We start from the raw sequence: 144,179 nt of genomic DNA on the forward strand, positions 1-144,179 counted from the left end.
GCAAGGCTTGTCAAAATATTAGGTGCCAGAAAATATCTGCCATCTACTTTCAGTCTTTATTAAGAATCCTATGTTCTGCGACCGAATTGAAAAGCACTGCAAAAGAGCCCACATACTCACCTGATCTCACCACACCAGTCTCCCCCTGCACAATAAGTTCTGTCTGCTATGGTCACCTAATGTCAATAGATGCACATTCCAATGCAGCAACTGAAGCTAGCTACAGCCACACTGTCTTCCAAATGCAGTCTGTTACTAATGCAACAGTAGATTGGGCTACAAGCCAGGCTTCCAAACAGGCTGCAGGTCATCCCTCGCTTTGGCGAGGGGGTGACCATGTGGTTAGCTGCTGCAGTTACCCAAAAGTTTTCATACCTACAGTAAATCAAGAAATAATCAAAAGTTGAAAACTATCTGCTATAAGACAGTGGCATATAACGAAGCCTTAGCATATAGTTTGAGCATTGAGGAAATATATTTTTCAGCACATTGGTGGTGCAAATTCTCTATTTTGAAGTAGAGTGCAGCACAATAGGGCAAGCACTTTGGTACAGTGATTGCATCAGAGTGATGGTGAACCCCAGTCGCATCCGAGCTAGCAGAGCAGACCCCTGCCAATGGTTTCATGCCATCCTTTTTATTTAGTTCTGAAATTCTAGATCTTTTCGCCCTCCGTTGCATAGGTGCTGCCATCTTGGAATCACATGACACAGCCGCCCTAAAGTGGCTTGCAATTGTCGCTCCTCTCCCCCCTCCGCTCTTAGGCAAAGGCATATTGTTTTTTGTTTTTGCTGCATTTTATTGCAATTGTTCTGCTTTGTGAAGTGTCTCACACTTATTTTTACTACCTAACTGCATGCCATCATTATGTGCACAACTTACGCACCTTATTTTATAACAGGTTACGACTATTTGCTCTATCGGCATACCAGTGATCCGAAGAGAGAGCAGGGAAAAAAAGCAGACGATATGCTATGTTTTTTTTTCTTTTTGCTTTGCGGCAATGCGATAGTTATTCAAAGGCTTGCCGACTTTAGGCATACTTTAATTCAATGCCAGCTGTTAGTGTTGTCTGCACAAAAAGAGCTTAAAAGAAGAAAAGAATTCTATGGCAAGTTATAAAGTTTACTACTTTGTATTTCTGAAAGGACAATATATAATTCTCATTTTGATGGAACCAGCCTCATGTAGCTCTAAGTGGGGGATACATGCTCTAGGATCGCATCAGGCAGCAAACTATACTGTGCCTCAGTGAAACTTGGCAAAAGGCGAAAACTTTTTCTCAGTTAAGTCCTGCCAAGCAAAGTACCGGCATCCAGCTATGGTCACCACACCACCACCAGCTGGTAGGGCACACTAGTTTCTAGCTCCACACTGTGATAAAGGAGAGTGAAATTAGATGTGTTCTATCTAAAGCACTGCGCAGGCCTACCATAAACCTTGGTCAAGGTTGAGCTGCTCTACCAAGAGCGATGTGCTATCTGTTCTACTTTCACACATTCTGGCAGACAGATTGGACATATGTGATTCAATATGCCTCCCAGCCTTCTAATTGAGTGCAGCCTATGTAAGAAACTCGTTTTCAAAAAATGCTGCCACAACAGGGCAGTCGAGCAGCCCGCTAAAGCTGCAATCTTGTTCAAACAAGTGTAACAGTGGTCTTTGTATGCTGACTAAGCGCACTTTGTTGTCAGGACGAGCAGAACGGGTTGCCAGGAGGCCTGGGACTGGCCTTGAAAAGTAAACCCACTCAGTGCTCTAATGTGCACCACCATGGGACCAAACACAAGCGAGGCTCGGCAGCTCTGCTGGCATCGAGTTTGTGGCAATGGACTTACGCTTGTCCAGGGCCGGTGCTCAGTCTATATGCCTCACAGGTGGGCTCACTTTCGTCTTCTGCGCATGAGAAAGGAAGTAGCGGTGACATCAGAACGCCGAGCCCCGATTGGCTGATCGCGACCCCCTATCTGAGCGTCGTCTGCTCCTTTGCAATGTCGTCTGCTCGCAACATCGTCTGCGTCTGTCTTACCTTTTCTGCGACTTTCGGAGCGAACTCGACTTCGCCTATAAGAGAGGGCAGGCGAAATAACTCGAGCGGTACGTTGTTTTTGTCTAACAACTAGCGGATGCGCATCAAGGAGGGAAGTCAAAGGACTCACTGGCGAGGTGTCCCGAGGGGCCGACGTTTGTTTCCTAAGAACCAAGAGGGTAAGCGTGTCAGTGTCCGCAAGTTCCCTCCCTTTTTCCCTCCTTTCGTGTGCGGCGAGTCCCCTCACTCTTTAACGGCGTCGGTGGGTTGGCGCAGTTAACGTCGTCTGCTTTACATCTGCTAGTCCAAGCGATGGCTGCTTTACCTTTCCTGCATCTGTCGGAGATTCGCCGCTTTTTTACCGGCGAGTCACCGTTGCCCCGGGAAACAAGGAGATAAGAGGAAGAAATTGACCTCTTAATCTAAAATTGAGGTCAGCAATCAAAGTATAATACGGGAAGGGTTCACAAAAGTCACGCGGGCATATTCCATTCAGCACACCAGCCGGTCGTGGGCAGATGGTCGCCGAGTCGCGGAGTGCCTACTAGGCCTAACTGCCCAGCTCGTTTGGTCGCGTTCGGTGGAATCGTGGCCGTTGGAGCTTTTCCCGGATGTTTGTGGATCCAGCGTTCTTGTTCGTCGTGGTCTGTTTCAAGTACTTTTTACTTTTTTCTTGCTGCTTGAAGTCGGGAGGCGTCAGAAGCGCACATAGAAAAATAAACGTCTGTGCGTCTTCGCGACCGCGACGCTGTCGGCCATGCTGATTTGATCGTAAGAAGTGCGTAAGACAGCTTCGGAGCTGCCATAGGATTCCGTCGTAACCTGCGCAAAACTTACGAAAATTTCGTTTCGTGAACACGAATTTGTTCTTAAGTTTTGTCTTACGCACATTTTTGGCGTAAGATCGTTATGTGAATCTGGCCTCTGCACTTCCGAAAGTCGCAGGAAAGGTAAGACAGCCACAGACGACGTTGCGAGCAGACGACGCTCAGATAGGGGGTCGCGATCAGCCAATCAGGGCTCGGCGTTCTGACGTCACCGCAACCCCCTGCGCAAAAAGCAGACGAACTTGCCCTCGGCATACAGTACATATCCAGAAAGAGGAGATCGTAATTGAATTTGGCAGCTTACAGAATAGGCTTGTTTCTATTCCTTTATTTTACCCTCGGAGCCAGGGGCCTTACACAGTGCAATTGTAAATGCAACCATAGGAAACAAACATGTTAAACAATGGTGTGAGCAAGTTATACAATAGTGGTTAAAATGCAAGACCAAAATATATGAAACTTAAAGGACACATCGTAGGAAATCGCATACTACCGCCGATACGCCAGATCCCATGTGGTCCGTCAAACAACCAGAGTCCAGCCTGGTTCTTTCACGGGAGCGGGTATTCCGCTCCCTTTTATTTGTTCCTAAAACACAACGCTCAAAAACACTCAATCTAAACTGCAAAGACATGCGACATTACATTGATATTCGCACGTAAAGCCAAAGCTAAACACTAGGAGGGCCCCCAGGCCTCGTCTCCCACGATTACCCGAGATCCGGTCGCACACACTTGCCTGTTCTCGGCACCGCCCAGTCCCCAGAGGCCCCTCCCCCCGGTCAATATATCGATGGGCGAAGAGATTCCTTCTCGCCCGCCCTGGGGCACCGGTGATGCGCTCTAAAAATCACTTTTATCTGTTTACTCTGCTCACCTTCTGTGATGCGACACGCCATCACATTCTACTCCGTTTCACCTTGTGTTTTACCGCAGCCGACGATACGAGCCACCGCAGCCAATCCAACTCTTTGTCGCTGCCAGATGACACTGTGCTCCACGTGCCGTTGCACCCAACGGACAGGCCACGTGACACACCTTCGGCACTGGATTGGCTCCGATGGCTCTCAGCATTCAGAGTAAAGTGCGGTATTGCATTTTGTGCTTTAGTAAATCGCCACTGCCGAGCTGCTATGCCAGGAGCACTCAGCAGACGCCACCAACTCTGCCGCCCCTACGCTCCGTTCACCCCTACGTTGACAGGGCGGTAGGAGCCATGTGGTTGGTGGGCCAAGCTTTTATTGCCTCATGTCCGACCTGCCCATCTGTATGAGAAAGGGGCATGATAAGTGATGCAAGACTGACAATCGGCTGGTTCACCGAGCATGTAGCCTCCAGTGCCCTGTCAGTTAAGGGGTGAATGAAGTCTAAAGTTGGTATATAACAGCCGTCTACTGTCCCACTCTCAGGCACGCCACCCTTGACCAGTCCAGTCGTTGATCTTTAAGCAAGGTTAAGCAATGACTGCCTCGTGCCACCACACATGAAGGTGTCCACGGAACAAAGCCGCATTTGTGTCTACTCGCACCTTTGAGAAAATTGGTTCTGCCATAACCCACACCTCGTCGGGGTAGAAAACTTTCGGGCCCTTTATTTCCTGTGTTGTACAATACCCCAAGAGGTCCTCTGTTGAAACGGGACTATCTTGACCCCCTTGGTCAGAGGCGAGGCCCCTTGCCACCATTCAGCGTTGTCTACTCATTCATAGATGTTGCTCCTTTCGACAAAATGCCTGTGGCGACAGCTGGAGCTAGTGAAAAAGCGGACAGCATAGCTCTTCCCAAAGCACCCTGTTCTTCCTCAAGAGCGGCTAGTTCACCCAGGAACAGTGCAATGGTGCTTGGTGGTCTGCGATCGCAAACCACCGGTCATAGCCCCACCAACGGCGGCGGCGGCGGCGCCACCCCCCCCCCCCCCCCCACCTAGAGTTCCTGTATAGCTACCTACGGTAGCAGAGTTGCGCATTCAGCCTCGGCGCGTGGCCGTAACGCCGGCTTTCCCGCACGAGCTGGATCCTTTGCTCCTCACGTGACTAAATTTGGCGAATAGCAGCGCCGCGCATGGAAAACAGGAGAGGAGGAAAAGGAGGCCGAAAGCAGGGAAACATACGCCGGGGCAAGAGAAACGTCGGCGGAGCGACCGTAAAGGTGGCTTTCTTGCACGCCACCGGATGCTTTGCTCCTCACGTGATGGATCTCGGCGAATAGCGGCGTGGCGACACGGGGAAAACAAATGTGCAACTCTGGCTCCCGCAGGGAGCCTATACAGGAACTCTACCCCCACCCACTGACGTCACTCGGGTGACAAGCATTTCACTCGCATGACGTAACTCCAAGCCATACTCACTATGGCTGGCGACAACGCATAAAAGGCATGCGCTGGCCCTTTGACCCACGCAAAGTGCAGTGCAGAAAGTGGAACGGCATCGGTGACCCAGTCGCTGCAGTTACCCAGAACTGTTTTACTGCTGTCTCGGCGAAGGTGCAGGCCCGCTGTTTGCTGCACGTAGGTAGAAGTCATCAGCCGCAAGCATCGGACACCTGGGGTGGAAAATTTTGCACCCAACAAAACAATAACCATGAGAAGAGTGGTCTAGCCGGTGAATTGCAAAAACATAAAAAGCAGGCACATAAAGAAGTATTTCTGTTACCTTGTCTTGCAAAAACACAAAAAGCAGGTACATATAGAAGTATTTCTGTTACCTCGTCTCATGCTCAAGCATTATTTTGGATAGTATACATCAATAATACCTGTCTCGCAGTGGCTTTCTGAACAAAATGTAGTAGAAAATACAACCAGTTGAATACCAAAGGAGAAGTAGAACAGAGAGGCACTTATTTGTTGTCACTTTAACATGCACACTATGGAAGAGCACAACTCTTCGCCATTAAACCGTAGCAGAATCGCTTAGCAGTTCTGCTGCAGGTGTGAATGTACCACGAGGCAGAATACAGTATTTGTGCAGAAAACACCATCGCAGGCCTACCAGGACGAACAGCAACATATTTACCCGCCACAAATTCAACGCGCCGTGAGGGCCATTCGCGAAGCCTGATCTGTTTGTAAATCCCGTCTTTCGACAGAACGCTTTTGTGACTGCACGAGCTCGTCAAAAGCTGACATTCCCAACATGCAAATGCGGCGCAGGCGGCACTTGGGAACCACATGCCACTCCCGTTGATTATCTTCTTTGTCCCCGACGCTGCGTGAGGTAGCCAAGCGCTATCAAATTCCACCACAGCGGTGTCGAATCGACGATCGAACGCCACCAGTAGGTAAATTCCACTCACCTTTTACTTTCCGAACAAGCGTCCCACGGGCCTCCATGTGGTGATACGGGGCCTGTTGCTGGCTTGCATGAATGCGCTGAATGCGCTGTGGACTTCACTGCCGACGCTCGTTCCCAAGCATTGAATGTCACGACCAACTCCACTCAGCAATACCGCGGCACATAACACGACAATGTATAATACAAGAAAGACCGCTGGAACCACTGATATGGAACCGACGCGACAGCTCCGAAAAGCGCCCAACAAACACTTGGAGGAACGAAAAGTAAAAACAAAACGTAAAATTGAAAGAAGCAAAAACAAACAAAACAAAAATTTTCGTCACTTCCTGTTTGTGCTGTTTTGCTTGTTTTTGCTTTTTCTCTCAGCCAATAGGCGTTGCAACCTTACTGCGGCGAAACGCTCGTTACCAGACCCTAATGACCCTAATTAATTAAATGGTGACTCGCGCCATCTAGTTTTTGTAGAAAAATAGCGTTCATGGCACGTCAACGTACCCCAAAATGACCCCAAAAGACGAAAAGGGCAAAAGGGAGTCAAGCCATTTGTTTTTGCGTTTGATCGAAACAACGAGGTTGGTTACTTCTGTAGCTTCAATAGTGTTGAAGTTTATTTTTCGTTTAGTAAGAGTTATAACTCTTAGCCCGAGTGTTAGAAAAGCATAGTAAACAAAGGGGCTTACTTGTTTTCAGCCTTGTGATTGGTCGCGACGCAAATGCTGCACCGGCGACATCTTTTTGATAAAATGTAACATGCAAGAGTTTGAAGTAATCGTTTTTAATTGGAATAGGAATCTAAGTTCAATTGCTATTGAACACAAAGTGAAACTAATTACAAGTTCAAGCTTTGTTCAAGTTCCCAAATGAGTGCCGGTGCCTCGTCACGTGACAGACCGGGCCCAATCGGCCCAATCCCGTGTAAGGCCATGGTGACATGTTGTTGATGCGAGGGATCCGATGCTTGGAGCAGCTGAGCGCCGAAAAGCGGGAATATTTCGGTATAATTCCTAGTTCGAAGCCGCTTTTGCGTCGGTAACCCGCCCGTCGGGACCCCGGAGTCGTCGGCACGGGAACCACAACGAGTCCGCGATGGTACGTAACATGGGGACCCATCGTTCTCGCGTGCTTTTGATCCACTGCCGGAGCCAGCGGGCATGACGCCTCGGCGATGCTGCTCTTGCATATTTCGCCCCTGCACGCGATGTAAGCCTAATCCGGGCCTCATACTTGCCACCGATCCTCAGCGTTAACGCCCCTACTCTCGAGCGTGTTTCACGCACGTTGCCGTCTCGATCTGGCCGATGCCACGGCTCGGACAAAAACGCTTGCGCTCTCGTCCGTGGCATCAAACATGTCGTCGGCCGGCGCCATGTCGCTTCTCTCAAGCAGCAAGCAAGCGGTGCGCACAAAAAACAACAATCAAAATCAAAAGAAACACATACCGTCCCGAGTTTTCTAGGTCAAGCAAAGACGACCTCAAGCGAAATATAAACAAGTCTTTTATTTATTGACTGTTCGGTTTCGCGATCACTTTGGGAAGGGGCAAAGAAAAGCAAGTTGCATATAAAAAGCTTTCGTCGTTTACGAACGAGTTGATGCGTTTCACGAAAGCCGGGCGAGTGCTTGCTTGGCGGTGGCGGTGGCTCATCTACAACAACTCGCGCTCAAGTTTCCCTTCGCATCCACCGTTGCCGTGACGCCGGGAAGAGGAAAGATAAAAAAAGAAAAAAAGGAGCTCCAACTGGTTCAACGACAGGGATAAAACGGTTACTTTTTAATTTTTTGTGCTTACTCCCGGCGCACAGTTGTTGCTCCTGTTGTGTTTGGCGCCCGCAGTCAGCTGTTATCGGGCCGTATGTTCGAGCTTTGTGTCCGAGACGACGGGCAAACGTTGACGATTACGGACCAGCAGGGTGAACTGCGCCAGCCTCTACTTCGGCTCGGTTGCGTGTCGACAGCCTTCCAACCCTGCGGACAACTGCGCTCGTGCTTGTCTCTTTGCGCCGATCTAGAAGGTTCAGCACCCGCGAACGGTTGTCGGCAGTGTTGGACGCAATCGTGCGGGCATATATGTTGTGTATTGTCTGCCATGATTCGTGCTGCCGTGCCATGAAGTACCTGCGGAAGTCGGTACGTGCGTCGGACGTTGTCCTCATTCTGGGAGAGAGGGAGAGAGAAAAAAATGGGGCTCGTCCGCGTTTGATTTTTTTCGAAGTGCCAAGATTGTCGTGCAAGTGATCAGACTGACTGAGATTTTTAAGCTAGCTTGTCTATCTTGCATGTTGTGAATACCCTGACATCTGAGAACTTTTTGAGACCACTCGATTCATTCATGTAGATCGTCTACGTTCGGGTGCTCTCGTAACCGATGCTGTGTGTTGTAGCTCAAAACAGTTTGATGCACGAAACTGTGCACCAAATGTGTCTATAGACGACTGCAAGCAAGGCGTCTGGCCGCTGCCATTTTACCCGTACATGTGCAGGCTTGCCAGAGCTATGTTCCCGCGTAAGCTGCGCGTGCTTGCACGGATGGGGCACCAGTCCGGCACCATGCTTGCAATTGTCTAAAGTCTGTCGGAGGTTCCGAAAAGTAGGACAACCTGCTCCCACGAAGCCTTCCACTCTTTCCACTTTAGTAGGGTGAATCCTGGAGAGGAGGAAACAACCAATCATGGCAAGTAAAAAACCTGTGGGAAAGGCCTGTCCTGCTTTTCTTAAACTGCTACATAGTCGCACACCTGTCTTTGACACCAGTCTACGTGGCAACGTTGCAGTGCTCCCTTATTATTTCGTGCTTGCAAACGCGCCAGAAATTCAGCAACTTTGGCACCCTATTCCGATTCTGAGCATGCAGCACTCTACTGCTCTTAGTTTAGCATTTCTGATGGCAATTCAGGAGGTTATCGTTGTAGAGATGCTGCAGCATTGTCTGCATGTGTATGGCACCAAAAACATAGCAAGCTCGTGACAGGTGGCAGATGTAAATGTAGATCGTCTACGTCTGCCTTGGTTGTGGCTTGTGCATTTCCTTTGCTTATTTAGGCGCGGAATTCTCATGAAATGTCCCTCTACGTTGTGTTCTTGTTTCTTTTTTCTTTCTGAAGATTACCTGTCAATCCATTTTTCGTTTCATTACATTTCTGTAGTTCGCTTCACGAGTCTGAATGTCCCCTTGCGAGAACGCTCACTCTGCGAGATTGCCATACTACGTTTCAGCTTAACTCGGCAGACGGCTATGGCTATGGCACTAGCAAGCCAGTCAAAGTGAGCCGCACGCCTAGTGCTGCTGCTCCGATTAACTAACGAGGGCTGTGGCATTCACCCTGTGCCGAGTTACGTCCGAAACGGCGTCTAACAACTTCCACTGATTTCTGGATGTCTTCCATTCGCCGAATGCTTTCCTTGGGTGTTCCCAGCCTTCTTGCGTTCACGCTTCTTTGTTTGTGTGCAGGCTTCTGACGAGCCGCTGTACCTGACAGTGGGCACGGATGTCAGTGCCAAGTACCGGGGTGCCTTTTGCGAGGCCAAGATAAAGAAGGTCAACCGCATGGTCAAGTGCAGGGTGAGTTGGTTGCCACGTTCACCCGTGTGTCTCTCGGGGTCCACAATAATGACGAGAGCTACAATCGGTGGGGGGCTAAATTTTCAGTAGAAGTTCTGCCTCCAGCACGCACTCGTTGCATATCGATGGGCTTTGGCTGTGTGTGTGGCGATCTGCTATCGAATGTGGAAAGCTTGTGCTGGAGGCAGAGCATCTACTGAATTCTCAACCTCCCGCCCACTATGGGTCCTTTAAGAAATCTGCGCCTATGTACCGTCTAACGATAACTTGGCGAACTGTGGGGCTACGGCCTGCGCTACCCAATAAGAGCGTCAGAGTGAGGCATGTGACACCAGGTCACTGAAGCGTATGTGTCACTGCACCAGGAAACCAATTGTGGTCTGCTGACCAAGAGTCATATGCTGCGAAACCAGCCAAGTTCGGATGAACGTCCACCGACGCAACATTGCCATCCGCTAGAGTAGCGAGCTCTTCGGAAACAGATCATTAGACAACCATTTGCTCAATTTACCCACGAATCTGTGGCTGGCACTAATGCCAGGGCGATGTCTTGGGTGGAAGCGGTCGATTAGACGGCTGTGATCGCCAACAGCCATGGTGCTACAAGAAACAAATTGGGAGTGGATATGATGTCTTGTCACTTTTTTGTTCTAAATATATTTAAAACTCGTAAATTCGTCAATATTTATTCTTTAATATTTTTTTAATATATTCTCGATATAGATAAAATTGCACGAATTTAATTGCTGTTATAAGAAGAAAAAAACAACCTAGAACTACCGTATTTACTCGCGTATAGGTCGACCTGTTTTTCAAAAATCGCCTCATCAAAACTGGGGGGTCGACCAATACGCGAATCCCGGTATTATATTTTTCAACTTTTTTTTTTTTTGGGGGGGTCCCGAAGTTAGGGGGTCGACCTATACGACGTATCGACCAATATGCGAGTAAATACGGTACTTTTTGTTGTGGATGGTGCTGTTGTTCTGGTGGTAACGAGGCCATAGAGTGTTATCACGTGATTTGCTCCGACGCCCTTATTGGGTTGTGGGTGCCGCAGCCTCCACCATTCGCCAAGTTCTCGTGAAATGGAGAATAATTGTAACGGCATTAACAACGTGGATGTATGAATGGATTGTAGTGGCTATATCCTTTGTGTGGCGCAGTAGCTTGCACACCACCTTGTCCAGGAACATTGCACCTCTCCCCCTTTAACCTCATATTATTGTGTGAGACCACTATGTCAATTGTCAACGACCTGTTCCTGCTTCAAACTATCCGCAATCGAGCAAGGTAGAATCGCTGGATATTTGAATGCAGAGTTGCTTTATAAAACTGTGTCTTTCCGGAAATACTGAAGAAGCCCTGCAGAACAAAATAGTGGTGGCTATAAGCCACTTGTACATTAACAGACATAGCGTGCTGTGAATCAACAGATCACTGCTCTGGTAGTGTTCTATAATGCCAGGAAAGATGCTGGTGTTCTGTTGCAATCTAGGTTGGGGTCAAACCGTGGCAATGAGGTAATTGGTGGGCGAAGAGTAGAGAATGGTATTTGATTTTCAGGTTTGAAGATCTGTGCGACATTATTAAGGCTTGCCTCAAAGATAATTTATAGCTTTAATATTTGAAACAGTTGGCATGCAGGGAGCTTTTTTTCCTGGGAATCTGTTGAGACATTGATAGGTCAGTGATCCGTGGGTTCGTGAGGTAAGGTTTGACTGTACTTCAAACCAAGTTCTAAGTTTTTGGGGACATTGAGTTTTGTTTTCAAGCCAGATGGGGCCCATTTAGCAACCATTGGAACTAGCATTATTTAGGGTGTATGAGATAACCATTCTTTCTGTTTGTTATTCTAGTGTGTTTTGCTGTCTCTATTAAAACATATATCTTTGTCGAACATTATTTCATTTCTCCCACAGCTAATTAGAGCATTTAAGAATATTGCTGCTCAAAACGCAAACCCTTGCCCTTGACATGCCATTTTAGGCGCATCTACTTTTCTGCCACCACTTTCTCAGATGCGATTCCGTCAGATAAGAATGTCTTTCATCCGTGCAGCTTATTCTGTTGACGATTAGATGTGTTTCAAATGTTAGTCTAGATAGGTAAGTTGTTTACAGCTGTGGTGGTGTGTGCGGTTCACCTCTCTCAACCCTTCTGTAGGTGACCTTCAAGAATAATCATGGCACCCACGTCATACCCGACGACCACATCAAGGGTGGGACCCTGCGGGTAAGCGCGTCTCCTTACCTCTTTGCGTAGATGTCCCTTTTTCCTTTTTCAATGACAAAACGCTTAACTCTAAGCTTCGATAACGGACGCGATAGCTGTAGGTCTCTTTTTTTGTGCAGTGGTGTTGGCACAAGATTCTCTTTTTGACCCCAGTCCTGCCAAAACAGTGATCCGAGAACATCTCAAATATACAGCGGCATCCAGAGTGGTAGCCCATCCTAAATTAAAATGTATGTTGTGAAAAAAAAAAATGGTTATCTTTAAACAGAGTTGAGATTTCTATTGGTCGGTATACATCAAACACTGTGTAACTGAGTGCTCAAATACTTCCTTAAATCTGCTCTTTCCAAAAGGGAAAAAAAAAAAAAAAAAAAAAAAAAAAGATCAGGCACAAAATTGCGGTGGACTCTTTTTTGGGAGTTTACGAAGTGCATCTCGACTTAGGACAAGCAGTTTCGCAGATTTTGCCGAAAGTTTACCGACGCATTGCAGGAGGTCACGACCTCTTTCTAGTGGGTCGAACGCGTCCTTCGAGTTCACGGATCACGTATTTCGCCGTGGTTCTCGACGATGAGTCGAAAAATTCGCTTTCGCGGCGTCCGCTCAGATTGTGTCGTCTTTTGCGACTGTCTTCAGCGGAAAGCAGACGTGCCGAAGTAAGTTCTTGCGCTGCAGAGCGGCGATCGCCTTTCAAAGCTTCCGCTTGGCCGGCCCGAGATGTCTCGCCGCAGAACTCCGTGTCCTGACTCCCTTTTCTCCGTCCGACGTTGCTCTCTCTCGGCGAATGCGAAGGTCGGGGCCCACGTGGAGGCAAAGCATCCGGACAAGAACCAGTTTTTCGACGCGGTCGTCGGGAAGCTCCTGGACTACAGCCAGTACACAGTCGGTAAGGTTTTGTCGTTCGTCTCGCTGCTGTGCCTAGAATGCATCTTCGACTTGTGTGCTAAAAGTCTTAAAAGAAAAACATTTTGGCAGAATCGACTATGTTGCTGTCTAATTAAGCGATTGGCTACAGATTTAAATGAAGGCGCTGCGGCAGGTCGCGCATCAATTTTCCCAGCGGGTGAACTGAATTTGCGTGTTGGTTCGCACGACGTCGAGTCGTGTGATGTCATTTTCACCGCAAAATTCAGCAAGGAAACTGAATTGGTGTTTACGTCACATGACGTTTAACCACGTGACATAATTTTTCCTGCTAAATTTTAGTGAGGAAACTGAACCGGTGTTGAAATCGTGTAATGTTAATTTTTCCACTGAATCTAGCGAGGAAACAGAATTTGTGCTTACCGTTAAATACCGGGCAAGCGCCCACTTTAAATTTGGGGGTAATTGCGAAAAAATGGGGGTTGGGTGCTTGTCCGGTCATCAGTTTTACGTATAAATGTACTGTGCATATTTTCTCAGATCTTACGAATTTGGGAATGGGCGGCTAGTGTGGATTGGGAAGGGGGGGGGGGGGTTAGTTTGGATTGGGCCACGGCAAATCATGTGGCATCGTGGGACGTCAATTTTTCCGCTAAATTGAGCAGGGAAGCTGAACTTGTATATAGGTCACGTGATATCATTTTCTCGCTAAATATTGCAGGGAAACTGAATTGGGTGCTGAGGTCACATGACATTGATTTTCCGTGAAATCTTGCGGGGAAACTGAATTTGTGTAGGTGGCGTGACATTGAGTCATGTGATGTTATTTTCCTTGATAAAGTTAGCGGTGAAAATAAACGTCCGGAAACATACCTACAAGTGGCCTGAAGATCCTAAAAAAGCTAACCGTTTAAAAAAGAAAAAAGTCGAGCTTTTGTTAAATCTACAAGTAACACACAATGTATTTTATAATTATACTACACTGAGGAAGTGCACAGTTATATGGTAACGTCGATTTAGTTTCATACTCGGGCTGTTTACAAGTGTGCTTTGAAAAGCTTTTTCTATTTTCTCAGAGTTAATTTCTTTTTGTCACAGCACCCACTGTATCTTTGGATCTAGTACTAGAATTTGAATATTTTTTTTAGGGTTGGGATTCGTCATATATCAGAAAGTGCAAAGAAACTAATATTTCTGCAAATGTCGACCGGAAAATTTTTAATTGGCTGGGGCTTTAGCGATTAGTTTCTGATAGTTTGCGATTCACCTTGTCAGAATCTTGTGTAGAGTAAAGCTAAAGTTATAAGAATGATTTTGTTGTTTTTACTGTCTTGTAGAATGCGCAAACATACTTTGTGCCATAGTATTGAGGGGGACATCGTAGGAAAGTTGGGAAGAAACATATGTGATAAAGATGAGATTTTCTTGAACTCTATAATAAAAAAGAATAAGCTTACATTTGCGCTTTGCAGAAAAATTTATACGAGTTGTGAGAATGGACTTTTCTCGATGAGGGTTCGTGGACAAACCGCCGTGTGGCGGTTTGTCTGCGAACCCAACAGGACTCCGCTTGTCAAAACATATTGACATTGTGCTGTTGTATTGGTTTTCATCGCTCTTTATGCCCCATGCCACTGATACCCAGAAAAAGAATCATCAAAAAAGACAAAATATGTGTATGCGGAAAGATAGGCGCTAACAATGTTGGTCGTGTGGGAATGTGCCCTGCGAAAATGGAGACAGCAGGAAGCGAGGCCAGGGGAGAGGGTGTGCACATGTGCAGAAGCTAACTGGAAAAGGTCCATTAAATATAAATTACAGAAAATCTAGCAAGACCAGGGTCTCCCCCTAACCGTCTCATTTCTCCCATCCATCACAAGTCAGTGTTAGGAAGTATTTAAAGTACATTGTAGTTACAGTACTACTTTGAGGAGGTTTAGAATACTTGTACTTTACTTGAAGTACGTTCTTCGAGCATTTACTTATACTTTACAGTATTTGTTTTTTCTGGTACTTTTTGAGAAAAGTACAACTCCCGACTTCAGAGTACATTCTCCAAATTTTGTCACAAAATCATGCTTTGTCAACTCTAAAGCCGCTCGACTTAATCCAATATGCGCCATTATTCCGAAAATAACCAATGCACCCCCTATCTCCCATTTAAAAAAATCGCAGTATAGGGGGACTAAAGGCATCATGAAAGACTGTCTTAAAAAGTACTTCTCTACTTCAAAAGTGAATTTTTTAATAGTATACTTCACTTGAAGTAGCTTGCACCCAGTGCACTTACTACTTTTACTTGAACTACATAACCTCTAATTTTCTTTGTACTTTACTTCAGATACTTTTTAGATGTACTTTAACCCAACCCCGTCAAGAGTGGTCCCAAAATGGCAACAAACGGTGTCGAGGGAGCCGGCGTGTCGTGCTGTCTGACGTCGTGATCCCGGTGGTCGGTCGTAGATGCTTCGTCAAGAAGTGAGAGCGAACGCAAAAATCTTCGTCGTCGCGGCGTCCCAGCTGCTGGTGGCAGAAGCTTCAAGGGACTGTCAGGTCGGAGGGCGACCTGCAGCAGGACGGGCGTCTGCCACGGCGTGACACTTTTGTGACGTCGTCGGGTCGAAATCGAGGGGCCACATTCGAGGACATTATCAAGGCACCGGTCGGAGACGCATTATAGGCCCTTTCAGGCAACATTTCGTGGGCCCCGCCATCTTGACGTCACGTGACCCTGCCGCCTTAGCCGACCTTCAGTTTCTCGTCGTTGCTCCGTGTTGTGTGCTGCAACGGCCACTACGGAGCTTTGTTTACGTGTTCTTTACGTTCCGCGTTGAAATCATGTGCTTTCTTTAGGTCTTTTCGGTATTTTGGGTTTTCACTTAATCATTCGATATGTACATTTCAACATAGCTCTTGTATTTTCTTATTTATGGAATGGAATCGGACAGCGAATGGTTCGACGATACAAGATTGTGGCCTAGGCTTCAGAGACCACGTAAGTTCATCAAATTTTTACGTTTTTGTCGCTAATAAAGGGCAGTCAACACCATTGCGACCTATGCAAATCTCAACTGACCCAGTTAGGCTATCGCACTCGTGCTTCTCGCTGCATGTGCGTGCTCGTTTCTGCAAAGCCGAACTGCATGTAAGCGATTTAGCGTGCGACGAGTCGAGCGACGGCGACAACGACGGAAGTCATTGACGAGAAACGGAGATTTCTCACTGTCGCCCGTCGCATCGCTCGGTTTTCCGATTTCTAGAGAACTTAGCGCTCACCATCTTCGTCACTTGCTCCCGTCTCTTCCATGCGGTTTGCCTCGTCGCGCGACTGATCGAGCGACAGCAAAGCGGGTCGCCGTCGTTTGTCTCGTTGCTCGCCAAATCGCTTACATGCGCTTTATACTTAATATCGAGGCGCTAATGGTTCAATGCTGTGTGCATCGAAATTAATTAAGTATAAAGCGGATGCAAGCGATTTGGCGAGCAACGAGACAAGCGACGGCGACCTGCTTCGCTGTCGCTCGGTCAGTCGTGCAACGAGGCAAACCGCATGGAAGCGACGGGTGCGAGCGACCAAGACGGTGAGCGCTAAGTCCTCTAGAAATCCGAAAACTGAGCAATGCGACGGGTGACAGTGAGAAATCTTTGTTGCTCGTCGATGACCGCCGTCGTTGTCGCCGTCGCTCGACTCGTTGCACGCTAAATCGCTTACATACGGTTCGGCTTTACGGAAACGAGCGCGCACATGCAGCGAGAAGCACGACTGCGAGAGCCTAATAATTACTGCGTCAGTTAAAATTTGCATAGGTCGTAATGGTGTTGACTGCCCTTTATTGGCGACAAAAACATAAGAATTTGATGAACTTACATGGTCTCGGAAGCCTAGGCCACAATCTTGTATCGTCAGTCCATTCGCTATCCGATTTCATTTCATAAATAAGAAAATACAAGAGCTATGTTGAAATGTACATATCAAATGATTAAATGAAAGCCCTAAATATTGAAAAGACCTCAAGAAAACACACGATTTCAACGCGGAACGTGAAGAACGCGAAAACAAAGCTCTGGTGGTGGCCGGTGCAGCACACAACGCGGAGCAACTGCGAGAAACTGAAGGTCGGCTATGGCGGCCCAGAAAGTGCGCGGAGGGCGCGCCGACTGGTGGCAGCTCGAGTAACTGACTCGCTGAAAGCGTCTATAGGCGCCAGCGTCTCGCGGACGTGACGACTGGTCTAGTCTGTGCGGAGCGCAAGTTGGTCTGCTTCTTTTGCAGGGGTTGTGGCAACGTCAGAATTACGCCGAACTTTGATTGGCTCTGATTGAAAGATAGTGGGTGGACCTCAAGAAAGCTTGCTTTGAGTTCTACCCATTATCCTTGAGTCGGAGCCAATCGGAGCTCGGCGTTCTGGTGTCACCACAACCCCTGCGAAAGAAGCAGACCAACTTGCGCTCCACATTGGTGGAAGACGAAAATTCTAGCGTCATGCTGTACGTCTGCTTTCTCTGCAGTGTTCGACGACGGTGACGAGACGACGCTGAGAAGGACGTCGCTATGTCTGAAGAGCGGACGGCACTTTGCAGAGAGCGAGGCGAGTGCATTTGCGGTCGCTCGGGGGATTAGCCTTGAGTCGGCCTAGAGGAGTTGACGTCGCGCTATGGTTTCTGTTGTAACAGCTATTACTAGAAATGTTAAGGTTTATACTTGCTTCCAGCTCAAGTGCTGGACACCAGCCATGAATGTGGGAAAACTTAAAAAAAGGGGAACGGTGCATGTGTTTCCAGTTGCTCGAGTGGCTCTAATTGAATGCCGTTTCGCTGGTAATCATCCAGGAAGATACATTTTGTGATTGTGATGGGCTTGATCTTGAGCTTAGAACGTTTTCTGGAACTAGTATACAAAAAATGTATGATGTAGAAGTGTTGGAATCATTTTAACTGTTTCTTTTTTTTAGTTATTATAATATATGGATGTCACCCAGCCTTTCGTGCCATGGCTTTCCCTTGCCTTGGGGGTATCACAAAGCTTCTGTTTTTGTTAACTTTTTAAGTGGTTGTGTTGGCATAAGATCTGTGTTTTGTGTCCACCATCAGCTGTTGGTGTTGTTGCACCTTAATTGAGTGTTTAAATGTGAAAGCAAAGAAAGGCATAAGCAAAGAGTAAAGTCTATGTGAAGCACAAGTTCTTCTGCTTCTTGCACAGGGGTTGCAATGATGTCAGAATGCCAAACTCTTATTGGCTAACTGAAAAAAAAAAAAAAAAAAAATAGTGGGTAGTCATTAAGGCATTTAGCATTGAGGTTGGCATCAAGGCATTTAGCATTGAGGTGAAGCGGTGCATAGACTGGCTTCACTATCCTTCCAATCAAAGCCAACCAGAACTCAACGTCGTTCTGAGGTCACCACAACCCCTGCGCAAGAAGCAGACGACTTGCTCTCCCAATTGCATGCAGTGAAGCTATGTCCTCAAGAAATGTACCGAAACAATGAAGATTCCACGGGCCAAGCAGTGCAGACTTTCACAATAATGAAGTTTAGACGACCGCAAGTAGTACAGTGTTTTGTGGAGCCATTTTCTCACAACGTTGCTCACTTTTTGCCCAATCCCTCTCTCTATCTTTAGACTTTGGACCAGCTTCCCCTCACCAATCCGGAACACTTTGGCACCCCAGTCATGGGATCCAAGTTCAAGCGGAAGCGAAGATCCGTGCTCTCTGCCGCGGCTGTCATGTGAGTTCCTCCGCATCTCTCCCATACCACCACTGCCAGGAGGCATCTTTGCTGTATTAGGTGTCCTGGAGCTTCACCTTTGTAAAGAGCAGTTTTCTATACAAGCTTGCAGTGTAGCAAAGGACAGCACCAGGCATGTAGCCACGGGGGGGGGGACCCATGGGGCCCGCCCCCCCCCCCCCCCACCCCGAAATCTTCCATTTTGCTGGGGCCTCCTCTCCCCCCTCCCCCTCATACAGCACTTTGTCATGGGTGGGCCCCCCCCAAAGCAAAATCCTGGCTACGTGCCTGGACAGCACCATCTTAAATCACAACTTCTACCAAAGTGGGGATTGCTTTTCCCTGCATTCCGCCCTGTCTCAAGGCTTGTCGGAACTAAAGCATGCGTCCACATGCCCTTGTAAAGGTGTAACTTTTTCTACAGTGTGTGATTGGCTCTTCCGGCAGATAGGTCGCACTGCTATCCTAACAACCAAGGTGAAGCGGTGCATACACTGGCCCCACTATTGAAGCAACCGACCAGCAGTATATCAGATAATTATCTTTGTCGATTTGGTGCACTAGGGCTGAGCCGTTTTAGCGTGCTCAACATTGCCACAAATGAGCGCCGGTAACCAAAGACGCTCGTCATAAGTGGGCTCATAGTTGCATGTGCTAAGCCTTTTCTTTAGAAGAGTATGTTCTTGGGCAAGTTGGTATTGCATACTGTGATCATCATTCTTGTGATTTGCGGTGTGCGTACCATTTTCGTTTACCTTTTTGGCTGTAAGTAGCGCTTAGTCTGTATTTCTCTCTTCAGCTTGTTCTCCGTTTCTTGTGCTTTAATTCTCGCCTTTTCTATTATAGCAGAGGCTTTTCTTGCATGTGTTTAGTGGGAAAGCCATTTCTAATAGCTGGGGTGTTAATTTAGGCTGTGGTACCTCCCTCCAACGAAATGCCTCGCTTTCACCGAAACGGATCCGAGTTCAAACCCTTCTCCTTCTCTCCGACACAGGGAAGACGACAGTTCCGAAGACGAGGCTTTGCCCACTCCGACACCGCCCAAGAAGTCGGGGGGCGGCGGGCGTGGCGAAAGGGGCGGGTCCTCTGCCAGCTCCGCCACTTCGACGGGCGGTCGCCACGGCAACGCGACGGCGGCATCGGTGGCGGCGGCGTCTTTGTCCTCCCCGTCCCTGCCGGACTGGAGCGTGGGCCGTGTCGGCTGCCTGGACGTCGGGGACAAGCGCAAGCGGGATTCCTGGGTTCCTGTCCTGGTAGTGTCTCCATCCGCCACTGGGAGCACCGGTGGTCAACTTGGGAGGGACGAGCTGCTCGTGAGGTCGTTCCGCGACAGCAAGTTGTGAGTGGCTCTTTTCGCCTCGATAGTTTCTGCGGGGTTTAGCCGCCCAGGTGGCGGGTCCGAATCCAGGCCTAGATAACTGCAATCTGACGGAGGCTTATTGCGGAGAAGACGCTATGGTATAACCGAGATTTCGGTTGCACATCAAAAGGACCCCAGGTGGCCCAAATTAGTCCTCAGTACTCCGCTGTGGCGTGCCGGATGCCCTCAGTTGGTTTGGCACATGAAACCCTCAAATTTGAGCATTTTCTGTGGGATTTTTAGATTTCATTGGGTGTTGTTTTTTTCGTATGATTTGGTTGCGAGAAGTCAAACATTTGCTATGGTTCTAGAATTGCTGTCTGCCAGAGTTCCAAAGTGGTGGCAACTGTCATTTATTTATTTACAAGAACAACTTGCAGTGCCGAGGCATTATAACTACCTAGTAATAAGAAACGAAACGAAAAAAAAACAAAAAATCTTGTTGAACGTGATTAGGTTGGAAATCAATAAAAGTTGTAAATTAAACACAAAATCAAGTTAGAAAACAAGCAAAGAAAACATAAAAATCACTTCCTGAAAGAACCAATCTTTTGTAAATACTTTTGATAGTAGACTCTGGCAATGCATTCCACTCTGTGATTGTGTGAGGAGCCACTCAGCACTGTCAAGCTGTACCGTGCTCGCCTACATCATTTAAACTGGTCGGACTTTATTAACTTCAGAATGGTTGTGTTGGTGATATCACCATCAATGGCTAGCACCAGCGACATACTTACTCAGCTTGAAATGTGGGGTAGGCATCTAGGAACATTCGTAGCAGCAACTATTTTTGGGACAGGACATGTTTGGGGATCAGGGCTGCCGTTACAATCCCGTCAGGCTTCAGAACGGGCAGAAAGCCCGTAATCTACAAGTGCAGCCACTCTTTTTTGTTAATGGGAATGCACCCTCTTTGACGTTGCTCCTGCTCGCGTGCTTTTGAAGCACTTTCATACTCGTTTTCATGCTACAGAAACGAGAGAAAGACATACCTTATCTCGCATTAAACACTTGTCATAATAAGAAAATGAAAGATGTTTACAACTTCCTGTAATGCCAAATTAGAGCGCAGCTCTTGAGGGGGAGGAAGAGAGGGTACAGAGGGGAGGGTATGCCACTCCTCATCCATACCCTCTCCTCCTCCCGTGCTCCTCCCCTCGTCCTCTGCTCCTCCTCTTCCCTTTTTTTCCTCCTCCTTTTGCTCCTCTCTTGAGTTATTCCGATTTTGCGATATACCGTGCTAAACAATCCTAGAAAGATATATATATATATATATATATATATATATGCTGGTATTCTCGCTCTCCGTTTGTCCGGAGAAAGGAAATATAGTTCTCCCATCTGGAAGCTCCACTCTGTCTAAGTTCTGCCGGTGCCAGGAAACAGGACAGCAGGATCAATGCTGGAGAACAAGAGAGCGTTAGAGTCAACACTTTGACGAAGCACGTGATACTCTCGATGTCATCCTACTTGCTCTCGGCTCTGTCGAAGACTGCTCGGTGTTTTTGATTTCCTCACCATTAGTTTTGAGCGTGCTCCCTTGAGATGGCACAGAGAAGAGCGAGTGCACAGTTCTCAGGGCCAATGGGATGTTTTCCCGCATGACTGGTATGAAGTTCTTCTACGTCTTGTACCAAATATTCGGCGAGTGCCGTAGGCTAGAGATACAGAGCTACCACGAGCAAGCCGTTGTCGACCTTGGCAGCAGAAAGTTCACCAACTTCGTCTGACGTACCACAGAGATCGATGGGTACAGCACAGACCCTTACCCAAGTAGATGGCCGCTTGGATAACGAGTGCACCACGTTTTCATACGTGCCTCTCTGTGATTTATGTGTGGTGATATTACGTGCCTGCACAATGGGTAGTTGGCATCTCCTCTCCTCCTCCTCCACCTCCTCCCTCCTCCTACACCAACGGCGACGTTTCACATTATGGAAAACGTCACATGCGAAACGTTCCGATTGCGGTGTTTTGCACACATCCCGAGGGCGACGTTTCGCATTATGTGAAACGTCATGACCGCGACGTCTTGCATTGTGGGAAATGTCACACTATGCGAAACGTCCTGATCGGCGACGTTTCGCGCAGTTATGCCAACGCCGCTCAAGCTGGAACTGGGCGCCTAAGAGCTGCGCTTTAAGATGCGTCTGTGGTCCATCTAATTGAGTGTCTGGATTGGTCACGGGGCACCGAAGTTTTCGGTTTGGTGTCAACTGGCTGCAAAAGAACAACATATTACTGTTATCTTAGTTCAGTGGAGTTGATGCGGCTGGTGTAACCAGGGTACGACAGAGAGCTGCATGCGAAGGGTCTATAGTTACCGACACAGAACTGCGCGAGAGGAATCACTAGTTCCAGCTTTACAAGTGCTTGTGAAGAGTCTATAGTTGCACTGATGCACAACAACATTGTGTCCCCTATAAAAATTTTTTTTTTTTTATTGTTAAAGCAACGTATGCGTTGCTGAGCGCCCAGTCTCCGCCATAATGTGGTGTTAGTAGTTCAAACCGAATGCCAAAGATTCAGAACTAATCGTCGTCTCATTCAAAAGTTGTAAAGTGATTTTTTTTTAAACTTTCTTTGTGAAATCCGCTGGCTGCCTTTTTTCCACTAGAAGTTTCAGAAAATTGCCTATAACTTTTGAATGGGATAACGGTTATACTCGCAAACAAATTTCTGCGGCATTTGAGAAGTGAAGAGCGCGTGTGTTTGGCTTTGATTGTGAGCGCCCGTGTGCCCATAGCTTTGGCTGCATAACCACACAAAGTCATCTGCAAGTATATTTTGAAACTTCGGCATCTGGTCTGAACTGCTAACGCTACCTCTGGGCAGACATTGATCATTCAGTGAAGAATAGTTAACGTTTACAACGAAAACATGGTTTACATTTTTTTTTGGTGGGTGGGACATCCTATGCATGAGAAGTATCTTTAATTCCAGCTGTACTGTGTGTCTCTGAAAAAAAAAACGCACGGTGTTTTTTTGACCCCAAAAATAAACAGTGTATCGCCGAACGCTCAGCCTCCACCCAAATGTAGCGCCGGTGGTTCGAACTGGATGCCAAAGTTTCATAACCAACTGTTTTCTTAACCAAAAGTTGCCTGCGATTTTCTGAAAATGTCAATAAGAAAGTGGCACCCGTTCTTGGTGGTTGACACTGTATTCAGCTCCAGGTATTTGTGGGTTCCGTCGGCCACCATTGTCCTGTTGGAATTTTCGAAAAATCGCTTACAACTTTTGAATAAGGTGACCCTTTGTTCTGAAACTTCGGCACCTGATTCAAACCGCTGTCACTACATTTTGGCCAGAGACTCAGCAGCGTTCAGCGATGCATTGTTAAGTTTTACAAAAAAAAAAAGAAACTAAATTTTTTTTTTTTGTTGGGACACACTGTACATGAGAAGTTTCCATAGTTCCAGATGTACAACTGCATAGGGTTCTTATAGTCCGTTGCAATTCAAGAGGGTAGGGCGAGGGTGAGACGGGCCGGCGAGATGGAAGCAGATGGAACGCTAAAGAGAGAGGAGGAGGTTTCCCTCTCTCTCTTCCAGTGTTCCGTCTGCCTCCTCCTTTCCGGCCTGTCTTACCCTCGGCCTAGCTTCTTGAGTTGCAACGGACTATAGTACCCGACGTGCGTCTGCGTGCGGAAAGCGCCGTTGCTGCTGACGCACTACCGCGTCGCTCGTTCAGCTTCCAGGTGACCAAACGGGAGCTACGGGAGTTCAGCCGGGACTCCAGCGCGCGGGTGGAGAGCAACGCCCTGCGTTCGGCGGTGGACCGGGCCCTCGCGTTCCTGGACCAGCGGGTGCTGCCCCCAAACTGGGACCAGCAGGAACTGCTTCCGAGGAACCGCACGCCCGAAGCGTCCTCGCCCGCCGCCGCTGCAGCAGACGAAGACGAGCAGGACTCTCAGTCGGATGTGAGTCGGGTCTTCATGCTTGCTCTGGTTTGGTCTGTAGCGGGTTGAGGATGGCAGAGCAAGCTCCTCCTTCAAAGCCCTCCACTCTTTCCGAAGGGTGTGCGAAGAATCAAAATTTTGAATGCTACTATAATATTTTTCTTATTTTATTTGAGAATTGCATATTTGGAATTTGCCAAGTATTCGGCCACGGCCGAATATTCAAGAATTGCATATTCGAACTTTCCCGACCGAATATTAAGAAAAAATACTGTGAACATTCAGACAGAGCTCCTAATATTAGGGTAAATAAGTAATATTAGGTGTGCCGTGCATGCCCTGAACATTCCGAAGTATCTCAGGATGTTTAGTCACCGAAAGCTACAGCTACACACTATGCATTCATTATTTGTTCTATATGGGCTTAGTTTCGGTTTTACATAAAACTCTTATATGCCCCACCAAACAGTAGATTTTTTTTTTTTGATCGGGCAAGTTATGTACTACTCTTAGCAATACACATTATGTATTTTTTGCAGATTAAAAATAGGCCAAACAGTAAGCTTATCTCAATAAAGTTTTTTCAGAGTATTTATAAATGTTTGAAAACTAAAAAGAGGAAAAAACAACTAAGAACATTGCATTGCCATAGACAACAACTCAAACTACTGGACAAGATGGCTTCCACTGCTTTGTGCACTTTGTTAGGCAATTTGTCAGCCACACCAGCTGCTCTAGTTAATGCCGGTATTGTTCTTGTTCAGACATGTCCTCAGAGTATGACCTCGGCCGCATTTGACGAACTGCCGAGCAAACAAGGAACGAAAGCCGGAAAAAGCCTTCTTTGGCAGTACCACACAACACCCTCGCTGTTGACAGCTCGGTGCAAGTTGCGCGAAAGGGTTTTTCAAACACCGATGGGAACAACTGCAACGCTCCAAAACCACCTAAGCAGCACCCTTGGTTGATGGAAGAATATAAAAAGGACGCACCGAGCATGCCGTTGGGGAGTCCATTGACACAACGATAGAGTTCAATGGAGGAGGCAGTCCTTGTTGCAAAGGACAAGGGTTGTCGCCGTTTCTTATTATTTCACACATATACAATTCATATTCGGAAATTTTTAGGGGCGAAGCTCATTAGGGGCTAGCCATGTCCGTATGTCCGTCCGCCGTCGGGTGCACACACAAGCACGTGAGCACGTGTTCCCATGCTCGTGTAGGGCAAAAAAAAAAGCAACCGCATCTCCACGTGGTGAATGATGTTGATTGGGGCGAAGCTCTGGTGGTGCTTGTCTGCGTAGACGCTGAGCCGCAGCATGTCGAGCCTTTCGTTCGTTTTCATCCATGTCAGAAAGAGAATGTGCGGTATGGAACGTGGTTATATACGCATTTGACAGGGGTGGAACGGCTGCGCCATTTGCGCCATTTTGCGCCAGACGCATGTGTCTGCGCCATCCTGCGCCATGTTGCAGAAACTGCGCCACAGCCAATACCTCGCGCCATTATGCGCCAAATCGCAAAACGTGCGCCAAAAAAAACATTTTATTTTGTCTTGGTTTCGGTTTTTATCGACTCGATTGTCAACAATGAGGGCGTTTAGCCTGGTCGGCCTTGCAATCCCTTGTTCTGTGTATTCCCCTTGTCTATCGCGAGTCGGAAGCGCGCGAAAAAAACTCGGATTCTAAGCGCTACACCACCTGCGACTGGATTGAACATTACTCTTCAACCATAAGCGGTAGGGCAAGTAGGCCGAGGTAAGGTCGAGTCGTTAAGCGTCAGATTGCATGAGGCTCTGCGGCCCGGGATCCGGACGTCATCCAGTCAAAAGCAAATGAGCAAAATATTCCTTTTAGTGCTTCATCGTTAAGAGTTGGAACCGCATTCTTGCAAGATAAATCGTGATTTGATAGAACTGACACGCGGTCCGATCCGAAACCTTGCCGGTCAGCAGCTCTACTTATCTGCTCGGCGTACTTTAAGCTTGCTCCTGCTTATCGCTTCAAATACGATAACTTCGCTAATCGTAGTCTGCTGCTTCGATATCGAGTTGCACAATAGGATAAACTCGAAATTTGTTGCCCTGTTCCTCCGTGCAACTGCACGTCCGTCGCTTACGCACGTCACGTGGTTCGCACATATAATTACTATGTCGAGCACGTATGGGCTGTGCGATAAGCAGTGCTGGTTTTGCATTTTGAGCAGCTGAAAGCCACTTAGAAAATGTCAAGGACGCTATCTTCAGAAACATATAGGCTACTTGCTTTTTGATTCTCATTAAGGCTCACAAAGTTTCAAGTTTTCGCATCTGTTACACTGTTATTCCATCTACCTAGGTCCCTAACCGCTCATGTTCATCTCTGCTGCTAAGCACAATTGAAATTGCTTTCGTGCTTGTCTAAGATACAAGCTGAAGTGCAATGCAAACTGATCTGAGCTGCTCCTAGCCTGCTCCAGAATGTAGTTTTAGCTGCTCCCAACCTGCTCCAAAACAGCTGTTTCAGCTGCTCCCGTGGCTGCTCCCAAGTACATTTCATGAGTTCCACCCCTGATTTGAGCATTTGACCGCAGCGTGGCCTGAATGAAAACGAACGAAAGGCTCGACATGCTGCGGCTCAGCGTCTACGCAGACAAGCACCACCAGAGCTTCGCCCCAATCAACATCATTCACCACGTGGAGATGCGGTTGTTTTATATTCGCACTCCTCTACTCTTTCCACTTTACCAGAGAAAACGTTCGAGGGGAGGCATGTGTGGAGAGGGGGAGGCCGCCAGTCGTGAGTGGAGAGCTTTATGAGAGGGTCTTGTCCTGTTATTCTGAACCTGCAACAAACCAGAGAGCCACTGAATGCTCTGAGAGTACTGCATTCCGTTGAGTCGACTTGAACTAAATATTCGAGCTTTCCGATTGGTCAGTGTTGGCCGGAATCCTTTAGAACTGGACGAACAAAGCTTTTTGATTGGCCAGTGTTGGCCGTCTTGCAGAGGGTCCCATTGAACTGGACAGTCGAGCTTTCCGATTGGCCAGTGTCGGCCATCTTGCATGGAATGCTCTCGAACTGGACAATTGCACTTTCTGAATGGCCAGCGTCGACCATCTTGGGTAGCAGTTGCCTGAGCTGGACAATCGAGCGTTCTGATTGGCCAGTGTCAGCCATCTTGAAGCCTGGCTTAGTTGGGTTTGTTTGCACGGGTTCGTCATTCTGAAGCCGTCGGTTGCAGTGTCGTGACCTAGTTTGATCTCTTTAAGGAAGAAGAGTGACCCGCGCTCTTGCTGAGTAGGCTGAAGTGAGTCTGACCTTTTTGTGCAGGTATCTGACGACGAACCGAGCGAAGAAAAGGACCGCTTTGTGGCTCAGCTGTACAAGTTCATGGACGAGCGAGGTGAGTCGGCACTTTTCTTGCCCCAGCGACGCTCTGGGTAGAAGGAAGTTAGTTGTTACACCTTTTGTGTCGGGTGCCAGCTGGTGCCACCTAGCCTAAGACTGAATTTTACGCTTGGTTGTTCCTGCTGCGTTAAAACCCAATTTTTAGGGACCCATAGGCTGAGACTTGTTGGCTTAGAGCCACTATGACGACCCTACGGACTAGTTTGGAAATGACGACCTACTGCGCGACAAAACAGATATACTTGCAGGTGCATTTCGTGCGTGCTTATTTTCTGTCCGTTGTGCTTTGCACTATTTTTTTAGGTGAGCGGATACTAAATAAATGGGTCAGAGACCTGTATTTAAACGGGTTTCTTTCTTTTTAACGTGAAACATTTTTTGCTTTGTTGGGGGGAGTTTAAAAGCTTTGTGAAACCGCCGATTATCCTAGTGCTGATTGGCTGAATGAGGTATGATGTCACTTATGACGTCGCACCCAAGCTGAACGCTGATTGGTTGATTTTTTATATACTAGGAGTATTGTTGGTATTTTTATTCCAGGAACTGCTATTAAATGTACGTGCCACGTGTTAAGCTAACAGCTAAAGTTATCGACAAAGAGCGCCTAGAGAGTAGGTGCCAGTCCCAAAAGAATAAAGCTGGACGAAGACATCTATAGCTCAACATACCCAGTCGGGCTGCTAAACGATCACAACCAATGCCCAAAGGTGCAACCGCAAGCAACAACATTGAATTAGACACACACGACGAAGACCCATACATAACACCCAGGACTGAACGTACCGAACGAGCCGAGCAAGCATCACCAAAGTAGCAAGATGCTTGAACGTCTCACGTGCAGCACAACTGCCCAGCAGTTTGCTATGCATTTTTGAATGCAAAAGCATTAACTATCCCATAGAGCGGAGCCGGCGGCTTCTGGAACCGCGAAAGAAATGTCCACTCTCCTGTTGGTCGAGTGGAACTGCTCCTAAAAATACCCATTGGCGGCCATATCACGAGAGCACGCGCTCAGTCTCTGCTCTCGCGTCAGGCGTTGCCGGAGGGAGTTGGGGGAGGCTTTCGGTTGCTTCTGGGCTGGCTTGCTAGAACAGGGTCTCAGCTGAGACTCGGCAGTAACGGCTTTGCTCCTCTTGGCGCCAAACCTCGGCATTAGCGAAATGTGGCCCTCCACGCCAGTACACCGCTGACAGACTAAGGGATTGGAAGAATAACATTCATGCTTTTGTATTCACAACTCATAAAAAGTGCTTAGGTGTCTTAAAAAATTTTTTTTCTCATTTGTTTTTTACATTTTTGAATTGGTTGCAACTAGCTTAACTTTCAGCCCCTTTTGGAGTCAGCTGGTTTCTTTGGATAACATAGACGAAAACTCCAGTAAGGGTTTTCTTATTTTATGCGAGACGGATTGATTGACAGATACTTCAACATTCGTGCCTGCAAACAACTCTTAGCTTGATAGAAAGCCAAAATCCGGCACGGGTTTGCAACGAAGAAGTAGCTGGATTGACTGATGGCTACTTGGATATTTTCACTTACTAACCACTCTTGACCATAATACCAGCAGAGACCAGCACTGACGCAACAAAGAAAAAAATGCTGCAATATTTGGATGTCAGATACAGAATCTGCAGGAAGCTCACCGTCTCGGTCTTGCACAAATTTTCCCTGAGCGACGGTAGTCCCCGAAGGATGAGTCTTTGGGCTCCCCGGTAACGGAAGGGGTGTTGCCGTCTTCTTGCAGGGACCCCCATCAACAAGGGCCCCGCGATGGGGGGCCGGGACCTGAACCTGTACCGGCTGTTCCGGGTGGTGGGCAAGCTGGGGGGCTGCAACCGGGTCACCAACCACAACCAGTGGAGGGATGTGTACCGCAGGCTGGGCCTGCCTGCCCCTACCCAGGCCAACACCAACCTGCTCAGGGGGGCCTACAAGAAGTATGAGTCCCCCTCTCTCTTCTACTTCTTTAGCTTGCTCTCTCTTATTTTCTCTTTAACTGTTTCTTACTCTCGCTCTCTTGCTGCCTCTCTCTCCTCTCTGAGTGGCTGTCCCTTTGTCTTTCTGAGTGGCTGTCCCTTTCTGTTTGGGAGTGTTCCTCTTTCTTTTACTTCCTCTCTCTTTGGGTTGCTGTTGTCTTCTCTTTTGCCATCTCTCGCTATTTTACTTTCTCTTTCTGTTTGGGTGACTCTCACTCTCTCTCACTCTAACTATCACTCTATTTGGGCGACTGTCCCTCCCCCTCTCTTTCTTACTCTCCCGCTCTCCTTCGCCAGGTATCTGCAGAGCTTCGAGGACTTCTACCGCAAGCTGGGGTGCACCATGGTGTCCAACCCGCGGTCTGGAAGGGTGCGGCACCGGTCGGACCGCATCATGACCCGGAACCAGGACCGGGGGCTGGCGCTCTTTGCCCGGAAAGAGAAAGAGGTGAGAGTTCCCCGTTTTCAAAACCTGCAATCGACCGCCTGGCCCCAAAGCGCCTGCCGAAACGTCTGAGAAAGAACCTCATTGTTTCCTGGCAGAACTTCAGATGCTGCTCTGAGAGCATTCCAGTCACTTTTGTTTCTCGATTTCCGAGGTTACTTGGCAGTTGTTCGAGGCTGTTCGGACACATTTTGTGTCAAGGTTTACTAGTCGTTTTGTATCTTTATGGACTGTACTGTACTCTGTTTCGTCTCGCCTCGCAACCGACCACTGTGCCTGCTATGAGCCATCAGGGTCAATCCAAGGTTGTATGAGTGTTGCGTGACCTTGGAGAGGGGATGCAGGGTCGCACGGAGTGTGTCGCGCGTTACGTTCACAGAGCTTGATTAGCTGGGATGGCTCATAGTGTCCACTGCGGCCGGACACATGATAAAACTGAGTGTATACTCGTTTTGGGACCTCAAGAACCGTAGTAAGGGAAGTATGGCTCTAAGCGGAGCATTACTAGTTTCCTCCTTTATGTGGATAATTAAGACATATGAAGGTACATTTTAGATTAGATATACATTATCTTATCAAGACATAAATGTTTCAAACGTCTAAAGCATAGTTTCGTGCAGCATATGAACGATGCGCAAAACTTGCTTTTGCTTGAGGTGACAATGAGTGCCTTTTTGAATTGCACTTTTTAATATTGTTTTGATAGAATGTCTGGGTTGTTCCTTCTTAGATGGTCTCGCGCTCAAACTTGTAGACCTTTTGAACGTCAGCCTTTAAAATTTACTTTGGTCGTCGTGAGCTTTAACGTTTTGGGTGTCGCCAATCTTATGGTTTGTGGCGGACTATGGTGGATAAGGCATAAGATTTGGAACTTGAGTAGATTTTTCATTGAACCTTCCTTTCATTTGTACTAAAGTGTCAATCGCAATGCACTCATAACCACTGTGCCTTTAGCCAGCAGCTGCAATTTATTCCCATAAATGTCCATGAGCATAATCTTGGAAAACTCTCTAGGCCCTGGTAGAAGTGTGCTAAGATGACTGTAATATTAAAAAAGGCAAAAACAACTAGCGCAACAAAATAATGTTTAATTGAGGGGCCACATTATCCCGAATGATATGTATTTTTATTGGTGACTGCAGTGGTGTACACATTCTCTGAAACGTTTGTACTATCTCTGCACGTTTCTTTCGCTGCACACGCCGAATCGAGGGGACGAACTGCGGACAAATAATGTGCAGCGTCAGATTCAAGCTTACGGAGAGCTTCCCTATAGCATATTGGCGGACCTCAAAAACAGCCAAAACTGGTAAAGAGTCCTGTGTGCCGAGACGAAACACGGTTCTGGTGGTTTGGTTAAGCCTACAGGAGACTGGACGCCAGTGTGGACGGCAGCCTTTAGCTTTCGCCACGAGACGCTAATGTCCCCCTTCGTATCAGTCTGATTTTGCGACCCCCAAACAAACGAGCGGAAGCGTGATGCATACAATGGTTTGATTCATGCATAGAAGAAAGAAGACAAGGCCAAAGAAGAGGACAAGGAAGAAGACAAGAAAACAAAGGAGAAGCCTGCTCCCCCCGCCGCTCCGACCGCTCCGGCTGCCGCGAAAGAAGAACCGGCCGCCGAGAAGCCCCGTCCGTCCCGCGCCATCCGGGCGTCCGGCGCCAAGGCCGACGAAGACAGCAGCAGCGGAAGCAGCTCCGCGTCTCCAGCGCCCGCGAAGTTGTCTGCTGCGACAAGCGCGGATGACACAAAGGTTTGGATCAAAACTCTTCGGGAGCGCGTGCATGATGCTGCCGAAGACGTGAGACGATGCGCGAAAAGTCTGCACCCCCCTGAATGCACGTTGCTGATTGCATGGTGAACACAGCCTGAACACCTTCGAAACGCTACGTGCCGCTTTTGAGACTTCATTCGAACCTTCCGGCTTCAAGTTAATCCAGACTTGGGTGGCTGCGGTGTTGCTTCTTGTGGAGGCGTGCATGTGCATGGAATTCGGAGTGGAAGTTCTGGAAGCAACCCTGAGCCGCGCCGGAAGAATGGCTCGGGGATCTGTGCGTCTTACAGTGATTGGGTGTGACTCAAGGCGTAGTTTAAGGTGGCGTGCATGTTGATACGTTATGCATGTGTGTTCGAAAGCTGTTGGAGCTGACGCTGTAGTTGCATGAGTAGGTAATAGCACAGTTTATTGGGCTTGCCTGCTGGAAGGTGTCTCAAGATGTTGTCGGTACTTGTTTAAAATGAACTGCCTGCAGTCTGTTGCTTAAAAACAGCAGAGCAATCCCCTCCCACAAAGTTCTGCACTCATCTCCCCTCCAGTGTTTGCTCTACTAAAGTTGAAAGAGTGAAGGGCTTTTGTAAGAGGAGCTTGTCCTACGTTATTTATGTTCCAACGAACTGTAATATTTATATGCTTTCTGCCTCTGGGCTTGTTTTTGGTTGATGAATTCCTGTTGGCGAGTGAGAATTAGTGACCATGCAAAAATGTGCCAGAACTGATCGAGCCCAGATTACTCTGTAGGTCGTGTATATGAGTGCCAGGGATGCCAGGTCAGACATTCCGGAGGAAGTTAAGATTTCCGGTAAAATTGGTCAAAAACTTGTTTTGTACTTGAAAAAGCATGAGAGCCAGAGCAAGACAGCTATACATGTTTGCGAGTCTGGACTTAGGGTGCCTCCATCTTTCTCAGTTGGGGTGCACTTAAGCACGGTCATAATCCGATTATGATGCCTTTGCAAGGCTTTGTAATTGGATTATGACGTGTCCATGCGCACCTCATCTGACCAAGATAGCGGCGCCCTGAGGCCGGTCTTGCAAATGTGTATGTGTTCGACATCTTGTAATACATAGTACATATAAAGCTGCAGAGATTACAAACAAGATACTTTGTAGGCTCTTTGAGGTGCTGTCTCCAATTGCTTTGTGGAGATCTGCAAGTCTTTCTACTTCTTCTATATCTAGAATTCTGTATGATGGCTTTCCCGACATACTTTGCTGTGCATAGACACAGCAACACCGATTAGGAAGATATTGATTCGCTTAAACGCTTTTCTAATTATGGCTATTGCCGATTGATTCGGCTACTCTGCGAAGAAACCTTCCAATGTTTCGTGGAGTTTGTGGACCATACCACAGCTTTTCTGTGCGACAGGTGTGTAAGTGACGTTTTGTGCGAGCCCATATTTCCACGCGTGTTGCTGTGGCATAAGCTGCAAACTACAGATGCGACTAAGCAAGGTACATTGAAAGTGGTTTAGTTGACTACGAGGGTAACCAGATCGTTAAATGTGTCACAGAAGTAGCCAAAAAGGGGGCTAGATTGCAAAGGATGAGACTTACGAGCCAACAACTTGGAACAACTTGCCAACTTAGCAAGAACCCAGGCAGCATGCCGGAGACACACCAAACTTGGCTAGTATAGCAACCCTAGGGGCCAAACTTGGGCCTAATAAAGTTTTGCATTAAAAGGACACATGCAAAGGAAAAAAACATTTTTTAAAAAGAGTCTGGACAGGAAGAGGATGCCATCAAATAAATTGACAATGAACAAAGAAAATTTTTAGTGCTACATTTACGGCGCAAAACGAATTTGTAGTTGCCACCTGCTGGAGCCGCCACTGATCACGTGGTAGACCTGTGCGCTGCGCCGCCGCCGCCGCATGCTGAGCGTGGCGCTTCGCCGGTTGAACGCGTTTCTCCACATCGCTGCTGCCGAAAAGGAACACTTAGGTGCCCCCCCGCCGTCAATTTTTCACCTGCTCGCAGGTCTATCACGTGGTGCTTGCGCTCTTTCAGGAGCTTCCTTCGAGCTCTAAAAGCTTCTTATTATTATTATTTTTTTTTTTTTGTTGCCCTTCAAACTAAGATTTTAACATAACTTTTAGAGCCCATATGATGCTCCCGAAAGAGTGCAAGCATCATGTGACCATAGCAGTCAGTCATGTGACCATAGCAACCACTTTTCCACAGGCGCCAACTATAAATTCGTTTTGTGCCGTCAATATAGCTAAAAAATTATTCTTTTTCGTTGTAAATTTTGTTTTATGCCATTTGTTTTCCATCCAAGTTGTTTAAGAAAAAAATGTTGTTTTTTTGTTTTCATGTGTCCTTTAAGGCATTTAGTTAGTGCCAATCAAGGAACTTTTCTTTGGCCTTTCTATGGATTTTTTTTTTGGTTTGCCTCATAATTTTTAAAGTGCGAGACATGAACCAAAAGTTCTACGTATCAACCGAACAACCTGCGCTGAAGCCTAACTCTGGTACCTGTCCTGTGATTTAGGTCCACAGCCAGACGGCGAACGGACCACACCTTGGTGAAGCCTAACTTTGGCACTTGTCTGGTGGTTTAGGCCCAGAGTTGCCAGATGACAGCCAAAATCCAGGCGGTGAAGCCTACCTGGGACAGTTGTTTGGCGATTTAGGCCCAAAAGTTGCCAGATGACGTCAAGAGAAACCAGGCGGCGAAGCCCGAAGCGTGACCTGCATAGAATGTTTTTGTGCGTGATTTGCGCGCGTCAACGTCAACGCAACGTCATTCTGGACACGCGCCCGCTCGATTTTGTTGACGCGCCTGTTTCTTGCCGGCCCAGAAAAAGTGTGCGCCTGGCACTGACGTCAAAAGTCGGCGTCTGCTATCACCAATAAAAGCTGGAAAGCAGTTATGTGATTTTAACGCTTCCGCTTTTTGCGCGGTCATTACGGCTGTGCCTGGTTCGCAATACGTTGTTGGGCATCATGGTGGAAGACTGTGTACAGTGTAGTTTATTCACTTTCTTTTTTCTGTTTTCCAAAAGGCTCCATAAGCCGAAGGACGTAATAATCAAAATAAAGACACCGATTTGACATGACATAAAAAAAACACAATCAGCCTTTCCACTCTCATGAAGAAGGAAGACCAGCGTAGCTGTACTCGATACACTGCCGCAACGCGCATGCGCCCGTTTCCCGCTTCTTCCTGTCTGACACGCCGCCGATCGTGGATAGGTCTCCGGCGACCCAGAGTCAGTTGCACACGGCGCACGTGACGCCAAACAGGTAATCCACGAACTCACTCTGGAACATTGCCGTCGCGCCCGAAAACTGTTCAGCCGGCGTGGAGTGCAGCCGTTGCCGGGCCTCGCTTTTGGCCTCTGTGGCACGATCGTTGTCCGTGGCGTTGGCCCGTTGGCGCCCTTTACATCGCTGGTTCTGTTCTCGGCGGCAACTTTCCAGGCGAGCGATGTGCTGTTCTTTGGCAAAGGATCTGAAGCGTTCGACGCAGTGGAAGTTGAGGCGACAGTGGCTTTGCGGCGGTTATGGACCCATTCGTGCTGCTGCGTACATCGCCGCTCCTTCCGCAGCCAGTCTTTTTTTCCCCGTAAGGGCGCTTGGCCGACCTATCCAAAGTCTAGACCGAAACTGATAAGAGTGTAGGAAACAGCGCGCAAAACAGACGAGGGCGAAGAAACACACGTGACGAGCGCTGCGCTTGTTACGTGTGCTTCTTCTTTGTCGTCGTCTGTTTTTCGCGCTGTTTTCTACGATGAATTCCCACCAGCGCGCCGTCCAACTATCCATTCTTCTATGATAGCTGGAAAGGTTGGCGCCATCTACGAGCGACGGCGGCAACCGTACTGGTTGTGTGCTTGCCGCCGTCGCTTATAGATGGCATTAGCTGTCCAGAGGCGTTTTTTCGACAAGTGTTTTGTACCGGACACAATCTTCGGGAACCTAGTCCTTAACAGCTCCGCTGTAAAACTATTTCATTACACTTTTTGCCTCTCATGTGAGGGGCATCTTCAGGGAAATGCAAGGGTTTGTTTCGACTCAGTCCTATGTATCGGAAAGTTCCACGTAGGCTTTGGACAGAGGGCCGCGGTTCTTGTTGCACGATGATGTGTCCCTTCGGATGAACCACGATTCTAAGTTTTCGGTGACCCCATCTCAACTTCCTCACCAGAGTCGTGGCTGCGAAGTCAAAAGAATGACCCATTGTCCAAGTATGGTCCACCAGTTCAGTTTTCAGGCGAGTCGCGTGCGATGCATAGGTGATGTCATGCTTGCATTCTTTCAGTGTTTTACCGTGCAGGACGCACCCAAAATGGCCTATCTTGCATGTGCGCATGCATCAGCACAAACGTTCAAAGCAGGAGCTACTTTTTTCTTCGCTGCACAACAGAGGCTGCGTCGAGTTTCAGATGACAGTAAACTACTGAGGCAAAAGTGTGAACGAGCCAACTTTCTAACAAGCATACAAGTCTGCGAATGAACAACAGACAAAAGCACACAACACACCACCGATTCCACTGATGTCGCGGCTGACTCGGCATGCAGTTTTGTACACTGGGATGTTAGTGCGGTTTAGGCAACTTTATTTACAGCCTCAAAATGAAACACTGGTCTTCTATGACGTGTTAATGTATTTGAATTATGTACTAATTAATTAATGATTGTTGTATTATATCTGCGTTAATAGTATCTACATGTTCTGCAGTTTGTGAAGTCTAGCAACATAAGAACGCGCCGATGGCGGGGACTGTCCATCGCTCTATGCATGTGCGTCTGCGTCCACTCATGCATGCGCGCGTTTGTCGCATGTCACGTTGGTGCGAGCGAAATAACGCACCATACGGGTCACGCTTGATTGCAAATTTAGGCCCAAAATACCTAGACTGGCCAAAGACGGTCGAGTTTGGCTTTTACCTTGGCTTCTTTGGGCTTTTCAGGGCCCTAAATGCTTAGGCAAAATCCAAACTTTGACCCCAACCAAGAACTGTACTCTCTGGGAATCGGCCAGATGCAGTAATTAACTCTGCACGAGATTGAGAGATCATTGTTTTTTTTTTAAAATCAGGTGCGGACTCGCGAGGACGCACGACGGGAGAAGAACGAGAGCCCAGACAAGCGCGAGTCGAGGTCGTCGAGCGGGAACGCGGCGTCTTCAAGGAAAGGGGAGAGCGTCGAGAGGTCGCAACCAGATGCCACCGCGGAGGAAGCCAGCCCAGACGACAGGGCTCCGCCGAGAGCGGTCAAGGTGAAGCGTGAGGAAGGAGAGACTGCCCCCACGCCACCTGCGCTCAAACGACAGGCAAGTCTGACCTTCGGTGCCGGAACTAAACAGAACTTGTATCAAGGCTAGTTCATGCAGTTGCGTTTGAGTTTGCTTGAGGACATCATACTGCCTCGTGACCGCTTGTGAGGGACCTCTGTAGAGCCTAGATTGAATAGCGGGAGCATGGCATGAGGAGTGTTCGCAATTTAAAGAGACCATGAAGGCAGTTTCAAATTTTTAAAGGAATGTGTTTTCAGATGCACTGGGGCTTTCCCTAGCATGCCACTCAAATCTTTTTTTAGAACTCTTCGACTCTTATTTTTGTGCCTGTAAATATATTTTCTAATTGGGAACCAACGTTCGAACGTGGCGTCAAGGGGCACTGTCGGTTTTCGGTAGGATTTAATGGAGGCTCAGCGTGGTTCCCGCAGTGGGCTATAGTGTTCAGCGACCCCACGCCGACGGAACGGGAGATGCTTCTTAAGACGCGAAACTCTGGATTGGCGCTTTACTAGGGCGCCTCAACTTGCCACCGACACCTTGGTCGCCGCCTCGGAGCAGGCGACCCTCCCGGCTCTCCACCTGCCTCGCCGATGCCGCAACGCCAAGAGCGCGTCATTCATTTCAACCAGTCGCCCGACGAGGAGCTGTTGTAGTCATGCTTCGACGTCACGCAGTGAACTTTAGCTTGCGTTTCTGCCGCTGTCCCGTGGAGGTGAAAGGGGGGGGGGGGGGGGGGAGGGCTTTGGCGGATATACAGTTAAATCTCGTTAATTCAAACTCGAGGGGGACCAAAAATTTGTTTGAATAAAGTAGAGTTTGAATTACCGGGAGTTTCCTCCCATAGAAATGCATAGGATGGGACCAGCATGTTAGTTTGGATTAAGAAAGTTTGAATTAACGAGATTCGACTGTATTGTTTTCTGTGCGATGATTACCACACCCGTTTAGTTGATCGGTGCGGCACCCAAACGTCTGTTCGGGCTAGAACTTGGTCACTCAGTGTCCGAGACGTGCCTGACGCCCATATCGATTGTGAAACGAAACTTCCAAATTGCCTTCATGGCCCCTCTAAGGTCTCAAGTGCGCATGTGTTGCGTTGTTGCGTGGCAAGGAGGAAGACGGGCGAAGAGGCAGAACACTCGAGTTTGAACGAGTTCTAATTGTGCTCGTTCCTGTTACAGATGAAGAAGAGTAAACCAGACGATTCGGCAGAACGGGAGAAACAGGAGGACGACAGGTGAGCTCGTTTATGTTGACGTGAGCGCTGCATTCTGAATTTCTCGGCTCTTGCGCCGTTAGCTCTCTAGAGTTAGACTAGTTGGCTAAGGCGAGCCACTGTCGGTCTGGCAATCGTGGTTCGAGTGTAAGGAATGCATCTCCTTTTCTCTCCCGAAGTCTCTCTGAAGGGATGGAGGGATGCGGAGGTGCCCCGGGCCAGATGTTCCCTAGGCAAGTGCAGCTACCCAGGGAAGGAACTTCCCTACCTAGAGAGCTAGGGATTTTTCGTTTTGTCTCGGTCCCTCGGTTGTCTTTATTGTTCTATCGTCGATGTGTTTGAAGTCGCTTTGTTCCAATGTTCGGTTAATTAGAGTGTAAGTGGAGTTGCAATGCTTGTGCTTATTACAGCGCTATGGAAACAGTTGTGCGTTTATTCGAAGGCTTCGCATTGCAACCTGATTAGTTATAGAGATATTTGTTCATTTATAGGGTGTTTGTTTTTTGTCCCAGAGGCTCAGAAGCTTGGGGAACATCAAAACGTCCTGGCATACGTGTCAAAAGGATGTGACATACTTGTTGGGCACACACCAGACAAATGCATTTCCGGAGTTCAGTACTCTTCTAAGGCAGTGGTTTTCAAATTGGGGGGGAGGGGGCTCTGAAGGCCTCCTTGGGCTTCTGAAGGCCTTCGTAGAGTCCCCGAAGCCCTCACCTGTCAGTTAAGCCGAGCAACCATACTATTTTTTTAATGTGAAACATTCTTTGGCTAGGTGTTCGGCATTCCGTGAAGCCGAGATAAAAGCATGGCCACGAGAGCTCGAGGAGTGAGGTGCTCGGTGGTGATTAGTTAACGGGGAGGTCATGTTTTCAGAGGGGTGGGCGAGGAGGAGTGAGGTAGGTGCGGAGCTGCTCTACCACCTGTGCGCACTAAGGGAGAGGAGCTCGAGAGTATTGGAGGCTCTGGAAGGTCGCCAAGTTTATCAGCCCGATTAGCGGAAGTATCGCTTCATTCTAGGAACACCTATCAAGTGTACTTGCAAATAGTACGCATTAAACTATCTGATGAAGAGAGCCGTGAACATAGGCGTCTGGCATCTGGAAACTCGGAGTATCGCTAAATGTTTCTGATGTTAGAACGTTTCATGTATGCACCATAGTTGCCTAGCAATTTTCCATAGATTCTTTACTGATGCTGGCTGTTTCTCAAACCTAAATAGACCAAACCACGTGTGTCGAGTGAGCGTGTTGATTATTCTCCGTTTCAGAGCTTCAAAAATTAGTTTGCATGCATTTCGTTTTCTTCATTCACCCTTTTGCCGTAATAACCGTTCAATAGTCGCCTCTCCCCCGGTGGACGGCTTCCCCTTTATCTTCTGTTGTTTCAGAAGGGGTGCCAGAAACATTGGTGGTTCAGAACCACCGCCCTAAAAGCCGGTTCAAACAGTTGCGCTTGCTTTGTACGATCCCAGTTCTCGTGATCTCTTGTGCCGAGAGAACAGACTGGCACGCTGGTGTCATCTTTGAAGTGGCCGTGGGACTGCATTTCACTAGAGCGAAGGATTTGCGGTGTTTGCAAAATCTAACATTTACAACATTCTGAAAAGTTTACAAGCCAATAAAAAAAGAATAATGAAAAAAAAAAGAAAAAAGAGGGGGAATGTATGGAAATCTTGAGGGTTCTATTGCCACCCAATAGATGGTGCCAGCGTGCTCCCTGGCGTAAGACATTGCCAGAACTTGTTCCTAAGCAGACGCAAGGGTGCGAACAAGCCTTTAGGCCCCCTCGCCCCAAACTTGGTTCCGACGCGGGGTGCTCAATTCTCGCCGCAGTGCTGCGCCGTCTTCCTCGACGGAGTCCGAGCCGCGGTCCGAGTCCCGGGGTGAAGGCGGGGAGCCGCCGCAGCGCCGCTGGTCGCTGGACGTGAGCATTGACGTCGGGGACCGAGTGAAGGTCAAGTATGGGCGGGGACGTCAGTTGAAGATCTACGAGGCCAAGGTGCTGCGCATCGAGGAGGAGGCCGGTGACAAGAAGTTCTACGTCCACTACACCGGATGGAACATGAGGTGACTGCCGGGTGCACGGGCGCGCTCCTTTGCCGAGCCCCGTATTGAGCTGTACCCCGCTTGGGTGCCGCAGATTCACTGGGTACTGTAGTCTGGTTGCACCGTGAGGTCCGCGGGAAGTCTGTTTTTGGTATGTGTTGCCTTTCGTCTGTTCACCGGCTTGTTTGCCAAACTATATGTGGAGCTCCAATTCGTCTGCTTCTTTTGCAGGGCTTGTGGTGACATCAGAACGCCGAGCTCCAATTGGATCTGACTGAAGGATAGTGGATACACCTCAAGGCAGCTTTCTTTGAGGTCTGCCCACTATCCTTCAACCAGAGCCAGTTCGAGCTTGGTGTTCTGATGTCACCAGAACCCATGCAAAAAAAGCAGACAAACTTGCACTCTGCATTGTTACCTTTACCCTCGTGTACTGTAGTTGCATCTGTTTATCTCGAGTGATCTATTGAACTCAGTCCGTCTGCGTTGTTGAATGCTTGTTACGTTTGGTAGGGCTTACCTCATAGAACCATTCCAAAGTGCTATCTGTCTTTCCACACACCAGTTGCTCATCGACAGGCAGTGGGGAAGTTGCGCTTCGGTCTCATTTTCTCGTCGAAGCACTTCCGATATGAGGAAAGGTTGGCTTTTGTTGCGAACGTCTAACGTCGGATGATGGTCCTCGGGAGTCGGTAAAGCGCTTTTGTGCTAAAATGTTAACGTGGGCTAGTTGGATAAGCATTATGAACAAAAGGTAGCTCAAAGGACAAACAAGGGCACGAAGACGGGACTAGCGGCGGCTCGCAACTGGCATTTTAATGCTTTGCATCTCTCTTTCGTCCTTTTCGTCTAATGATTGCCGCTATTTTCACCCCTTCACTCCCTTCCCTCGTAAGTGCATTAAAATGACAGTTGTGAGTTAGCGCTTGTCCCATCTTTATACCCTTGTCCTTTGCTCTGTATTTTCGTTCATCAAGCCATTTTGACCATAAGAGTTGGCTGTTCTCAATAACCGGTTTATAGTTGCCTATGGCTAGGATTTTGTGTTTTCGGAGTTTATTTCTTGGGAGTTTAGGAGGGTGTTCTTCTGAGTTTATTTTTCGCTTAAAATGAGGGGTTTATCGGAGTTTATTTTTGTTAGATTCCCAATTCTCTGAAATTTGGAACTTAATTTTACTCTGTTATTTTATTTATCAAAATAAAAATTATAAAATGTACACTAAATTCATAAAAAAAAAAAAAAGCTCACCGGTATCGAAAGTTATTTCTGCAGCTGCATTCGGCATTGATGCCCTTGCGATTGGCAGTACTAACTGTCCTACGAGAAATCAAGAACATGTGTTATTTCAAATAATGTCGGTACTTTGAAATAGCTAAACATGCATAAAACCTACTGCTGCCCTTACCATCATATGAATTCAACAGGTTTACATCTTTCACTGTTACAAAACACAACTTCTCTTCCCTCGAAGAAGCACAGATGGTATGGTTAAACTGGAAATCGGAACAGTGGCTTTTGTCGTGGTCCAGAAGTGCCTCGGCCCATTTCACTTAACGGACCTTGGCGAGATAAACGGGAAACTTTCTGTTGTCAATATTTCAACATAAATAAAAAAACGGATTGGAATTTACTCATAACCACTAGTCCTGTGCTCTGACAAACTTAATTTGCAAGATAACGTCTTTTGTTTGCTTTCTATTTTGCCGTCAGGACTTTAAAATTCATAGTTTTTCAGATAAATCTGGAATTGCCACAAATGTTACCGGCGGGTGTTTTTCGAAGCTCATCAGATTTATCCAAAAACACAAAACCCTACTTAAGGGGGGACATGGCCTCGGAATTCAAAATCTTCAGAGAAAAATGTTTTTTTCAAAAATGATATGTTTATGCTTATTAACTTCCAAAGTATGGTTTCAGAAACTTTCATATGTAAACATGCAGGATTTATCACAGAATAAATTATTTTCAACATGTCGGCAGCCCTCCAAGTCAGCAGGGAGCAAGTTTTTTGCGTTTTTTATTTAGTGCTGCTTCATGCTCGTTTAACCTAGCCACAACATCTCACCCTCATTGGAAGTGCCATTTACTCTAGGTTTAGCCTGTAGAAGCTTTCGAAATTTACAAGTATGAATGGCCAGGAGGACCCAATACATCCAAACAGAAAAAATTCTAAAAATTTGGTATGAGCAATCTTATTGGTTGAGACCCAAAACGGGGTTTACAAGTGGCCCTGCCCGGTGATGTGATATTGTGTCATCTTCAGAAACACCCTTTCACAGTATCTTCCACTTCAGACCATATTCCTGCTTTGCTGCTCTTCCGTAGTATGATTTGCCTCTTAGTTCTTGCCAGTTTATCTGTCAACGAATGCCTGCTATAAACGTTAGCTAGCCTATACAAATGACGCAAGCTGGGAGCTATTGCCAGGGGAACAGGAAAGTTTTAAAGGGGAAGGTGCCAACAATGCGCCAAGTGAATTTTGCCTACCTCGAACTCGCAGAAAAGAAAGAAACCTAGAGTTGAAACTTCAAATGCATTTTTCTCAGTTTCACTTTTCGGCAGGAAATGTGGTATGAGGAAATGTATCATTTGACATTTTGAAAGTGTAAAGATTTCATTCAGTGGTGTCCTGGTCTGAAGTTTTCTGAGGAACAAGTTAAGGTACTCATAATCTGGAAAAGCTAAATTCTTCATGACAAAAACTGAATAATTTAAAACTCAGAAATTTGTTAAAATCGTTTGCTCTTTTTGGGTGTTATTGTTTTTCTCCAGAATTGCATTTTCTACAATTAATTTGTATTTAACTTGCACTATGGGTATTCTACTTCACATTAAACCAAACAGTTTGTGGATTGCAATTATTATTTTTCTTAAATACATTTCCTAATAAAGTAACTTTTTTCTGGAGCTTGTTAAGCATAGCATGCTGTAGAAATGGCTTATAAGACTGAAACTTTAGATTTCACCAATCTTAATGGGGTTTAATTCACCCTGAAAGTTTGAATCAATTTGAGACAAGGGTTCAAAAGTTGACCCTCCCAGGCCATTTCCCTACTTAAAGCTTAAGAAATGCAGGGCGTGGCGAATCCCGCACATTTCACTATCTCTCTGCAGCCAATCAGATTGTGGCATTAGTTGATAAGAACTCTGATAAACCAATCACGAAAAAAGATAATAGCTCCCGCCCTGCATTTCCTAAGCCGTCGGTAACCACAAATTACCCCGCGCCGAGAACACTGTCTTGCTGTGGAGCGACTGGAACTGCACCAGTTGCTGTGGGTGGGCTTTGTGAGCCAGATGCGCCCGGAAGGTTCCTAGATGGCTGGGGCGAGGTCAAAATGGGTGCGTCGTCGGGCTGAGGGTATGGGACGAAGGCTTAGGGCTTCAGGCGCGCCACTGACATCGCGTCGCTTTTCTAGGTACGACGAGTGGGTTCGGAAGAACCGGATCGTGGAGAACGTGACGGACAAGACGGCTCGGCGCAAGCGTCTGCAGAAGGTGAGTCCTCGCCCACCTTCTTTGTGGAGCTCCGAGTGCTCGGCGTCGCTTTCGGCGTTTCACTGATGTCGTGCATCTTGTTGCAGGAGCGGCAGGGTGCCGAAGGATCGGTAAGACATTGATTTGTTTGCTAGCATGAAGGAATTGGAGCGGTGGTTGGCTGGACGCCGTTCGGCTGGTTTGCAAAGTATGCGTGCCGTGTTCTACGTGCTGTAATGTAACCAAGTTGGAACTGATGTAACAGCTGCCTTAAGGCTGGATTGCTCATTTGGATTTGGGTACGAATGAGTGCGTTGTTCCCACTCTCAGCCACTTACGACGAGAGGTCCTACGGGACTTTACAGTAGTTACACGTAAATTGGAAGCATTCCTGGGCTATCTGATGGTGGTCGCCAGTGTAGAAGCGTGTTCTCCAGTCATAAGCTGTTCGAGCGGATGCAACATATTCGGTCACATGTGTGAACCACCCTCGAATATGTGGCTACGTGGCATTAGTTTCCCCTGGTAAGGTAACAAGGTAGTTTCAAGTTTTGCTCAGTCAATTTTGACCGATCCCTGATTTTCTTTCCATCAGCAGCCGCAGCAGAAGTCCAACAGCGGCGGATCGTCCCCACCGACCGCTCCACCCGGCGGGGGTGGAGCATCGTCGGACACGGGCTCTGCCTCCAAGAAGGGCGGAGTTCGCCGGGGTCGCCCCCCAAGTGTCTCGGGCAGCCGGTCCCAGCAGGGTGGAGCCACGCAGGCTCCGCCTCCGGCCCAGCCCCCAACTCCACCTCCCCAGAGCCGGCCCCCTTCGCTGACTGGCATGCCCACCAGGGCCACTCGTTCGGATCGGGGAGTCCTGTCGGAGTGCCCGTTTGCCGGGGGCCTGGAACCAAGGAGGCGGAGCCGGAGGAAGTCTGGCACACAGTCTCCGCCCGACGGAGACGACGAAGACATTTCGGGGGAAGACGAGGCGATGTCCGAACGCAGCCACGCTTCTGTCAAGGTGGGTGGGGTCTTGGGGCATAGGGGTGGGGCTCTTAAGAAAAAAATCTCCTTTGATCGACAGATACACTTTTGTAAAGGTGGATGTAGGAAACGAGTTTTTAACAAAAAATGTGGGAATTTGACAGCTATGCCTCTGTCAAGATCAAAAAAAAGAACAGGCTTTTAAGAAGAAAAGCTTTTTTGATTGGCAGTGTCATTTTTGTTGATTCTGGGCAAAGAAAACAAGCTTTTTCTATGAAAAGGCTGCGATTGATAGCTATGCTTCTGTCAAGGTGGGTGGGGTGTCCGGGCAGAGGGAATGAAGCTCTAATAAAAAAAAAGTGCTGCAATGTTATAAGCAACTATTTCTTGCTTTATTGATGAGGGCAGGGACTCTGGGTATTGGGGTGGGGCTTCAAAGAATTGATTGACAGCCAAGGTTTTGTCAAAAAGGGGTGGGGTCTACAAGCTTTGGGGTGATAGTGTAAAAAAGAAGTCTTGATTGACAGTCACTATTTGCCAAACTGAATGGTGCTTTGACAAAAAGAAAACAGGAAGGTATGATCAACGATGGTTAGCGACATCAATGTCTGAAGGCCGCATGCGTCAGACCCGCAGTGATGTGATTGCTGCTCCAAACAGCGCCAAGGGGCTAACCATGCTACATCCTGCTACATTTTGCCAAAATACAGGTAATCTGTACCAAGCCTGCACCAAAAAACCAATTTCGGCCGCCTTTCAAAACCGAAACTAAACTGAGTACTGTAATTGAGCATGCGTGATCTATAGGTGGCGCAAGCGGCCGCCCGACACAAAGAACCGTGCATCAATTCTCCATTCGATCTTGCATGGTTTTCCCACCGTCTCATGTTTCGCACTCTTGTTGCTCTCGGCGTCCCGTAGGCCTCGTCTCGCGTCTTTTTTTTTTAATATTTTCAACGATAGTCGCAGGTGTGTGTGGACGCTCCGACGCCTGCGTGCCGGGTACCGGCCATGCCGTCGTACTGTGAAACGAAACAACTTTTGTCGCGCGGCGGGAGTTTCTTTGTGAGCTGAAGCACTCTCTCCTGAAAGTAACGGCCGTGGGAAAACTATATTTCGTTTGGTCACCGTGGTCGCGCGACGTTGGGTGTTGCCGTCCCCACGTCGCTGCAGATATGGCGCTTTCTAAAACGAAACAAGTCATCAACATGTTCTTGTTTAAATCATACGTTACTATGAAAATCCTTCTTTAACTCAAAGACTCGTGTGTCGAAGTATTAATTACCTAGGCTTCTCTTGGTGGGCTTTTCTTTGGAGAGGGACCCAGGTATGTGAAAAATCTGCTGCGAAAGAAAGTTGAAGAGAAGTGAACTAAAGCAAAGAAGGCAATGTCTACATGCTTAGCCCGCACAGTGCGCTGCACAAAGTGCTCCAAGAAAGTTTTGACCCTGGCCCGCGATGTCTTGCATCGATGCACTCAGGTTCTTTGGTTTTTCCGTGTGTTTAGCGTGTACCTTGTTTGCGGCCCATGCAAGCACGCGCCGCTGGACTGTTTTTTGTCGTATGCTCGACAGTTACATTTTGCATACAGTTTTGGGAATCAGTTGACGACGGAGCGGGGTGATACAATGTTTTTTTTCACCGAAACAAAATAAACGACATCCGACTGTGGCTACAAGAAGCCAAGTTCGACTGCACAACAAGAAAAAAGACATACTCTTTGCAAACATGCGCGATGCAGAAGCACTGGGTACTCAGCATGGTGTCGGTTTCGATCGAACAGGCGTTGTCTCTGCTCGCGCAACTATAAGCCTGCCGGAGTTGCCCTCACGTGGATGCAAACACGACTGCACGACAGAAGCACCAGCCGGGACGCTTGCAATCCATTGTTTTACGTTTGCTTACTTTTGATGGAAATGTGGCACGTTTGGACGCAATCAGCGAGTTCCGTCACAACACGTCTCATCAGAACACAACACACTGCAAAGTGCTCTTCATTTGTACATCACTGAAAATGAATATTTTTATTTTTGCGGGAATATCTGCTCCAAAAGCCACTTTTGCTGCTCCAAAACACTGTTATGATTGCTGCAAATGCCACATTTGCTGCTCCAAAACACTGTCTTGGCTGCTCCGAAAGGTGCTCCAAAACGGCTTAGGTCAGTCACATCACTGGACCCGGTGAAGAAGTTCAATGTATGTTTATGCAGCAACCAGGGAAGGAAGGATGACTCCAATTTAGAATAAATTTGTGTAAGCACATTGTGTAGGATCTGTAGAAACTAGCATCGATGTATGCAATACGTTGAGTAGGTTATAAAGCAGTACAGAGTAGTTGTAAATCAGTGGTAAAAATATTGTTTTGCTTGAAAATGCAGCTGCTCCTCTTAATTGCCAGGTGGAATGAAGCAAACAGCCAATTCCTTTTGCTTAACATGAATTTAATATTTTTGTTACCTGCAAGCTGCTTATAGGCCTCTTTTTTAAAAGCACTGAAAGAAGGCCCTGTGGCAGTTTACATCCCCGCTTACTTCCGGTCAAACAAGGGTACAAACAATCCCCACTATAGCACTGCTTCTCTTAAAGTTCACAAAATATTTTATGACCAGTTGTCTAGGTTGGTTAGCTAAAGGACCGGTTAGTGAGAGATTTGTTGGAGATTTTTTATTACTCCCATAAGATGAACCATCTCCTTATATGCTCAGTAGCACAGCGGGAGGACCTCGCAAAATCTTCAACTTTGTGATTTTCGTAGAGCTTCATCGTCCCACGAATTTCGACGTCAACAAGTTTTGGAAACCTGCCGAAACAGTATGACCAAAAGTCTCTTGATAGCCAAGAGAGTGCTCGTGTTAGTAAACAGAAAAAAGGGTCTGTTATTTCAGTAAGGCAGAAATGTCTGTGACCTACTCGTAGCTTATCGTGACCAGTGTGGAAGGTTGTAAAGTGCTTTACTGACAAATCATTGTCTCTCTTTTTGCCTTTCATCGGAGAAAAGGTGGAGCACGAGCAGTCTGACGAAACCGAGAAAGGCACGTCCGTCACGGATTCCAGTGAAGATGTTCCCCCTCCATCAGCGGCTTCTAAGAGTTTCCACGAGTCCGAAGTGGTCCGTGTCAAAGAGGAAGTCGTCGAGGAAACAGAGAGACCCGAATGCGACGATGAAGACACCGACATCGATGATGGAGGATCTATGGCGCTCGCGTTCACTCCGCCGCCACCTCCGACCCGCAGCCATCGCAAGCGGAAGCGCAAGTCCAGGCTGAAAGACGACGAAGACGGAGAGGAGGACGGTGACGAGAGCGAGGAGGAGGAGGCGGAAAGCCAGCTGCCCGTCGAAGAAGAACCGGAGCCTGCGTCGAACGAAGCCGAGGAACCCAAGGTCGACGAGGGAATAGCGACGGCGGTAGCAGACGACGAAGATAGCCTCTTGGATGAGGGCAGTCTCGTCATCTTCGAGGAGGAGGAGAGCAAGAAGCCTGAGGAGAAAGAGGACGAAATCGTCGAGGCTCCTTCTGAAGCAACCGTCGACGCGACAGAAGAAGAGGAAGCAGAAGAGGCGGACGCAGTCTCCGTAGAGGTGGAGGCAGAGACGGAGCTTCCGGCTCCGCGTCAGGTTGTGCCCGTGACGAGAGTTATCACCATATTTCCGCCGCCCGCGGAAGTGGAGGTCGGGAGGGAGGAGCAGGCGCCTCAGGCGGCTCCGCCCCTGGAGAAAGAGGACAAGGAAGAAGAAGAAGATTTGCAGAAAGAAGCCGCCTCGCCGTTGGCCGAACCGGACCACGGTAGCGCAGAGGAACTGGCGGAAGATGCCATAGAGGATGTGCTCTTGCTTCCACCGTCCCTGGTTGCAAGGGAGGGTCCTGAGAGGGACGCTCTCCTGGCGCCAGAGAACAGCCTTCCGGCGTCCGAGTTCGAGGTCTGCAAGGTGGAAGAAGAAGAAGAAGAAGAGGAGGAGGAAGATGAAGAGGCAGAAGCCGTGCCGGCTAGCCCTAACATGGCATCGGTCGAGCCGGCGGTCGAGAAGGACGCGGATCCTGCAGAGTCAGGTTGCCGGATCGAGTTCGTCAAGGAGGAGTCAGAGTCGGCGTCGACGCAGGACTTCTTCAAGGTGGCGCTGCTGACATCCAGCGACGACGGGAGCAGCTCCAACGCGCTGAGGGTCGTCGCAGACGAGGAGGTGAGCAGCAACGAGGTGGCTGCAGAACCCGTGGAGTTCCCGTCGGTCGGAAGCGAGGACGCAGTTCTCGCGGCTGTGGAGGTCGAGGTGGGTCCGCCAGAAGCCGCAGCGGAGTCTCCAGCGAAGAAGGTGGTGAAAAAGAAGTTTGGCCGTGGGGGGCCGAAGAAATTCGACGTTCCGGAGGCGAAGCTGAAGGGCCGCAAGAAGACAAAGGTGGCACCGGACGGATCGCCGCTCAAGTCGCCGCGGATGAAGAAGTGCCGGAAGGGAATGTCGCCCGCAGCGGAAGGTGAGGAGGACAAGCCAGTCAAGAAGAGGCGGAGCAAGTTTAAGTGCGGTCCCGGCGGCGCGTTGGCCGCCGGTGCGGACTCTGGGGAAGACAAGTCGGCGTTAAAGAAGGAGAAGCGGAAGATGCGAAAGGGTCTTGGGAAAGACGGGGTCTCAACAGAGGGAGCGCTGAAGAAGGGCCGTCGGCGAAAGTTCTCTACGACGCGCGACGACGTGGATTCGGAGGATGACGGCGGCATTGAGCGGACCTTCGCAGGGAAGATTAAGCGGGACAAGCGGAAGGCAGTGGCGGCCCCAGTCGCCACGCTGATCGCGATCAGGCCATCGCCACCATCGTTCCACCATGACTACCTCTCGACGCTCGCGGAAGTCTGCGGGCAGGAAGTTGAGATGAAGACGACGGCCGGCACAGACCTGCACGCTGAGTCTGCGGACTCGCTGTTCCTCCTGTGCGAGGAGAAAGTCCCGGCGAGCCCGGTCCGCGAGGGAGACGACGAGCTTGCGGGTCACTCGTCGCATCACCATCATCACCACCACCACCACCCACATCATCACCACCAGCCCCATCATGCTCACTCACATCACCAGCAGCAACAGCCGCAGCGTCCGACCAAAATGGACATCTTCACGTCGGTCGCGGAAGCGGCGCTGGCCGGTCCATCCAACGCAGATCCCTCAGCACCCGTCTTGGACAACACTCCGCCGACAACGCCGGACGGAAGCGGAGGCGCAGATTCGTCGTCACCCGGCGTCTCACCGGCACCGCAACGCCGCGATACAGCGATCGCCGCGTTCCACGGGACGCTGGACGGCGAGAGCACAATGTCTGCGGACTCGGAGGACAACAACAGCCGAGGGTCCGCAGACGGGCCGGTCTCAGGGTTTAAGAGGGACGAGGACGATGACTCGTCATCGCGTACGACGGACAGCGCGTCGTCAGGCGAGCCGGGGCGGAAAGAGGGCGGAACCAAGAGGCGGGACCGGGAGGAGGAGGCGGGGCTTTTGGGGCACGGCAAGCGGGCGAAGAAGGCGGCGCGGAAGGGGACGATTTCCGGAGCGGACGACGGCGCCAGGGTGCGGCAGCACCAGGCGATGGCCTCGGCTCGGAGCGCTCGAGGTGGGTCACGATTCTCATTCCATCTGCGAAATAGCATTTTTTCTATTTGATTTACCCACACCAGCTGCGCTCGGCGTACGTCGCCGTGTTCGATTTATACTAGCGCAGCCTAACTTGACACGACTGGAAATACATTGCCCCGCACTTTTCTGCGCCGCATGACTTTTCTGCACCGGTGCAGGCTGGTGCGGGTAAGTCGAATGAGCCCTTTGTGTTCAGATTTCGCCACCACCTACGTATATTACGGTATTACTACTGCATATTACCACTGCCCATTACATACTACCTGCGTATTACTACTGTCTGGAACGTGTCTGTCGCTGATGTGTTTTCTGCATCCTCAAAAGTCTGGAAAAACGAGGGAATTTCGGCCCCTATCGGCGCCGGTTGGGGAAATCAAACTTTCTTTTGTTCGAGCGACTATGGACGACGCATGCATGGCGCGACGCACCTTTTGCGTGCAACTCGGCCGGCGTGTAGTCGCAGACTTCCGCTCGGAAACTGGAATCTCGGCGGATCCCAAACAACATCCTCTCGAAACGCGTACGCCAAGACAAACCTGTCTCCTTGCGCTTGCACTAGTAGGTTTGCCCCTTGGTTTATTTAGTATAGGACATTTTTTCGCCGAGATATATTTAAAAATATGCCGAGAATGCAATAGTAGCAGTAAAAGCTCGTTATTTCAAATTGCACGGGGATGCAAAAAGAATTTGAATTAAACAAAATTCGAGCTAACGAAAAACGGAAAAAAAAAAGGCCGCTTCTGCTCAGGTGACATTCGGAACGGCAGACCTTTATTATCCAAAGTAATTAATGATCATCATCTGCTTCTTTTCTTGGAAAGTTATGGTCGTTAGCTTATTTTCAAGGGAACGCACCAAGTGCAAGGCATTTTCTTCGCCCTCTTCCAAGCTGAAGAAAAGACGTGCCACGTTCAATGCATCCATGACCTCCGGCGCGGATGGCTAAATCGGAATTTCTTCCACCCCCACTTCTTCCTCCTCGTCATTGACGTCTTTCTCCGCTTCCGCGACGGGTTCGCCAACTACTTGAGCGAGGATGTCTTTGTCAGTCATAGTGCCACAGATCACCGCACTGTCTGCATCGACGTAATCGGCAAAACCCGCGTCCTGCAGCAGATCACACGTGCCCTCAAAAAAAACCTCACACTCTCCGGTGTCGCCGCCAGCCGCCTCCGTACCCAAGACACTAAAACCACTGTTACGGAAACAGTTCGCAATTGTTGCCGTGGTGACTTGGTCCCATGCGCGAACCAGCATGTGCATGGCACTGAGGGGTGTCACGTTATAAGTCTGGTTCCCTTTGGCCGCGCAAAGAACCATTCGTTTCAGCATGTGACGTCTGTAGAAAGACTATGTTCTTGATCACACCCTGGTCCATCGGCTGGAGTGCTTTAGTCGTGTTTGGTGGAAGAAACACGAGTTTAATCGCCTTCAGCTTCACGTCGACCTTTTGTGCTGAGCAGTTGTCTACGATAAGCAGAACCTGCCGGTTGCTCAATTCAAACTTTCTGTCCAGCTTCTTAAGCCACTTTTTAAACAACTCGCCAGTCATCCACGCCTTTCTGTTGGCTTCGTAGTCCGTTGGCAGTGTGCGAATGTTCTTGAAACACCGAGGCTTCACCGACTTTCCTATTATGAGCAGGGGAAGCTTCTCCGTTCCAGTCATGTTTGCCGCGACCAAGACGGTGACACGCTCTTTACTTAGCTTCCCTCCTGCGCAGTTGTCTCCTTTGTACGTGGTCGTTTTGTCCGGCAAGAGTTTAAAAAATAGAGCGGTCTCATCCACGTTGAAGATGTCCCGCGGCGTGTAGCTCTCCAGGTAGCCCTGCAGGGATCCAGTTCGCCACATTGCGCAAGTTTCCATGCTCACGTCTTTACCTTCACCAGACATGATACGGAAGACAAGGTCGTGCCTCTGACGGAAGCGATGGAACCAATCCTCAGACGCAGCGAAGTCGTCGTGTTTCAAATGTAGTGCGTACTCGGCCGCCTTTGCCATGATGATGGGGCCGCTGAGAGGGAGATCTTGGCTTCTCATCTTTTTAACCCAAGTGATGAGCGCCTTCTCCAAATCCGGGTGTTTGGCAGAGCGAAGTCTTTTTCTACCATGGGCAAAAACTTCAGCTTCATAGGCGTCCTCGATTGTTTTCTTGTTGCGGACGTATGTTGACAACGTACTCCTCGGGATCTCGTGCTTCTTGGCAATCTCAACCTTGCTCGCTTTTCCTGCGTCTGCTTCATGCAAAATCTCCACTTTCTCTTTAAGCGTTTTGGCGTGATACTTTCCTCGGGCCAGTATACCCGCCGTATCAAAGCGCGTAGCACGTAGCTTGGTCGTACGGCCAGTACGGCCAACACAGTCAGCTAAGTCACCAGCACAAATGGATCGGCGATCGCGCAACGGCTCCAACAGAGTAGGCCCGGACCAACGAGGCACGGAAACAGAACCGCAGAACTGGTATTGCGGAGAACAAAGGGACGCAAAGGGCTTCGAAAAGCGCGAAAGAAACCACTCTGAGCGCCCCTATCGGTCTCTCGAATGCCTGGCGATGTTGTTCCAAATATCCATGTGCGCATTCGTATTGGCTCGCAGTGGATACCGACAACGCTCTCGCGTTTCCTGCAACGCGCCTGCCACATTTAGGAACGCGCGGCGACGCGGTTCTCGCCGCGCCGCCTGTTACTTGACCAGAAAAGCTCCACGCATGGCGGCGTGCGGTTTGAATTATCGCTGCCGGAAACGATTCGAGCGTGAATTAACGGGTTGTTTTCCACATGTACCTCTACGCAGTGGGACCGGACCATGGCGACTGGTTTGAATTATCCAAAAGTTTGAATTAATGAGTTGTGAATTAACGAGCTTTCACTGTATCCGGTACTCAGCTGGTGCCCCAAGGGCCGTCCAAATGTACCCCTGTTTTCCTTGGTTTGCACGTGTCGTGTTCCCTTAGTTCAGGAGTCTCACAACTTTATGGCTGAGGGGCCAGATTAGGTGTCTGTCGCAGCCTCCAGGGCCAGAAAATGAACACGTAAATACATAAATGCAAAGGAAAATACTCAATAAATAGACAAAGGCATTTTAACACAAAAGTTGAATATATTGTATAATAATAGAAAACCTACATGCGAATAACATGACTTGCGAGTAAGACAGTTCAGTATTATGATAAGATTAAATATTTAGCTAATTACGACATATGATAATTGTAGCCCTGAAACCTCACCGGGCATAAATCAAGGCGCTTAGGAACGCTGGCATATTTGCAAATGGCAGGAGACTAATGACAATGGTAGAAATGATTATATAGCAATACGCCAAACTTATTGTGTGTCAAAACCCTAAATAACTTAAACAAAATTGCACAGACATAATTCAGGGCACTAAGAACGATAAAATAAGTTGTTTGCCTGGTTGGTTGAACATCATAAAAATATTGGTACGAAAGACAAAGGACAAGACAGGACAGGACTGGACAAGTGCTACTTTCAACTGACATTTTAATGAAAAGATAAAGAAAACAAAGGGACTAAGATAAATTTATATAAAAAAGATAAAAAAAGAATGGAAAAAGGAAAGGATTTAGAAGGACTGAGATAATAAAAAAGTTTTTAATAAATGAGAAATAATAAAGAAAAATAAAACAAAGGGTCGCAAAGAAAAAGAAGATAGGAAATAAGGAGGTACCATAGTTCCTTAAATGACAAGTTCACTGATGGCACGCTTAAGCAGGATTCACTTCTTGCTGTGATGGTCTAGGCTTAATAAATTTTGCCAGTTCTTTTGTCGTGGAACCGCCTCAGAATCCCTGGTTTAGCGAACAATGGGGCGCACCCACAGTACCTCACATGTTAGGCTAGTTGACCTGACAGCGAGTATTTCAGAGAAAGTTCATGCTCCCTGAGCTTGATGTTGACGCATCGTCCAGTCTGGCCCACATAAACTTCTCCACATGACAACGGTGCCTCATACACAACTCTACAGTCACAGTTTATGTTCTTGTGGGCATGCCCCGCGCTGCTTTTGTCCGCCTTGTCACGCTGCGAGTTTATTTTGGGGCAGGATCTTAGCTTGTCTCGAGTGGATAGCACCACCCGGACGTCATACTGGGATGCGACTGTCTTGAAGCTGTGAGAGATGCGATGCATGTTTGGGACGGCTGCAGGTCTGTGTTGTTTCTCTCTGCTCTCTCTTGGTTGGTTAGATTTGAACATGCATTCAGCCAAATCTGATACGATGGACGTAGGGAAACCAGAAACTTTGAGCCGTAATGCTTGCACATCAATGCTCTCCGCTGCTGAATGAAAACAGGACTTGTTTAGGGCCGCGCTAAAACAACGGGAAACAGTTCCTCTTTTTACAAGTTTCATGCGAGCTAAATTGTGCTGGAGAAGTCTCTTTTGTGATCTTACCAAGTACATCCAGCATAAGCGGTTACTTTTGCAGGTCAGCCGAAGGTCTAAAAATTAAAGAGAGTTGTTGGCTGGGGCCTCGTGCCTGAACTTGAGCCCTTCAGCTTCGTCAATGAATATGTTCTTGATGGTGTTGATGACAGTAGTGTGGTTTGCTTGAGTTGGTTTCTGTTTTTTTCATTTTCTTTTTGATCTTTTTTATATAAATTTATTGGCAAGTTGAAACTTTGGGCCATGTTGTAAAAAAAAGAACAATCTCCAAACTCTTGTCTCAAAACATGCTTTTCGTGTAAGACTTGCCAAATTATGAGGTGCTGGAGTAAACCAGCCTTCTGCGTTAAATCCTTATTTCAAACTCTTTTTGTTTGTGTTTCACCCATTGAAAAGCATGCGGGAAGGGGCTCAGCCAACACCACCTAGACAGAAGGCCTCCGCATGGTTTCCTCTTCTTCTAGTCGGATCGCACTCGGTCGGCTATTGGACCCGAGCCTGACCTTCGACGCGCTGATTGGCCATGAGCCGCAGCTGAACAGTGACGCAGCACCCGTGCCCAATCTCTCACCTCGATCGATCTGACTATGATGACGCGTGTGGAGGCCTTCTGTCCAGGTGGTGTTGGCTCAGCACCCACCTCGTATTGCTGCGCCGCAGTGTTCTTCCACAGCATAAAGGCTGTCTGCTTTCATCGCTGTCACCATGGCAACGAACGGTGATTTTCCAAACGCCGTCTGCTATCCAAAATTTAATAGTTCTGTAATGAGCAGCCGCAGACTGTCGCCGCAAAGTGGTGTGAATGCAGGCTGGGGGGAGGGTTAACACGCTCCCCAGTGATACACGCACGTTCCGAAGAGTTCATTCGGCATTTGTTGCCATGGTGGCGGTGTTGAAAGCAGACGGCCTTTTCGCTGCGGAAGAACACTGAGATGCAGCGATACGAGGTGCGTGCTGAGGCACTTCCCGCATGCCTTTCAACGGGGCGAACGCACACAAAAAGAGTTTGAAATAAGGACTTAATGCAGAAGGCTGGTTTTCTCCAGCACCTCATAATTTCACAAGCTTTACACGAAAAGCATGTTTTTAGACGAGATTTTGGAGATTGTTTGGGCCAGAGTTTGAAGATCATGAGAACTTACCTACTAATTAAAAATAATAATAGAGACAGTGCAATTTTATAATGGTAACAAGAAACTATTGAAACAGATTGTTTTAAGCAGTACGTGGTTATATGTGGTATCGTTATAAGGGGATTGCACTGTATTTGAAATCAGCACAGAAGTCTTACCAAGCCTTTGCTGTTTCATTGGGCTTGGCCAAAAGATAAGGAAGAAAGTTTCAAGACCACCACTCCCCCTTAGGGATACAATGAACACTGCACAAACATCTGTTCTTTCGTTTTTTTCTCCGCAGAGCTTCTGGCAGGATCGCAGATCTCGGAAGGTGGCGGCGCTCCGATGTCGGCAGGCATGTGTTCTCTCGGTGCCACCGCAGCCAGCACCACCTGTCATCGACCGTCCAAGTTCACTTTCGACCACCCTCTCGGTGAGTTTGTACCCGATGGAGTTTGTGCTAGTGGCATACCTTGAGAGACTTGGGTGTGCTAATTGTTTCCTGTAGCACTTGAAATTTATTAAATTAGGTGCCTTCTGATAGTTGGTGCTGTAAAAAGGATTCATACGAGTAGTTGCATGCTAGGTCAGAGGTGACATGAACACCCACGTCTTAATGAGATGAGCAGGCTGTTACTCGAGTGCTAGCAAGGTACTAGTACAAAAACGATCTGGAACATGAGCTGCGGGACAATTATGACGAAATCCTGGAGATACCATTGTTGACAATATCAGCAACACAATTTCTACGACTTCGTCATCAAGTTTTGCGAAGGAGGGACTGTAAGAAAACGTCCGCTTTTATCTTCCGAATTCTGCGGTCACAGAGAAGCTCCCTGGTCAGTGCGAGCACACTTGGGTCTCACGTAAAGTGAGAAACATTCCTACCCAACGTCGTTGCTCGGCCCCTTTAACCCTTTGATGTTGGAGCTTTTTTTCCATAAGATGTTTCCTAGTGGTCCGGTTTTGTTTGCAAAGAAATGGTATTGAGAAAGGGTCAAAGCGCAGGCTTTTTTTAACTATCTAGCTGGAGCACGTACAGTGCTTGCAAGCTGTTTAGGTTTAGAAGTATCAAATGAAAATATTGAATGTGAAAAGTTGTCCCCCTTTCTTCCATTTGGTTTCATTTTGGCGCATTCCAGCGGCTTCAGATTTCTATCCAGAGGTACCTTATAGAGTTTCTCCGTTGGATAAAGAGCTCTAATCCTCTGAATTTAATTTCTAGTAGCTTAGGAAGCCTGATTCGGAAGAGTCAGTGCTCCCATTGGCACTACCGCCAGGACGGCTGGCATGCTAAGTAAGCGTCACATGCACAGAGCGTCTGATTTGAAAACTATAAATAACTCGGCAATGCGAAAATGCCATGCCAATATTCAACGGTTTTGCCGAAGGCATAACAAATGGCAACACCTCCCATGTTGCGTGCAGTTCTGCATTTATGCAGGCACTTTCAGGCATGTAATTGTCGCCGTACAGCTGCGGCGACGACCGTCAAAGGGTTAAGAGTAGGCATGGGCGAATAGAGGATTTTGGGTCCGAATCGAATTCGAAGCGAATAGTGATTTTGGTCGAATAATTTCGAATCGAATAGTTCGAATAGTACTAGCAAAAAATACCACAAAATATGTTTAAACTATAGTTTTATATTTGCCCTTATTTGGTATTTGATATACTGTAATTGTTAATTTCAAGTGTATTGAGTTCGGTAGCACGAAACGGTCGGAAGCTTGCGCCACCTGGCCGTAAATCCAAGCCAGAGTAAGTGAAACCCGTTTATATTGAACTTGCAAAAAAAGTCTACCAGTTCGATATAGCGGGTAATTAGATATAAAAGTTTTAATGAACTTGACTCTCAAAAATCACCTTTCTGCTGAAATATTACACAATGAAGTAGTCTTGCATCTTCTGCTGCTTTTTCTTCATTGCATCCGCGATAACAATATTTTTCTACGCTATCGACGGACTCCAAAATTCTTGGGCCGCTGCCTTCTATATTCGCGCATTAGCGCCGAAATATGCCGAGAGCACGGAGCACGTCCAACGGGAGCACCTCCTGCAGAGCGCCGTTTTGCTCTGTAAGTTGGCTTTCCCCTAAAACAGGTGGTGCGTTGGGGGAAGCCAACTAGCAAAGCAAGCTGGCTTTTTTTTCTCTCTCTGGGCGGCCGCGTCAATTTGGAAGAAAAAATAATATTCTCTTTTGCGGACGGAGCACGGAGCACCGTCTCTCCGCAAAAGATATATTTTATTTTTTTCTGAACAGTCGACGCGGCCGCCCGAAGAAAAAAAAAAAAAAAAAAAAGTTAACGTGCTTTGCAAGCTGGCTTTCCCCCAATGCGGCTGCGCGTTGGGGGAAAGCCAGCTTGCAGAGCAAAACGGCGCTCTTGGCAGTTCGATATATCGGTAGCGGCTGCTATTTTTGTTCGATGCAACCATAGTTTTTGCTATATATTATCACTGTAACATTACTGTGCACAACAATTGTTCGATATAAGAAATAATTCGATGTAAACGGGTTCGATATAGTCGGGTTTGACTGTATTTCGAAAGGTCGAATAATTCTATATTGTCGAATAATTCGATATTGTCGAATAATTCGATTTTATCGAATACTTAAATTCGATTCGAAGCGAATACCGAATAGAACAGAATTCGATTGGCTATTCGTATTAACCGAATATTCGCCCATCCCTAGTTAAGAGTTGGAATTCTCCTTGCAGACGAGGGACTGGATGCGGAGAAGCGGATATCCGTGCTGCAGGACCGTCTGACGGAGCTGCGCAAGGTGTACCTCTCCCTCAAGGCCGAAGTGGCAGTCATCGACCGGCGACGCAAGCGTGCTCGGAAAAAGGAATCAAGTGGGTTTTCTTTTACACTTTTGAAGCAGACGGCTGGGTGCCCCAATACAGTACAACCTTGTTATAACAGACATTCTGTTAACAACATACCGATTTGTGAATTTTGGTTGATTTTCCTGTCTTTGCTATTGAACAACTCCACTTATTGCAGATTCCGTTACAACGTACGTTCGGTTATAATATACTACCATTCAGACTTGGACGTAGTTCAACTACTCTACTCAAACTACTGTAGTTTAACTACTTTTTCGAGTAACTTGGTAACTTTCAATTACAACTTGATTTGGGTAATTAGTAGTTTAATTTAACTACTTTTTTCAGGTAACTTCTACTCAAATTACTAACTACTTTCCAAATTATATAGGGCTAATTTTGCCCATTACGAAGGTTTGAGCTCAGAAATGAATAAGACGCCGGCAGATGAAGTGGCATTCCCGAGCAAGGGGCCCCCTTGTTCGGGAAGGCGTCCTTGGACCAAGGTGACGACGAGCAGCCAAGACATAACACCGACACGCACGAACGAGGGAAGAGATGCTTAACAAGCCTCGGTCGGGTATTGACCTAATCCGGTAATGCACGCAGGCGCCGCGTTCCCAGCTGCAACCGTGAAAGAAGGGTACACTCTGAGAGTTGTTGTTTTCGTGTTGTCTGTCTTTAGTGAGTTCTGACTCAAGTGGTACGTTCCACGGGAGGCGCCACTGGAATGACCTCGCAGCTGGGCGCCTGTTCCCATGGTCGCCTTGTCGCCTTGTCGTCAGCGCATACGCCTTTGCAAAGCCGGACTCCCCCGCGCACAAACGCAGACACGGATAATCCGTTCATGGGAGCACGTTTCCGCTTCCAGCTGCAACTTCATACGAGCGACGATGCTTGTTCACATAATTCTTCGCGTCCTTTCGAGCATCCATGCCTGGGAGACCTCTTTGTTAAAAACGATTCAGGCGCGTCAGAATATTGCAGTCGCCGGCGAGGATTGCGAGTTACCCTTGGGAGATCTTTTTGTTAGGCCCGGCGTCAGCGGCAAAGTATACTTCGGTTCATCTTCTGCTAAACCAAAACAATTTTTTTTTTTTCAGTAGCGTAGCACTAGCACTACAACGGAACGTGCAGTCGTCCGGATGATCTCATCGTCGTTGCGCGAGACTTGAACCCTTGACTGTCTGGTGCACTCGCTCAGCGTACTCTCAGAACGCCGTCGGAATAAAGAGGGGCCAGTTATAACAATCTCAACTTGACGAAGAAAAAAGAAAAAAAGGAGGAAAGTTTGTTATAAAAGACCCTCTACCCGAGGCAAACCTCTAATGTTTCGTCATGGACACCTAAGATACCGACACTCGCTTACCCGACCCTGCACAGCCTGTTTCTGAAATTCAAAGCTGCCGTTCCATCCAGCCCGTCGGTGGAACGTCTATTTAGCTTGGCTGGGGACGTCTTTAGACGGAAAAGAGGAAAACTCTTCTATCAAGAACTTTGAAAGTCAATTCCTTTTGCGAGCGAATGAACTATTTTGGCGAAAACGCAAGCCATAAATAGACTGTATTTATTTTAGGCTCGCAGGGTTTTTCATTGATCAGAACTGCTGCTCATTTTGCTACCACAAAAATATAAAAAAGTAACTTCGAAACTAACTTCAAAGTAATTCGCTACTTTTTACAGTAGTTAGTAGTTTACTCAATTACTATTACGAATGCGTAATTTCTACTCTACTCCAATTACTTTTGGTGTCGATACTCAGTAACTTAACTTAACTACCGTTTTTGAGTAATTTGTACATGTCTGCTACCATTAGGGATTTCCTTAAAAAACTTGAGACAACCAAAAGTAGTTGTGCCATATTTCCACGTGATTTCTCACAATGTAAAAGCTTATACAGAAAAACTTTGGTGTAAATATGGTTTTCAGTACGGATTTCAAGTTGGGCAACCTTATCTCATTTCCAAGAGAAAGAAAGAGGTTCCAGAAAGCCCATGAAGAGAGATCGGTACCTGGTGAGGAAGGAGTCGTGTATGAGATACCTTTAGCGTGTAAGGCAAACTTCCAGGTGTTTGAATGATAAACTAACTGAGCATAAAAAAACGTAAAAATCAAAACTCCCAATTTTGAAATAGCAACACATGTACAGGAATGCAACAACTGCGTGGCCGGAGACAGATGTAGTACACAAAGAGGTCAATGATGTTAAACGAGTTGAAAGAGAAACAAATAGAATTAAGTTAATAGGTAGGGTGCTCCTGCATTTATAATTTTTTTGGTTCTTGCCTTGTGTGTATGTACATTTTTTTGTGTTTTTTCAGGGGTGTGCGAATACTCGAATATACGAATTTGAATCGAATAGAAAGTTCCCGAAAAATTAGATTTGCGAATCGAATTCCTAGTATTCGGTCACTCGAATATTCAATATATTCGGCCAAAGACGCGCGGTCGGCACGGAGCTGACAAAAAAGCCGTTTTTTCTCCCAATGTAAGCGCCGTGATATTGAGAGACCATGCGAGAAACACCTCTTGGTCCTACCATTCCACAAAAATCTTACGCGCAGGTTAGAAAGAAGAAAATTAACGAACGCCGCAAACTTTATAGCATGCAGATTTACTCACGATTGTGACGCAATCTTCCCTTGGATCACAACCGAAACATCCCGTTTGCGCTGCTTCCAGAAAGGAATTGTTGGGAAGCCGGAATTCCGCGCCATGCCTAATTCTTTTCACGAGTAAAGCCCCTCGTTTCAAATTGAAGCGCCGATGTAGAACACACTTGTCGCATTCACAGAAATCGGCGACTGCACGATCACACAAAGAAAACTACGTTAACCACGCCGATGAAACCAGCCGAGTTATCGTCGTCGTTCTTTTGGAACCGCAAGCGCCGCAATTCGAAACGAAACAATGCGGAAAAATAGTGTGCCTAGATTTGAGAGGGTTTCCAACCATTTAATAGCCGCGTTTGAATTTTGAACTGCGAGAAGGTGACGAAAAGACTAAAGCGTTGATCGGGATCGGGCAGGCAGGGCAGGTGTCGTCGCTCTTTTGTTTGCTCGCCTTCTTTCCACGCAACAACACAACACATGCACACTTATGACCAATCTGCGCTGGAGCAGTCTCCGTAATTTCAGTTTCGCTTGCTTCCTCTTTTAAATCAAGGCTCTCTAAAACAGGATAGATAGACGGAAAAATGGATGCAAAGTGGAAGTTGGACGGTGACTTGCGCCACCTAACCACGTTTTGTTTTCTTGCTTCAGATTATATTGTTTAAGCCTGTTTACTCAGATTTAACACCCATCTGTTTATTTATGGGAAATAAAATCTCCAGTCTCCTTTTTCTTCCGTAAAATGGAGACCAAATATTGCAAATGCCCCTTTTCTGAAATACACAAATATTAAAAAAAAAAAAAAAAAAGTTGCGGTGATAGGTTGTGTTTTTAACAAGAAAAAAAAAAAGTACGCGTGGCTGTAACTTTTTTTTTTTTTTCTGTGTGTGATGTTTTGGGTAGATAGATTATGTTTGCACCATAAAATTGGATCTTTAGTGCCCAATGTCCAACAGCAACTGCTTTTTTTTTTTTACTGGAACTTTTTTACATTTTTGCTATTGTTCCATACCTTTTTAATTTCCAAACATATATAAATACTTTGAGAAAACATTATAGAGATGAGCTTATTGATTTTTTCTATGTTTTTAGACAAAGAATACATAAAATATATCACTAAAAAAGTATACAACTTGATTGTTAAAAAAAAAATTGTTTTGTGGGGCAGAAATTATGCAAAACGGAGACAGCTGATACAGAAGAGATAATGAGTGCTTTTTGTGTAGATTTCGGTGAATAAACATCCTGCGATACTTCATAATTTTTAGGGCATGCGTGGCATGCATATTAATTCCAATTTACCTGAATGTTCAAAGTTCTGTCCGAATGTTCATAGCCTTTTTGAATGTTCGACCGTGGCCAAATATTGGGGATATTCCGAAGATGCTATTCTCGAATCGAATTCGTATCAAATAAGGAAAACATTTGATTCATATTCGAAATTCCGAATATTCGCACGCCCCTACTAATATCCGTTCTCATTTTGTCAGACTCACTTTTTAAAACTGCATACTCTGTTTGCACGCTACTTTTACGACAGACCAAAATCTTCGTCACTGTCAAGGTCCGTTATGATGAGTTTATAGTGTACAAACGGTCGTCTGCATCAATGCGCCCTGCAGAGGAGGCACGCCGTTTTCGAGTTCGGAATGTGCCGACGTCCAAAGGGTCCTTCTGGTGTTGCTTACTATTGAGATGCAAAAATACTCCAAAAGCCGGGAGACGTCATAATTGAAATAAAAGCACCGACTTGACACAACAGGAAAAACAATTTCTTCAGACATTTCGCCTCCCATGCAGGAGGCATTTTCAGTAATTACAAAGAGATCATGCTAACGATTTTCACCGAGAGTTGAACAGTGTTCACCCGCAATACAGGGACAATGGGTCATTCTTTTGACTTCGTGGTTGCCACGACCTTGGCGAGGGAGGATAGATGGGGGCCCCAAAAACTCCTAGAATCGTGGTCTGTTCTCAGGGACACATTCATGTGCAACAAAAACTGCGGCCTTCTCCACAAAGCTTATACCGACAATCCTGACAAATGGCATTGACTTGAGGTTGTACGTTGCATTTGCTTTGTAACCACAGAAGATGCTTCTTGCATAGGAGGCGTAACATCTAATGAAATCGTTTTTTCTGTTGTGTCAAGTCGGTGCTCTTATTTTAATTACTCTTGAGATGGACAAGCTCAGAAATTGCCCTTTTTTCCCGGGTGGTATGAGATTGCGTTGCATTCAATCTCGAGAGGTGGTTTGAAAGCTTTCTCGGACACAGCAACAAGTTCTCTATTCGGAAAAGAATGTTCCTGGTTGTTCAAGATTGTGTCCTATCTTGTTCCAGTAAAGCTGTCTATAGTCGGTGACAGTTAAGGAATTCAGGACAAGCTCCCCCTACCTTTTTTTCACTTTAGCGGAGTGAACGCTGCAGAGGAGGTCACCTCCTTTCCAGCGTTTGCTCTGCTAAAGTGGAAAGAGGCGGGAGGAGCTTCCCCCAAACTCTTTGCCTGTCACTGGCTATAGTTTGACTGAAGGCAAATGTGTTGTGCAGAACTCACGAGCTTAGAGAGAACTTGGGTATTTGTCTGTGGGCCTCAGAATATTTCTACTTACAGTAGAACCTCAATAATCGTAGGCAGTGTTATTGAAGGGGGCAAGAGGTTGTGACTAAACCCAGTGTCTCAGGGGCAAGGTGCGAGGGTGAAAGTAATAACCAGCCTGGCTGTGCTTCTGCTCTAGGATGTGTCATCCATTCGTTTATCTTTGTCTGCTGCTTTACTTAAAGGAACCCTCAGGAAGTTCCTGAGATCGCCTAATTATGGTGATAACTCACTCTGCGGGCTCTAAGCATCCTAGAAATTCTTAAATCACGACGATGCGCGGCTGATTTAGCAATCAAAGTCGAATACATCAAGGTCATTGCAGAGAATGGGAGGAGCGTGTTTCCGGCAACCAGAACTACATGTGACAAATGAAAGCGCGACGTTTCGTGGAGATTGCAAACGCTGTTCTTGTCAAATGTGCGTGCTTTTGTAGATGATAAGAGCAGACGAGAGTATGAGAAAAATGTTAATTTTTTGTGGAGAGGGAACGTAATACTGCAATACGTAATTGTCTCCAAAACACCATACTATTTCTTTTTTTTGTCTTCCGCTGAAGTGATGTGTCCGGTCGTCTGCTCTTGAGCGAGCGCTCGCTGGACTGACTCATCGCATAGGTCTTCCTCGTGCAGATTCCGTCAGCGATGCAGGTGAATTCCAAGCGTGCTTTGCGATATGTGATCCGTCATCATCCACGAGTCCATGCTTTTTCTATCATCCGTAGATTGGAGGTGCCTTTTGTTTGAGATGCACGTGGCCCACCGTTTGCTGCGCTCGAATTTACGACAGCACGCAACGGTGTTGCATCATAAGAGATGGATCCCATGTCGAATGTTCGTCGAAGCATTTCTTCCTCGAGAGGCGACAAGTTAGCGAGAGCCATAACTCGAAGCGATGGCTACGATGACCATCGACTTTGTCTGGGCGTCCAAAGTTCGGGCTACATCCGGGCTATCCGGGCGACGAGCTGCACGGATTCAAGATATCACTCCGCGGGTCCGCCGGTCAGAGACGCAAGGATCTTCCGCATTCTATTGGCTGACAGTGGTTCTGGTTTCGGGAAAAGCTCTTCCCATTCTCTGCGATGACCTCGGTGTATTCAATCTTCGATTGCTGTTTTAATAACAAAATCAGCGGCGCATCGTCGTGATTTAAAGATTTCTAGGATGCTTAGAGCCCGCAGAGTGAGTTGTCACCATATTATGGTGATCTCTGCGGCTCCCGAACCCCACGTGGGTTCGGGGGCCGCAAACTACCGAATGTGGCAAGCCCACATAAAGGTTTAGTTCGCGTAATCTTGTTGTGTTTTTAATCGGAACGTTTCAACCACGAGCAGCAAAATTTTGCACTTGACTCCTGGCATTTTCTTTGCTTTTCATATAACTTAGCACCCGCTTGATGCGAATATTTTTCGTTGTCCAACAGATTGATGAGGTTCTACTGTAACCACCGTGCATTGCGCAATGTTAAGTGTTATCTGTGAGCAGAGAATTCAAGTAGGCTATGTTTCAGTATTTAGATGGTGGGCAATATGTCCTATACGAGTTTGTCTCCTTCAATTTAAGCAGACAGCTCTAACTGATGCTCTTTTTATCCTGGGGCGAAACAAGGTGTTCCTCATTCCTGGTGGTTCTAGTTGAAAAAGATTTGCAGTACAACACTTTAGTTTCGTACCGTGTAACATCACAATGGTCCCATTGCAGCATCATGTGCATCCATTTTTGTTTTTCAGGCACCCCTGCGTCGTCGATGACCCCAACCGTGCCGGTTTCGCAGCCCCCAACATCGTCTTCATCGTCGTGCTCTCCCGCACCTCACCAGAACGTTCAACTCGAAGTACAGTGCTCCTAACATTCGGCAACCTTGCCTGCCTTTCCCCGTTTTTCCCTACCCATCCCCAGATGACTTTACAGAGTGTTGCCTAGGGGTGTCACTCGTGGTACTTTGCACGTGGACAAGCCTCGCATCGTCACACCCTTGTCATGATTTTGTCAACAACCCTTTCATGCAGTGACATTCAATGGTCCTGTTGAATTTCATCTGTTGAAATTTATTTTTCTTTTTCCTAAACAAAATTGCTTTTATTTCTTTTTTCACCCCACAACCTCCCCAGATTGTGTACTGCAAGCTGTAATTTCCTAGAAGAGATCTGGATGAATCTCTCACTAATTCCCTAGAAAAATCTAGAGAACCCATCTAACCTCCATCTTCTCAAGCGATTTTGAAGGCGGAATCTAAAAACGTGGGACTCTCGTTTGAATACCAGGCTCATTACATTACCATTGTCATTTATAATATTATTAAAGAGGTCAGTGCACGTTGATCGGTGCTAGCAATTAAATGTTGCGGTCTGCAGTGCGATGCCCGGCAGTTTTTGGAGAGGAGTAGTTATAGAAGTTGAAAGATGGTTCTTGGCATGTATTTGAAGAATAAGTTTTTTTTTTTTTTTCTGCAGAAGCTGTTGTATGATTTGGGTGGCAACTTTTTGGTCAACAGAGTTGTGTTGTTGACGGGCACGCGTGTGGTGACCGTGCTAAGCAATAGCAGCATACAAAAGCAGCCCTGTCATGTTTTTTAAGTTGTTTTTATTTATATAGTTTTAGGCAGGCATCTTTTACCATCGACAGTGGCATGCATTCCTTCCTTGCAGCCGAGACCGCGCTTGACTCTTTGTCTTTCCAAGTTTGTTGGCGCAGTGGCAGGTGCTCCTTTTGGGGATGGTCCTAGTAAATTATTTCAAACATTTGGCTGTACACCCTACATCTTCACACGGACCAGTTCCACAATGTGGAGCGGTGCTCTCTCGAAACGTGGCACAATTTAACGTTCGACGTAAAACGGCGTACCTACAAGCCCGACAGTTTATGTAATTGCAAAGAAAAGATCACACGACTTTAACACGGTGCCCACTTGCCTTAGCGCTCGGGTTCTGTTCGGGAAAGTTTAACTTACCGTGCATATTTGTGAAGAGTGTGATGCACTTTATTTCCTTTTTTTTTCAAATGATAAGTTTAGTGCTAAATTGCCACATCTTTTTCTTTTTCCAGCATTGTAGTGTTGGAAAACAATTTACCTTTCAAGGTGCAGCGTGTTTGTGTCACCTCATCTTCATTAACTTTTTGTCTGCCATTACGGACGCTTCACTAATTTATCAACTTTCGACACTGGCACTGTGCTGGAAGTGAGAATGTCTCAGAACCGACGTTGGTAGTGTTTTTTTGGATCTCAAGCGCTTCCTTTGGTCCAAGCAGAATGTAGGATCCAAGAAGTTTGCGCCTTGTAAAGCACTGCGAATTCTCTGCATTTGTCGGCTTTTCTCTTTTTTCATTTTGTCACGACCGGGACAAATGCACATGTATGCAAAAGCGCTAGTGAAAAAAAAAAAAGATACTGTGACGATTCACTTTTTTTGTTTTTAGTGCCTGTAAATATTTTGTAAAGAAGCAAGGTTGTTGTATGCGTAAGTGTCTGTAAGTCGAGAGTACGTAGTTTTTCAGTTTCGCTTTTTTGTAAAATGTGATTTTCAGTGCACCTTTTTTTTTGTTCTAGATTTGTCGTATCGTCGCAACACTACGGGTTGTGACTTTCTTGTACATTATTCTGATCCTGCTTGCCATGCTTGCAGTCTACTTTTTTTTTTCTTAATTTGCTTGTTGAACTTCTGTTATATCAACACGGCAGAAGAAGAAATTTTTTAAAATGTATTTTAGATTGGTGCGCATATGTTTAATAAATATACATGAATGCTTAGGTATATATACATACATGTTATATGGGCTAATAACCGTGCAAATATAAGCTTTTCTTGTTCTGTCCCCTTTTTGTCTGTCTTATCAGCCGATGTATTCACTTCCTTGACACTTGTTGCCAGCAAACTGCATAAAATAAACAGTTTATCCCATCAGCACTTCGTTTTGTGTTTTGCTTCTATGTGGCGCAAGACGTACTGTGTGCACACGTCCGCTTGTCTTGCCTGGCAGTATCGTATAGTGGCGTTGGAAGCAACAATCATCCACCCAGGTGTCTCATATATACTTCCTCGAAACACACACACATTTCCTGCATACCTCGAAGGGCTGCTGACAACTCCAACATCGTAACTTTTCTTTTTATTGTCACTGATGCTTTGGAAGAATGTAATACAGTTAAAAAAATGTAGCGGAAGAAAAATATGGATTGAAGATTTGTAAAACGGTTTATTTAAAATCTGCCCATCACATGGAATTTTGAACCATGGTTAAAAGTGCTGAAAAGACAAACAAGAGAGAACACTCGCACGGGCACTACTCACAACTGTATTTGAAAAAAGAAGATAGAAGCACATATAGTATATATATTGATACACCTTTTGTCACATAGACCATGCATGCGCCGGGATACACACCCTTGAACGTGTTTACATAAATCGATGTGTCGCCGTACGCATTGGGGCCCCCTCTTCCTGATAAAGTATGCCTCTTGCAGTTCGTGTGCTCTTTGATTCTTACTTCTACCTCGAATCTTAGTATTGCCGAAGCATGGCTCACATTTGCAGGCCCCACAGTGCGTGGGCAAATGTGCCCCATCATTTGTTTTTTAAATTTTGCGCACGATCCCTCAAACGATTATTGGTGTACCTTTCTATTTGCTCAACGTAAGAATTTCCATATCCTCGCTTGTTTTTGCTTCCAGAAGCAATTCGAGGGCAAAGTTGGCCGAGTTCTTTTGGCACTGAAAAAACCTTCATTACCAATTTGCCCAGCAACTTTAAACGTTCATCACCATCTAGTCCAACAACAAATATGTTTACATTAAAGGGGCGATGCAACGATTTTTGAATTTTGCGCAAATACTGCTTAGAACAGATCCCTGACGTTAATGACCTGTGAAATACCCGTTCATTTTTCACCACATGCAATCGAAGTCGCAGAAAATAAAGAAAAACGAGCAGAGTTCACCCCCTCAACCCGCAGCCAGAACAAGCGGCCACGTGATCTGGAGCCGATCATATGCCGCCAATGTTGATCATAGCCATGCACTGGGGTTGGCAAGGCACAGGACACGCGCTGAGTTCCAAACATTGTTATGGTTCGGCTGTTGTCGTCATTGCTGCGATTGGGACACAGGACACTACCCGAATGCTTCTCGAGCTATCGATTATCACGAGCCCAAGTCGAGTGTCAACGCCATGCTCGGGTCCAATCTATGAGCCGCATTCAAATATCGTCACTGGGCGGTACTGCTACCGCCCAGCTACGTCATCAGGTTTTGCGAAGGGGAGATAAAAAGAACACGCTCGCTTTTGTCCTTCAAATTACATATCAACAAAGGAGTTTCTTGACCAGTGGCGTTGCGTGCGAGTATCCTTGAGTCCCACTAGTGCCAGTAAGCTCGTGTAAAGTGAAAAACATTCCAATTGAATATCGTTGCACCGCCCCTTTAAAGGGGCACTAAGGTGGTCTGCAATGGTTGCTGATTTGCCTAAAATTTGGTTCTTCAGATAAATAGACACAGCTAATAGACCTATCGCTAAATTACCCAAGCGTCAAGGGGAATGCAGGGATTGGTGTTCCACGCGCCGCAAGTGCTGGCCTCAGCAGTAGTAACCTTTTCTAAAGCAAATGTCTAAAACAAATTGCATCTTGCACGTGCGTTTGTCAATGCTTTATTTTGGTCATTCACTTCGAATCTTCTATACGGGAAAGGTGTGCGCGTGTGGCGCGTGGAACACCATTCTTGCATTTTCCTTGATGCTTGGGCAAATTAGCAATAGGTCTACTACATAGTAGTGATGGGTCGAACTTTTGCCGAATCGAAAATTCGGCGCCGAATCTTGGGATTCGACAAAGCTGAATTTTTCCCAAACTTTTCTAAAGATTCGGCAAAAGCTGAATTTTCGCCGAACTTTTCTAAAGATTCGGCAAAAATACCTTGTTAACACAGTTTGAGCGAAAGAAAAAAAAACATAGTTTTTACTAAGATGATATTCTACAATTGTATCGGTGCCATTTTTGTGTTTACCAGTAATTTTAAAGTGACTTTTTTTGCAGAAGTGGTTAGGTAGTAGCGGGCGTAGTCAGCGCAGTTGCGATACGCGAGTGTCGGTTTTGAGGCATTATCAGTGCAAGCCTGCACGTGTGTATTGTTGAAATGAAGGCGGGGTAACAATGTTCTTACTTTCACTGCGAGTCATTGTTTCGTGCGCGAAAATGAATGCAACGGATGCTGAGCCTTCCAGAAGAGATAATATTATTGTAAATATGCATGTTTTTCAATTTGAGTCACTTCAGCTTTGCAACGCCTCATTTTTAACTTTTAAAATGCCGGTTTCTGACGTTAGGACACGCCGGACGTTTAGAAAGATGGGAAGAGTTAGGAATGTCGGATGTGCAAATATAGTCCGTTGCAACCTAAGAACGAAGGGCGAGGGTAAGACGGGCCGGGGAGGAGGACGCAGACGGAACGCTGGAGAAGAGATGGGGGAAAACCTTTTTCTCTCTTAGCGTTCCCTCTGCTTCCTCCTCCCCGGCCCATCTTACCCTCGCCCTTTGTCTTAGGTTGCAACCATAGAGATCATACATTACTGTTGCAACGGACTATATTGGTGTCACAAGGGGGGTGCGGGGGGGGGGGGGGGGGGGGGGTGTTTGTGGCGGGCGACGCAACAAGCCGGGGGGGGGGGGGGGGGGGGGGTGTAGCCACCGCCCCGGGTACCGCTGACCCTAGTGACTCCACTGCGTGCCACGTCGAGCATTATAGTTCTTTGTTTAGTTTAAGTTTATGCGAATAGATGAAAACCGCGAAATAACGCTAATTGAAAAGCAATATTATTTTGTTTGGCGCAAACTACTTGTGAGTCGAAAACAGGATTGCTGCAATGGCGAGCAGGGCTTTAAGGCCGGTTCACACATACAGCGGAGCGCTAACTTTAGCGCTACGTGAGCGCTTGAAGGAGCGCTCATTTGGCGCTTCCTATAAGGAGTATTCACGGGGCGCCATATTTGTGGGTGCTGTCCAGAGCGCATGCTCAGAACGAGCCCCCATAAATAGGCTGCTAAGACTGGCCATTTTGACGGTGTGGAATGCACGTTGCAAAAGAACTCTGGAAGCTAGCCATCAGCACGCGCTCAAACAGTCGCGCACACAGCCATGGCCCGCCAGTGAATACTTCCTATAGGAAGTATTCACTGGCGGCCATAGCTGTGTGCGCGACTGCTGAGCGCGTGCTGATGGCGAGCTTCCACAGTACTTTTGTAACGTGCATTCCGCACCCTCAAGATTGCCGGTCTTAGCAGCCTATTAATGTGGGCTCGTCCTGAGCATGCGCTCTAAGACACACCCACAAATATGGCGCCCAGTGATGCGCGTGATGTACCGCTCGGTTAGCGCTTTAGCAGCGCTCTGTCAGCGCTTCTAAAATTCGAACCACGGATATTGGGGTGACTCGTAGTCAACTTCCTTGCCGGGACATCCTTCGACCTCGAGGGAAGTGGGCGCCCTGGTTTGGATGGTGACGACCGATGATGGTGTTCGCCCAATAACAACCCCCCAAAAAAAAAAAAAAAAAAAAAAAAAAATCTACAGGTTGTTTGATTTCGTTGAACACATTGCGACGTTGGTTGACTTTACAGTGACCAGTGTGGCCACGTTTATTACGAAACAAAACTGAACAGTGGGCTAAAATCCCAAAATTAAACCCCATACTTTTGTTCCCAGTCTCCCAAAATCGAATCAAAGCCAATCCCCGAGAATCCTCTCGGCACTCCTTTTGTAGGCTCGCAGGAGCCTCCTTTCTCTTTGGGGACCGACCAATCCCTTCAAATTTCACCACTCCCACGTGGTACACTGTTGCCCAATGGTCGGCGAGCTGTCGTTATGCCTGGCGCTCCAACTGCCAAATCCAAGTTCCTTCTAGAATCGTTCGCTGCATTTTTCCCAGTCTGGCTGGCGCCAACAGCTAAATTATTACGTCGGGTAAAAAGCGACAATTTGATACTAAGCGGCGAAACCATCTATACAGAGGAACACTCGGTTAAAAGCCACATGCAGCTCCAAGCGCCGATACCCACATAAAAAGTATGAAAAAAACAAACAAAAAATGCCCACGCAACTTTGGAAAAATAAACTTTTCTAAAAAAAGAACAAAAAACAAAAAAAAACCTTACTTAATGAGCAGGATTTCTACATACTTAAAGGGGCCCTGCAAGGACTTTTTACTGTTTTTTAATTTGCACCGAACCTGAGCGCACTGAACGCAGTAACTTAGTGAAACTTTTCGCGAAATTCGCTTTATTTTAAAAGTTATAGGCAATTTAGAATTACAAAAACAAGCAAAAAATAACCTCCTTCATGACGTCGTAGGTCCTGGCTTGAGTGGCCGTGAACTAGAGGAGGAATAGTGAGCTCATCGAGCGCTCACGGCCGCCGCACTCCGTGTCGACGGCGCCAGAGGGCGCCACTAAAGCATGTTCTGGATAGGCTGTATTCTGCGGGCAGTCAAAGCGGCTCTCATTGCGTTTGCTGCGCGATTAAATACTAATTCGGCATGACACTTCATTGGCCACAAACGACAGCAAACACGGGGTAAAGATCCGTTCAGAATGGGAGCCACTTCGCGCTGCCATACAGCGAAACGGCCAAACCGCAAGACAAAGCCTCTCGCCGAAGGCCTTCGGAACGTTCGGAACGCTCGGTGCCGGTCGGATCCTCCTGCCCATATGACTGCAGCGCCACCGCGTACATGCGGGATTTTTTCGTGTCGGCGCCTTATTCCACTACTCCTTTCTAGTATGCGCCGCCTTTTCCACCACTTGGCGGCGGGTATGCTGACGGGTCATTTCTGGTTTCCGTACTTTATAAACTGCATTTCTTTCTTTTTTTTAATTTATAATAGTGAACAAAAACTACTTTTATAAATAATTGAAACGGTTCGCGCCACTTATATTTTGTATTTCGACCAAAAAGAAGTTTTTAGTGGCTCTGACCAGTAGTAAGCCCAGGACCAGAGACGTCACATTTTGCGCGCTTTCGGTACCGTGGGTCGCCCTCGTCAGTGGAGGAGGTTTCCATGTCGTCCGGTTAAATTATGGCGCACTGATATTTAGCTACTCTTTCCGTGCCCGCTGGCTTGTCCGAACCCCAAGAGACGTGGAAACCGCATAAAAAGTAGACGCTTAAATATGATTGCAGGGCCCCTTTAACACTCGTGTTCGCAGACTGTCTTTCGTATGGTGTACGAGCAGCGTCAGCCCGGCTTTAGGGCTACAAGAATTAAGTTTCAAGGCGTAAAATGAATGCTGAAAAAACCCCGAGCAGAACGTGGGGGAAGGGAGGAAGAAGTACAGCACCTTTTTTAGATTGCCGACTCGACCTGGGGGCAAGTTTTACGTGTGACGTCAATTCACTGTAAAACGCGAAAAAATTGGAATGTCGGTTTTGGTATAACCTTCATTTGCCGTGTTCTCGGTAGGGGTTCTAAATTTAAAGTCAATAAGTAGAATGCCCGGCAAAGCGAATCATGGGTATTCCGAAAATGTTTTATTTGCGTAGCTTAAAAATCCGCCGGAGCCCCCGGCGTATCGGATCACAAAAACAAAAAGCGTTGGTATGTTAATAGTGGGGCTGGTGGTTTTCATTTCCAAGCATTATGGTGGCTCGACTAAAAAAAATATAATTACAAAAAAAAAAAAAAAACGAAAAAAAAAAAACGAACAAGCAGAACGTACCAAGCAAATAGGAAGAAAACAAAATGCACAGAATCTAAATGACTGTGACATAAGCAGGAAATGTCACATAACACGGGCGTATAGCTTGTACGTGACCATAAGCCTAGATTCCTGGGAAAGAATTCCACGGCCGCCAGAAACTGCAACGGACCGTTATGCCTGGACACGCGCAATTTCACCCGAAAATGGCCGAGACCCGCCGTGAAATATTAACAATAGACATAGAAAAAAAAAAACCAAAAAAGTAAAAAAAAAAAAGCGAGTACAAAACAAGATTTTCTACTGGCAATTCGAGCACGACATTCGCACACCTTGTCTTTCTCTTTTTCAAATTTCGTTTGGTTCGCGTTTTCACTTTCTTTGAGCTACTTTTCTCCGTTTCTTTGTTCTCGCGATTCCCGCTTTGGCGCCAGGGTGCGCGACCGTAGACTTGTTCATGTTTAAAAAGAAAAGAAAAGAAGAGAAAACTACCTTCAGTTTGAGAGGTGTTTCGCATTTGAAGGCGTTATTGCCGTTGTTATTCGTTGCGTTTTACGCGTGCCTTGTGTGGGCAGGGACGTCTTGTTGGCAGTAATGATCAGGTACGGAGTTACCTCGTTCAAATTATTGCGTTTTTCTTTTCTTATTTTTTTTATCCCCAAACCGTACGCCATTTTCTTTTTCTTACTGCTCTTTCTTTTTTTTTTTTATGTCTTTGAAGCGTTAGGATTGATTCCGAAGACTTTATCGTATACCATAAGGTGTGCCTAACCTCTTGTTCCCTCGCCCTCTTATTATTTTTGTTTTGTTTTACTAGCGTGTTGATCGGGGGGTGTCAGCGGTGACCTTTCTCTAAAGAACGTTGTTCCCACGACGGTCTTGGCAAGGGGTCATTTAAACTATATGTTTTTAAGATTCTTTTTGACGCGGTCTGCTCCTACAAGCGTTTAACGTAAAATAGCTTTCATTCATTCATTTGGTTTATTATACCTTAAGGGCCCCGGGGGGTACCTTAAGGGCCCCTGGGAGTTACATAAGGGGGTAACATAAAAAAAAAATATAGCACTTCAAGGGTTGAAATCAAATGCAGAGACAAATAGGTTGAAAGAACATCTGTTATTTGCCAGTGCAATATCTTCATTATGCAATCATTGCTTAATAAGTTCTGCTAAAACAAGGCATGATCAATAATTGTTACAATGGACTCGTTTGGAGTCCATTGTAGCACTTTTGGAGTAATTTTTCACCAGAGGGTGTTTAGTGCATACGGGTGTCTTGTTATAAAATACATACAAAAACAAACGAGATGCGGGATGGAAGTAATCCAAGAGGACATCCCATTTTTGTAAAAGCACAGAGTTGTGTTGCAGTCAAAGCGTTCCTTTTGATATCCCAAAGGTTTCGAACAGAGGTTCGAAGTAGCATCCATTCTAACACGTATCGTTTAGATAACATCCTTACTATATTTAAGTCGAATATTTGTTAACTTTGTTAAAAGTTCCCTGAGGATGTTTCTGAGATCGTCTAAATATGACGATAATTTACTATGTTGGATCTAAGCACCCTAGAAATCCATAAATCATAATGATGCGCGGCCGATGTCCCTATTAAAAAAGCAATCAAAGGTCAAAATTATCTGGGAGGAACATTGTGCCGGCAGCCAGGACGGCACGAGATCAAGGGAAACATGACATTTCGTTGAGATTGCAAACGCTGTTGTTACAAATTGTGTGTGTTTTTGTAGATGATAGAAGTAATTAAGAGTAATCGATAATGTGAACTTTTTGCGGAGAGAGAACATTGTATTGGAGGGTGATTCCACGTCAGTTCATGCAATGATGGTCCGGGTCATAATTTTGATAGTTTTGTTAAAAATATATATGAAAGCCATGTTCTCGGGAGGAACATTCAGCTATATATGAAGGCCGTAACAATTTTTTTTCGCTAAGATATAAAATAGAGAAGTTCGGGGCGTGGGAATTGAGAAGATTTCACGATGCTACTTTGCACAGTTGTCATTTTTCCATGGGGAGGGGGGGGGGAGGGGGGGGGGGGAGGAGAGGGGGGGATGGTCACACAACGATAAACAAAGCCGCTATAACGAAGACGTCGGTTCGCTCCGAGTGAAGGTTTGTGGTAACTTTTCCCGTTTGGAGGTCATATGTTACTCAGTGTTTTGCCATCGCAAGTTTGTTCAAGTCACTGCAAAGTGCCAAAGGGAGTTTGAAGATAAAATAAAAGATGTTTTTTTTTTTTAAATATCGACGCCCAATCTTGCCACTTTTTCAGAAATGAGCTGCATTTCCGCCTTAATAAGAAGGAGACATTAGGGATGGACATATGATGTTCATATATTCGTAAAAATAATTTAAGGACTCGCATTTTGATATGTTTTGTAAAGTATTAAAAATATAGTTTGCTTGCGAAACAATTGTGAATATGTCTCAAAAACGCGTTTTTGTGCCATATTTGATTTTTTTGTTTGGATACAAATATTTTATTGATATTTAAATTTTTTGTGTATATGTATATATTTTGTGTAATGTATTAAAAACGTTGTGGTGACGTGAAAGCTGTGACGAGAAAATGAAGACTGTGCAAAGTAGCATCGTGAAATCTCAATTTCCACGCCTCGAGCTTCTGTATTTTATATCTCACCGAAAAACATTGTTGCGGCGTTCATATATAGCTGAATGTTCCTCCCAAGAACATATAGAGCCAGCATGCAGAGTGGGTTATCGCCATATTTAATCGATCTCAAAAATCTCCTCAGGGCAACTTTAAGGCTCGTTCACACACTTGCGTTTCCATAGGACTGAGTTCTGTGACCTTTTACGACGAAAGAACGCACTGCCACGATGGCGCCATCTATGAGGTGACCCTGGAAATACATTTCCCTAGAGCGAACGTTCTGGGGCATTTGCGAGATCTAATGCACGTATTATAGACTTATGAGAAATGGTCGTTTAAAACATCGTCAAAAGTTTTTCAAGCCAAGAAAAGAAGTATGATGCGTACAAAAATACGAAATATACGGGCTCTGCAAGTGTTTCACGGCTACACGATAGATGGCACCCGTGTGTTTTCTTCTTGCTGTAAGCGATTTTAAGAGGTTTTAATGGATATGGTTACAAACAGTCGCAAGTATGCGAACAAGCCTTTTTCTGGTTGGTTCAACACCGCTTGCGCTGCGAGGAGTTTTCAACCAGTCTCATTGGGAGCTATTTTGTTTTTAAAAAAAACATTGATCGGCGGCACCAATGCGTTTCGAATGATCAAATAAAAACTAATACCGTGAGAAAACTCTTGTTTCTATCTTCGCTGAAGTTACAGAGCTAATGACCGACGCAAATGTGGCGGTGACTCGTTTAAAGCTCGGCCAGAGCGGTAAAAGTTACTGCGCGTATCCGTGTCGTGTACACCGTAACTACTCGCGCATTTTAACATTTTAATGACACAGAAAGCAGCGCACACCATGGGGTCATTGAAGCGAGAGTGACGTGTTCCCCAGGTGACCTATAGCTCGCAGCTTACGTATAAAGAGTCCTGAAACGTCGTTCTGACGCGAAACTCTGTCGTGGACTTTACCAGCGGTTTACACGATGCAGCTCACAGTAAGATATACGTTGGTTGTCCTATATTGGAGCTCAAACACAGAGGCAACTTTCTGAAGCGATGTAGTCGAATCTACGCACTCTGGTGCGCTCGTGGAGCTTCACTTTTGAATTGCTTCTCTTACGAAGTGAAGCTTCTGCTGCTTCATTTCATTTCTGAATTGCTTCACCACTTGAATTGATGCAGAAAGTTGTCATGTATAATGTGAAGACCATGATGATGTGTCAGCGTTGAACTTCTAGTTCCTCCCTCGCCAGTGACCGTTGTGCTGATGTCCCTAGCATCTCTTTCCAGTCCTTTAGACCTTTTTTTAATTTTTTTTAAGAACATTGATTGTGTTGATGAGAGCTCGAGAGAACGGAAAGGAAAGGCCGATGCTTCTCAAACTCAAAGCCGAACACTGTGTTGCTTAAGCTGCTAGTGCTTGCAGTTAACACAGATCGGTTGGAATGAAATCTTCTTTAACGTCCGAGTTTTGATGAAATCAGTAACGTACATAGTTGATTTTAGGTAGTTGCGCATGAACGGCGCCACATCTGATCTTCACCTTTTGGTTCTCTTTTTCCGGGTGCCTTGCTTGCTAATGTGATACATTTTGGCCACCGTGAGCGACATAAAGAACTCTTACTTGGGTTTCTAAACAAGCAGGCCTCTTTGCGTTTGTTATTTTTATTTACAGTTACTAAGTGCCTTCTTAAAAAAACGGGAACGGTAGTAATGGCGGATCTATTTTAGCGCATTATCCCGTTGGCTAAAGTGAGTGCAAGCGAAGCCCAGGTTCTTAAGGCGTTTTTATGTCCGTTGGCGTTTCTGATACATCGTACCTAAAATGAGTTCCTGAAAGACCGATATTTTTGTTTGTTTTCATAACGTTTTTATTGTTGAAACGGCGTAGTAGACCCAAAAGAGATAGACAAATACATAGTCGAATACCCCTGTCAGACGGGCTAGTTTAGTGTCACTACAAGCGAGTGCACTTCAACCCGACGAAACACACTCCAAGTGTGTTGGTGCTACACGGGAAAACTTAGTGTCACTCCAAAATTATGGCAATTACGATGGGTAAGTAAAGGGCACACACAATATTACAGTGCACACGCATTTTTTCATAAATAACGTCGTCGTCTTATTAGAAACACGTTACCACACATTGTTGCGCTAAGGCACGAGCTTTAATCCAAATTTAAACCCAATTTGATCATTACGATCAGCCATTACAAGCCAGTGACACACACCCGCACTCCGGTACGATAGATCGAAACGAGCAGAAGTATAGACGCTTTCCGCGCGCGCCAGATTGAGCCGCCATAGCCGACCTTCTCTCGTCTTACCGAATTGTTGAGCCACTGAAGCGGGCGTTGACGAGTCACCACAAGGGCCTGTGCTGGGGTGAAGGACACAGTAACATTTAAAATGACAATAACTTGTCCTGCTATGGTAATGATGAAGTGGAGCGAACGGAATAAGAGGGAGCAAAAACTGAAGGTCGGTAATGGCGGCGCCCATGCACAGCTGCCTGAAAGCGTCTATAGGGATTGAACCCAGGATTCCTAGGTTCTGCAGCGCGAGCTTTCGCTCCGCGTGCTCCGAGCTGGTGTGCGCGAGCCCACTCGGCCACTCGCCACAACGAAACATCATGGAGTGTGTGGAGGACGAGCTGGAGGGCGATATCCGCGATGTTGGACAGTGGAAGCGCGTGGTTGGGGTACTTTTCTCCGTGAGAGCCCAACGCCTTCCAGATGAGATGCAGCTCGACCTGGATTCCGACGCACAGGCAAGAATTTCAAGTGTCATCGATCAGCAGCTGCAGGCCAATGCCTTCACCATAGCCGCTCTCATGACCGACAACCTACCCGTGATCAGTCGACAACGGTGGACTTTCCAGAGGAACAAACGGTGGTCCGAAGACACCTTGCCCCATTCGGGCGAGTTTCATTTTAAGCAAGCCTTTCCAGAGCCGTTTGAGCCTTTCGTGTCTCTCCTGCCACCTTCAGATTCCTGGTGGAGTCTTGCAGGTGCCTCCTGGCCGTCACTGGCCGTCGCGCAGGGGCAAAGGCTGGAAACTAGATTAGTCGCTTGTTTTTGTACAATACACTACTTTTCTGCCAACAGGAAACAAGTGCGCATCTAATATTACTCCTATCAAAATAATACTAACTTTACGCAGCGTTAATTTCTTCTAATATTTTTCCTCCTCGAACACTGCTATCGAGATTACACACTCGGTCTACCGGAACGAGCGTAGTGTGCTCCCCGAACTCACTTCATTGGAAGTGTGTTCTTCGGGCAGGGCTGGGGATTGAGCTCAGGATCCACGTACTCCGATCTGGTGGGCGCTAGCCCACTCGGCCACCGATACCCCTTGATAAAGACACGTCAAAAAAATTATACGTTTACAATTCTTTGTAATGCCGAATTGGAGATTAGCTCTTGAGGAGGAGGGAGGAAGGGTACGAAGGGGAAAGTATGCCAGCTGCTCCCCTCCGTACCCTCCCATCCTCCTCTCCTGTTCCCATCCCACCTAGCGTAAACATTTCGCTAAATTTAGCCGGGAAGTTTTCCCGCCGAATTGACGTGTGACGTCACATGACACGTCATCTGAAATTTTAAGTGTGACGTCAGGTGACGTCCCACGGGAAAAATTTTCTTCTAAATTTATCGGAAAAATTTTCCGCCAAACTTACCAAAAACTTTTACCGCGAAAATTAGCGGCAAATTTTACCCTCGTGACGTCACACGTTATGACACACGTGACGTCACGTGTGGCGTCATTTTTGGAAACAGCCCTTAATGCAACGCGCGGTTACGCCGACGCCGCTCAACTCAGCAACGGGTTCCTAGGAGCTGTGCCCTAAAACAATATTACATTAATGAACGATTTTTACGCCAATTGGATGATTCTGATCGAACATAGCAAGCCAAGATAAAGAACGAAGCATATCCAACTTTGGCGTTCCGCTTCGTTCCACGGAAGTCTACGAGGAGGCCCCGACACTACCTAATCAGATCATAATTATTGTGTTGTCTCGAATAGTTACATGTCGAAACAAAAGTAGGCTCTATCATTCTCTGCTAACGAAGATAGCCATGAATGACTGACTTTGTCGTCGTCTTTTATCAATTCACCGCTGCGCTAATCTTGATTCAGATCAGCCTAAACTCCAAGTCTACCCCACTATTTGTTTGCAATGCCACTCTTCTACATGTCGTCTCTTTCACGAATTTCTTTTTCTTCATAAAATAAACCTTACGCCACGCTTTTGGTTTCCATGTTGTTATGTTTTACTGTTGAAACACTCCTATTGATGCCACGCATTCGATCGAGCGAAGTGAGTTCGTGAAACCCACTCCAAGCCAAGTGTGTTCCTCAGGAAGGAGCCGAGTGGCACACTACAAAAATGACACTAAGGGCGAAGTGCACTCGCTTGTAGTGACACTAAACTAGCCCGTCTGACTGGGGTATAAGTGTATGCTATAATAAGATGATGAAAGTGACCCGCGTTATATTGTTAATATATTTGCGTATCGCCTTCCAAATGACGACTGACGTTATCGACGTAGTTTTACAGTGCTGTGCTACTTGCAACCGCGGCCGTCATGAATGCTGGGTTCGGCGGCTACGGTGGTGGCACAACCTACCATTTCGACAACCAGAGGGCGGGACCAGGCTACGGCGGAGGCTACGGTGACTACGGGGGACCGGGCTTTGGAGGTTACGGAGGACCGTACGGCGGATACGGAGGAGGGCCTTATGGTGGTTACGGGGGATACGGAGGCTACGGTGGCCCCGGCGGCTTCGGTGGAGGCTATGGCCGGGCGTTCGGCTACGGATTTGCTGTCGGACATGGAGGACACGGCTTCTACGGCTAGAATGGGTACGTTTATTCAGCATGCTCCCAAAATAAATTAATGTTCTTTGTTTTTTTTTCACCGCAAAGTAAACTACGCATTGCCGAACTCTTAGTCTCAGCCCAAATGTAGCGCTAGCGGAACCAGATGCCGAAGTTTCAGAACTAGCCGTTATCTCATCCGAAGGTTATAACAGCGATTAGCGGTTTCCTTACATATTAAATGATAAATGGGGGCCGACAAAGCCCATGAATTCAAGGAGATGAGTGGCGTCATCAGCTACTGGGATCAGGCACCATATTTCTGTTGAAAGTTTTCAGAAAATCGCTTATATAACTTCTGAATAAGGTAACGCAGAGTTCCAAATCTAGGCCGCACTGTTAGCGCTACATTTGGGCAGAAATTAAGCGTTCGACGAAGCTTAGATTTTTTTTTTTTTGGCAATAAAAAAAGTAACTTTTTTTTTTTCTGACATTAAAAAAAAATTGTGCGTTTCATTGCAACAGGGTTACATTGTGAGACATGCCTGTGTGTACGCACAGGTTATTAAGACATGGCGCTTGCCCTAGAAAGCGTAGCTTGTGGAACGTTCAAGACAAAAGCTGTAAATGTTCACGCAATATAAAACGAAAAAGGAGTATATACCAGTACATGAAGGCTTCCTAAGTATTACCATTCAAACTACAGATAGATTGGAGTGAGAGACCACTTCCAACCACAGCATTGATGGGGCTGTTGTACAGCTTTTGTAGCTTACTAGTGTTGTGTTGTACAGCTTTTGTAGCTTACTTTTTGCTGTTTGTCTTTTACTTGTTTTTGGTTGTAGAATTTTGTTATTCGTTTGACCAATACAATCGGAACTCAGTCTAGCAATATTATTGCGTTTTTTTTCTCTTCCTTCCTTAATCTTTATTGCGGTCGAAACAAATTAAGATACAAAATCAAATTCAAATGCAGGTATTTCTGAGAATGAGCTAGGATCATCTCCTCTAAGAGCGGATGTCTTAAAAATAAAGCACAAATGTATGGACATTTACATGATCTTACAGGATATGCGTTCAGGGTTGTCCGATTGGTGCTACTCTATCGGGCGAAAGGGGCACATGCGTGCTTCGTTACTTCTGAAGTATACTGTAACCACGCCTTGTTTAGACATTGGCTTGAGTTACGAGATATTCGACCTTGCATGGCTGTTATTATAGGCAGTTTAGTAGCCTGCTTGCTGATTCAATTAAGACATAATTATGTTTGTGTTCCTAAACACAATGATATACGAATATGGTCATGAGGAGTCTTCGGGAACTGTGTGGCTTCCTCTTACACGAACTTAAAAATGCACTTTTACGAATACTTACGTATACATTAGTACATGCATTTACGTTTCACATGCATGTACTAATGTATTCGTAAATGGGCCCTGAACTGCATTTCGTGTTTAACAAAGCAGTGCGCACCTGTTTAGGAACTGTGACTTAATTATTGTCTCTTTTACTTGCAGGTTCCGCCGCCTTTAGGTTCTTTATTCGCGAGTAAGCGTGGTGCACTTCATAATTTCACGTGGCTTTATGTGCGTACAATAAATTGTTCATGTTGACCGCCGGGTTTTCCAAGATTGTTTCGACAATATACCATCTTGCCACTTCCGTTGACTTCGCCGTTTTACGGAAGCCATGGTCCGCTTACTGATGGACGATGCAGGACGCAGGTTCATATTTCTTTCGAGATTTAATAATATTTTTAGTAGACTAAGCTCGCAAAACACTATCCACGCACGCGCACTCGCAGCACAGGCTACTGTAGCTCATAAAGACTTCTTCAAACAACCTAAGGCTGAAGAGACAGTCTGAAGTGCAAAGGCGTTTAATCAAATAAATATGTTTGTGCGCACTTTTCCAGAGAACATTTGGGGGTTCTATAGCTACAGTTATTTATTTACAAATTAGGTTAAAAAAAATAAGAATAAACTTTTAGCCTTTCCACTCTGGTGAAGAGGGATGACCAGCGAAGCTCTACTATGGTGGGAATTAAATAACGGCCGGCCGCAAGTCGGCAAGCCAAAGTGGAAAAGTTGCGACGGCGGCAACCAGACAACCGGCAAGCCGGTTCTCTGGTTCCCGCGCACGCTCATAGATGGCGGTAGCTGTCCGGAGTGTTGTGTCGACATTTATTTGCTGGCGGACACGATCCTGGGGAAACTAGCCCTTAACAGCTCTGCTGTAAAAATGTTCTCACCGAAAAAAAGTTATTATTTTGAAATTGAGCAAAGACGTTTCACGCGTTTTCTTGCGTTTTCTTACGGTTTTTACGTTACGTAGATGTCATTAAAACATTTGTGTCTTGAATACCAGGCTATCTCCTTAAACTTATATACCACGCTTAATATGTCGCACATATATCCGATTGACAAGTAGGTACGTTTTCGTAACGTAATCTAACGCAAGAATACGGGGCTGTGTGAACCAGCCTTTATGACACGGTTGCACTTGCGAATTCGCGAGCGGATAGGCGCTGGCGGCGAGCGGATTTGGAACCGGTTGACGAAATCGACTCGAAAATCTGGACACGGGTCCCTGACCGATCGAGATTTTCCGCCAGCGACGAGCGGATTTCGCCACCTGGCTCCAAAATTCGCTCACCCCCTATTGAAAATTCTCATTTGTATGAGAAATTTCTGTGTCCAATAAACACATATGAATTATACAAGATAAATAAGAACATATAAGAACCGTATAAGAACCATATAAGAGCTATATAAGAACTATGTAAGATATATGAGAACATACAAGCACCATATAAGAAACCAGTGGGAAGTTTCTTATAAGTTTCTTATGAGGTTCTTATATATCTTATATAATTCTTATATAGTTCTTATATAATTCTTGTATGGTTCTTATACCTTCTTATATGTTCTTATATATCTTGTATGATACATATGTGTTTATTGGACACAAGAAATTTCTCATACAAATGATTGTTTTTACAAGGGGGCCGCCGGCGCGGATCCGCCCGCGGATTTGCAAGTCTAAATGCACCATTAGATAGAAATTATTTTTCGGCATTTTCATTCAGTCAGCTCTTTGTATACAGGCTGTTGGTTTCTAATTAGAATTGAACCTTTTTTAAATGAAGTACTGTTAGATAAACACCAACTTCACTGCGTATTTCTGGATTCGCGTACTTTTAAGTGGTATAACCACGATTCATGGGATAATTATTTAAAATTGTGTTAATTTTGAATTAATGGTTTTATGAGTAATTTTGCAGCTGCACTAGTGAAGGCGAAGTTTCTTAGAAGCTATAATCGAGTCGGCACAACTCGCAAAAAAGGGGCATCTAGGTTTGAAATATTAATGGATTAGAAGAATAAACGAATAGCAACAAACCGTACACCTACATTTCCTAGATAAAAAAGACGTAGTGCAAAATTTTCGGCGTGTCCTAAAGAAGGAAAACAAACCCTCCACCTCCACCTCCTAGATGCAAAGCCGCAGTGCCGAATCTTCGGGCGTGGCCTAAAGCAGGCCAGCACACCCTCCACCTCCACCTATACCTCCTAGATGGCAAAGCCGAAATGCGGAATTTTCGGCGTGGCCTAAAGAATGCAAGCAAACCCTTCACCTCCACCTCTTAAATAGCAAACCCGTAGTGATGAATTTTCGGCGTGGCCTAAAGGAGGCACACAAACCCTCCACCTCCACCTCCCAGATAGCAAAACCGTTGTGTTGAATTTTCGGCGTGGCCTAAAGCAGGCCACAAACCCTCCACCTACACCTACACCTTTTAAATGGCAAAGCCGTAGTGCTAAAATTTCGGCGTGGCCTAAAGGAGGCACACAAACCCTCCACCTCCACCTCCCAGATAGCAAAACCGTTGTGTTGAATTTTCGGCGTGGACTAAAGCAGGCCACAAACCCTCCACCTACACCTACACCTCTTAGACGAAAAAGCCGTAGTGCTAAAATTTCGGCGTGGCCTAAAGGAGGCACACAAACCCTCCACCTCCACCTCCCAGATAGCAAAGCCGTTGTGTTGAATTTTCGGCGTGGCCTAAAGCAGGCCAACAAACCCTCCACCTACACCTACACCTCTTAGATGGCAAAGCCGTAGTGCTGAAATTTCGGCGTGGCCTAAAGCAGGCCAACAAACCCGGCTCCACCTACACCTACACCTCTTAGATGGCAAAGCCGTAGTGCTGAAATTTCGGCGTGGCCTAAAGCAGGCCAACAAACCTTCCACCTACACCTACACCTCTTAGATGGCAAAGCCGTAGTGCTGAAATTTCGGCGTGGCCTGAAAAATGCAAACAAACCCTCCACTTCTACCTACACCTCCCAGTTATCAATGCCGCGGTGCTGAATTTTCGGCGTGGCCTAAAGCAGACGAGCAAACCCTCCACCCCCACCAGCATCTCCTAGACGGCAAAGCCGTAAAGCTGAATTTTCAGTGTGACCCAAAGAAGGCTAACAAACCCTCCACCTCCACCTACAGCCTCAGCCGAAGTCTGATGCGGCACTCGTGCCCAGTATATATATATATATATATATATATATATATATATATATATACAGTCCGCGTTGGCCTTCTTTAGGTGACGCCAGAAATTGAGCACTACGGCTTTGTCGTCGAGGAGGTGTTGGCTAATCGCTGCCGAGATTACGACGAGTGCCCGACATCGACACAAAGTGACGACGCAGCCGAGTTGGTTCACGATACAACTGGAAACAGCGTACATTTAACAAAAACGAGAATGGCGGAGACGGCACAAGCGAACAAGGTACTACGTCTTTCTTCTGCTCGGGACAGCGGGTGGTGCCATACGGCGCTCTTTGCCCAGTTTTAGAAGCAGCAAACACGTGAACACGTATCGACGAATAGTCAATTGAAGCCCGTGGCATTTTCGATAATTCGATGAATCGGCCAAGCGACTAATAATCACTGCCTTTAAAACTAACATCGCAACATGACCCGTGAAACCATTATTTAGGAAGTTCGCCTAAAGATTTTAATTATTTTATTAGTGGATTGACCGTGATGGTTACGGCTCGACCTAATGTCCACCAAGATTAATAAATACGCAATGAAGGCGGTATTCCAACCGTACTTGCAATTATAAAAAAAAAAAATAAGGGGCCCTTTCTTTTAAGTTTGTTTAAATGTCTTAAAAAGCATAAGAGGGCTACAGTTAGTCATAATTTAAATTTACCATTATGTAACAATACCTACGGTGAACTCACTAAATTTCTTGGTACATTAATTTGGAAAGATATACCAACGGATGTGATGCAGAACTCCAACTTTTTTTGACAACATCATAAAAATTGTTTTTATTCACAAGTGTAAAAATGCATACCACAGCCACCCCATAACGAAATATAATTTTTTTTGTTGAAAATTTTTTATGTATGCCGCCTTGTAAGATTTATTTCTTGTTTGGACCCGACAGTAGCCACTGTGGCTATGGGTTGAACAAATTTTTGTGCGTTTTTTAAAATAAATAAATTTGATTTGAATTTAAATTTAAATGCCCCCCTTTTATAAAACGTGTTGGAGAAAAAAAATAAGCTGTCTAGATCGGTGGGATCTCTTTTAAGTCGTGAAAGTAGATATATTGGCGTTTTGTCAACTGACATACAGGGAGTACTTGAAAGTTTAAAATAACCCCCGCCCTGCCTTTCCTAGGCTCTCGGTGATTATATATGCACCGTAAAAAAATGTTGTATTTCTGTAAAGCTCTGCTCTGTTTTTAATTTTTTTTGTTATTTAACATACTTTTTCTGTAAAATAACAAGTTCCCGTAAAAGAAACATGGCGGCTGGCAAGCTGCTCAACACTTAGCTGATTGAATTAGGCGGCAGTTGCGCCACCTAGGAAGTGTAGTAGTGACCGCTAGATGCGCTAAAAAAATGTTCTTTTTGTATTTCAGATTTTACGGGACAACCACTCATATCACACACAAAGCACGAACACCAACCAATACCGAACACTGTTAAAGGCACATACACATCAGCAGTACGACAAGACACAAACAACTCCAACACCACACTTCCGCGACTCTCTACTCTAAACACCCTACCAACCGGATTCGCATATATGCCCTACCATTTTCTGAGAACCATTCGGCAAGTGAGTGCCGCTGTTTACTAGATGAATATAAAGAGTATTTGCAAGTATTATTGGTATACAAGTCTTCTGTGTATTTAAATTGGCAGGGTAGACACCTCTCTTAATATGACGCTTCGAAGGGCAACATGACATGAACGTAATCGGCTAAAGTAACACCGCACGGCATGCTCCCGATCAGTTTCGGTTTCAGATTCACGCGGCGATAAGCTTACTCAAGCCATGTCCCCCCATCCTCCTTCCTCGCGTGTAATAGCTACACAAGTTACAATTCCCAGTCAATATTCGGCTAAAGGAAACATAATTCTTAGTCCTATGTTGCTCAATTCGTTAATTTTTTCCTAAAATTCAGTACTTGAGAATAGGTGACTTCATTGCAGCCGGCAAACGCTGGCGGCAGGCTTTCCCGTGTTTGTCGCGTGACCGATAAGTCGCCCCACTCGCTCCACTTTAAAAGCCCCTAAGTTTTAAAATCTACACTTTAAAAGCTTTAAAAATTGAGACTTGTTGTTGTTTTATCCGTTTTTTTATTTTTCCGTGTCTCCGGTTTACGATGGAAGGACTTTAAAAGCCCCTAGTTTTCTGTTAACAACAAAAGGTTGGTACCTGACGCACACAAATGTAGTGATTCTCTGATGGAGAGGCGACGATGTTGGTAATTTGACGAGCAGGCCGCTACTTGACGGCAGGAGACATCTAGTAAGATCCCGTAAAGCGCGCCGTGCTATGGGGTGCCCCGACAAAAGACGAGGCAGGGGTGGTTGACTTTTAGGTTTCGGTTTAATGAATCATAGAACAGAACATCGAAACTGAAGAACACGAACGGCGAAAGAGGTGAGAGTTCGGGCTCGGGCTGACGCTTATAACAGCACAGATAGCGACCGTGACGACGCAACAATCTAGTAAGAGTCTATTACTACACTGCCACTGAACTGGAACCCGGTACTGAATTGGAAAGTTAACGGGCTACGCTCGCCGGGAGAGAACGGCTGCAGCTTACGTCAGAAATGTTCCAAACGGGAATACCAATGTGCACAAACCGCTACCCGGCATCCATCTTGAAAAATAAGCTCCGCACCAAAATTAAGATCGAAGAAGACAGTGCGCGTGGTAATCTTTGCACTAAAATTACAGATGAATATAGTTTTACCCTTAAAATACACAAACAAAATATTAGTGCTTTAAATACGTTTTCAGAAGCGCTTTGTGTGGAGTTGAGATACCTAATAATCCAAAGAAGTAAAAAACAGAAAATGTCTTTTTTTCTTGAACAGGTTTCGGTTAAAGACCATTAACAGATGTTTTCTGTATGACAACAGAAAATGTCTGTAACATGCTTGTAATTTCACACACATGTTTTACAGTAGCCTACAACATAAAGTCTGTGGAACCGTCAGACCTTGCACTACACTCGACGTGCTTCCTCACAGAAGTGGAATAAGAAATCTGCATCAACGCAATCCCAGTTCATTAATCAACAACTCCTTTTCTCTGGAACGCCTGAGCGGTTCCATCACACCCTGCTCTTTTATCCGAGCGCACTCAATTTTCCTCGAGGTTCGCTAAAAAGTACTTAACCGCACTTCTTTTTTTTTTAACCGGAAATTAAATGCGATTTCGTATTTTTTGTTTCTTCCTCCCTTCGTCTCCTCGCTTCACGGCATATCTGTACCGCCGAAACGCGGAAACGATAGGAACCACCCATTACAATGGGCGTCCCGCCTGGGTCTCGTTCAATTCTCTTTGATGTAGACTCGAGCCAATAGCACCTGGAAGACAAGGCCTGTTGCCAAAACGTCGTCACTATAGTAGATCCACGCAGCGTGGCCCATAGCTCGCGTCAGTATCGCCGCTAGTGCGTCTTGCAGGGTCTTACAAGTGCGACGCTGAGCACGTGGCGACGCCAGACACATGAGTCTGCCACTTTATGGCGACTCTTGCCGAGCTTCAGCACGTTTGCGGCTTGGGGCGGGCCCAAGAGCGATGACGTCATCAGCAGGCCTTGTGTTGAGCGCGACGGCAAACGATCGACGTTCGACACGGCGATTCCGAACAAAAGGCGCCGTCTTATTTCCTGGTGCTTCGGAGAAGCGTGACGGCTGAAACCGACCATTCAGTGCGAGATGCGCTTTTGGTCACGTGGTTTCTTGGCGCTGTTCTCGTTTGAAGACGCCTATAAAAGCGACGAGACGGCAGAAGGGATTCGTCTTTCGCGCGCGTGGATGTAACCGGGGTTTTTAGCAGCTTCAACATGAGGACAATCGTGAGTATGAATGTCGAATTTTGGTGTTGCACTCGATATCACTTGAAATTTTTTTGTGTGCTTGGGACACACACACACACACACACACACACACACACACACACACACACACACACACACACACACACACACACACACACACACACGCACGCACACACACAAACAGACAATGTTTTCTTCACATTAACTGAAGAGCGTGTTGGTAACAATGACGGGCAACACAAAGAATAAAACAAACTTCGCCCAAGTGTGGCCCTTGCGGTCAGGACAAAACTCCAAAGTTACAAAACCTACCGTTATTGAATTCAAAAGTTATAACCCCTTTCTGCAAATCTTCAGCGAAGAAACGGCAAACTCCACCGGCCTTATATTCTCATTTGAAAATTTCCGAAAATCGCTGATAAGTTTCGAATTAGAGGAGAGTAAGTCCCGGAACTTTGCCATCGTGTCCGAACCGTTAGCGGTACATTTGGGCGGATAATTGTGCGGTGAGAAAAACACTCTTCTTTTTCTAACCATGATGGTGCCATTATATATCTGAACTACAGACTGAACCTTATACATATCCTTGTCTTTCTTCCTATAGCTGCTAGCTATGGTGATCTTGCTGGACGCAATGGCTGCAGTCAACGCTGGTCATCTGGAACACCACCACGAAGACCTCGGCCACCACGAGCACCACGGATTCCACTTCAGTCACGCCCAGAGCTACATCTATGACAACCAGAAAGCACATCACGGATATGGGGGACACGACGAACACGGAGGAGGTGGCTTCCGCCGCTGAGAATGACTATCGGAGGCCTCGATACTCGCCATGTGGTACGTCATTGTTGTCGATATTGGCTAAATGTCCTCTTTAATGCGCCTTTAAGCCAAGGTTTTACTGCTTATACATCATACAGAAAACACGGTCTATACCGACATTGTCTGATACGCGTTTCTTCCTTTATGACGGTCTCGCCACATTGGTGATTCAGAAACTGCCCGCAGACATGCTTGAGCGCCGTGACACTGAGCATGAACGTGTGAGAGCGCATACTTTTTTTTTTTTACGTCTAAGTATATGTTAGGGCGTGCCATTCGTCGAGTTCCCCTCGTAGATGGCAGAGATTGGCCGTCCGGAGTGCCTCCTGGGAAAGTAAACGCTCTAGATTTTTTAGATTGTAGTCCGTTGCAACTTAGGTGCTATACAACACGGCACCCCCCCCCCCCCCCCCCCCATTAAAAACGGCAAACGGAATACCACCCCCCCCCAACCCCCCCCCCCAAAAAAAAAAAAAAAAAAGAGAAAATTCCGAAAGAAAAAATGTGTTATTGAATCTCGGTACAAAAACGCGCAACTCTTCATTCGTCAAGGGAGGGGTAGAGCATCCGTTATCTCCACCTTGTACCCAATGCGCACCGACTCATTAAACAATAGAGAACAGACAGCGTTACGTTCGGAGCCTCTCCTGCAATTCGTAGGGGCCCGATACCTTATGGTCACTTCGAGCTTGAGGAACGCACGGCGTGACTTACTATGTTCGCACGTCTTGCTTCGGGATTCGATCTTCGGCACTCTTGTCGACTAACGCCGCAACCTTGTTTGCTGGAGGCCGATAATTAGAAGCCCGAGACCGGCCACTTCCTGGGTGTCTTAAGGTGTCGGCGACTGTGGGGTGCCTTTTACGTGTACGCACCTACTTCACCCTCTTACTCTTTCCTCTATGATTATTCAAAATGTGCCACGATTAGCTAAACGTATAGAGCCAAAATGAAGCCACTGACGCGACCGTGCGCGGCACAACAGGCATCTTTCTTATGCCAGAATTTAATTTATAAAAGGAACTTTTTCAGTTACCTTTCAGCGCAAGACACGGCTGTCAATGGAACAACCGCGCTTTGAGTTGGACGATAAATGGCCAAATTTTCCGATCAGCGGGCCAAGCGACAGGGCGGAATGAGATATCTTATATCGTAAAAAAGAGAATGGCAGTGGATTGGACCTCGGATATACACAATCAGGTGGACATCCCAACAAGAGAGGGGAATAATTAAGAAAAAAATATTTCGCGTTTCAAATGCCGAGTAAGCACCAAAAAACAAAGGTAGTAGCTTGAAAACGAACTTTCTAGGAAGATTAATACCAGCCGATGTTTCACTAAGAGACCTGGCTATGTATGAAGGCGCAATAAAGAAGCCAGGTCTCTTAGCCGAACGTTGCCGTCCATTCCAGAGCCCATCAAGAACTTCCCTTAGAAAATCTTGTAAATGCTAGAAAGATGAGGGCCATGTGTCGTGTAAAAGAGAATTTGTACCAGATGAAACGTGCAGGCGGCTATTTAGATCAACTCGAGGAATTAACTTGCGCGAGACTGCGTTAAAATGACCCTTGGCAAAGCTACTACGGGCCAGGATCATCAGCCTTTGCAGTCTTTTTTTTTTGTACGTGTAGAATCAACAGGGGAGATCTGGGAGTCTTTCCATGTGCAGTTCAGGTTTTTTTTAAACGAAAAAAAAAAAACCCGACAAGCATACAAACGTAGTAAAAGTAAACAGTATTTTAGTAGTGACATGATTTTTTTTGTTGCTTTACAGTGGAAAAGTCAACACTGCTCATGACCGGTGGAATCAACATTCGCCACCCAAAACTTCAAGTTGTAAATATGTAAAAAAAAAAAAAAGAAACAATAAAAAAGAAAAGAAAAATGATAGAGGAGATGCCTCTTTCTGCTAGAAATGTATAAACTAAATTTAGAGGTGTAATTAATATAACCAGTATTATTATATATATATATGTATATATATTATGTGGCAAGTGTCTTCTTGAATGACGGAGCTGAGAAGGCAAGGTGAAAGCCCTGATGACGTCTGTTGTCTAACCACCCGGTGCTGGAAGAACGCTCGAGCACACGCACACACAGACATGTCAACCACACCCACGCACGGACGTCCAAGCCTTCGGTGTTCAAAAGCTACGATAAAGAAAACGGCATGCTCAAAGCACAGTAGTATGTTGCCCGATGTTGCAAGATAATGCGTGATATAGCTAATCAAATTGGATTCGACGCTACGCTTTTGTTACGGTCGCCGTCTATACATGTAAGCCGCGTAACGCGTACACAAAGTCGACCGACGGACGGAAATTGTGTGGCCCCGTATTCTTTTCGCCCGGAAATCGTGGGCACTTTGTTTGACCCGGATCGAGAACTCAAGCAGAATTGGAAGATTTGACAGCCGCGCTATTCTCGAAAAGTAAATGAACAGTATCGGCTAGACAGGGAGGAGCCCCTATGCTTCTTTCACCCCCAAGCTGGCAGTGTGGTGCGAGCGACGCGCTCACCGAGCCAATGCAAAACCTCCCTTTCAAGGACTGAGCCCGCTCTCTGCGCGTCGGTGCGGGCTGGAGCAAGGCCACGTGGCGAACGATATACTTATGGTTGGTCCAACGAGCACCTATATAGCTTTTAACGCACTGTCAGCTTAGGGGTGAACGGAACATAGATCAGGCTTTGACGGGAACCGTCCAGTCGTGACTGCGGGCCAAGGTGTGTCGTCAAAACAGACCGTTACGTCACCCACTGAATCCGTTTCCCACCATTGCATGGCTATATAAGAAGTGTAGCTCTGTCCGGCCGCTGAGAGCATTCGTCTTTAGGATTCCCTTTTGTGACCCTGGAGAAAGCATGAGTTTCCTTGTACGTGAGTCAAGCCATTCCTGCAACTAACGTGTAGTGAAATATTTTCTGTTTTGAGTATGAAACATAGTTTAGAGGTCTTTTCAGGCGTCTGGTCTTCACACATACAGCTGAAATGGTCGCGTCAAACGCAAAGGCGATTTCATTGAAATTTAAAATGTTAATGATTTCTTTAAAATTTACCTTTAGACTCGAGTATAATATGATTCTTTGAGTGCTCATAGTTGAAAATCTTGCGACAAAGCTGTAGATATCATAAACTATACCTGCTGTTTCGGCTTTTCGTGGTCGCGAGGTTCCTAATGGGGCATTATTGAAATATTCTCTCTTGTAACTGTTTTATCGAAAAATATTGTTTAAGTTAGGGTGAACAATGCCTGTCTATTAAAACAACAACGTTTTCATTTGCGTTAAACCTACTATTTTGAAGAATGTGGTCATGGCTAGATAAGATACGAATACACGAAAGGACAAAAACACAGGACTTCTTTCATTTAGCAATAACATATGGTGTTGCTAAATGAAAGAAGTTTTGTTTCCGTCCCTGCCTTTATGTTTTTATCCTTTTATGCATTCGTATCTAATTCAGCAACACATTGGTTTTCAATTATAGAGTAGATAAACAAGTTTATTGATGTAGCACATGTTCAAATTGCAAATACACTGATCGATGCTGACAACATTGAATGGGTGTAAAAAAGTGTCGCGTACATCACATGATTTACAAGACGCTTTTACCTCCTGATGTCTCCTACACTCCACTCGTTGTGTTCAGTGATATCAAGGGCACAGGGGTAAGATTGTCAACAAAGAATGGCATTGTTTGCTAGAACACTTTCTCAAGCAAAGCTCATCTCTAAAGCTATGTGTTAGTGGCCACATGCCTCCGGCATCACTGTGCAGAACTCTTGCAGATGAAGCGTATGCATTCAATCTTTTTCCAAAGGTTCTGAACGCCTCCATCTTAATGGTCCTGGTGTTGGTTAACGCCGGTGGCTACGGAGGCTACGGCGGCGGTTCGGGTACAACTCACCACTACGACAACCAGAGAGCAGGTGGCTATGGAGGTGGCTACGGCGGCGGCTACGGCGGCGGATACGGTGGTGGCTATGGCGGGGGCTACGGAGGCGGCTACGGACTTGGAGGATTCGGATACGGTGGAGGCTACGGCGGCGGATATGGAAGAGGTTTCAAGTACGGCGTGTCGGTGTCCCATGGTGGATACGGTGGCTATCACGGATAGATTTTGGGCAAACTGTAGTATTTTTTTTTTTTTTTGAAAGAGTAGTTGGCTTGACTGAATGGTAACTTAGCAGTGGTTCGATATTCGATTCTTGTTAAGCCCCCTGTTGCTAGGAGTGTTTCCGTTTGTGAAATAAAATACATTTCCAGGCCCAATATGTCTATGTGTTTCTGCGCCTTTTTTTTAAACACTTTCGACATAATTCTCTTTGCGTACATACTATTTCTACCTTATGTACCTGTCTTATCTAAACAAGAACAAAAATTTCACAGCAAATCATTTTAGGAATATCATTCTTTGTGATCGCACAACAAAATAGTGCCTTTATGTGTCTTTTTTTTATTTCTTGCATACTGTTGGTCTTCTCCGTCCATCGACAGAAAATAGTTATGTGAAGTAAATTCCTTTAACCTCTTCGTACAGTCGTGCTGAATTTGCTCCATTCATTTCTTTTTATATTCTGTCAACATCGATCTAAAAAATGTACCGCAAATTGCCCTACAATTGTGCTGCTACATGAAACTTTCTTGGTTTAGCGCTAGTGGTTTGGCACCACTGGCGCTAAACCAATTGTTTAGTGTAGTTAGAGTGAGTTAGAGTTAGAGATAGTGAGCTGGAGTTAGTTAGTTAGAGTCAGTTAGAGCTAGTTAGAGCTGGAGTTGGAGTTAGAGTTAGAGTCAGAGTTAGAGGTGCTAACTACACTAACTAGCGGGTACGCTTTTTGTGGCTTCCACTTTACCTGAAAACCTAACCTGAAAACGTTCCACGTTAATGAAAAAAAAAATAATAAACGCGCCCAAAGGGCAGCAAAGCACTCTTACAAGGGAATGCTCGCTATATGTACTGACAGTGTAAGAAATGAAAGGCGCGGCTTATCGCGTTTCTTGCTTCGTGATTGGTTATTCGTCTTTCTTATTGGCTAATGCTGCACTCTCATTGGCTGCGGGTAGATAATGTGATGATCAGGACTCGCCATGCCCTGATTTTTTGGAAGTTATCAGGGACTATAGTTACTTTCAAACGTAGAGTCTTTGTGCTGGTGGCCAGACAGTCCAAACAAAGAGCGTGACTCGATGTGTTTATTTCCGTTTGTATAGCAGGTCCAATATTGAACGTGTAGCGCGCTATTAAAATGCATGCAGCGGGAGCAGACGTCGACGTAATTTATTTACACTAAAAATTCCCATGAGTGTGCTTTCTTGTAGAGCACGCAGGACGCCAAATGAGAGAGCTGAAAACGTAGTGAGAGAAAACATTTTGACTGTGGTGTGGCGATGGCTACGACCCTTTATTTGCTTACGTTCTGCTCGCACACTTCAATTAGAAATCGAAACGTTCGTTCCCGATATTGTGAAAAGATATAACTTACTGACCATTCGCGCAGTCTCGGTGGAAGGCAGACGTACCGTTTTAGGGTTGGGCTACAGCCGCGTTGGCTGCTACGATTTAATTGTTTTAAAATTACACTCATCATGAATTTACAGGTTGGCTGGCACACGTTGGTTTCTGGCATGGGCGTGTATGCAGTAAGCAGTAGTTCACCGAGGGTGAGGGTGGAAGGGGGGGGGGGTTGAAAGATGTAAAAACACGCCGGCGTCGTTCAAGAGGAAGGTCAGCAGTTCATCCTAATTCATTCCAGACACCGCTATTACTACGTCACCTTCGTCTTATTCCAGCTTTTGTCTTCCGCCGGACTCTGCAGCGGGTACGCAGATTTAAAGAGCAAAGCAAACTACTTTACTCTGTTAGAACTTACGATGAGTTGCAGTGAACGCTACGAGTCACTGCAACCTATCTAATGTCGCCTGTATGTCAGGTGACCTTCTGGGGCGGAGAACCGGCGCGCGGGACGCGTATTCGGCGATACATTCACAGTGTTGGATTGGCTAAGACGGCTCGTAACGTCCATAGCGATCTATTGCAAGGGGAAACGGACTACAGTCGAAGGTGCCATTTAACGAGGAAGTCGAGTAAGTCAAGCCGAAACATTTTATTTTTCGTCAGCTGCCCAAGGTGACGGGATCAAAAACACTCCCACGAAACCACAATAGGAAATGTTTTCTTCTTTGTTTGTTGTTTTGTTTCTGCACCTTTTCACTCGAAAACTGCAGAAAGCAACAAAGAAAGTTTGCTCGGCGCATATCTCCACACTTCGTACACACATTTAGCTTTTTTTTTTTTTTTTCTCCACAAAAGCGCGGTCGCCACTTCGAGGGGAAACGTCAAGTGTAGGTTATCTCTGACATGTTACGAAGGCGTATTTAATGGACCGTGCCTACCTCGGGAACCAGTCTTAAAGCGACAATTTTCGTTTTGGTACACCACGTGGAGGCTGAGACACTCGAAACCGCTGCCCGATCGGTCGCCCCTCGTTGCAGTATAAAAGGGAGACCCTTGGAGGCCGAGAAGCCAGTTCCTTCCGCAACTCCGCAGCAGTTTAACCATGAGGACTCTGGTGAGTACAGCCCGGAGTTATGACACCTCGCACTGGATACCCCCGGATACTGTTGCTTCAAACCTTTCTAGAACTCTCTTCCTTAAAAAGAGCATTATGTCTTTAAGTTTAAAAGCCTGTTCACACACTCGGGTTTGCTGAGGACCGACGGCGAGAGAACACGCTGGCATACTGGCAACATCTATGAGGTGACCCTGAAACTGCGTTTCACTAGAGCGAAGGTTTTGAGGCATTTCCGAGATCAAATGTACGTACTATCTATGAGATGCAGTCGTTTATAAGTTACAACGTTGTTACAAGCTTTTCGGGCTAAAAAAGAAAGATGCGCTAAAAAAATGAAGAAGGAAGAGCAGCGGAGCTGTACTATGTCCTGCCATCTATGAGCGACGGCGGCAACCAGACAACGGGCAAGCCGATTGTTTTGTTGCCGCCGTCGTTCATAGATGGCGGTAGCTGTCCAGAGGGTGGTGTCGAGATTTATTTGTCCACGGACACGAAACTGGGGAACCTAGCCCTTAATACGTCCGCTGTAAAAAGAAGAAAATATACGGAGGCTGCATGCAAATGTTCCACGGCCTCCTGATAGATAGCGGCAGTGTGTTCTCGCGCTAAAAAGAGATTTTAGGAGGTTTTAAGGCACACGGTCTGAAGCAGTAGCAAGCGTGTGACCCAGCCTTTACACGGAGTTCTGTTGCGTGAAGATTATGTTATGTGACTGATAGCAGGGATTGTATTCGCTTATGTTTGTGCAAGCGGCTTCAGTGAGGTCGCCATGCAAGGTAAAAGCCTCGATTGGATCGGTAAAGTAAGAACAGATATCGACGAAGTAGAACGCGTACAGTCTCATGACAATGTAAAAGTTTTTCGTTTCACACAATAGGTCACCTTTTTGAATCAGATGACGTTACGAATAACCTATGGCACCCCATTGCAAAACACCCGGGGAGGTTTAAGAGAGAAATTGTCTTTTTGGTTTTTAAAGGAAGCTAGCAACGTTGAATGTAACCTTGCAGTTAATTGCCAGATATTCCGCTATTCAATCATTGTCCAGATGAACCGACGAAGAGGCTGATGAAATAATAGTAACATAAAAAGAATCGCCTTGATTTTATAATGGAGGAAACTTTCATGGCTAATTCGTTTAGATGACTCTAGTCGCTAACCGCGTTATTGCTCGGCAGTTAATAAGATGACGACATTCTGCATCCAGAACACAAAAAAAGGAACGACGAAGCAAGTAAAGTGGTGAAAATAAAGCACGCCCTGAGTTTCTTCAGCTTTCATTCACTGTAAAAATGTACCCCACAAACTGAAAACAACAACAACAAAAACAACAAACGGTGTATATAACATGGGAAAGTATTTCATGCCAACTTTGTTCGCTGATGGCAGTTCAGCGGAACAAATGAAAGCATCGCGTCTCTGTAGCTATCCATGACAGGCTGACAGTCGAAAATACGCAAGAGTCGACAAACCATTCGCTACGTTGTATTGGCTGAAGCTGCAATATTGCTTATCGAAAAAAATAATAATTATCGGTGCTGATTGAGGCCTACATTTCCGGTCTCATCGGTGAAACTTTCGAAAGATTCTAATAAACTGTTTAGTAATTGGCAGCTTAGGGTCGACACTGCGTCACTGATTTAATGACCCCAAGGGGTAATGCCATTGTAGGGACCAAATGTAGGTCCTACACATTTATTTACACTATTTACACTTTACAATATCTAACGCTATGAAAGATATCTTCGGAGGAGTTGCTTTGGTGCCCACCGAGATCGTCGGCCGTGCTGCACGCTCTGTCCAGTGTCGTGCGCTCCCCGACCTTGCGCTCCTCTTCTCTTCTTGGCGCTCGGCGCCCTACACCATTATCACTCTTCAATTGTAGAAAGGTGGTGAGCTGGGCAAGTTAGTATGATGACATTTTTAATATGACAGCGCACGAAGGACAAAGAAAAAGGATTGGTGTGTTTATGTTTATACAGCCGGAAGTTAGTCTGCCTCGTTGGGCGTCTACTGTCTGAGCTGTAGATGAGCAATTTAGCCAATGCTGTAGAACTGCTAGCCTGGGGTCTTGAACTGCACCACGCTGTAGTGATACACGACCGCACGCCGGTACGATGTTCCTCCAGATCGAAACGGGCAGGGGTGGGGATTGAACCCAGGATCTTTGGGCTCTGCAGCGTGAGCTTTCACTCACGAAAAAAAGCAAAAGAACACACGAGACACAAGTGCTGACTCGCGTTTTTATATCGCGTGCCTTTTCGATGATTTCGTCTTCTTTCTTCGTTTATTATATTTTGATTGCGAGTCAGCACTTGCGTGTCTTGTACGTTCCTTTCCTTCCTTTTTGCGCTGTTATGTCCAACAAGCTACTCTCCAATTGTGCACGATTAGTGTCATATTAAAATTCAAATTGCGTCAGTCGTATTTTTGAGAAAGCAAACAAGTGAAATTTTGCTTTTTGCCCCCAAAGTTTAATGCTTTTAGTGAGATAGCGGTGTTGTGATAAGAGCCTTCAAACCTAATTTTGTTTTCTTGCTCCAGTTGTGCTGCCTTGTCGTCTTTGTGGTCGTCGCCGTAGCCAATGCCGGCTACGGACACGGGGGCTACGGCCACGGCGGCTACAGCCACGCCATCACCCACCACTACGACAACCAGAGGGCGCACTATGGCTATGGCGGCTACGGACACGGCGGATATGGTGGATACGGTGGATACGGTGGATACGGTGGACACGGCGGTTATGGCGGCTACGGTGGATACGGTGGATATGGCGGCTATGGCGGATACGGTCACGGATACGGTGGGTTCTACGGTTGAACCCAGTGAGAATTGACAACGATGCAACGAAGTGGGTCTCTTCATTAGGGCAACAATAAACTATATATTATACGTGAACCAAAGTATTTCTTTATTCCTTTTAAGTAGAACGTTTTCTGGTTATATAATAGCAACTGTGATTAACGTCGGAGTCTGAAAAAATTGAATGATTCTTTTTTGTGTCAAAGCCTGACGACATCACTAGAATCAAGTGACACGTACGAAACATGTATTTAAAAAAAGCCGGGAAGGATCCAAGTAATTACGGAAGATTTTACTATTACAATAACAACTCGCACTGCGTTTGACGATGATGCGGTGATTTGTGTCATCTTTGGTCACTGCGTAACACATGAACTGTATAAAGGCAAAGTCAGCGGATAAATTCGTTTTGGATTAAATTGGACCAGGTTCGTTTTTGTCTGCTAGAATGGCGGGAGTATTCTATTTTAGCAATTAGAAACCTGCCACAAGTTCTAGCTCGTTAGATTTTGTAGAGAATATATAAAAATCAGGAACAAAATTTGTTCTTACTGAAATACGTATATATAAGTACGCATAATAAGTGCATTTTGTTTTATATTCTAGTCCATGAGAATCCGAATGAAATAGCCAAGATAGCAGGGTTTGCACCATGTTTCATATATTTAACTTTGCGCGAAAGTCACAAAATGATGACCACCACATTTTTGATTCACAGAAATGCATAGTCTTATCTAAGGGAATCCTGAGACATTAAATCTCTGAGTCGATTTGTTTTTGAATGTTTGTATCATGTCATAAACCGCCAAAAGATACACAAAGAGTGTCTTGAAAATAAGCGGCCACATAGCCGCCGTGCATCAGAGTATGTGAAGTGTTTAGCTAACTGCGAAGGTCGCAGTCGGGCCAAACTTAATTTCACAGCGTTATTGTCAAGTGAATCATGTATGCTTTGTACTTGAGTTCTTTTCAGGGGTACCAAACCTAACCGAACCTAACCTTTCAGACTTGTACGTAGGCCAACTCTTACTCTACTAAAGTTACTGTAGTTTAACTACGTTTCCGAGTAGTTCAGTAACTTTCAGTTACATTTTTATTTCGGTAATTAGTAGTTTACTTTAGTTGATTTTTCCGAGCAACTTCTACCCAAATTACACATTGCCTTTGAATTTTAATGATAGGTTTATTTATCTGCAAACATTCCTGCATAAAAAGATATAAGACGTTGGAAGATCAGTTGATATTTGCAAAGAGGTTGAAGCATATGGCGTAGGCAGGGAAGGGGGGGGGGGGAGAATTGGAGAATCTGAAACCCCGTCAAATTTTTACGAGCCCCCCGCTGCAACAACCCTGCTACGAGGCGCGGGGAGCTGACAGACACGTCACAAGTGAGGCCGAGTAACTGTGGGATTAGTGCCGAATACTGGCACTTTTTTGCGCCCCGAAGCTCAAGGAGACTTGACTTATTCGAAGATAGGGCTTGTCCCCGCTTCTTCCCAACGTAGGAACTCTCGCCCACTACAAGAGGTGTACACACTGCATGCATCCTCACTCAAAGGAGGCAACAAAATGCAGCACCCGCTCTGAAGCTTATCTGGTGCTTCCGTAGTTTGTTCCGTACTTGAAGAATCACGTGCTGAAGGGCAACTCAAACGTAAACTTTTGGCGTTTCCTCGGCTTCCCAAAACTCAGAATAAGCAGGTGTCCCAAGATTCAAAGATCGCTCGAAAAACCTTAGCAATACACCAACTTTTTTACATAAAAAATAAACAAGCAGTGTGAAACTACTTTAAGCACGTGGTACTTAAAGTACTACTTCAAGTATATGGTTTAAAAATTGTACTTGAAGAACATTTTCATAGCATGTACTTGTACTTTACTGAAGTATAGTTTCTGGCACTTTCCAAGGAAAGTACAACTTCCAAGTACATTCCCCAAATTTGAGAATAGATAAATAAATGGTGTATCCTCATGTGAAAATGCGCTATCATCTTTGGAGACGTGGTCATTTCTCTCAGTAAAGAAATGGAAACTATAAAAACGATAGAGTTAAGCGTCTTATAAGTTAATTGTGTTAAATAGTTTGTCAGCGAGAGTAAAACAACCTGTGGTGACTTGAATTTATCTAATATTTGCCGCCATTTCTGAACAAAAAAGAAAAAGAAAAAAACGAAAAAAAAAAAAACAGATGCATTTTTGATACCTTTTGGAGCTATGCGTACCAGTTAAAAAAAGCTGTATTGGGTGAAAGGGCAGCCTGAAAGATTGTGTTAAAAAGAACTTGCAATTTACTTTGAAAGCACACTGTATTTATAGTACTTAAGTTTAAGTACTTTGCATCTGTTGTACTTACTACTTTACTTGAAATGCATAACCTCTCATTTACTTCGCACTTTACTAAAGGCGCAAAACCTCTAATTTATTTTGTAGTTTAATTAAGTACTTTTTAGATGTTCTTTACGCAACACTGTGAACTAGCAAACACAGTGTGCAAAATTAAGCTTAGGCAGTGCGAGACCTGAAAAGGGAAATGATAATCCGCAGTACATCATTGATAAGAAAATAAAAACTACAATACAATTAGGCACACAGAAGCAGAACCAGCTATTAATGCATATCTGTGAAAACACATGCTGCTTATTATTTAGGTAGCGGAATTTTGCTAACGGATCAAAATCTGTGTACTTTTTTGTTACTATAAAAATATATAAACGTAACTGCAAAAGTAACTCGCTACTTTTTTCGGTAGTTTGTCAATTACTCAATTACTTTCCATTTGAGTAATTTTTACTGTACTAAAATTACTTTTAGGTGAATACTCAGTAACCAAAGTAAATTAGTTTGTCTGAGTAACTTGTACGTTTCTAACCTGACCTAACCTAACGTAAAATAATCTAGCCTAACCTAACCAAACTTATCGTATGCTAATTTCCGGAATAACACGCTTGCTATAAAACGCGCAGAAAAAAACAAACAAAACACGTTTTGTTTTTCAAATATAGAAGTTCCTCAAATAAGAAAACATGAGGCTTCTGTGTTGTGTCGTCCAATGTTCTCCCCAGTCTTTTGGATTTTGTCTATTATGTTCAACCATCACCAGCTTGTTTTGCGCCCCTAAGGTTTTTTTCCCCATAAGGGTTACAATTGACATAAAAATGTCAAAGCAAATGTTTTAAGGGCTCTCTTATTATAAAAAAATACTAAGGAAAGTAATTGTGTTTGGTAACAACATGCTGCTACCAAACACAGCGCTTATCAAACTTTGATCATCATTGCGAAAACAACAAGCAAACAAACCAAAAAATCTCGCCGATTGACAAAAACAATTTCCCCGAGGTGAAGATTAACGAAAGAATAAATTAATTTCCAACTATCAAATTTGGGCATCATCATCGCGCTGACCATGCGAATGCAAGTGCTCAGTCTTTCTCGCTGGCTTTTGAATTATAGTATTTAGAATTAGACATCTATCCCCGTGCCAGCCTGATTCGCTTAGATCTTCGTCACGGCATGTTTAGAGCCACTGAAAGCTTCAGAAGCGCACAACATGGTTAATTTCGAACATCTTACGGTAGCTTCGCAGGCTACCGTAAATAATAAAAAAAAAAACCAACAAAGGGAACATAATAAACCACACTCAATTTTTCTTACGATGACAACGACTTTAGAAGTAATGCAACCCGAAGAAAAACTTTAATTTCGAGAATAAAAGAAAAGATTCTGAAAAGAAATTTGGCAATTATAGAGGAGTCCCTTCGCTTACGTGTTGAATTCAGACGGAAACAAATCGAATACTAAACGTTTTAAACATAAAAGAACACAAAAAAACCGAGGGAAAGGGTAACTTTGAGGACTGAGTTCTAGCAATGTAGGTATAAATTACGCTGGTGAAACACAGCAAACTGGGAACAGGCGACTTCACTTCCCTATATTGCAGTTAGGCATTTCTAAAGGAATCTTAATATAGATTATGTAAATGTTCTGTGAGAAATATACGGTATAGTTGGTACGAATAGTTATTGGACGTTGGTTAACGTTCTGTTTCCAGCGCTGTCCCCGCGGCGTTTTGACACAAAACATTTTGATCTGAATATATTGTATTTGTTTGACTATGTGTTCAAAAGTGCTTCAATTCGCTATTTGTGAATCTTTTTACCTTCAGCCCTGCATCTTTGTACTTCTTAGATAGTATTTTGTTGCGATGTTACATTTCAGTCGTCCCGAATACTAAAGATCCAGGGTAAGTTTCTGGTCAGAGGAATAAATTGTTTCTCACATACATGATAGCGTGGTTGTCGCATTCCTTCCTTGTTAACGCTGTACACGCCAAGAAAAATGCTTACGAAGACACTCCTTAACTTTGTGTTTTAAGAACTCTTAATTAAATAGAACAGCGATTTATTTTGAGGCCGAACATTCTGCGCAAGTCTTGATTTCTGGCACAGGCGTAGTCACTCAACCGTGCCTGCCAACGAGCGAAGCTGAGAACGACACGCTGGGCTTTGATATGTCGCGTACGACTAACCTCCGATCATTCATCGCATTCGTCGGTTTTAGACGAAGGGGGGGGGGGGGGGGGCGGTGGAGGGAAGGGGAGGTCATGGTAGCCAAGGAGGTATAAAAGCTCAAACCTCGGTTGCCAAGAAATCAGTTCTTTCTGCAACGCCCACAATGAGGACCCTCGTGAGTATAGTGCCCGGTTGGATATGCTATGGTCGCTTGCTGCTTAAGGAACGCCAGGACTTGGCAGTCCCCGAGCCAAATATTATCGTTCTACGTGGTGTCCCCGCAAAAAAATGTGCAGGCCGTTATTTCACCGTCAAAAATGAACTACGCATTGCGAAACGCTATTGTCCACCGCAATGTGGCGCTAGCGGTCTGAACCAGGTGCCAAAGTTTCCGAACTGACCGCTATCTTACTCAAAAAGTATAAGTGATGTCCTCTGACAGCTTCATAACTAAGAGAGTGCCTGTCTAATTACGACGAGGTTTCTTTCTTTCGATAGGGTTATGAGAGTGCTTATTTGGCGACGCTCCAGTTACGCTCAGTCGCTTTTCGAAGCGATACGTTACTGTCGACAGTCAAGGTAACCGTTGTTTTTTGCACATCGTACGACAGGACAGAATAGTGCATGTACAAATATTAGATTTTTTTTAACCACCGAATTATGGGTAGATAAGTCTCAAACGTAGATGAATCTAGTTACTTCTTTTATCACGAGCTGGTACATATATCCCGTAGTCACTGGTACGAAGAGCAGGGCGTGGTGCGCCTCGGACATATTATTACAGCTTTTTATCCAATGAGACTGAGTTTCTTTAGCCGTTTATGACCACCATACGTCTTCTTGTGCTATTTGGCTACGATTCCTAACAATCCAGACCGACGAAAAAAAAAAAAAAAAAAAAACGGCGTTATAAAGATGAATACATTGAGAATACTTAAGGGATCTGACCGCATCTGAAATCGGTTACTCATACCATTACCTCCACGTACAGTTGTGTCAATTAATACGCCGGTACCCCTACGTAAAGGATGCTGTGTTAACTATGAATGAACTGTCTCGCCCGGACGATTCGCACGTGGTTACCGGCAACCTAAAACGCCATAGCGTGGAAGTATTATACCCCTGTTACACGGGTACACTTAACCGCGGTTAACTCAGCTTTAACTGCGGTTACATGGCAGCACAGATGCCGCACTATACCCTCGGACAGCTACTTCAAAAGAAGTGAAGAGAGAGCGTGCACTGCTTTGATGGGTGCTCAAGATGCTCAAGCGCACGTTCGCCCATAGCTCTGACTGCATCGCCGCAGAATGTTGTCCGCAAGTATTGTGCGCTAACTGTGGCTTAGCGTAACTGCAGTTAAGTGCGCCCGTGTAACTGGGGTATAAGTGTGTTTTCTGCTTCACAGCTGGCTTCTTATGATAGAAGTTTGAAAAAAAGATTTATTATTAGTGTCGACGCCTGAAGAGACACGTGTAGCTGTTGTGATCAACAGCTACATGTTATGTGGTCAACAACAGCTTTAGAAATGCTGGTATCACTTATTTTGTTGAGCTGTCTTGCTCCATAATTTATCCTTCGACGTTCATATTTCCTAGGGCTGCAGACTGACTAACCGACTTCGCAGTAATGATAAGTTGATCACAACTTAGCATGGCCCGCCTTTTCTGATGCTTTCAGTGAGGGATAGAAAAGCTCGTGGATCAGGATGAGGCTTAACACAAAACTGTGCTTTTTTTCAGTTGTGCTGTCTCATCGTTTTCGTGGTCGTCTCTGTAGCCAGTGCGGGCTACGGCCACGGCGGCTACGGCCACGGTGGCTACAGCCACGCCTACACCCATCACTACGACAACCAGCGGGCGCACTATGGCTACGGCGGATACGGTCACGGCGGATACGGGGGCTACGGGGGATATGGCGGCTACGGTGGATTTTATGGCTAAGCTGCTCGAGAAGCGAAGAAATTGCAACAGGAGCGTGCATATTTATCCCAGAAGAGTGCTGTCTTCGAAAAGGACACACAACAAGCTGCTGTGCTTTCGTCGTCCGTGGTTTGCAGCGTCTGGGATCATTGCCAAAGTGCAATAAATAACCTTTGAATTGAACACATGCTACTCTGGTGTGTTTCATGAGTAATAGGCGTGAGAAAACGATGTGCAGCATAGTTACGGGACCTTTTACCTGAGCAATGAAAAGATTGCTTTGTCATCTACTCGACGACTACCTTGGCTACGAAGGAAGCATGACATGCATTTTGTCTGTAGTATATACAAAGGCAAAGTCAGCTTTTGACCGGGGAAAGTAAAATGGTAGCAATTTCGGCATATGAATGGTCAGAACGTTTTCAGGGTTACGCAATTATCCAAGAACTTTTGTTATCTAAGGTAAACAAAGTATTACACGCCTCAATCCTGACATAATTAGGTAAAGTTAGAGAGACTAATATAATTAGCAGAACCTGTGCAGCAATAAAATGACGAATCATGAAAGACAATTCGCAACAAAAGCCAAGCATATCTGATTTATCTGATAGGGCTAAATAATTTTAATAACTTTAAGACAACAACCACTTTCGGCCTCTGGATCTTGTTTGTTTCAGTGTTAGACAAAATACTCAATAAAAGTATTTAAGTTACTAAATACCTGCTTCATAAAGTATTTAAAATACTACTCAAGTTACATTCACTGTAAAGTATTTCGAGTAAAATAGAAATACTTAGAAATGTGCTTAAATTACTTTTGAAGATACTTCCACATTGCGTAATTTGAATTGATGTCAGTGGCAAGCACAATTATGCAGCTACGCAAATCTGGGCTACCAGAACGCAACAACAAAAAACGAAAAAAACAACAACATTGTAGGGCTATTTTATGCAGTCCAACCAAAGGAGCAAAATACCACTGATACAAATTACAAAACATTTTTGGGACAAAAAAGATAAAAGAAGTCCCTTTAGCTATTTGCTACCTACAAGGGCGCGCGGGTGCCTATCAAAATGGCTGTCGTCTGGATGATCGTCGTAGAACAGCAGTAAGAGGTGGGGTCTGCGACGCGTAATTAATTCTGGTTTTGCTTTATACGAGCAGCATTATTTTATTTTTTCTCGCCAGGAAGGTGTAGCTTCAAGCACCTTTCTTGTGACGCCGATCGTCCAGGAGCTAGGGAGCGCGATTCTCACACCGCGGTACCACCATCGCTGAAAGTTGCGAATAGTGACATTGCTGAATATCACGTCCTGGGGCGGGCCTTAGCCGCATCGTTTAACTACCTACAATCCAAATTACTATTAGAGAGGAGATCCGTTTGTTGTTCTAACACCATGGTGTTTACCCAACACAAGACCTGTGCACATGCCCACAGGCCTTGTGGGCATGTCCATGTCATCCTCTTCAATAGAGCTCGAAGCAAAGTGTAATGTAAAAATACTAGCAATAAACAAAGTGGACCTAAGTGCCGGATCTCTCCCGAAAGCAGTTGTCAGAGAATGCGAGCCTAAACTACTTCTGCTTTGTGCTGAGTCGGGCACCCTGCATGCTGCATTGTTCATGCAGGCCGGAGTGGAAACAAAAGAGCCCCTCCTCCCCCTCACCGGAGAACACGAACTCCAGCCGAACGCTGACGCCGCGTTCGGTTTAGTCAGCCAAGCGCTGAGTCATTGTATCTGTGGACCCCATCATGGCCTCCGAGATTTCGAAGCGCGCGAACTCTCCGGCCGTCCCATTCGTGCGGAGAGGGCGTAATCGGAAAAAAAAGAGAAGAGGCGGCGTCTGTCCGGGGGGGGGGGGGGGGGGGGGGGGGGGCGCTCCCAACTCAGTCATCGACAGCATGGCGCGCGGCAGAATAGTTCAAGAAAAAGTTTTGCTACGTCCAGCCACTGCAACTCCTACTTACTTCCTTACAAATTTTTGTGTATTGCGGTAGAACGGTGAACAGCTGCTCTGGGGACGTAGATAGATACGTTGTGACGCTTATTTGAATATTCCATTTGAGATATTCATCTGGACATGTTGCGGCTAGCGCTACAAGCGCGCCTTTTGATATATTTGACTGCAATCTCTATCGCGGATAGACCTCCAGAAAAAAAAAAAATTAGCTCCGTACGTGAAAAAATTGAATTTCCCTTAACAAAAATAATCATGCTGCAATTAATTTTTTTATTTTTCCACGTTGTTTGGCATAGCTTTTTGAGCCTGAGCACGAGGTTTGTTACTATGTACCGGGGTTCGTGTTGTCCTTCTTTTAATATTTTTAATATATATTACGCAATTTTTGCGGGTCGTATTGCGGTGTTTGCTTCTACTAGAAGTACCTTCAAGCCGGGGTCATACTGCTTATACATTATACAAGAGAAAGTTTGCAGATATCACTCACCACGATATCTGTGGCTCAAATGCCGCGTGCCAAGTGTCTCCTTGAACTCGTTGCCGTGCGGCATTCGAAGCTCAGATCTCGTTGCCATGCGGCATTCGAAGCTCAGATCTTGTGGTGACTCACGTTTAATCGGTTTGCAGACTGTCTTTTGTATGCATGTACGAGCAATGTGAACCCCGGCTTTGGAGAAAAACCTGTGGTGGTGAGGTACGGCCACCCCGCAATGATTTCGCCATTTGTTTTTTTTTTATAAACTTCGTGATAATTGTAGGTACTAATTGAAAAGGTGGGGCGTTATCTTGTAAACGTTTAGTTTTGGGCACATGTAGCAGAGGGTAACCGGACAAAATCTCACTGGACAAAAGCTCACCGGGCAAAAGTTCACCGGACAGAAGCTCACCTGTTTTTTCACAGACCCGGACAAAAGCTCACATCAGCTTTTTTATTTTTGTTACTCGGGCGAAACACGGGTTGGGATAAAGTGCGGACGCGATGGACATTGCACCATTTTTAGGAGAACTGGCATCCCATCCCATGCAAAGGCGTCGACAGATAAGCAATAACAGGCAGAGAAGCAACGATTTGGGGCCAAAAGTTAGGTCACCGAAATTAAGTGGAGCTGATGAGATCAAGCTTGATCGACTCAAGGTATGCCGGAGCACCTTTGTGCCACACCCAAGAAACTTCGTGAACCAAGTTTTTTGAACCTGAAGAGTGACCGAAGAAGCGAAGTGGTGGTGAACTCTTTATTTCTCCCATAAACACAGGGGACCAGTCCCAGGAACGGTTGCGCTCGCTTAGAGGAGGTCGGCGGCGATCCCTTGGGATGTCGCGGCCTCCACCGCGCGCTGGATAAGCCGGCGTTGGTCTTCCGGCTCGGACGTACGCAGGAGGGACTCCCACGTCTCTGGGGTGTTTAAGTTGTCTGCGTTGTAATGTGTACATGTCCACACCATGTGTATGAGGGTGCCCGGAGCTGAGCAGTGTTTGCACCTGGGTGCTATCTGTTGTGGAAAGATTTTATTGTATAAAAGCGGGTGTGGAAAGCTGCCTGTTTGTAGTTTGCGCCATTGGACGGCCTCGCGTCTTGTTAGATCGCGGTGTGCGGGAGGATACGTGCATCTTCCGAGTCGGTAGTACTGGAGGATGTCTGTGTACGTGGTGAGTATAAACGCGCGTGAGCTATTAGTGTCAGGGAAAGCGGGGAGGCGGGTCACTCTCTCGGCTCGGCAGCTAAGTTCTCGGGCGAGAGTGTGCGCCTCGGCGTTTCCTCTGAGTGACTCATGGGCTGGAGCCCAAATGAGTAAGCGGGAGGAGGAAGAAGGTGGAGCAGAAAGAAGGATGTGTAATGCGTGGCGAGAGATACGGCCGGCATCGTAGTTGCGGATCGCCTGTTGTGAGTCACTGATGACGACTTCGGTAATAGGGTCGGTTAGCGCTAGCGCAATGGCGACTTCCTCTGCTACGGTGACCGTTTCTGCGTTGCGAATGCTGCAGGCTGTGTGCCAGTTGCGGTGAGGGGCGAGGGCTACCGCCACCATTGCTGGCTTCGAATGGTGGTAACAAGCGTCGGTATACGTGACGTCCGGACGTCCGCTGAAGCGTTTCTCCAGTTGACGTGCACGGTCGGCCCGTCTCTCGGCGTGGTGTTCCGGGTGCATCCGTTTGGGAATGGGAGGAATGCGGAGGCTTTGGCGATATTCCGGGGCAAGGTCAGCGTAACTGGGAGCCGCCCTCGTCGGTGATATCCCCACCTGCTGCAGTACCGCTCGGCCAGCGTGCGTGAGTGAGAGCCGCTCGTATTGGGCAGTGAGGGTAGCTTCGATTAATTCGTTCACGGTGTTGGAGATGCCGAGAGCCATAAGCTTGTGAGTGGCTGTGGACATAGGAAGACCCAGGGCCGTCTTGTAAGCTTTGCGAAGCGATGCCTCTAGCCGTTCGCTTTCGGCACGAGTGAGACGTAGGTAAGGTGCAGAGTATGTGATGCGGGAGCAAATGAAGGCTTGAACGAGGCGCAGGAGGTTGGACTCTCGCATACCTCGGTGCTTGTTGGAAACTCGCTTAAGGAGGCGTCCGATCTGTACCACCGACTGGTCGATGCGTTGGAGCGAGATGTTGTTGCTGCCGTTGGCTTGTAGGTGTAATCCCAGGATCCTGATGTGATCCGTACGAGGGATACAGTTACCTTGGACCCGGAGGGTGAGTTCCGGAAGGATCTTTGGTGGGCGTCGTCCCGGGGACGGGATGATTATATATTCTGATTTAGTAGCCGAGCAGGTAAGGCCAACTGTATCGATATAGTCTCCGATCCTATCGATGGCGGTCTGAAGGGTTTCTTCTATCTGGCCGTCACTGCCGCGCGTGATCCAAAGAGTGAGGTCGTCAGCATATAGGCTATGGTGTAGATGGGGAATGTCAGCCAGTAACTTGGGCAGGCCTATCAGTGCAACGTTAAAGAGCGTCGGCGAGAGCACGGAGCCCTGCGGCGTGCCACGGTTTCCCGGAAAAATGATGGAAGGATCTCCGGTGCCGGCGCTGAGTTGCACTGTGCGGCCGGTAAGAAAGTCTCGGATGTACGCGTAGGTGCGCTGTCCGACGCCAAGAGTTTGTAGTTGCTGAAGAATCGCTTCATGGAGGACGTTGTCGAAAGCCTTGGCTACATCGAGGCCGACAATGACTTTCGTTTCTAGTGTGCGGCGCATGACGACCTGGTGATGAAGAAGAAGCATAATGTCCGGGGCCGCTAAATGAGGGCGGAAGCCGAACATCGTGTCTGGTAGGAGGTGGCTGTCTTCGAGGTAGCGAAGGAGTCTGGTCTGGATGACGTGTTCCATCAGCTTCCCAACGCAGGATGTAAGAGATATGGGACGAAGGTTGGCCAAGGTGGGTGGTTTGCCCGGCTTAGGGATGAGGACTAGATTGGCGCATTTCCATTCCTGCGGGATGGTACCGCTGTACCAGCACTCTTGAAGAAAGTCGGTGAGGGCTTGAATAGAGGCGTCGTCTAGATTCCTCAGCATCTTATTAGAAATACGGTCGGGGCCGGCCGCCGAGGTGGTCTTAAGGCGATTAAGTTCTGCTCGTACCTCCGCTAGAGTGATTGGAGCATCTAGACCGGGGTTGTCCGGGCCCTGATAGGAGGGGAGGGTAGTTGCCGGGCCGGGGCGGATGTAAGTGTCTATAATTTCTCGTTTGAGTTCCTCTGGCGTGCCAGGATACTGGTGGAAGATTCGCTCGAGCTGTTGGCGTGCTTGGAGTTTGCCTCCAGCCGGGTCGAGTAGATGCCGGAGGAGTTTCCACGTGTTACGAGTGTTCGGAGTCTTGTTCATCTGGTCGCAAATGTTGTGCCAGCTCTGGCGAGTTAGTTCAATTGCGTAATTCTCGATAGCCGTGTTGGCGCGCGCCAGTCGACGGCGGATATTGCGGTCCCATTTCCGAGTGGCGAGGAGAGCTTCGAGTGATTTCTTACGCTCCCAAAGATGGGCATAGTGGCGGTCGCAGTGAGGGACCGTGTCGTCTAGCTCGACGGTTTGCGTGGCGTGAGCCACTTGTTTGACAATTTGGGTTGTCCATGCTTTGATGTCAGTAATGACGGGAGGTGTGTCCTGCTCTTGCCTATGCACCCTAAAGGAGTCCCAGTCGATCACCTGAGCCGGCCGTGTACGTTGCCTCGTGGGCTCTTGTATCACAATTTCAAGCATGAAGTGGTCGCTTCCAAAGTTTTCGTGCGTGTGGCACCAGGTAGCTTTGACTCCGGAGCTCGTAAAGGCGAGATCCGGCGTCGTATCTCGGTGTAGGCCCGTACCAAGTCTAGTGGGGTAGGAGACGTCCGTGATGAGGGTAAGCTGGTGCGTATGCCAGTCATCCCAGAGCCGTCTGCCTTTAGCCGAGTCGTAGTGATAGCCCCAAGCGCGGTGGTGCGCGTTAAAGTCACCTAGGATGAGGAGGGGTTGCCCCTGCGCTAGCTGCTGGGCTTTGAGGAAGAGGGGCCCGAAGACGTCTTTATGGGCCCGTGGAGGGCTGTATATATTAATCACAAACAGACTAGTGTGACGTTTGCGCGAAGGTCGAGGCAATATTTCTAAAAAAACGTGTTCGGGAAGAGTGGGATCTAATTTGTGGTGGAGAACAGTGAGGTTTCGTTTGACAAGAGTGGCTACTCGAGGCTTTTCTCGTTTCGATAAGTAGGTAGTGAAACCGGCGAGTTGCGTGTTCTTGCCGCCTTCCTGGAGGACTATTAATTCAGGGCGATCGCGCGCGGTGAGGAACTGTTGGAGGACCGGACGCTTACGCGCAAACCCGCGACAGTTGCACTGCCAGATGGTGGTGTTACCCGACCTGATCGCCATGATTGAGCTTGGAAAGTTCTGGCGTTGGAGCGAGTGCCGGCGCAGAGGCCGCGGGTACAACGACAGCAAGGAGTTTGCCCTGCGCTTCTATAGCTTTCCTCAGGGTCTCGAGCTGTTGATTGACTTGTGAGCCGAGTGTGCAGAGTGAGCGATCGATTTGTTCTTCTAAAGATTTGATGCGAGTGTGGCTGAGTTCGCATCTTTCCTCGACTCTGGCGAAACGTGTCGGCCAATCCTCAACCGGGGAGTCGTTAGCTGCTATGGCTTTGCGTTTGTGTGTGGGTCCGTTGGAGAGTGTGATCTCCATAGGTTGCGCCACAGTTGAAACCTGTGGAGCGGAAGGAGACGTAGTGAGTGTAGCGGTTGGTTTTCCGAGAGCCTCTACTCGGAGTATGAGTTGTTGGATGACTGCTGTCAGTTCCTTAATCGCTTTTTGTGTGTCTGGAGTACTGGGAGTCCCTTCCTGCGTACTTACCGATTGTTGATGTTCTCGTTGGACTGGCGTTGATAGTGGTGGCTGGGGTGGCTGCAGCAGTTGAGGAGAGGCCCGAGTCTGCTGGACGCCTGCAGGTGGCTCGGGTCTGGTCCGGGAGGTATTTCGAGGCCCCCTCCGTGTAGAGGGAGACTCGAGCGGTGGAAAAGAGCTCGATCGGTCCCGGGGCTGCCTCTGCTGGCTATCGGAGCGTTGCCGGTCCCATCGGCTGGTGTGCTGGAGCGTGACCCGCCTGTTGGGCTCTTGGGTCTTGAGTCTGTCTGCCTCGGCTCTTTGAGTGTGCTCCCACTGCCTGCGCTTGACCGTGTAAGGGGTCCTGAAGATTTCCTTGCAGCGACTATCGCCCGTGAGATGTTCCTTGCCACACAGGCGGCAGATTGGTTTGCACGTGTGGTCGTTTGGCGGATCGGATAGCAAGCAGCCTCTGCATTTGGTAGTTGGGCTAGCGCAGACGTCAGCTCGATGACCGAGCTCACCACAGCGATAGCACACTTCGTACTTCTTCTTGAATAAGTTGCATCTGTGTCGACTGTTGCAGAAGTAGACCCAGGTCGGCACTTGGGGCTGAGCGAACGCGATGAGCACTGCGGTGGTGTTCCCCAGCCGCCGAAAGTCCACGATGGGTGGGTTGCGGTTGTCTTGTAACTCTGCTTGAATTGTATCTCGATCCAGGCGGAGGTCGACGCCGCGAATCACACCGCGACCCGAGCTATCGTCTGGAACGCAGTAGACCGAGACCTCATACGTCTTGTTGTCGACGACGATCGTTTTGAGTCGTAGGACCCGTTCAGCTCTTTCGACGACTGGGGTGCAGTACGCGAAGGTGTTTTGAAGTAGGTTAGCTTGTATTAGGTCTTCGTGACGCACGGCGTCCCTGGTGAAGTGAGCAGCCGTGCAGATCGCTTCAAGTAGTTGGTAGGTTGAGATCTTGGAAAGTTGCAGTCCGCCGCGTGGGCGCACGATCAGCTTGAGAGCGTCGCTGGGTAAGCGAGGCTGTTTCGAAGCTACAGAATTCTTGGCTAGTAAGCGTCCTCGGTGCCGAGGCGTGAGTTCGGTTTCCATCTTCCTCGCAGGTACACTCGAGGCCCGACCTTTGTTGATTTGGGACGGTTGGTCCGGTCCTGTTTTGTCTCCGGGAAAATCGGGTACGGCTGGCCCTGGTGTTGTTCGCGCTTCCCGGAGCTTGTTAACTTTAGTCAACCATTCACTGGCTGCTAATTCTTCCCGAGAAATGGGGATGCCTTCTACGGCGACCCTCATGGTGAACTACGGCGCGCGGGCTCGGTCGACGGCGCGGCGCAGCTGGCGAATGCAGCCGCGGCTCGGAGCCTTCGGCGGAGCGCGGTAGGCCTAGCGAGGCATCCGGCGTGCTCGCGGGGAAAAGTTGACCGAAAATGGTCAAAAACTTGTCGTACGTACTTCTGATTGGTGTCTCTGGATTCCTCTCGTTGTTAGGAAGCCGATGATTTCGATGACAGTACTCTAGGATCCCAATATGCGGGGTGAAGGCACGAAATCAGCGGAGCCCAAGTGAATTGCGTCCGTTGTCGCTCGCGCTCGCAGCGCCCCTCCCGAAGAAGCGAAGTCGCCCTTCGATGACCTCACTTTTTCATTGTGCTTATGTCACGCTAAACGCATACATAAAGGCAATGTCTCTTCATTACTAATGCGTGGGTTTTCTTGGGGTTCAAGGTAATATTTGAAGTGAATGGCTAAGAAAATTAAATTCTTTCCGTCGTTGTGCGTCGTAAATGTATTTGAAGTCAAGGATTATCTCAGGGTGATATGAAAGGGAAACTGAAGCAAATCTGCAATATACACACCATCGAGTTGCGAATGTTTAAAAATATTTTGAAGGAAAGGCAGTTGGGTCTTTTGGAGAAGTACAATATAGATGACCAATTTCGAAAGCTGTGCGGAATTTCGGATAGGCTGGCCTTCCTTCTACCACAGCTTGTGCCCGAAGGGCTAACCTACACCAGGAAAAAGTCTACCAGCGACATCGGCGACCTGCTCAACTACTTTGATTGTACGTATGTCAATGGCCCCTTCCGTTATGCTTGTGCTCCTTTTGCGGTTGTCCCCACTGTGAATTCTTCCCTTTGCCTGACTGCGCGCCAACGACGACCGGAGTTTCCCCCGGAACGGTAGAATATGTACGACGACGCCACTCTTCAAGGTAAAGACCGGACGAACATTACGTGCGAAGGATGGAACACCGAGTTGCAGAAGCTCGTCGGTCGCGCCCATCCAAGCGTCTGGAGGCTGACTGAATGCCGACAGAGAAATCGGGCGCACGTTGCTACGGCATTGACACAAGCCCGGAGAGTTGAAACCCCAGAGGAGCGAATGCGAAAAGCTACTCTGCGCCGGCAGAATCGTCTGAAAAATATTTTAGATGGGTTTCAGGTACACCGAGATCTACCAAGACTGCTGGAGCTATAGTAAGGAACTGCATTCACTTCTAACCAATTCATAAATAAACTTGTTTCTACTCTAATTAACAAACCATGCGCCTGTGAGATTTAATTTATCGTTGCATTAGTGCCGCACGCATGTACCTAAGTTGTCCGCACTCGTGTTAAGACCAACATGAAATTTCCTCCTGGTGAGCTTTTGTCCGGGTTTGTGAAAAAATGGGTGAGCTTTTGTCCGGTGAGCTTCTGTCCGGGATTCGTAGCACAGACCACCGTATCCCGTTATGCATTCCGTGATGTAACTTAATTGACATGCAAACAAACAATAGAATATCAAGAAAAGAACTCTGGTTTATTTATCAATTCCAACCTTGTTCCAACTTGGTATATTTACAAACTCCAAGCATTGAATGTTTAGGTTAGACGCGAAGTACTTGGCGATACAATAGCTTCAAGCAGTTTCTTTCGATACGCTGCCCTCTCTGTCATAGTCATGCATATGTGGACCAGTCATGGCCGTACAAACTTCTCTATTGCAATCCTAGAATTTCTCGTCTCAGGGTTACCTCTCGTAGCGCAAATTAAAGTCCAGAAAAAAATTTAAATTCTTACAGAAAAAAAAAATTGTCCTGAGTAAAAACAACCATGCTGTACTTCTTTATCTTTATCCGGTGAGCTTAGGTAAACGCACGATGAAGCACAACAACGCGATTGACACCCCCCACCCGCGATGCCTGCGACCAGAGGTCTGCACGGGCCGATATTTAAAAGCCCGTCCCAGCCCGGCCCGTTGTCTATTGGGCCCGGACTTGCCCTCAGCCCGCTATCCATTTCCGACAGCCGGCCCGGCCCGCCCCGAAGCTAATTTTCATAGATCAGCTGCGCTTTAATTTAGCCCAGAATGAATAGTTCACATATTGCAGGCCGCTTACCACTGCTACACAAAATTTGATCACGGTACCCAATAGTAAATACTGTAAGCATCTTTTTTTTTTTTTGCTGCTATTATTAGTTGGACCAAACTGCAGGCCTAGGCAGCTTGTTAAGAAAAATTACCCAGATCTTCTTTTTCTGCTACCAACCCCGCGCGGAAAGAACTAAAAAAAACAAAAATAACAAGCAGCGGTAAACAAAACCACGTGCCACAGTTGAAAAGAGAGGGAAACGTCGCGACGGGTTTGGACAAAAGAAGGACAAAATTCTAAATTGGCCACTCTCGCTGCGCACAACAGTAAAACAAAAAAAGAAAAGAAGTAGTTTTTTTGCGGTGGTCTGCAAGAAATTGGAGAAACGGAACAAATGGACCCGGAACAAATGGTCCCAGAATAGATGGTCCAGGAATAAATAGTCCCGGAAAAGATGGCCCCGGAACTCATGATCCAAAGTACAAACTAGAAAAAAAATGGTCCCAGATAAATAACGCCCATGTGGCTTCTGCGTTTTCGGATAAATCCGATAAAATCCAATAACACTCGCCGGTAAACATTTTACAGTTTTTAATTTATAAGAAAAGCTCCGAATTTTGAGGCTGACGGTTGCACGAACGCGACTGGTTTTCATATTTGTCTGGAAAGCTCCAAAATGTTTTGTGCTATAGAAACGTAATGCACCTATGAAAGCATCGAGCGCCGCTCGTTATGTGTGCCAGCACTACGCGTCATGACGAGATGGAAGTTATTCGAGTTTCATGACTTCAAAAGGGGAAGCACTCACTTGATCGAAAAACGTTTTAGGGAACGCCCATGTTACACCGAATGAAACTTTTGCGAATAGTCAGCCACCGCGAAGCGGGTTTACGGGTGGGCCGAGTGATGAGCCGCCGCAGACTGTCGCCGCAAAGCGGCATAAGTGTAGCGCGCCCCTCCCCCTCCCCTCCCCGCGCTGTGCTGGTTAACACGCGCCTCCGTTATTTGCGAAAACGTGCGTCGATTCGCCCAAATTTCGCGGTTCGCTAAAACGTCATTCGCTCATGTGATATGTGCCCGCTTCAACAGTATGACTAGGGGTAGTCCTCTTTGTTTCAAAACTTTTTCGTTCAAAAATGTTGACGAATTTGAATAAAATTACGTTCAATACCCGACCACTTCCTTCGAAGTAATCGGCTTCAAAATATAGACGGGATCCCTCATTCAACCAGGAAATCACTGATTGTATAAGGGATGAAGTTTATTGCATTGTATATCTTAGTTTCAAAACAATCTTTTTACGGGACCATTTTGTCCTACCTTGGACTTGGGACCATTTGTTCCGGGACTAATTCTTTCGGGACTATTAGTTCCGGGACCATTAGTTCCGGGACCGTTTGTTCCCACACCCGAGAAATCGTTCAGCAAAAGTACCCCTCAGTGGAACCTCTTCACCCACATTGGGGATGCAAGAACTTGTACGTACAAACTGTATACGCCGGCGAGGGTGCGCATTGTGTAGGCGCGTGTGTGCACGTTTTGGTGGTGAGAAGCGATTGTATGATGGCAACGCTGCCGGGAGCGAAACGGAACGCCTCGCCGCTAGTCCTCTAGAGGAGCATTTGCTGCACACACCGATCCGTGCGAAAACATACACGCACACACACATACTTCAGCATCTGTTTATACCCCACTGTGGTTCCTCTCCCAACCACCGAACACGCTACCAAAACAACATGCCGCTAAAAAAAAAAGTAACAGTTGGCTTGGCCCACCTTGTAGAGTTGAATGCAAGGCCCGTACCCGGCCCGGGCCTTTCATGAATGTAGCCGTGAAGCCCGGGCCCGGCCCGTGGCCCGCGGTCTGGCCCGTACCAGTGCAGATCACTGCCTGCGACGCTGACGGCTCGCCCCTCTGTTATGACTGGGCAGGCATCGAAACAAGGTAAGCTCATCCGCTCATATTTTCATTCCACGCAGGAACTTCTGCGAGTCCAGGAGTTCAACGGTCATCTTTGCATGGTACCAGATAAAAAATAACTGAGCCTGCTGCAATAACTATTGGCGACGTGCGCGATGAAGAGCGTCGCTGTGGCCAGTCTTCCACGATTGGCCGAATGCTGACCATGACGTCAGCGAAGGTTGTTTCATGGACGGGAATAAGAGTAATGTAAGAACTCCAATTTTGACGGTGTTGGCAGTGTTGGTTTCAAAGCGCAATCATTCCAAGCTTTCACTATGCTCATCACAAACACCATCGAACTTGTTGTTCGCAAGGTAATTACGCCACGGGAGGGAACCAGAGTGCCTTCATACACGCGCGCGCTTTTGCTTGAGCGGCGACATCTCAGCCATTTTCCCGCCCAATCGTTTCTTCATGCACTTTGAAGTGCGCGCAACCCGGTGTCATTCAGCACGAGCGCGTAGCTTTGGCTAATGCATAGACGCCATTTTACCGCCCAAGTCACGCACCGAGTGCGCGAGGGCGTCACGCGCTGGCACATTCAGGGCAACAATGGACGTCTTCACCCTGAGACAGACAGACATGAAGGCACCTTAGAAGGATCCATAGGAGGGCGCCACCAAAACATTTCGCCGCTAATAATTGCAGGAACAGAGTAGACCGTAAATAATTATAATGCAATTAAATGCAAAGGGGCAAGCGAGCTGGACAAGGATGACGAAGATAAACCCTGGAGAAGGGGAACAAGAGGGACGAAGGACAAACACAAATCTCCAAACACAGCTAGGTGACTGGTGAGCGACTGAAAAAATCCGCCTGGTCCGGGTATCGAACCCGGGACCTCTCCATTACAAGTGGAGCGCTCTACCAACTGAGCTAACCAGAGGTTAGACGTTTTCTACTGACGTCTAACCCCTGGTTAGCTCAGTAGAAACGTCTCTCTACCTCTACCAACTGAGCTAACCAGGGGTTAGACGTATTTACTGACGTCTAACCCCTGGTTAGCTCAGTTGGTAGAGCGCTCCACTTGTAATGGAGAGGTCCCGGGTTCGACACGCGGACCAGGCGGATTTTTTCGGTCGCTCACCAGTCACCTAGCTGTGTTTGGAGATTTTTGTTTGTCCTTCGTCCCTCTTGTTCCCCTTCTCCTGGTAGACCGTAAATGTTTGACACCCTGAAGAATGTAAATCATTTTGGCTGAAGGCTAGCAATCTATCTCTTGGGTGAACACTCCACAAAAAAAAAAAACTAAAAATTCTAACAATCATTTTTTTTTCTTTTTTTTAAAAAAAAAGATGAGCTTTTTGGTTGCCGCCATTTTGCGCTTTCGGCGATCTCTATCAGCCAGGCATTTCCGCCAACCTCCTGGGGTGTTCGCGAATCTCCACCTGAGTTGTGCATTTGGAGTTCGCCGGTCTTTCTTAAATTTTTTTGCTTTATGTGCCTTTTCAAAATGCGTACCCTTTTGTGTTATATTTCTCAGTAAGAACCAGGGAATAGCAGGGCTGATAACTTGCTCGGCCATCGTGAAAAAAATTAATAAAATCGAACAGTTCTTGACGCGGGCCGTTCGACGTTCTTCTTGATTATCTCTGCTAAAATAAACTCCGGTCTTCACAGAAAAAGAGGTGATCGGGGCAGGAAAGGGGACGGAACAGACACGTCAGTTTCTTTGCTTCAAGGCTATGTAAAAATCAAGCACTCCCGAAAGCGTGCCCTAAAACAAGTGCGGATACCGTCCGGTCGTCGTGAAGTGACTGTCGTCGACACGGTAGCTTGGATGTGCTGTGTTATTTGAGAGCTTTCTAATATAAACCCCTTTCGAATAACGCGCCCCTTTGGGACATGCATAATATGTTGTTCGATTCAAGAGACTCGTTAAAATTAATGTTGTGAGCGGGGAATACCCACGCGTTTCGGCAATCCTGTGGGGCCAAATATTTTCGACAGTTAAGAACTTCGTAGGGTGACGTGGCTGAGCGTATGACACTCACGAACTCACCAAAAATAGCTTTTAATAGCTTGTTCTTGTTACCAAAAATAACGAAAGGCTTTTTCAAAGGCCTCGAGAAATCATATTCACCATAAAACGCACAAAAACAATAAAAAGCAGCAATTTCGCCGCCACAGTGTCCGGAGTTGCGACTACGCAGGCTGCCGCAGCATGGCCAGAAAATCTCACAGCCGAGCGCAGTCTGGCAACACTGACGTACACTCTCAAACCTTCCTGGTGATAGAAAAATGCAGAGGGCAAGCAAGTTGGTTTAGAAGGGCGAGGGGATGAATCATATTTCTGGTTTTTAGGCTAGGTAGCGCAAGCTACCTAGCCTTATAGGTAGCTTGCGCCACCATCCATCCAATTGCGCGTTATAAAGCAGCAATTCATGCAACCAGGGACACGTTCAGTAAATCGCCTCGTACGAGACTGCCGCTCGAAATGTCTATACTCCGTTTTACGGTACCTTATATCCGGCCGCAGAAGATTCTTACGAATAGATATATGGGCCTAAGTTTGACACTTACCACGGCAGAAATTTGCCGAGAATCGGTTGTTTCTGAAATATTTGCGACGGCAATTTCCGGTCCTATAGACGTCTTCAGATGCCTATAGCAAATGGCTAATACACAGAATGACTGAAGTGTGCCGTTTGCAACAATTCGGATATTTTGCAAAATAATACGATTTTCATCTTGTATTTATTGGCAACATGGCAGGCCCAAGAAAACCTCTGAGGAATTAAAAAGCGAATTGTATTTTCGTGCGATACGGTATACAGTCTAACGAAAATCATCACACGTATAAAGATCTGCTAAAAACACAGCGAAAGAAGAATCTGTTTAGGACCCCTCTTTCAGATTTTGCAGTTGACGTGCTTTGATATAAAGGAACAAATATTTTGGATTTTACATGATCGGTTCGATACCCCGAAACGTTTTTGCGTCTTTGATTGGATTTTAATACTCCCGTTCTGGGTTAAATCCCGAAAATAAGGCGTTGGAACGTGGGACATACGCACCCTTGATAAACTAGAATCTCAAAAACTTCACATCGAATAGCTTCCCAGGAGGCTTTTCGGGTCCGCATGCACCGTTAGTCCGCAACAAGCAGACTCTCTTGGGGTGACAGTGAAAAACTCATCGCCCTGAACGCTGTATGAATCAGCACTCGGAAAAGTTGAAAGGCTGTCAAGCGCTCGCTTCCGGGACAAGCCGCTTACTTCCGGTGGCTTCATACCTGTCTGCTCAATGCGCCATCCAGCCCCCTATAGTAGAGAGTAGTGGCTGGGACTGCTCGTAGCGTCCGTTGCGGCCGAACGTGAGGTAAAACGGAGTGCAGATGTTTTTGGCTGCTTTCTGGGGCTGCAATACACACGCGCACATACCTCTATTGTACAAGCAACGAGCATCATAAGCTTCGTCAGGAACAACAAATATAGACTATGCGACCGCGGTAGCACGACCATGTTGGCTGCTGCACCACCTCACAGTGTGCACACGAGGTGAAAGCTTGTTATTCGCCGTTGACGGCCTCAGCATTGAATACTTTTATAAGTATGATGCTTTTTCTCTTGTTAATACATCTTACAAAATATAAGTGCCGCAATTTCTCGAGGTATTAAAAATTTAAGTCAATAAAAGAGTAGAAGCTTTGTGCAGTATTGACTTTATATAAATTATAATCGGTAAGCCAATCTCCGCGGTTCGAGGCTTCGCAACAGCGCGCCGCAGATGTTAGTAAAATAATGAACGCTGTACGCATTTTAGAGCCAGCAACCGTGGTATATAAACAAAACAAAAACAACCTCTGGTGTTTTCCCAATACTTTTATGCACTTCATCGCCAACCTCTAGTTGGCGATGAAGGACCCAGGTGTGTTTCGCCTATTTTGTTATATTTCTTTCAATATTTTACTTTTTTATACTGAAGATTAGCTCATGGACACAGGGGCAGAAAAACGTACAATAAAAAAAAAAAAAAAAAAAAAAAACAGGCAGAACTTAGCGGTTTTGTTTGCGTCACCGTCGCACAAACCGGAAATTCCGCTAAAACGTTCCTTGACCACTGGGCATTGCCTTGCAACGACTTCTCCAGTCAGCCGTAGTTAAAAGTTCTACCTTCGAATAAAAAAGGAAAGATAAATGCCCGGAATGCCTTTCTAACTCGGCAGCTATATGAACGCCGCTAGGTCAAGTGATCGTTTCCTTTCAAAAGCCAGCAGTATATAAGCCTACCGATCCCTCAAAGGACCAGTCACACTAGCAGCACTCTTCAAAGTAACAACCTCTCCTAACCATGAGGTCCCTCGTAAGTTCCATTCCGAAGTTTCGATTTAAATACTTCCTTTTATTATCGTTAATTTAGGTATTTCTTCCAGCGACTCGGGAATGCGATTAAAACTCAAATTCATACCGTGTCTGTAGACGTTATGCCTCGATGAACATTCGCCAAAAACTGTTTTTCTCCTATATATATATATATATATATAAACTCTCGTTTTTTTTCTCTCTCTTTTTTAAAATCTTAAAGTGATTAACCATGACCGTAAAGTGCTTAACGATGACACCTAAGCGAGAACAATTGCGTTATTTATGGCGCAAAACTAAAAACGGCTGGTTTCGCCCAGTCTAGTAACTTCTTAAGTTCTTTCAACCAACTCTAAAATACAGGATGTATTTTATAGTAACCAACGACGTAAGAAACACAGGGCGAGTCGAGTCCAGAGAATTTTTTATCATCGCTCAGCAGCCAATCAAATTAAGGCATTAGAAGAGAAAACAACTCAGCGGAACCAATCACAAAGCAGGAAGAACGAGCATAATGAACTCAGCTCCGCATTTCTTAAACTGTCAGCGTGTATGAGGAGCGCAAGTTCGTCTGCTTCTTGCGTAGGGGTTGCGGTGACGTCAGAAAGCCGAGCTCTGATTGGCTCCGATTGGAAGGAGAGGAGTAGACTTCGATGCTTGCTGCCTTGAGGTTTACCCACAATCCATCCAATCGAAGCCAATCCGTGTTCGGCGTTCTGACGTCACGGCAACTCCTGGGCAAAGAGCAGACGAACTTGCGCTCCGTATACAGTTGATCAAAAAAAAGAAAAAATGAAAGAAGGAACGTTTAAGGTGTCAGTGAACTGTTATCTCTCCTTAGCCAATGAGATTAAGGACACTAGCCGGTGAAACAACCAAGGAACGAATCACGATGCAAGAAGCGCCAACATTATAAGCCACTCCTGCGATTCTTAAGGTATCAGTAGCTGAGGATACGTGGATGCAACCGTAGTGCATCGAATCGAGATACGGCGATCGTGAATGGGTAGACGAAGCAGAGCGACTGGGTGCGTTTGATCGGTTCCCCCTTGGTTTGATGCTTTCTACTGTCGCGTCCATATAAACGCAGAATTGAGTGAACTGCCCATTTGATGTGTAGCTGTGCAGCCTGTTCCTGATGGTAGTCGTCGCCGCGGCCCACGCCGGATACGGACATGGCGGCTACGGTGGTCACGGAGGCTACAGCCACGCCGTTACCCACCACTACGACAACCAGAGGGCGCACTACGGCCACGGAGGATACGGCGGCTACGGAGGATACGGCGGCTACGGGGGATACGGAGGATATGGTGGCTATGGCGGTGGATATGGTGGATATGGCGGTGGCTACGCTGGTGGCTACGGTGGATACGGTGGTGGCTACGGTGGCCACGGTGGTTTCTTTGGATGAAGACATATACCTTAGGCTCTTTGTGTAGTTTATACGCTGTTTAATGTATAATAAAGTTATTTAACACAGTATTGCATTAGGACCTTCTCAAAGTCATTTTTCACTATTACATCGAGAAGAGTAAACGGTGATTGCCTAAAATTTATTTGACACTGTTTTGATTGTACTTTTGTAAACATGTTGAAGCACTCTACAGCTGCATAAAAATTGCAGTTTCCGTGTTCACTTAAATCATTACTTCTTTCCCTTAACATGCCACAGAAATGTTGAATACTGAAAGCTGTCCCGACAGAGTATACTACTCTATAAACATGTGATAATACAACCGTGAAAAAAATGTCCCCACAGGAAGAAAGGCCATGAAATGTCGCACTCAACCTCGAGTCTTTATTTATTGTGCAGCTCAATGCATACCATTCTACCCAAAAACCTACTCTCTTTGTGTTTTTGGTGTTCTAAAGAACTTGTGACAATTCTGAAAATAGAAGCCGAGACTGAGATGTCGACTAGAGAGTTTATTTAAATCAAAAACAAACGTTTGGTCATGGCAGCAACAGGCATAAATACTGAACATTAATCATGCGGACAAAAGTCGAAATAATCTTTTTTGCCGCGGTTGCTGAATTTTATTATTGACAAGCTTTCGGCGCAGATCCACCATGGCATACAGAAATCATTAGACCCATCTATGAAACAAGATTTCTTTGGTAACGAATTGTGAGAAATATAAACGGGTAACTAATTGACCAGGCATAAATGATAAACTTTCCTTCATCCTATAAACGTATAAAAAAAGCTGAAAACGTGTGGACATTGCCCGCTATGAGGGGTCTTTCACCGGTCATTAAGTGACAACAGTCACACGGTAATATAGGTTTCTATGACAGTGATTTTAACAAAACTGCCTTCAAGCGCTTCACACACATTAAGTCGATGTCTCGTTAATACGGTCACGTTACTTCCCCCCAAATCGTTCATAATGTTAGCTGTCCATGATAGTGAGACTAAAATGCATGTACCCAGCTTGTCGTCGATTATTAAGTCGATTGAATTGGTATTCCTATTCACGAGCGTCGTATACTAAGGAGACACGAACGTATAGCTACGTATAGGTGTTGTGAAGAGGGAGCTTCCGGTGAACCTCAGACAGCGCTAGGAGACCTAGCTTGTTCCACTGAAGAAGCTAGGTCTCTTTGTGAAATGTCGGCAGGCCGTTCTGAGGTTTACCAAAAGCTCCCTCTTCGCGTTCTTCTGCCAACTTCGCTTCCCTTGGCGTTTTGTTTGGACGTATAAGAAGTGTAAAACAAATTCAAAATATTGTACGGAAACTAACACCGGTCCAACAAACTTGTTGGTATTTCTTCACTTTTAAGTCGTATATATTGGAGACGTTTTTCTTTTTTAAAATTTGTACTTTTAAATGCATGGCCGGAAGTAGTGTTAGTGCCCAAAAGATGATACTCACGAACTTCACTACTCGTCATCTCTTTTATTCGCGACTCCAGCAAAACGGACGCCACCAAGCGGAAAAACCGGGAACCAGCCGGTCCAGGTCGCTCCGCGCCATCCGCGCCCCTCCGCGTCTCTCCTGTGGTGGCTTTCGCGGAGACCTGTAGTCGGCGCGGTGGCGAGCAATGTAATTTGACGAAGGTCCGACTTTTTCTTAAGTTTGCCTGAGTGATCATTAGTGTGGTGAAGCCTCAGTAGATTGTTTTCTTTGAAAGCCCGTTTACTCCACAGCACACGGTCGCGTGCTTTCGAATTCTTGGATGGGGAGGAATCACGGAAAAACGTTTTGACTTCTTGTGTGTCTCGAATCACATTCAAAGTGACGAATACTTGGTAACTGATAAGTGGTTTCTTTATAAGGATGTAGAACCGTGGACTGAGGTCGACAGACGGGGCATTTCACTGCAGGGAACATCAATGTTGCAGCCAAGTGAATGGGAAGGTTCGATAGCTGCTTTTCTTAGGTTTGGTTGTGTTCGCTTAGCTTCAAGTTTGAGCCACCCACGCCGGTCGGTGCGTTGGTTATTCATCTTCGCTGCTTTTCGCCGAAAAAAGCCTCTGGACCACACTGAAGGAGTTGGGCTGATTTCGCAATCACTTGATTCAGGAAAACCTGCTCGCTGCAAATGATGAATGAGGGAAATTATCTGTTTTCAAAAGGTGGGGGACGAGTCTCGCAACGTTAGATGTTGTCACGGCATTTTGACCTATCGCGCCTCCAATATTTATATTTCGAGGGCGTCGAAGCCAGCAGCAAAATACGTCTACTCAGGTTGACCGGCCACAAAAAATATTCATTTTCTCCGTTCAGGATTCGAAGCAAAGTTCAATGCAGAGAGGTTCTGCGTGAATGTTCGATAAAGACTCTCTTCAGTTTGTTTCCGTGCTGCCGGCTATAGAACAATTTGGCTAAGTTGAAGTAATACCTCTCTGACTCTCAAATATACTTTTATTCAGCAGCTCACCTAATAGCTAGTCAACTAAGCTCATATTTTAACCCGAAGAATATACTAATATCGCCTTAGTGGGACATAGTACGTAATATCATACACAACGCGCTCGTCGAAATGACTTCTCGATTGCTACTAAAACCTGAATTGAAATACGAGTATCAGCTGCTTAGTGGGGCGCCAGCGGGTTAACATGGTCCTTGGCTCAAGAAGCGCTTGCTTAATTTGTGTAATTTTCCTGCAGCCTGTGTTGTTGACCGAGCAGACGACTGGAGCTGTTTCTTAAACGCGGATACGCAGAAAAGCTCGATTTCGCGGGCAGATAAGTCGCATGGTCGAGGCATGCGAGTTGGCTGAAAAGTTACTTACTGTGGAACAATTCTGTAGTCATCGCCGCTTTCCTTAGATGATCAAAACTGATTAGTACATTACCGCCTCTCCGGAGCCCATAGTTTCGGTTTTGAACAAAATCTCCAAATCGAAAGTTTGACATGAAAAGAAGAAAAACCACCGGCAAAACAAAACTATGCTTTCAAGTTTATCTGCACCGGCTACACTTAACCGTCTCAGTTCAAATACCTATAAAACTGGGCATTAAACAGAAGAAAATCTGTTAAAATTGAACGCGCCACCTCTTCAGGCGGCCCGGCCGAGCCGACGCGACCTGGACTCAGCCGCCATGTTTGTTTGGTGGTGGCGCCCCCTATAGGTCGCTAGAGTCGCGAATAGTACCTGGAACGCGTCTTCGACGGGTGTGTTTAGCGTTCTATTCCTCCCGTACATCAAAAGGTGGCCCCGAAGTCGCAACAATCGATGTCACAGAAGCAGGCCTGTCGGGTTGCCAGACGCCACGATACTGGCGACAGGAGTGTCGCTTTTGTCGGGAAGTTTTTCCAACACCTGGTTGCTGAAGCGTCCGTGGACTCTCAGGCTGGAGAGCAACCTGCAACAGAAGAGGCGCCTATTGGAGTGACAACCACTGCCGTCACACCGCCACGAGTGCGGCCCGTGACAGCGTAACATATCATGACGCCAACAGGCGGAAATCGTGGGTCCACTCTGTAGCATGAGGTAAACACACCAGGTGAAGACGCGTTCAAGGCGCCATATTTGAAATCCTGGAAAGGCTTGGTCTACCTGAGCTTTTGACGTCGTGTCGATGTTTTACATGAAAGTTTGGGAATATCAGTCGCTTCTCTCTTTGCTTTTCTGAAACGACCTCCGTGGGCAAGTTTCTGTTCTTCTGTGCGAGCTGCTCTACAAACCAACGCGTTAGAAGAAAACAAAAATCTCTGCCGGAGCGAGGAAGCGACGCCAATTTAATAGCTCTAATAAAATGCATTCTATGATGTAATTGTTTAAAATGGAAGCTTTGGCTTGTTGGTAAGGTATGATTAGGGGTTGTGTTGTGTGTCTTGTGTGTCTTCTACCTTCCGTTTGCTTGCGCTATACGTTTTAATTACTAATATGTAATAGCTACTCGGCGATTGAAAGTTGGCCCACGTCGTTCTTATCTTCAAATACGGCAATCGCAACTTTCTAACAATCTACTCAGACTCTTTTATTTTACTTGCACATCATGTAAACTACTCAAATACATTATTTATCCAGAGTCTACAAACTGTGTTGATACTAAAAACTTTTTTTTTCGTAATCTACCTTCTTTTCAACGTTGACACTCCTGTGAACTTTAGCTTTACGAACTACTTACTGACTTTCTTAAGAGCATCCACTCCTCTCCCCGAACTGGCGCAGTATTTAGCGACTTTTCCGAGGCTTTTGACCGTTCCCGCATTATGATTAATAAAAAAAATTAACTGATGCTAATATAGAAACTGGTTTTATTAAATGCATTTTAATTTTTTTTAATACTCTTCGGCAGGGTTGTAAAGTACCTAGATACAAATAACTGAAAATCGGTATCTAGGTACTTTTGTTTTACCTGAGGTACAAACCTAGGTACTTTCATTTCTCGGTATCTGTATCTGAGTCTTAGGTACATTTTCGAGTAACTTGTAACTAAGTGAAATTACTTTTTACAGGTACTTTCTTATTCACTTCATAAAAATGGTGAAAACTACAAATCTTGAAGTATCAACACACTACCATGTGCCGTGATTAACGTTGAGTTGGGTACGACCTGGGAGGCACTGACTTGATCGAGCGACGTTTTTGCGAACGAAGCCTTCCTTGTCCATGACGTTTCATCGAACGACGCTTTAGCGAATGGCGGTGTTCATTTGAGCGAACGGTGGATTAGCGATGCCGTTCAAGCGACACCAATTTATGGAATCGCTTCGGAACTATGTTTGGGGAAAATAGCGACCTGCTTCCTTCATCTCAAACCAAAATTGACTTCAATGCGTGTTTGAAGCTCCTCTGACAGCTATACAAGAGAAGAGATAACTTGAAAGATGTGCACAGTTCCTGGTGCCTGTATCTTGTCCTGGTGGTGGCTCTATTCTGCCATAAACGCAACATAAAATATAATTGAAAATAAATTATAATTACAACCGTTAAGAAATGTAACATCGCGGATATAATGCAGTTTCCACTCAATAAATCGGACTCAGATTCGGCGGTTATCAAAACTGAGAAAGTACCGAAAGAAAAAAGGAAGCTTATTTTCTTCCAACTAACGAAAAAAAAAAAAAAAAAAAAACAAACGAGGAAGCTTGAAGCCTTTTGCTGGATGTCGCAAAGGTTAGGGGCATACGTGCTCGACTCATGCGTTTCTTCATGCGGCCGACGTATTCTCGGCCCGTCGACGTCAGCACCGGCTCATGTGACGGGTATTTTTTTTCCTTATTTCTCGCATTGATAGCAATAAAGCACTTTCATCGAACTGGTTTTGTGCGTACCCTTAGTATAAAAAGCTTTACTTCCTATATATATATATATATATATATACAAATTTGTGGAAAATAAATAAAGTAAGTAACTTTAAAGTAACTGTAACTGTACCTAGGTACTTTTTTAAGTGAGTACCTAGGTACATACCTAGGTAACTTTTTATATGAGTGGCTGTAACTGTATCTTAGGTACATTTTTGAAGTAACTTTTACAACCCTGCTCTTCGGTGTGATCTTAAAGAAAACATTATTTCTCCCTCAAGCCCCACCCCTGCCCGTTTCGATCTGGATGAGCACCGCACCGGCGTGCGGTCGTGTATCACTGCTGCGTGGTGCACGTTAAAGACCCCAGGCTAGCGGTTGTACTGCACTGGCTAAATTGCTCATCTACAGCGTGTGACTCGGCGCAACTTTAATGGCAGACCAACTACACGCTGTATAAATATCCCCACAACCCCCAATTATTATTATTTCTCCCCCGATTTCCATCAAATCTGGTTTTGCTAGGGTCAGTACATGGACCACTCTTTTTTCTACACTTTATTAATGATAATCACGCATGCAAAGAATCAGTCAACATTCCGGCTTTTTGCAGATGACTGCGGCATCTACCCATCCATAACTTAACCCTCAGATTTCAGGATGGTGTACTTATTGGAAAATGCAGATAATTGCAGATTACACTACACAGATGCGCCTCCTTCACGAGAACCAGCTTTTCCTAGAATAACTACTAAATTAACGGCGTAGAGATAAAAAAGGTGCAATTATTTCGCTAATGAAAGATACACCCGAGAACCTTGGTGTAACACCAGTAAATCTTGGTGTAGCACCCAAAATTCTGGTGTGTCCAACAAATATGCTGATATTGTCACCGGTGATGACCAAAAACAATAAATAAACAGGAAGAAATAAACGTTTAATGTGGCGAACTTGTGCCAAAAATAAAAGGGTACAAAAGAAAACAGCAGAGCGTCGCGGGCGTCGATGTCGGCGAAACCCTGCAGGATCGAGCGCAGGGGCGAGACTGACTCTGGCTCGCTACACGAAGCCACTTATGTGCACGCGTGGGCTTCTGGAATAATCGGCATAGAAGGTTCCACGCGTAGAACATTGAGGCCTAAAACAAGCCCCCCCCCCCCCCCCCCCCCCTAGCTTTCCTCGTATGAGCGAGAATAATTTGTGTCGCTCAGTGAAGCCAGCACAGCAGACAGGCTCAGAAACTGGTTCCCCGGCACGCATCTCCGACTCTCACTAAAACCGCCATTTTGAGAAACGAGTGGCGCCACCTGTTGTGAAATCGGAGTCGCCAAATCCGCCCATGCATGGGAAGTGTTCCCGAAGTGGCAGCAAATGACATCACAACAGCCGGAGTGTCATGCCACAGAGAACCTGTATTACAGGGAGTTTCCAACTGCTCGATCGGGGTCACGTGTTTTATCAGCCGCACCTGCGATACGAGCTGGGTGTGCTGATAGCGTTGATCGTCTGCTAACGTCTCCGCCTTTCCTGCTGGGGGCTCTGACCAATCGCAGCAGGCGGCGATGTCCCAGTCCCGCCTATTCCCACAGTCTTGCATAGCCCTCCTGCTTTCCTCCTCGCGACGCTAAAAACGCAGTGCATGCGCACTTGTGACCGTCCGCCGCAGCAGGTGACCGCCATTAAATTGCAAATGCTCCCTATGGTTTCAGATGGACCCCTCTTCTCTTCAGTCTAGGCCAACGTTACTAAAACACTCAGTTTGGAAACTCGCCGTCGAAACCTGGGCCGCTGGCGTCCACCGAGACCGAGCTAAATGCGACAACAGCGCCACTCCTTTTCGTTTGTCTGTACTGTGGGTATCTCGAGCTTTTTGAAAGCCTGTTTTTGCGTAAAAACAAACGGAAAATACTTTTTTTTGCATGAAATTTATTGGCGTTTAGTACCAAATGATGGGCGCGTGATGTTTTTATAATTTTTAATTCGCAAAGTTTTGCGGAACAATTAATATTGTTTTTATACAACCTTGCCTCAGCGGGCCTTTCAGGTAGCGCGTCCTGCCCTAGGTGCATTTTAACTCCGGTAGTTGAACGCGGCGCGTCCGCCGGGGAGACCGGGGTGGCACCCCTGTAACCTCTGTCGCTGTATCTGTTCTCGAAGCCAAAATATATGTGACGTGCAGTTGTTCGAGAGGCCGCTGCGGGAGAAATGGTGGCGTTGTCTTCGTCATTAGCTCGGTGCTCGGAGACAGATTGGGGCCACTTTTTCAAAGCTGTCCCTATGGGAGTTTCCCAACCGGAGTGTTTTAGTAACGTTGGTCTAGGCTCTCTATACACTCCGTGCGACGCGACTGGCGCGCCGCCTCGCGGCCGGTACCGAAGGTAGGCAGTGAGCACCCCAGAGAAAACGAAACCGAAACCACGCCGCGTACGTTGGTACGCGTTGAAGTCGGAGTGGTGCTGTTGCGCTGGGTTCACAGCATGAAGTGCTGCCTGTGCTGCGTCATTAAGTGCTTCAATAGTTATCCGTCGTATCTCGTGGAGACAAAGTTTCACAGTCTTTCACCTCGCCGATGTTTTGTGGGACAGCGACAACGATGGAGCCGTGCCGTACGACGCGAGAAATTTGGTGTCCCGATCATGTCTGCCACTGTGTCGGCACGGCTGACATATTCTACACTGCCGCTTTGCGCTCTGCGTTCGTTTTCGTACCAGTAACGCCTACATGTGTCAGCGCCGATGGGACGAACTGAAATGCCATCCCACACTCGCGGGTATGCAGTGCCAATTTCGTTGGAGGAATGCCCTCCAAAGAAGTTTCATCCCCATCGTACATGTCGATGATATTTCCGGACAAATATGTCACGCAATCTGTACTTCATGAAGAAGGATTTGAACGGTAAAAGAAGTGACAAATATAAATCTAAAGAAAACAACGATGAAACTCGGCATCACTGGAGAATCGGCGTTTGAGTATGGAAGTTTATGTGGTGTGCTTTCTTTCTTGATCAGCCTCCTTTTGGATGTGGAAACACTGACACCCCGAGTTCTGTAGACAACCATTTTTTTTTTCTCGGCTTTAGAGCCACCTATCGCAAAGTGGATCGAACTGGAAGTACCGTCCACTGGTCCCTTCCTACCTGTAAAGTGTGCACCTCCCACGATGAGTGGTATTTTCTGACAACCTTTGACGGTCAAAGCCAGTTCCCATTTAGTTACGCCGCCCAAACTAAATTTCCATCTGGTTCCGCTATGCCAACTATTTTTGTTATAATAAGTGTTGTGCCAAGTGACGGTCATGTCAAAGTACCTGTGGGCCAAAAATCAGCACCTCGCACAACACGCTATTACACAACAGCTGACCGCAAAAGCCCTTGGCGGCCAAACCGTGTGTTGGCCGACAACTTCGTTTTCTCGGCTTTGGAACCACTTTTCGTAAAGTTGTTTCAATTGGAAGTACAGTCCACTAATCCCTTCCTACCTCTAAAGTCTCCACCTCCCCCGAGCAGTGGTATTCTCTTGACAGCCTTTTCATGGTCAAAACCGGTTCCCATTGAGTTACGCCGCCCAAACTAAATTTTCACCTGGTTTCCCTATGCCACCTTTTATTTTTGTATAATAAGTGCTGTGTCATGTTACTGTCAAGTCCAAGCACCTGTGTGCCCAAATCTGCACTTTGCACAGCCCGCTATAACACAACATTTTGGGTCCAATATTGGATATACCGTACAGTTTTATTCCTTCATTCGTTAGGAACAACTTTCACACCTGCTGTCTTAATGAAACTTGGCAGACTTCGTGCAGAAACTTAGTGGACCTCTCACTCGCCTCCAATATCATCGTTCCAGCAGTCCTACGTTTACAGCGATGAATGAAATAAATATCCCACTCAAAGCAATTATGGTGGTGGCCGTCTTGCTTTTTCGTAAAATTGCTCCAACTCCTTTTTTGGCCGCAACTAGAGAAATTCCCCCAAGTAACGACTAAAACTCAATATATAAGAAGAGGAGAACAGCTAAATGCCCTTCTTAGGTCTGCCCCAGCATTCATGCAACGTCACCCTCAACGTATCGGCTCAAAAAGCAAAAGTTTCGTCCGTGCGCGCTTCCGCCGCCACAGCTTGGCATGCAAAAAGGCACCGCAGGCTGCTGAACGCGCCTCACGGTCGAACGCCAGCTCCTCCGCTAGCGGCGCTGCGCGCGTTTTTCAAAGCGCCCCCTATAGTTCCCGCACGGAGTGTATGGCTATGTTCCAAATCTTACCCGAGTAACCTGTCTCCCACGTCAGCGGGTAATACCACGTGACATCGCGAGTAAACGATCCGCGACTCGATTCTGGAACGGCCGGAATAATCACCCGGATACTACGCGGATTGGCTTCGTCTTGGGCTACGGCAAAAGGAAAACAAAGCAGTGACAGCGGAAAATATCAGACGATCTCTTTTGGTCATGGAGAAACCACGTAGAGACGATAATGTTAACTGCTTCGAAGTTCGTCTTTGACAGTGACGACGCGGTGTTTTCTGAGATGGATCCACCGGCTCCTTTTGCTCACCTTCCTTTCGAGCTGTATATTGAAATAAAAATTACTTATTCCCTTCAATTAGACATCAACATTTCTGTTTTGATTAATCTGCGCGATCGCCGTAAGTCCAGTCCAGTCCAGTGCCATAAACAGCCTCAACTCATCGTAACTAGCACCGATTGCGCTTTGCGGACATTGCTTCCACAAGGTGTAGCGGTAGAGCGCATGGGGCTTTCTCAACAGGGATATGTAACTTACGTTCGCTTTGACGCGAGAGCGATTATAAAACCGCGGAGAGCACTTCGAAACTGCTATAGACAATTCCTTAGGGAAAGAGATGTGGTGGGGTTGTGGACTGATCATATACGTACAATCTTCGATGCCTTCACTGCTTTACAAGCGTTATCCTCTCATTACACACACTCTGGGGTGAAAAAATACCCCAAAAAACGTCCACACCATCTACAGCGTTTGAACATTTTCATCTTTTAACGTAAGAATATGGAGTTCCCTCCAACGCCGAGGACCAGGATGCGAAGAAGCTCCTGTTTACGCTCGCACTCTGATAATAACAGCAAATTGCAATAACCACACAAATTGCAATAACCACAAATAAACGGCTGCACCTCATTCTTTGTTATTTCGAACGCCTGCCGCCAAAGCCAACGAAGCAAATCAACTTCGACGGCTGTCGGCACAGGAAGCAGACGACGACGAATCACGTGACGAGTTTACTCGATTCGATCCGGCGTTACCCCCCGACCGAGGAGGGTAGCGTAAGTAATTACTCCAGAAAAAAAAAAAAAAAATCGTTTCTGGAACGCGAGTTTTGACGTCATCGAGTAAGCGCAACTAAGTTTTGAAACGCCCAGGTGCGAAACCTTTACTCCGGAGTCGGATCGAGCAGATTTTGGAACACAGCCTATGTCATGCTGTCGGATGTCGTTGCGATCCTGGTGGTTGTCCGTACAAGTTTCGGCGAAAAAGCACGAGCAGACGTGAGTGTTAGTGTCGTCGCAGCACCCAACTCCTGGCTGCCGAAGCTTCCTTGGACTGTCAAGGTGAAGAGCGACCATGCAGCGAACAGGCGTATAGGCCACATTCACACCTCCAGGATCGCGACCGGCGACAACATGGCACTTCTATGATGGCATCAGGCGGAAATGGAGGAAACACTTTTTCGGGACGCGGTAAACACACCAGTAGGAGACACATTCCTGGCACCATATGGTACCATATCAAAGCGTCGTGACTATGCGGAGAGCAAGTCGTCTGCTTTTTGCACAAGAGTTGCAGTGACGTCAGAACGACGCTGAGCTCTGATCGGTATTGATTGAAAGGATAGTAGGTAGACCTTAAGGCATCCAATGTATTTTTCGATCAGCTAATCAAAGTTTATCCCAATACCCTGCAAGCCAATACTGGCAACTCCTGCGGAGCGCGGGCGAAAAGTGATCGCAGTGCCCCTGGTGAGCTCGGAGTCTCTGCTAGCAGACGAATTCCCCACAACGCATTGGTTTTGCCTGTCTCTGTGCAGAGTGACCAATGGAAAAAAAAAAAAAAAATGTCACGGGTATTCGCTGCTTTGAATGTTAAAAAATAGGTGCCACCTCATGAGTCAAGGACATTTTCTTCGCGTGGAAAAGATGGTAGAGCTTTCAGGGTGGAACTTTGGGGCTCTCTTGAAGAAAACACTCTGTCACAACTTACTCAAGCCAGCCAAAACACGAATGTACCTTCGCGATGTTTTTAAAAAAAGGCCAATGCACAAAAAGTCTTAGAACATAGGTACATTGCAACTTTATTGTTCTTTACAATTAATTTGTTTTGTCGTTCCAATTCCCATTTCTCATGAATGTCTTGTTTATGCAGGGTGTTACAAAAGAAAATTTACACGGCCTTTTTTACCGCAATAATAAACTAGGCATCGCCGAACGCTCATTCGATAACTTAATCAAAAGTTATAAGTGATTTTCTGAAAATTTCAAGGGGAAAATGGCGGACGACGGAGTTTTCGAACACATGGCGCTCTATGACACCAGAAACCGAAAACTGCAAAAATGGGCTCCATTTTCTCATTCAACTTTTCAGAAAATCACTTATAACTTTTGATTAAGTTATCGGATCGGGCTGAAACTTTGGCATCTGGTTGTGACTTCTAGCGCTCCTTTGGGCGGAGAATGAGCGTTCGGCGAGGCCTAGTTTATTTTTGCGGTAAAAACAACAACAAAAAAAAAAACAAAAAAAACCTTGTAAATTTTTTTTTTTTTGTGACACCCTGTAGACAGATTTGGGATTGACGTCACGGAGCTGCGGGGGCACTGCGATCGCACCGGGGCCGGGTGGTGTGGGCAGAAAAGCGCACGTTTTGAGTGGTCTTCAAAGCATTACAGCATGCCGCAAAGCTGTGTAGCCATTAATTGCTCCGAAAGGTACAGCTAATGTAGTGGAGTGAGTTTTCCTATGCATGTTCCCGGCGGACTCTGAAAGGCGCAGAAGGTGGGTAATATCCGTGGATCGAAAAAGATGGTCGCCTCGCGCAGACGACCGTTTGTGCGGCAAGCACTTTCTCTAAGGCAAGTGTGGCTTCCATTTCAGTCTCCGGGCCGAGGCTTGGTTATGTACAGGGAAACCGTCGTCTGATCGAGATCACGCAGATTTTATTCCCAAAGTGTTCGCGCACAAAGCACCGCCCGTGCTCGTTAGTGGCTCGCTACGCCCGTGCTACCAAGCGGAAGGAGATGGTCGGCAGAACGCACAAGACATTACCTTTTGTCGTGCCTTCTGGTCATGAGGGTAAGAAAAATATCATGCCTTGGTTGAAGGACACAGTATATTTAATGAATTTGTAAAGCACTTCCGCAGAATCAGTCTGCTGATCCCGCCGGAAGTGCGTAAAAAGTCTCGAAGTAATCGTGGGGCTCGAGAGACTTGTACGCCTGCGCCGTGTCGGCGCTGAACTGGCTTGCCGAAAAAAACTAAATAAACGACGACATAAACCATCGACGTCGGTGGCAGAAACTTCGCGTCGGAACTTCAGCTGGCCTTGTTTACGGCGCACGGATCGTCGAAGGCAACGCCGTTCGCACACAGCTTGTCTCCTTACCGCTGAGTTTCATGCTCGGGGTGCGAGCTCATATTGTCGAGCATAACATACGACATCCGTCGGCACGAAATACGACTCACAAATAAAGCTAGAAGTGTTTCTACAACGTCGTCAGCGATCGTATACGGCACACAACGCAATGGCGAAAACACGGAGACCCTTGCCGCTTCTGCCCACATAGCTTCTGCGCATGCGCGGTCTTCCGGCTGTGTTGGTACTCAGAGCCGCGCCGCGTGTCGGTCTATAGCATCACACTCCGGCTTTTGTGACGTCATTTTCAGGCCACTTTGGGACCACTTTCCTTGCATGGGCGGAAGAGGACGCTAGACACGCCGGTCGGAGACGCGTTCCAGGTACGGTAGTTGCATCGCCTGTTTACGAAAAATAGTGGCGAACCTTCTCTCCATGTTGAAAGACCCTTCTCTCCCAATTTCCTTTCCCGGCAGACGACGCAATATTTGAGCGTGGCCGAGCAACACCTGCTAGATGAGAACGTCCTGAATTATCGAAGTACCCTAAAGAGAACAACACAGATTGGACCGGAGAACTGCATCAGAGTTAGGTGGTGTTTTCATGCAGTGACAACACGAGTTTCAGACGAACTCTGACGTAGCACTGTCTCTTTACCCTCCCGACGAGCTCAAAAATGGCGCCGTCTGATGAGAGGGGCAACGTTATTAGATTAGCTCAGTTACGGAACTGCTCATAGACGCTGCATGCACGAGCTGTACCCCCCTCACTCACCATGACTACCCTCCCGTCGTTCGACGCGCCGGACGACTTCTTTGGTAACTGCAGTGTATTCTATGAGACACGTATGTTTCGAAGAGCAGCGTCCAGATTGCGTTCCACCATGCTCTATGGAGCACATAGTTCGTAAACGAAAATATAGATGGTGCTTCGGACGACGGGAGGCGGGCTGAAGTGAGTGAGGGGGGATACCCCCTTCCGCGGGGAGTTCCACAACTGAGGTAGTCTAGTAACGTCCGGGAGGGGAAAACGGAATACTTGAGGGTCAGGGTGTTGCGAGGGAGGAATGACGAGTGTACAATTGGTTCGCCCTACTTTCAGCACAGAGGGACTTTAGAATCAGCGCGCTATCGGGCTGCTTTTATACGCGGGCTACATTCAGAACGTTTCTAACCCAGAGGACGCGATAATTGCCGATAATAAACTGCAACTTTCCAAGAGAGCAACGTTCGAAAAAATGAGGATCTGGCCCGGCGGGGTCTTGGATCTCTTGCATGCGTCCGCGCGTTTGTCGTGTGTGCTGCTAATTCCGCCACGCACGCGGCAATATCGTATGAATTGCCCGCTTTCGAGCTGCATCTGAGAACTTTGGTGCGTTATGGTGGTGATTCTTTGGGTACCTTCATAATTTACCTATTTTGGTGAGCTTGTGGTCCTTCTGGTCATCTCGCAGGAAATCAAATCCAGGGTTCCTAGTCTGGACACTTGGCGAAAAATTCGTCGAGAAATCTGGCGGCTATGATTGGCCGGCTCCAAGGTCAAGTAAGGCCCTGCAGACGATCGCGGCCGCCAGATTTTTCGACGACTTTCTCGCTAAGTGTCCAGATTAGAGCCCCAGGTCTTCACTTTACATCGAATTGTGGTTGAGCAGCTAATATTTAATAATTTATTTATTGGCCATAAATACCGGGCATTATATAGGAGGGGGATTCATATAAAAAAATACAGATTGACAGTAATAAAACGAAAAAAGAACACAAACACGCTGCAACACGCTGAAAAAAAATTAAAATACAATTGCTGCTCATCACTTGTGGCACTCCACAACTGCCAATGATAATTACAAATCTACGCGACATTACGGTGTAACTATGCGTTGTCACTGGGTGCAATTGGTGACTAGGGTCTTCGTGGAAGCGAGAAATCAAGGTCGTTAAAAATTTGAGGTAATCCTGTGACAATGCAGTATAAGACAGTGTTTCATTCAGTGATAGCGAGGCTAAGCGGAGAGTATTTATATAAATTAGTGCGAGCAAATATATGGTTTACTTAGTTAGTCATAAAAATAAGATTCGTCGCAGGAAACGAAAGCATTGCGTAATTTGTTCAATGTGAAGGTTCTAAGGGAGCTAGGGGTCTCCAAACCCCGGCCCGCGGGCCAAATGCGGCCCGCGGTAGGCCGCGGTCCTTCCGATGAAGCCTGGCCCGCGGCCCGCTTCCAGAACAACCACTGCTACTGGCGCCAAAAATGCGCCCAATGAAATGGCACCGCGACTGGATACAAATGCGTAAAAAACATACAAGAAATATTATAATGCGATTAAACGCAAAGGTGCAAGCGAGCTGGACAAGAATGAAGAAAGCAAACCCCGGAGAAGGGGAACAAGGGGAACAAAGTGTGGTCAACATACCGAGAGGCGTTCTTTGCTGACACACTTGCTATTTACATATTTTACAGACAGATATTTACAAACGGGCCAGGTCCTAGAAAATTTCTATGTCAGATGAGACGAGCCTGTGTTCCAGCCGGCGTATTCCATCGGAGCTTGTGTCGCGTGTGCGCCACTCGTGGTGCGAGGTTCCTGACACGTTCACTGTGCGTGTGTTGGTGCACGTTGCTCTACGGTGTAGATGGTGTCGCCCGCTTGTTCGCTACAAAAGGACAAATATAAATCTCCAAACACAGTTTGGCGTCTGGCGCAGGACCAAAAAAATCCGCCTAGTCCCGTTATCTAACCAGGTACCAGAGAATTGTCACAAGTTCTTAGAACATCGAAAACACAAAGATAGTAGGTTTTTGGGTAGAATGGGATGATCTGAGCTTCAGAATAAAGGAAGACTCGAGGTCGAGTGCGATGTTCCGTTGCATTCCTTCTTGCGAGAGTTCTTTTGTTTCTTCCTCTGCTTTATTTTAAATGGTTTATAGAGAAGCAAGCTCAGTCGGAACAGTTTTCCGTATTCAACGAAGAAGCAATGATTTAAGTGAATAAGGAAACTGCAATTTTCCGCAGTGTTGCGAGTGCTTCAACATGTTTACACGGGTACAAACAAAACAGTGTCAAATACATTTTAAACAATCACCGCTTACTCTTCTCAATGTAATAGAGAAAAAATGACGTTGAGAAGGTCGTGTTTCAATACTGTAATAAATAATTTTATTATATATTGTACAGCGTATAAACTACACAAAGAGCCTAAGATACATGACTTCATCCAAAGAAACCACCATGGCCACCGTAGCCACCAGCGTATCCACCGTAGCCGCTACCGTAGCCACTGCCGTATCCACCATATCCACCGCCATAGCCGCCATATCCTCCGTATCCTCCATGGCCGTAGTGCGCCCTCTGGTTGTCGTAGTGGTGGGTAATGGCGTGGCTGTAGCCTCCGTGACCGCCGTAGCCGCCATGTCCGTATCCGGCGTGGGCCGCGGCAACGACTACCATCAGGAACAGGCTGCACAACTACAAACGAAACAAACGTGATATCGCATCATCGAATCGAGAAGAAAGCGATAGCACGCGCCCAGTCCCTCTGCTTCTCCTACACATTCACGATCACCGTACATCGATTCGATGCACTACGGTCGCCTCCACGGATCCTCGGCTACTGAAAAATTAAGAATCCCAGGAGTGGATTATAATGTTTGCGCCTCTTGCTTCGTGATTCCTTCTTCGGTCGTTTTATCGGCTAGTGTACTCAATCTCATTGGCTGAGGAGAGATAGCAGTTCAGCGACACTTTCAAGCCGCTTTTTTCTTTTTTTAAAATTAACTGTATACGGAGCGCTAGTTTGTCTGCTCTTAGCCCAGTGGTTGCAGTGACGTCAGAACACTGCCGAACTCTAATTGGTTGTGATTGTGTGGATAGTAGCAAGACCTCAAGGCAGCGAGCATTGAGGTATTCCCCTATCCTTCGTATCACAGCCAATCAAAGCTCGGCGTTCTGACCTCATTGCAACCCCTGCACAAAAGCAGATGAGTTTGCGCTCCGCATAGTAGATGACAGCTTAAGAAATGCGGAGCTTGGCTTATTATGCTCGTTCTTCTTGCTTCGTGATTGGTTTTTCTGAGTTTTTCTTTATCGTCTAATGCTGTAATTTGATGGGCTCATGAGAGATGATAAAAAATGCTCTGGACTCGCCTCTCCCTTCGTTTCTTCAGTTGTCGGTGACTCTAACGAATATCCGGCATTCTAGAGTTGGTTGTAAGAAGCTAAGAAGTTACTCGGCTATGAAACCATACATTTTAGTTTTGCACCTCTAATAGCGCTATTGTCGACGCTTGGGTGTCATCGTTAAGCACTTTAAGGTACATCCGTATAAGGTACGGTAGCGGCATATAAAGAAACGAAAAAAAGTCTTAAGTTTTTTTTTATAAAAGACAAAGAGCTCTTGATAACTGTTTGTTGAGGTATAACGTCTGCAGACACGATATGAATTTGCGTTTTGACCGCACTTTCGCGAGTCGCTGGAAGAGAGACCTAAATTAACGGTAATAAAAGGAAGTATTCAAATCGAAACTTCGGAATGGAACTTACGAGGGACCTCATGGTTAGGAGAGGTTGTTACTTTGAAGAGTGCTGCGAGTGGGACTGGCATTTTGAAGGGACGGAGAGCTTATATACTGCTGGCTTTCGAAAGGAAACGATCACATGACATGGCGGCGTTCATATAGCCGCTGAGTTAGAAAGGCATTCCTGGCATTTATCTTTCCTTTTTTATTGGAAGGTAGAGCTTTTAACTACGGCTGACTGGAGAAGTCGTTGCAAGAAAATGCCCAGTGGCCAAGAAACGGTCTAGCGGAATTTCCGGTTTGTGCGACGGTGACGCAAAAACAAAACCGCTAAGTTCTGCTAGTTTTCTTTCTCTTCTTGCATGTTTTTTTACTCCTGCGCCCATGAGCTAATCTTCAGTTTAGAAAAGGAAAATGATGACAGAAATATAAAAACAAATCTTGCCAAACACAACTGGGTCCTTCATCGCCTGCAAGAGGTTGGCAATGAATTGTATAGAACTACTGTGAAAGCACCAGAGGGTATTTTTATTAAAAGGTAGTTTTGCTTCAAAATGCGTAGAGCGTCAATCATTTTACGCACATCTGCGGCCCACTGCTGCGAAGCCTCGAACAGCGTAGATTGGCTTACTGATTTAACTTATATTAAATCAATGCTGCACAAAAATTCCGCTCTTTTATTAAGATCTAAATATTTTAAACCTCGAGAAACTGCGGCGTTTACATTATTTCTTCCAAGTATTAACAAGAAAAAAAAGCATCATACTTGTAAAAAATCATGAGCCATTCCACACTGAAGGTGGATGACCAGCGAAGCTTTTTAGCAGACGACACGGCCTTGCCCCGAAGAGCCGGAGGAAAGTAGACACGCGCGACGGGACCGCCACCCCGGGAGAGCAGAAGGAAAAGAAACTAGGCACGTAAGCACTTGGAACAACAAAGGGAGGGCGGCACGAGCGTAGACATGGCCGTTGCGAGTCGCACAGGGGCAAATCTATGAGAAATCTTTATTATCTACTTGGAGAGACTGCTATTCTTGAAAATGGTGCCTATTTGATAACTAATCTGCTGAAGAGACAGACCTTTTGCTAGATTACCCAACCATCAAGGAGAATGCAGGGAATAGTGTTCCACGTGCCGGCGGTGCCGGCGTCTGTTGCAGTGACTCTTCTAAAGCAAAAGCCTAAAACAAATGGCATCTTGCACGGGCGTTCGTCAGCGCCTTAGTTTGGTTATTTACTTTAAATCTTTTATATGGGAAAGGCGTGCGCGTGGGGCGCGTGCGGCGGTGGGAGCGTACAGCCTGTCAGTTCGACGTCGGAGAAATAGGCTATGTTCCAAATCTTACCGGACTAACCTGTCTCCTACATCAGCGTGTAATACCACGTGACATCGCGAGTAAATGATCCGGGACTCGATTTTGGAACGGCCGGGATGAACACCTGTATACTACGAGGATTGGCTTTGTCTTGGGCTACGTTAAAAAGAAAACAGCAGTGACGGCGGAAAATAGCGGACGATCTCTTTTGATCATAAAGAAAGCACTCGAAAATACAAAATATTAATAATAATAATAATAATAATAATAATAGTAATAATAATGAGTTTATTTCCATCGGGCGTTGAAGGTGGCGATCAAGGAAAAAAAGCTACATGACACAGCTTGACAAGTCCTTAACCGCAATAGCAGCAACTCAAAAAAAAAAAAAAATTACAAATTTTGATTACCGCAATTTAACAAAGAGTGTTTCAGTCCATATATTTTATCATTTTCTACAACAGAAAAGTGACCTATTCGCCATGTTCTTAGACCCCAAAAGTTTGGTTCATACTCGGATTCATTTGTGGAGAAAATTACTATAATTTCTGTAAGGGACAATGTACTGAATTCTAATCCTTCATCTTCAAGTGAGTTAAGTATTTTTGGGATAGTATGTTTGAGCATTTGTGTGCCAAGTTCGTTCTTGCAGTGACCACCTCCCAACATTCTTCACGACGGGTAGAATATGCGTGAATATTTTCGGAGAGCTGTCCAAGGTTTATCAAAAAGTTTGCACCCCTAATTTGTTCTAGCTTTAGACTAGTGAGAAGTATGTAGCTAAAGATGGCGTGTATATTGATAACGCGAAACTTCTTAAATAAACTAGCTGTGGGGAAGTCAATTGGAACGTCTTCTATAGCCCTTAACGCTGTTTTTTTTTTTTTGCAACAAGTGTTTTTTTTTATTTGTCGACGTTGTTGTACTTCAGACTAAATTATAATAATTTAAGTGGAAGTAAAATAACGAGTTATATATTCATAATTTTTCCCCTGCTGGTAACATGTACCGGTGGCGGTTTATCAGACCTACTACTTGTGACAGCTTAGAAATAAGGTAGTTAACATGACTATCCCATGACATAGTCTCGGTAAAAAGGAAACCTAAGAGCTTGAAAGATTTTCCAACCTCTATTTTGTATGAGTTCAAAACGGCATCTCTTGTAATTGGGACTACCTTATGTTTTTGGGCGAAAAAGCACTGCTTTTGTTTTATCGGCGTTGATTTGTAGGGAATTAACGCGACTCCTGATTGCTAATGCAGATAACGCTTGATTATCCCTGTCAAATAGCACATCGACCATTTTGAGCTGAAAAAAGCAAACTAGTGTCGTCGGTGTAGTGATGTAGATTTTATGTTTGCGCGTGATCACCGTATATAGCGGCGGCGACGAAGAAGAGGAAGTAGAATAAAGCCAGTGAATGGGAATGGCTGCCCGATTCTTATTCTGCCCGCCGCGGTAGCGCTCTGTTTGTTCAGCGCACTTGCAACGCTACATTGGCGACGAGGATGTGT

General features: G+C 46.4%; 3 protein-coding genes across 10 annotated transcripts; all 3 read left to right on the plus strand.

Moving 5' to 3' along the window:
* The first annotated feature begins 6,865 nt into the window (after positions 1 to 6,865).
* Positions 6,866 to 67,415, plus strand: LOC115327648 (AT-rich interactive domain-containing protein 4A). 8 transcript variants are annotated; one of them, XM_042293374.1, is made up of 23 exons: positions 6,866 to 7,236; positions 9,596 to 9,706; positions 11,873 to 11,941; positions 12,734 to 12,827; positions 17,315 to 17,394; positions 18,426 to 18,532; positions 19,527 to 19,871; positions 23,586 to 23,814; positions 27,104 to 27,176; positions 28,926 to 29,118; positions 29,455 to 29,605; positions 31,111 to 31,359; positions 36,437 to 36,670; positions 37,819 to 37,874; positions 38,033 to 38,086; positions 39,686 to 39,919; positions 43,319 to 43,397; positions 43,484 to 43,507; positions 43,972 to 44,385; positions 47,347 to 49,933; positions 55,774 to 55,905; positions 58,190 to 58,327; positions 65,244 to 67,415. In XM_042293374.1, exons 1-23 carry the CDS (start codon positions 7,234 to 7,236, stop codon positions 65,360 to 65,362), a joined length of 5,775 nt encoding a protein of 1,924 aa, XP_042149308.1. In that variant the 5' UTR covers positions 6,866 to 7,233; the 3' UTR covers positions 65,363 to 67,415. The 8 variants fall into 8 exon arrangements, with proteins under 8 accessions (XP_042149308.1, XP_042149310.1, XP_042149309.1 ...); XM_042293375.1 differs by having other exon boundaries at positions 7,055 to 7,236; positions 31,114 to 31,359; XM_042293372.1 differs by lacking the exon at positions 6,866 to 7,236 and adding an exon at positions 7,980 to 8,274.
* A 26,021-nt stretch (positions 67,416 to 93,436) lies between these two features.
* LOC121837845 (glycine-rich protein 3-like) lies at positions 93,437 to 93,963 on the plus strand. Its single transcript, XM_042293677.1, has 2 exons — positions 93,437 to 93,514; positions 93,667 to 93,963. Exons 1-2 carry the CDS (start codon positions 93,437 to 93,439, stop codon positions 93,961 to 93,963), a joined length of 375 nt encoding a protein of 124 aa, XP_042149611.1.
* A 2,436-nt stretch (positions 93,964 to 96,399) lies between these two features.
* LOC115309281 (neuropeptide-like protein 31) lies at positions 96,400 to 99,241 on the plus strand. The gene is made up of 2 exons (XM_040223114.2): positions 96,400 to 96,418; positions 98,966 to 99,241. The coding sequence occupies exons 1-2, from the start codon at positions 96,407 to 96,409 to the stop codon at positions 99,239 to 99,241; spliced, it is 288 nt and encodes a 95-aa protein (XP_040079048.1). The 5' UTR covers positions 96,400 to 96,406.
* The last annotated feature ends 44,938 nt before the right edge of the window (positions 99,242 to 144,179 follow it).

This window comes from Ixodes scapularis, unplaced genomic scaffold (assembly GCF_016920785.2).
Source record: "Ixodes scapularis isolate PalLabHiFi unplaced genomic scaffold, ASM1692078v2 PGA_scaffold4__175_contigs__length_147842914, whole genome shotgun sequence".
Taxonomy (NCBI): domain Eukaryota; kingdom Metazoa; phylum Arthropoda; class Arachnida; order Ixodida; family Ixodidae; genus Ixodes; species Ixodes scapularis.

Coding starts and splice junctions, on each gene's coding strand:
- LOC115327648 (XM_042293372.1), top strand. CDS start 8,215: ATGTTGTGTATTGTCTGCCATGATTCGTGCTGCCGTGCCATGAAGTAC. Junction 8,275..9,595: donor TGAAGTACCTGCGGAAGTCG/GTACGTGCGTCG, acceptor GTTTGTGTGCAG/GCTTCTGACGAGCCGCTGTA. Junction 29,119..29,454: donor CTCAGGGGGGCCTACAAGAA/GTATGAGTCCCC, acceptor CTCCTTCGCCAG/GTATCTGCAGAGCTTCGAGG.
- LOC121837845 (XM_042293677.1), top strand. CDS start 93,437: ATGATTTACAAGACGCTTTTACCTCCTGATGTCTCCTACACTCCACTC. Junction 93,515..93,666: donor GTGATATCAAGGGCACAGGG/GTAAGATTGTCA, acceptor CTTTTTCCAAAG/GTTCTGAACGCCTCCATCTT.